This window comes from Coregonus lavaretus (assembly GCF_964263955.1).
Source record: "Coregonus lavaretus genome assembly, contig: HAP1_SCAFFOLD_145, whole genome shotgun sequence".
Taxonomy (NCBI): Eukaryota; Metazoa; Chordata; class Actinopteri; order Salmoniformes; family Salmonidae; genus Coregonus; species Coregonus lavaretus.
Genome location: NW_028165685.1, coordinates 255,168 through 399,346, shown reverse-complemented (window position 1 = coordinate 399,346; position 144,179 = coordinate 255,168). Strand labels below are relative to the sequence as shown.

The window sequence follows — 144,179 nt, the reverse complement described above, 5'->3', positions numbered from 1 at the left end:
AGTGCAGAGGCCTGATCCACTCTCCCCACTGAAACAGAAACCACACACAGACCCACACACTGAACTGAATGTCAATATAAACACTAGGTAACACTAACACACCAACACACTACAGAGGTCACTATTGGATCTAAAGTTAGTGCTAAATGCAAACAAAACAAAATGCATGCTTTTTACTAGGTCTCATAACCCAGATTTAAATGAATTTGTAATGATTAGTTTGAACGGTACACAAATTGAACGAGTTCCTTCCTACAAATATCTTGGTATCTGGCTTGATGACAAACTGTCAGCAAAAAACATGTCACTCTGTAGCTCAGCTGGTAGAGCACGGCGCTTGTAACGCCAAGGTAGTGGGTTCGATCCCCGGGACCACCCATACACAAAAAATGTATGCACGCGTGACTGTAAGTCGCTTTGGATAAAAGCGTCTGCTAAATGGCATATTATTATTATATTATAGGTGGTGAAGAAGTTGAAGTTCAAGGTTTTTTTCTTTACAGAAACAAAGCATGTCTGACTTTAGTTAACAGGAAGGAAATTGTCCAGGCCACTTTTATGTCTATTTCAGATTCTGGGGATATTAACTATATGCATGCAGCAGCATCTACACTTAAACCACTAGATGCTGTTTTCCACTGGGTTTATTACTGGTGATGGTTAAAGAACTCACCATTGGGCCCTATAGGTCTATTACTGGTGATGGTTAAAGAACTCACCATTGGGCCCTATAGGTTTATTACTGGTGATGGTTCTAGAACTCACCATTGGGCCCTATAGGTTTATTACTGGTGATGGTTAAAGAACTCACCATTGGGCCCTATAGGTCTATTACTGGTGATGGTTAAAGAACTCACCATTGGGCCCTATAGGTTTATTACTGGTGATGGTTAAAGAACTCACCATTGGGCCCTATAGGTTTATTACTGGTGATGGTTAAAGAACTCACCATTGGGCCCTATAGGTTTATTACTGGTGATGGTTAAAGAACTCACCATTGGGCCCTATAGGTCTATTACTGGTGATGGTTAAAGAACTCACCATTGGGCCATATAGGTCTATTACTGGTGATGGTTATAGAACTCACCATTGGGCCCTATAGGTTTATTACTGGTGATGGTTCTAGAACTCACCATTGGGCCCTATAGGTTTATTACTGGTGATGGTTCTAGAACTCACCATTGGGCCCTATAGGTTTATTACTGGTGATGGTTCTAGAACTCACCATTGGGCCCTATAGGTTTATTACTGGTGATGGTTCTAGAACTCACCATTGGGCCCTATAGGTTTATTACTGGTGATGGTTAAAGAACTCACCATTGGGCCCTATAGGTTTATTACTGGTGATGGTTAAAGAACTCACCATTGTGTTTTGTATCAAAAGGTGGGTTGGCCCTCTTTGTATGTAAGGAGAGAGCAGCATTCTCTTGTGTTTATTTAGAAGGCACTCATGCAGAAACTTCCTATGTATCGTCATTAATTCAATTTAGACTTCCAAAGGACCAAACCCGGTCTCAGGCTTTGGATAACACTGGAGGCCCCTTCGGTCCCCAAAGAGTTGGTTAAAGCTGCTTTTATGTGGATTAACTCACAGAGCTGTCTGAAATGAGACGTTCTGGTCCCCCCTGGGTCCGTTCAGCGTGATGATCAGAGACCTCTATGTTGATAAATGTGACTGTTTCATTGTGTACTGTATGAGTTGGATGTATTTATGCAGGGCTCATCTGGAAAACAGACCCTAGTCTCAGTATGACTTCCCTGTCAAAATGAAGGTTTAAAAAAGTCTTTCCAACCCTCCCCACTGCCAACAGCTTAACCCTGAACACCGTCATTATGACAGCTGGCCAGAGGGGACCTGTGGGTGCTCGGTGTAGGGTAACGGCAACGGGGAGGTTTTCAGTCAACCAGACGAAGAGGTGAAACTTAACGCTGGAATGTGCTCACTGTGCCAACTTCACACAGACACACACGCACACACACACACACACACACACACACACACACACACACACACACACACACACCCAGACACCCTGAGACATGATATGACGGCAGCCCAGACATGGCTGGTCTTTCCTTACAGGTGTCTAGAGTGTCGCAGACCGCGGGGGGGGGGGGGGGGGAGAGCAGCAGCATCAATAATAATATTCTAAGTGAATTCCATCTTTACCTCATCACATCCCTCCATCCTCCCTAACCCTAAACACCATCACTATGACAACTGGCCAGAGTGGACCTGTGGGTACCATCTCTCCATACTCCCTAACCACCATCATTATGCCAACTGGCCAGAGTGGACCTGTGGGTACCATCTCTCCATACTCCCTAACCCTAACCACCATCATTATGCCAACTGGCCAGAGGGGACCTGTGGGTACCATCTCTCCATCCTCCCTAACCCTAAACACCATCATTATGCCAACTGGCCAGAGGGGACCTGTGGGTACCATCTCTCCATACTCCCTAACCCTAAACACCATCATTATGCCAACTGGCCAGAGTGGACCTGTGGGTACCATCTCTCCATACTCCCTAACCCTAAACACCATCATTATGCCAACTGGCCAGAGGGGACCTGTGGGTACCATCTCTCCATACTCCCTAACCCTAAACAACATCATTATGCCAACTGGCCAGAGTGGACCTGTGGGTACCATCTCTCCATACTCCCTAAACACCATCATTATGCCAACTGGCCAGAGGGGACCTGTGGGTACCATCTCTCCATACTCCCTAACCCTAAACACCATCATTATGCCAACTGGCCAGAGGGGACCTGTGGGTACCATCTCTCCATACTCCCTAACCCTAAACACCATCATTATGCCAACTGGCCAGAGTGGACCTGTGGGTACCATCTCTCCATACTCCCTAACCACCATCATTATGCCAACTGGCCAGAGTGGACCTGTGGGTACCATCTCTCCATACTCCCTAACCCTAAACACCATCATTATGCCAACTGGCCAGAGGGGACCTGTGGGTACCATCTCTCCATACTCCCTAACCACCATCATTATGCCAACTGGCCAGAGGGGACCTGTGGGTACCATCTCTCCATACTCCCTAAACACCATCATTATGCCAACTGGCCAGAGTGGACCTGTGGGTACCATCTCTCCATACTCCCTAACCACCATCATTATGCCAACTGGCCAGAGTGGACCTGTGGGTACCATCTCTCCATACTCCCTAACCACCATCATTATGCCAACTGGCCAGAGTGGACCTGTGGGTACCATCTCTCCATACTCCCTAACCCTAAGCACCATCATTATGCCAACTGGCCAGAGTGGACCTGTGGGTACCATCTCTCCATACTCCCTAACCCTAAACACCATCATTATGCCAACTGGCCAGAGGGGACCTGTGGGTACCATCTCTCCATACTCCCTAACCACCATCATTATGCCAACTGGCCAGAGGGGACCTGTGGGTACCATCTCTCCATACTCCCTAACCACCATCATTATGCCAACTGGCCAGAGTGGACCTGTGGGTACCATCTCTCCATACTCCCTAAACACCATCATTATGCCAACTGGCCAGAGGGGACCTGTGGGTACCATCTCTCCATCCTCCCTAACCCTAAACACCATCACTATGACAACTGGCCAGAAGGGACCTGTGGGTACCATCTCTCCATAGTGTAGATATATGGTAGACACTCCATCTCTCCATAGTGTAGATATATGGTAGACACTCCATCTCTCCATAGTGTAGATATATGGCAGACACTCCATCTCTCCATAGTGTAGATATATGGTAGACACTCCATCTCTCCATAGTGTAGATATATGGTAGACACTCCATCTCTCCATAGTGTAGATATATGGTAGACACTCCATCTACACCAATCTAATGCTTTAACATCCTACTGATGACTGATGATAGACTGCTGCTTCCCCTTTCCCAACCTGAGAGCACCAATCAGCATCTTCTCTGTCTCTGATACTGCTCTCTGATTGGCTGAACTGAGACAGTGGTGTGTGATACTCCTCTCTGATTGGCTGAACTGAGACACAGACTGGGCTTGAACCCGGGTCATCTGTGCGCCACAGGACTGTGTTAGCATGTTACACTAAAGCCTAGACCTTAGAAACAGTCTTAATCCTGGAGGAACATAAGGCCTGTCCTAAAGAAACAGTCTTAATCCTGGAGGAACATAAGGCCTGTCCTATAGAAACAGTCTTAATCCTGAAGGAACATAAGGCCTGTCCTATAGAAACAGTCTTAATCCTGGAGGAACATAAGGCCAGTCCTATAGAAACAGTCTTAATCCTGGAGGAACATAAGGCCAGTCCTATAGAAACAGTCTTAATCCTGGAGGAACATAAGGCCTGTCCTATAGAAACAGTCTTAATCCTGGAGGAACATAAGGCCTGTCCTATAGAAACAGTCTTAATCCTGGAGGAACATAAGGCCTGTCCTATAGAAACAGTCTTAATCCTGGAGGAACATAAGGCCAGTCCTATAGAAACAGTCTTAATCCTGGAGGAACATAAGGCCTGTCCTATAGAAACAGGACTGTGTTAGTTCAGCTGATTCCACCTGAGGTTGATTATTGGAAGCAGCTGTGTAGCGCTAGGGGTAAAACCCAAACTGTGTTCCCCTCTGGCTGGGCTACAGGGTATCAGGAGGAAGCAGCTGTGTAGCGCTAGGGGTAAAACCCAAACTGTGTTCCCCTCTGGGTCCCCAGGACCAAGTTTAGGAAACGCTGGGCTACAGGGTATCAGGAGGAAGCAGCTGTGTAGCGCTAGGGGTAAAACCCAAACTGTGTTCCCCTCTGGGTCCCCAGGACCAAGTTTAGGAAACGCTGGGCTACAGGGTATCAGGAGGAAGCAGCTGTGTAGCGCTAGGGGTAAAACCCAAACTGTGTTCCCCTCTGGGTCCCCAGGACCAAGTTTAGGAAACGCTGGGCTACAGGGTATCAGGAGGAAGCAGCTGTGTAGCGCTAGGGGTAAAACCCAAACTGTGTTCCCCTCTGGGTCCCCAGGACCAAGTTTAGGAAACGCTGGGCTACAGGGTATCAGGAGGAAGCAGCTGTGTTGGGCACTGGTCTAAGGCGATGCAGTGGTCTAAGGCACTGCATCGCAGTGCTAACTGTGCCACTAGAGATCCTGGTTCGAATCCAGGCTCTGTCGCAGCCGGCCGCAACCGGGAGACTCATGGGCGGCGCACAATTGGCCCAGCGTCGTCCAAGGGTAGGGGAGGGAATGGCCGGCAGGGATGTAGCTCAGTTGATAGAGCATGGCGTTTGCAATGCCAGGGTTGTGGGTTCGATTCCCACGGGGGTCCAGTATAAAAAAATATGTATTCACTAACTGTAAGTCGCTCTGGATAAGAGCGTCTGCTAAATGACTAAAATGTCAATGTAAATGTTGTGTAGTCACCTGATTATAATAACCTGGTTCTGTTTGGCATCCATCATTTTGGTGTAGGAGACGTTTGCTACGGCAAACAGGTGGCTGGGGAGGACCACAAAATAAACACACAGATATTACATTAACAACAAGTCATTTAGCACACACAATACACTTCTAGCACACACACTACACTTCTAGCACACACAATACACTTCTAACTCACACAATACACCAATAACACACACAATACACTTCTAACACACACACTACACTTCTAGCACACACACTACACTTCTAACACACACACTACACTTCTAGCACACACAATACACCAATAACACACACACTACACTTCTAACACACACAATACACTTCTAACACACACAATACACCAATAACACACACAATATACCAATAACACACACAATACACTTCTAACAAACACACACAATACACCAATAACACACACAATACACTTCTAACAAACACACACAATACACCAATAACACACACAATACACCAATAACACACACAATCCACTTCTAACAAACACACACAATACACCAATAACACACACAATACACCAATAACACACACAATATACCAATAACACACACAATACACCAATAACACACACAATACACTTCTAACAAACACACACAATACACCAATAACACACACAATACACCAATAACACACACATGCCACATTGCATTAATACATGCACACACACACACAAATACACACAAAAAACACACACACACACACACTACACTTTAAAAAAAAAACACACACACACACACACACACTACACTTCTAAAAAACACACACATCACAATAACACAGTAACAGGAAGTGTTCTTACGGAGGGTTCTCTCCCAGAGCAGTTCCCTTGTGCTTCAGCACCATGTCAGTTCCATACATGTTGAACATCCTGTAGGGGTTCACGGAGACCAGGATACTACCTATATATGTCTGAGACAGAGAGACAGATGTTGAACATCTTGTAGGGGTTCACGGAGACCAGGATACTACCTATATATGTCTGAGACAGAGAGACAGATGTTGAACATCTTGTAGGGGTTCACGGAGACCAGGATACTACCTATATATGTCTGAGACAGAGAGACAGATGTTGAACATCTTGTAGGGGTTCACGGAGACCAGGATACTACCTATATATGTCTGAGACAGAGAGACAGATGTTGAACATCTTGTAGGGGTTCACGGAGACCAGGATACTACCTATATATGTCTGAGACAGAGAGACAGAGGTTGAACATCTTGTAGGGGTTCACGGAGACCAGGATACTACCTATATATGTCTGAGACAGAGAGACAGATGTTGAACATCTTGTAGGGGTTCACGGAGACCAGGATACTACCTATATATGTCTGAGACAGAGAGACAGATGTTGAACATCTTGTAGGGGTTCACGGAGACCAGGATACTACCTATATATGTCTGAGACAGAGAGACAGATGTTGAACATCTTGTAGGGGTTCACGGAGACCAGGATACTACCTATATATGTCTGAGACAGAGAGACAGATGTTGAACATCTTGTAGGGGTTCACGGAGACCAGGATACTACCTATATATGTCTGAGACAGAGAGACAGATGTTGAACATCTTGTAGGGGTTCACGGAGACCAGGATACTACCTATATATGTCTGAGACAGAGAGACAGATGTTGAACATCTTGTAGGGCTCCACGGAGACCAGGATACTACCTATATATGTCTGAGACAGAGAGACAGATGTTGAACATCTTGTAGGGGTTCACGGAGACCAGGATACTACCTATATATGTCTGAGACAGAGAGACAGATGTTGAACATCTTGTAGGGGTTCACGGAGACCAGGATACTACCTATATATGTCTGAGACAGAGAGACAGATGTTGAACATCTTGTAGGGGTTCACGGAGACCAGGATACTACCTATATATGTCTGAGACAGAGAGACAGATGTTGAACATCTTGTAGGGGTTCACGGAGACCAGGATACTACCTATATATGTCTGAGACAGAGAGACAGATGTTGAACATCTTGTAGGGGTTCACGGAGACCAGGATACTACCTATATATGTCTGAGACAGAGAGACAGATGTTGAACATCTTGTAGGGGTTCACGGAGACCAGGATACTACCTATATATGTCTGAGACAGAGAGACAGATGTTGAACATATTGTAGGGGTTCACGGAGACCAGGATACTACCTATATATGTCTGAGACAGAGAGACAGATGTTGAACATCTTGTAGGGGTTCACGGAGACCAGGATACTACCTATATATGTCTGAGACAGAGAGACAGATGTTGAACATCTTGTAGGGGTTCACGGAGACCAGGATACTACCTATATATGTCTGAGACAGAGAGACAGATGTTGAACATCTTGTAGGGGTTCACGGAGACCAGGATACTACCTATATATGTCTGAGACAGAGAGACAGATGTTGAACATCTTGTAGGGGTTCACGGAGACCAGGATACTACCTATATATGTCTGAGACAGAGAGACAGATGTTGAACATCTTGTAGGGGTTCACGGAGACCAGGATACTACCTATATATGTCTGAGACAGAGAGACAGATGTTGAACATCTTGTAGGGGTTCACGGAGACCAGGATACTACCTATATATGTCTGAGACAGAGAGACAGATGTTGAACATCTTGTAGGGGTTCACGGAGACCAGGATACTACCTATATATGTCTGAGACAGAGAGACAGAGGTTGAACATCTTGTAGGGGTTCACGGAGACCAGGATACTACCTATATATGTCTGAGACAGAGAGACAGATGTTGAACATCTTGTAGGGGTTCACGGAGACCAGGATACTACCTATATATGTCTGAGACAGAGAGACAGATGTTGAACATCTTGTAGGGGTTCACGGAGACCAGGATACTACCTATATATGTCTGAGACAGAGAGACAGATGTTGAACATCTTGTAGGGGTTCACGGAGACCAGGATACTACCTATATATGTCTGAGACAGAGAGACAGATGTTGAACATCTTGTAGGGGTTCACGGAGACCAGGATACTACCTATATATGTCTGAGACAGAGAGACAGATGTTGAACATCTTGTAGGGGTTCACGGAGACCAGGATACTACCTATATATGTCTGAGACAGAGAGACAGATGTTGAACATCTTGTAGGGGTTCACGGAGACCAGGATACTACCTATATATGTCTGAGACAGAGAGACAGATGTTGAACATCTTGTAGGGGTTCACGGAGACCAGGATACTACCTATATATGTCTGAGACAGAGAGACAGATGTTGAACATCTTGTAGGGCTCCACGGAGACCAGGATACTACCTATATATGTCTGAGACAGAGAGACAGATGTTGAACATCTTGTAGGGGTTCACGGAGACCAGGATACTACCTATATATGTCTGAGACAGAGAGACAGATGTTGAACATCTTGTAGGGGTTCACGGAGACCAGGATACTACCTATATATGTCTGAGACAGAGAGACAGATGTTGAACATCTTGTAGGGGTTCACGGAGACCAGGATACTACCTATATATGTCTGAGACAGAGAGACAGATGTTGAACATCTTGTAGGGGTTCACGGAGACCAGGATACTACCTATATATGTCTGAGACAGAGAGACAGATGTTGAACATCTTGTAGGGGTACACTGAGACCCGGATACTACCTATATACAGCACAAGTCAAAAGTTTAGACAAACCTACTCATTGAAGGATCTTTGTTTATTTGTACTATTTTTTACATTGTAGAATAATAGTGAAGACATCAAAATTATGAAATAACCCATATGGAATCATGTAGTAACCAAAAAAGTGTTAAACAAATCAAAATATATTTTATATTTGAGATTCTTCAAATAGCCACCCTTTGCCTTGATGACAGCTTTGCACACTCTTGGCATTCTCTCAACCAGCTTCACCTGGAATGCTTTTCCAACAGTCTTGAAGGAGTTACCACATATACTGAGCACTTGTTGGCTGCTTTTCCTTCACTCTGCGGTCCAACTCATCCCAAACCATCTCAATTGGGTTGAGGTCGGGTGATTGTCATTTCTCTTTGTTTATTTGAGCTGTTCTTGCCATAATATGGACTTGGTCTTTTACCAAATAGGGCTATCTTCTGTATACCCCCCCTATCTTGTCACAACACAACTGATTGGCTCAAATGCATTAAGAAGGAAATAAATTCCACAAATGAACTTTTAAGAAGGCACACCTGTTAATTGAAATGCATTCCAGGTGACTACCTCATGAAGTTGGTTGAGAGAATGCCAAGAGTGTGCAAAGCTGTCAACAAGGCAAAGGGTGGCTATTTGAAAAATCTCAAATTTCAAATATATTTAGACTTGTTTAACACTTTTTTGGTTACTACATGATTCCATATGTGTTATTTCATAGTTTTTATGTCTTCACTATTATTCTACAATGTAGAAAATAGTAAAAAATTAAGAAAAACCCTTGATAGTAGGTGTGTCCAAACTTTTGACTGGTAGTGTATGTCTGAGACAGGGGAGAGATGTTACCCACCCACCCACTCAGTGGTGTAAAGTACTTCAGTAAAAATACTTTAATGTACTACTTAAGTCGTTTTTAGGTCTATCTGTACTTTACTTTACTATTAATATTTTTGACAACTTTTACTTTTACTTCACTACATTCCTAAAGAAACTAATGTACTTCTTACTGCAGACATCTTCCCTGACACCCAAAAGTACTAGTTTACTTTTAGACTTTTACTCCAGTAGTATTTTTTACTTGGTGACTTTCGCTTTTTCTTGAGTCATTTTCTATTAAAAGGTATCTTTACTTTTACTCAAGTATGACAATTGGGGTACTTTTTCCACACACATAAACACAGGCACATTCCACTAATAACACACAGCATGATCCTACCTATACGTCTAGCAATAACTTGCTGTATAATGACAGACAGACCGTCTACCTACCCTCCCTCCCTCCCTCCCTCCATCCCCTCCCTCCATCCCCTCCCTCCATCCCTCCCTCCATCCCTCCCTCCCTCCCTCCATCCCCTCCCTCCCTCCCTCCCTCCCTTCCTCCCTCCATTCCCTCCATTCCCTCCCTCCCTCCCTCCATCCCTCCCTCCCTTCCTCCCTCCATTCCCTCCCTCCATGTCCAGGGGATAGAGGGATATGTGTGACTGTTATTAGTGGAATTGGTAACGGACGTCCAGTGTCAGTGTGTTGTTAGTAAACTCACATAGATGATCTCTCTCTCAAACCTCTTCTTCAGGTTGAGCAGCACAGCTCCCTCGTGTACCTCCCTGGAACAACACACACAGAACCACACAGACCAGCTAAAACAGCAGCATCCACATCTCTTCAATAAGGGTGTGTGTTGTGTTGTGTTGTGTTGTGTTGTGTTGTGTTGTGTTGTGTTGTGTTGTGTTGTGTTGTGTTGTGTTGTGTTGTGTTGTGTTGTGTTGTGTTGTGTTGTGTTGTGTTGTGTTGTGTTGTGTTGTGTTGTGTTGTGTTGTGTTGTGTTGTGTTGTGTTGTGTTGTGTTGTGTTGTGTTGTGTTGTGTTGTGTTGTGTGTGTTCTCACTCCAGCTGTGTCATGTCCTCTACTCCGTCTTCCTCTGGCTGCTCCCGGTACACCATGCTGGGCAGGCTGCGGATAGAGTACATCTACACACACACACACACACACACACACACACACACACACACACACACACACACACACACGGTTGAGTATATTTACATTTTTTTTTACATTTTAGTCATTTAGCAGACACTCTTATCCAGAGCGACTTACAGTTAGTGAGTGCATACATTTTTCATACTGGCCCCCCGTGGGAATCGAACCCACAACCCTGGCGTTGCGAGCGCCATGCTCTACCCACTGAGCTACAGGAGGGCCTAATCTACCAACACCCACAAGTCATCGCATCGAGAACCAGTTATCATACCAGTATTGCCTTATTGTACCAGTATTACCGGTATTACCTTATCGTACCAGTATTACTTTATCATAAAAGTATTACCAGTATTACCTTTTCGTGCCTTATCGTACCAGTAGTACCGGTGTTACCTTATCATACCAGTATTAACGGTATTACCTTTTCGTGCCTTATCGTACCAGTAGTAGCGGTGTTACCTTATCGTACCAGTGTTGCCAGTATTACCTTATCATACCAGTATTGACAGTATTGCCTTATCATACCAGTATTACCTTATCATACCAGTAATGCCAGTATTGCCAGTATTACATTACAGGCTCTGATCAGTCCCTACACCCAAACGAGGGCACTGCGTTCATCCACCTCTGGCCTGCTGGCTCCCCTACCTCTGCGGAAGCATAGTTCCCGCTCAGCCCAGTCAAAACTGTTCGCTGCTCTGGCACCCCAATGGTGGAACAAGCTCCCTCACGACGCCAGGACAGCGGAGTCACTCACCACCTTCCGGAGACATTTGAAACCCCACCTCTTTAAGGAATACCTGGGATAGGATAAAGTAATCCTTCTACCCCCCCTTACTCCAACCCCGCCCCCCCCCCCCCCCCCCCCACAAAAAAAAAAAAAACTTTGTAAAGTGGTTATCCCACTGGCTATAAGGTGAATGCACCTATTTGTAAGTCGCTCTGGATAAGAGCGTCTGCTAAATGACGTAAATGTAAATGTAAATACATTAACGTGCCAGTATTACCTGTAGTACCTTGATGTACCAGTAGTGCCAGTGGTACTTTATCATACCAGTAGTACCAGTATTATAGCTATTACCTTATCATGCCAGTAGTACCGGTAGTACCAGTATTACCTTATCATACCATTATGACCTTGTCGTGCCAGTAGTAACAGTATTGCCTTATCGTACCAGTAGTGGCCTACTGTATGACCTTATTGTACCAGTAGTACCAGTAGCGCGTAATCATACCAGTAGTGGCTTACTGTATTACCCTGTCATACCAGTAGTACCAGTATTAACAGTAGTAACAGTATTACCTTATCGTGCCAGTAGTGGCCTACTGTGTTACCTTATCGTACCAGTAGTACCAGTATTACCCATATTAACTTATCGTACCAGTAGTAGCCATACTATATCACCTTATTTTATCAGTAGTACCTTATCATACCAGTAGTAGCCTGCTGTATTACCTTATCGTACCAACGGTAACGGTGTTACCTTATCTCACCAGTAGTTGCTTACTGTGTTACCTTATCATACCAGTGGTGACAGTATTGCCTTATCATACCAGTTGTGGCTTACAGAATTACCTTATCATGCCAGTAGTACCAGTATTACCAGTATTATCTTATCGTACCAGTAGTGGCTTACTGTATTACCTTATCATGCCAGTAGTACCAGTATTATCTTATCGTACCAGTAGTGGCTTTCTGTATTACCTTATCATACCAGTAGTGGCTTTCTGTGTTACCTTATCATACCAGTAGTACTAGTATTACCGGTATTACCTTATCATGCCAGTAGTGCCGGTAGTACCAGTATTACCTTATCATGCCAGTAGTACCGGTACTACCAGTACTATCTTATCGTACCAGTAGTATCAGTATTACCTTATCATAACAGTAGTAGCCTACTGTATTACTTTATCGTACCAGTAGTACCAGTATTACCTTATCATACCATTATGGCCTTGTTGTACCAGTAGTACCAGTATTACCTTATCGTACCAGTAGTGGCCTATTGTATTACCTTATTGTGCCAGTAGTACCAGTATTACCTTATCGTACCAGTAGTAGCTTACCATATTACCATACCATACCAGTAATAGCTTACTGTATTACCATATCATACCGGTAATAGCTTACTGTATTACCATATCATACCGGTAATAGCTTACTGTATTATCATATCGTACCAGTAGAACCTGTACTACCAGTATTTTCACTATTACAGTAATACCTTATCATACCAGGGCCCAGTGGGTTCTATAGTTAAACCAGTATTACCTTATCACACCAGGGCCCAGTGGGTTCTATAGTTAAACCAGTATTACCTTATCATACCAGGGCCCAGTGGGTTCTATAGTTAAACCAGTATTACCTTATCATACCAGGGCCCAGTGGGTTCTATAGTGAAACCAGTATTACCTTATCATACCAGGGTCCAGTGGGTTCTATAGTGAAACCAGTATTAACTTGTCATACCAGGGCCCAGTGGGTTCTATAGTTAAACCAGTATTACCTTATCATACCAGGGCCCAGTGGGTTCTATAGTTAAACCAGTATTACCTTATCATACCAGGGCCCAGTGGGTTCTATAGTTAAACCAGTATTACCTTATCATACCAGGGTCCAGTGGGTTCTATAGTGAAACCAGTATTACCTTATCACACCAGGGCCCAGTGGGTTCTATAGTTAAACCAGTATTACCTTATCACACCAGGGCCCAGTGGGTTCTATAGTTAAACCAGTATTACCTTATCACACCAGGACCCAGTGGGTTCTATAGTGAAACCAGTATTACCTTATCACACCAGGGCCCAGTGGATTCTATAGTGAAACCAGTATTACCTTATCACACCAGGGCCCAGTGGGTTCTATAGTTAAACCAGTATTACCTTATCACACCAGGGCCCAGTGGGTTCTATAGTTAAACCAGTATTACCTTATCATACCAGGGCCCAGTGGGTTCTATAGTGAAACCAGTATTACCTTGTCATACCAGGGCCCAGTGGGTTCTATAGTGAAACCAGTATTACCTTATCATACCAGAGTCCAGTGGGTTCTATAGTGAAACCAGTATTACCTTGTCATACCAGGGCCCAGTGGGTTCCCCTTCCCTGTTAGGAGCCCAGTCTGGCTCAGGGTCTTCCATCTCTCTCTGTCCATGGTGGGGGGGCCCCGGGGGGTCCAGCAGCTCCTCATCCCGGTACATGGACCACTTGGTGAGGTTCTGGACGGTGGGGTGGGGCAGCACTGTCTCTGACCCCCACACATCCACCTGCTCCCCTGGACCCCCAGCCTGTGTCCTCATCCCAGCCCCAGCCCCAGGCCCCTGAGCCCAGTGATGCCCTGCCCCTTGCCCCGGCCCAGAGCCCTGCACCTGGGGCATGACCACGGCGTATCGCCCCCCTCCAGGCTCCTCCAGCGAGGAGGGCAGACGGTAGGAGGCCCCACGGAGGTTCTGGTTCTGCAGGGCATTGCCAAGCTGGGGGGTGGCGGGAACAGGTCTCGTCATCAGGCTCCCGTCAGGAAGTCTGTATGTAGCTGAACGCAGGTTCTGGTTCTGGAGAGCGTTGGAGAGCTGGGGTGTGCTAGGCTGGGTCCGGGTCACTAAGGTCCCATCAGGTAGTCTGTAAGTGGCTGAACTCATGTTAGGGTTCTGGAGAGCTTTGGACAGGTTGGGGGAGGGGCTAGGAGGGGCCAGAGACCCCCCCCTATAGGAGGCGCCACGGACATTAGGGTTGAGGAGAGCAGAGGAGAGGTTAGGAGAGGAGAGGGTCTGGGCCCGGGACAGCAGGGAGCCGTCCGGGAGGCGGTAGGAGGCGCAGCGCAGGTCAGAGTTCAGGAGAGCGCCCGACAGGTTGGGGGAGGAGGGAGCTGCACTGGGAGGGGCCAGAGAGCCGTCTGGGAGTCTGTAGGACACTGTCCGCATGCTGGAGTTGAGGAGAGCAGAGGAGAGCATCGGAGAAGAAGGTTGTTGAGGCTCGTTCCTGGTTACTAGAGTTCCGTCGGGTAAACGGTACGTAGCCTTGGTAAGATTTTGGTTGAGGAGAGCAGAGGAGAGCATCGGAGAAGAAGGTTGTTGAGGCTCGTTCCTGGTTACTAGAGTTCCGTCGGGTAAACGGTACGTAGCCTTGGTAAGATTTTGGTTGAGGAGGGCGGAGGATAGCATCGGAGAAGGTTGTTGAGGCTCGTTCCTGGTTACTAGAGTTCCGTCGGGTAAACGGTACGTAGCCTTGGTAAGATTTTGGTTAAGGAGGGCGGAGGATAGCATCGGAGAGGACGGCTGAGGAGTTTGTTCAGTCCTGGTTACTAGCGTTCCATCCGGTAATCTGTACGTAGCCTGACGGAGGTTTGGGTTGAGGAGAGCTGAGGAGAGATTCGGAGAGAAGGAGGGAGAGGGAACCGGTTGAGGCTCGTTCTGGGTTACTAGCGTTCCATCCGGTAATCTGTACGTAGCCTGGCGGAGGTTTGGGTTGAGGAGAGCTGAGGAGAGATTCGGAGAGAAGGAGGGAGAGGGAACCGGTTGAGGCTCGTTCTGGTTTACTAGCGTTCCATCCGGTAATCTGTACGTAGCCTGACGGAGGTTTGGGTTGAGAAGAGCTGAGGAGAGATTCGGAGAGAAGGAGGGAGAGGGAACCGGTTGAGGCTCGTTCTGGGTTACTAGCGTTCCATCCGGTAATCTGTACGTAGCCTGGCGGAGGTTTGGGTTGAGAAGAGCTGAGGAGAGATTCGGAGAGAAGGAGGGAGAGGGAACCGGTTGAGGCTCGTTCTGGGTTACTAGCGTTCCATCCGGTAATCTGTACGTAGCCTGACGGAGGTTTGGGTTGAGAAGAGCTGAGGAGAGGTTTGGAGAGGAGGAAGAGGAGGGTTGAGGAGTTGGTTCAGTCCTGGTGACCAGAGTACCGTCTGGTAGGCGGTAGGTAGCTTGTCTCATGCTGGTGTTCTGCAGAGCATTAGACATCAGAGAGACAGAACCAGTAGAACCACCACCTCCGCTGCTCTTGTTCCCCTCGGAACCCCCTGACATCGCCACGGAACCCTGTGACATCATCACGGAACCGTCGGGTAGGCGGAATGCTGACCCCTGCAGATGGTGGGAGGAGCTAAGAGTGGTGGACAGCGCGGGGGAGGAGGGATGAGGAGGTCTGTGAAGTGTGGGGGAGGCGTAGGAAGCGTTGCGGAGCTGAGGGCTGAGCATGGTGCTGGAGAGACGAGGTGAGGAGGACTGGGTCTGATAGGGGGAGAGGACGGGGGTGTAGAGGGAGGCATTCCTCTGGAGAGGAGAGGAGGCCAGTGGGGAGGAGTAGGAGGCGTTAGACAGCTGGGGGGAGGGATGTGGCTGACTGGGGGAGGGCTGGGGCAGGTTAGGGTCGTACTGAGACAGGGGAGAGGAGGAAGACGCGTTCCGCAGGAGAGGGTTCCGCTGTGGGGCGTTAGACAGCTGGTGGGAGGAACCCTGGCTAACCTGTCCATCATATGACATCATCAGCTGGCCGCCAGGCGAGGGGGAGGGGCCTCTCTGTACAGGTGAACTGTAGGACGCGTTACGCAGGTAAGGGTTCTGGATAGCACTGCCGAGGAGGGAGGAGGAACGAGGGTCGTAACGGAGGGGAGTATGGGGGGAGGCGGGCCGCTGCCAGTTTGCTCCTCTAAGGGGAGCGTTGGTCAGTAAGGCTCCGGGCTCCATAGTGTGGTTGTACTGGGTCACGACCTGGGAGTGACGGGGGGGTCTGGAGGAGGCTGGGGAGTAGGGATAGAAGGGAGGGGGGGAACGGGACGGCAGGGGGGAGGAGGGTTGCTTGTGTTGTGGGGAGGAGGAGGGGCGTCTAACAGAGTGCTGTGGAGAGAGAGGACCACCCTGCTGCTTCATGGAGGGCTGGGGGGAGTGAGGACGGCTAGGGCCGGGGGAAGGGGGAGGGCCTCTGAACGACTGCCTGCCAGGAGGAGGGTTCCTGGGCATGTGGACGAGAGGGTGGCCCCTCCCTACGGGGCGATGGAAGCCTCCCTGGGGGGTCCGCTGCGACTCCCTGACCCCAACCGGCCGGGACCCTGAGCGCGCCAACGTGGGTGGGCCGGGGCCATGCGTCTGTCCTGCTGGGGGGGGTTGGCCCCCTGGGACGCTGTGAACCGACGACCTGAAGGGAGCCACGTTCTGGGTGAGGGGGGTACCGTGCCGACTGCGTCTCTGCAGGTAAGGGTTAGCTGGCGAGGGCTTCACCGCCCCCATGGGCACCTGGCCACGACCCCCTCTGAGGTGCCGTGTGGAGGTGCGGGCAGGGAGGGGGCGGCTGGACATACGGGAGGGGGTGGGAGAAGAGGGGTGAGGAGAGGGGGAGGCAGGACGGAATGTTGGAGACAGGGGTCTGTATTCCCCAAGGGGTGGGTTCCTTCTGAGGGGGGAGGCGGAGGGGGAGGAGGCGCGAGACAGCGTGCTCTGTTGCTTCCTTCCTCCAATCAGACGAGCTCTGGAGAGAGGAGGGGAGGAGGGTCTGGGTGAGGGGGGAGGGCTCCTTTTCCTCAGGGATCCTCGGGGGGAGGAGGGGGGACTGGCCAGGGGGGAGCAGGGGGGAGGGGGGTGAGAGGGGAGTCTCCTCCTGGACAGCTGACTCTGAGCCCTGAGGGAGGGGCCTCGTCTGGAGGGGAGGGGCGAGGAAGGGGGGGAGGTGCGCCTCCTGGCTTGCGGAGATGGGGGAAGATGGGGGGGAGGAAACCCCCTCCTGGTGAGCTGAGGGGAGAGGTGGGGGTCCATGGGGTGAGGGGGATGAGGGACGTGCCCCATACCTGGAGAACCAGGGCTTAGAGAGAGCTGAGGGGACGGGTGGGGGCCGAGACGACGCACTGGCATTGGGGAAAACATGGGGGAATATGGGGAGGCCATCTGTGGAGCCATCGGTGGAAAAGGTGAAGCCATGGGTGGGTAGGGTCCCATCCCTGAGATCTGTCCCATCTGTGGAGCCATCGGTGGAAAAGGTGAAGCCATGGGTGGGTAGGGTCCCATCCCTGAGATCTGTCCCATCTGTGGAGCCATCGGTGGAAAAGGTGAAGCCATGGGTGGGTAGGGTCCCATCCCTGAGATCTGTCCCATCTGTGGAGTGAACTGCTGGAACACGGGCTCTAGAGGTAGGGGGGAGTGGTAATAGAGGGGGGAGGCGTGAGGGGGGAGCTGTGTCACCCCCACAGGGGTGAGGGAGATCCGGCTGGGGGAGGCAGAGAGAGGGGAGCGGCCGTGGGCCTGCTGGATGAGCTTGGCTGTGGGGGTGGGGGAGGGAGGCCGGGGGTGAGATGTGGGGGGGTACTGGGGGAGGGGGAGGGGCTCGTATTGGATCTCTGACATCATGTCCAGGTCATTCAGGGCCAGGTGAGGGGAGGAGGGGGCGTGGCCGACCTCTAATCTCTCCTTGCCAAACAGCCTGACCTGTGGCCGCGGCAGCCGGAACTGGTCTGATCCTGGGACAGCTGCTGGGTAGGACAGCTGGTCAGCCCCGTACACCACCCCCGGCTGCACTGACTCCAGAACAGCTTCCATGGGGAAAGGGTAGAACTGGTGGGGCGGGTAAGGCGGATAGGGGTTGAACTGATCAATAGCAGCATAGCCCATTATCCCAGCAGCAGGGTCTGTGTGGTCTGGCAGATAGAAACCATCGTAACCCGGCAACGTCCCATACCGCTCAGACATCCCATAATCCAGGTACTGCGGGCTGTGATACCCCAGCTGGTCGTCATAGCAATCCAACATCTCGTTAGGGTCGTGGTATTCGTTATCGTAGTAGTAACCGTACTCCGTCTCCATCGGATACAGCAGTCCGTCATCGCCATAGTAGTACTCCAGACTATCATCGCCGTAGTAACAATACTCTTCCAGCGTCAGCCCCTGCCTGTGGTCGAGGTAGTCAAACCCGTCATCGTAGTAACCGTACGGGTCGTAGTGTTCCACCTCGTCGTCAAGGTACTCATCGTAGTCGTCGTCACTGCAGTAGTCGTAGTAGTTGCCCTTGTCGTCATAGTAACCGTACTTGTCCTCGTAGTATTCCGTGAGCTCTCCGTAGGGGTCGTAGGAGGCGTAGGTTAAAGGTCGTCTGTAACGACCTCGGGGCCTCTGGTCGTACTCATCTTCATCATAGCTGAATTCCTCCTCTTCCTCATCATCCTCATAGTCCTGGTTGTAGTAGCCCCCCCTCAGCCTGGCCCGGGGGTCCCGCGTGGCGAACGACAGCTTCTTACCTGCCCCCAGCCGCCCCCGGCCCTTAGAGGACAGGAACCTCCCAGTCAGCCAGTTAGCAGCTCCTGCTATCCTCCCCAGCACCCAGCCTTTACTCTTAAACCCAGACTCAGAGCCCTCGTCCTTCTTCTTGCCAAACGTGCCTTTAAACTTCCCCCCCAGTCCTTTAGCCAGCTCTGAGGCAGCGGGGCCGCGGGCCCCCAGGTTAGACAGCAGCAGACCCTTCTTACCAGGAGGCTCCTTGGGCTTCTCCTCCTTCCTGGTGAACATGGAGAACTTGGAGGTGCTGGGCAGCGCTGGCTTGTCTTTCTCTGGAGGAGGAGATTTGGGTTTCCCGAAGCCAGCGAACAGCTTAGTGGTGCCTAGGATCTGCTTGGTTTTGGTGGGAGGCTTGGTCTTCTTAGATCCTGACAGCCTGAGAAACAGACGAGACGTGCTCTTCATGTTCCTCTTGGGCGGGGTCTTCGCCGGCGGCGGGGGCTTTTTAGGTGCGGAGGCGGAGAAGGGCGAGGCCTTACCTGTCAGACCGCTCAGAGCCTTCAAGTGAGACTTGGCTTCCTGTTTCTTCTGGACCTTCTGGGCGGCGACTGTCTTTTTCTGTCCATTGGCAGCGAACCCCATCATGGCCTTGGTTCCCTTGATGTTCCCCTGAGTCATCGTCTTTAGGTTCACCGCTCCCATCTTATTCATCTGTGGCTTCCTCACCTCTTCTTCCTCCTCTTCCTCCACCTTGTCCTCCTCGGGGGGCGGGGGCTGGCCTCGTTTGGGAGGCGGCTTGACCATAGCCTTCATGGCTACGGCTTTAGAGGCTCCCTTCAGAGCAACCTTCCCTTTCCCTTTCTGTGGCGGTGGAGCTTTCTGCTCTTCCTCACTCTGTTCATCCTCCTCTTCCTCCTCGCTCGGCACCTCCTCCTCCTCCTCCTCTGACTTCTTTCCTTTAACTTTAGCCGGCTCCTCTTTCTTCCCTCCTTTCTTGTCCTCCTTTCCTCCTCCTTTCTTGTCCTCCTTTCCTCCTCCTTTCTTGTCCTCCTTTCCTCCTCCTTTCTTGTCCTCCTTTCCTCCTCCTTTCTTGGCTGCTGCTCCTTTCTTAGGTGGCATGTTGTCTCAGGCCAGGGACCGTGCTAGAGGGAGATGAGGTGAAACCAGGCCGGAGCCGGTCAGAGGGTTGCTGTCGACCCGGCAGGGGAGGGAGAGTTCAGTCAAACGCAGCAGCATCTCCTCCCGTCCGTCTGTCTCTGTCTGAATGAGGCAACGCCTCAGACCCACTCTTCTCCTGTAACGTGAACTGAAACAGCCGAACCCAAACCAATGCCGTCCAAAACACGATCTAGTAACGGAGTCTGAATCACAGCGGTCCTGCGGTTGGTCACATTACTTCTCAGTCTGAAGGGATGAGTCAGAGTCGGACAGCTCTGTGGTCTAGCAGACTGATACAGACTGGGGTTCCTTACAGCATGCAGCAACAGCTCCCACTGTTCACTGCTGTACCCTACCAGGCTGCCAGAGGCTTGTTCACTTCTGACCTACCGCACACCAGGCTGATACCATCAGTCACACTTATCACACAGACTCAATAGTCAAGTCCTCTTTAAAAACCCGTGCAAAAAAAAAGGGTCCAGACAGTCTTAACGTAGCAGGAAAGATCATACAGGATATTTCGAAACCCAGGCAGGTAGAAAGACTTCCAAAGTTTTTCCTCTGTGGTTTTAAAAATGACGCAACAAGGAAAATCCTACAGATATGTCAGCTGTATCGTCCTCAGAATGCCTCCCATTGGCCGGTGTTCTGCCGGTGTTCTGCCGGTGTTCTGTCGGTGTTCTGTCGGTGTTCTGCCGGTGTCCTGCTGCTGTTCTGTCCGTTTTCTGTCGGTGCTCTCCAGCCGTTGGTTATCTTCTTGGCTGCAGCCTGAGTTTTGTCAGGAGTTTCCCCCCCACACGGAGCGACGTGTGTCTGAGAGACTCCCCGGGTTCAGGGGTGTCCTCTCCTACACGGTTCAGGGGTGTCCTCTCCTACACGGTGTGTGAGAAAGTTTATCCCACGTCAGCGTGCCTTTTGTGTCCCGCAGCAGTCCTTTGTGTCTCTCCCCACTGAGTCGAGACGACACTCTCTCTGGTTATGGAGCCTCCGTCCCCTGGTCACCTCAGCCCTGGCCACACAGCGTGTGTATGTCGGGTGTGTGTAGCGTATGTGTGTGTGTCAGGTGTGCGTATGTGTGTGTGTCCATGTGTGCGTGGCCCTTTATAGTTGCAAAGGGCACCTTAATGTATCAGCTGTGCTGCTTGGGGTAACCCTATCCTGGGGCTCAGTCCTGGCTGAATAATGCAGGCGGGCTGAGCTGTTGCTAAACTTTGTCTAAGAGCCCCGGCGTCATAGAGCCAAAACACACACACCTGACACACACACTGCTTTCACACACACACACACACACACACACACACACACACTGATTTCACACACACACACACACACCTGACACAAACACAGCTTTCACACACACACACCTGACACAAACACAGCTTTCACACACACACACACACACACACACACACACACACCTGATACACAGTCTGGTGAGTCACCGAACCATGATCCAGTAAATAGCACTAAACCAATATGCAGAGATGGAGTCAACTCAGGATTCTGAAAGATAAAAGGCAGAAAAAACGTGTTGTTGCTGTTGTGTTGGTCAGTGTGTTGTTGCTGTTGTGTTGGTGAGTGTGTTGTTGCTGTTGTGTTGGTGAGTGTGTTGTGTTGTTGCTGTTGTGTTGGTGAGTGTGTTGTTGCTGTTGTGTTGGTGAGTGTGTTGTGTTGTCAGAGAGCATTATGTAAATGAATCATGTTAATTCATTGATGACTGGTTGATATGCCAGGAGGTCATGACTGTGGCAGATATACATATTTAATAGCTGCCCTGCATTCAGCCCACGCTGCAGGATAAAACATTCATCACGACCAGCTAAATATACCACTGGGTTAACCTGATAAATATATAATAAATATACCACTGGCTTAACCTGCTAAATATATAATAAATATCCCACAGGGTTAACCTGCTAAATATATAATAAATATACCACAGGGTTAACCTGCTAAATATATAATAAATATACCACAGGGTTAACCTGTTAAATATATAATAAATATACCACTGGGTTAACCTGCTAAATATATAATAAATATACCACTGGCTTAACCTGATAAATATATAATAAATATACCACTGGCTTAACCTGCTAAATATATAATAAATATACCACTGGTTAACCTGCTAAATATATAATAAATATACCACAGGGTTAACCTGCTAAATATATAATAAATATACCACTGGGTTAACCTGCTAAATATATAATAAATATACCACAGGGTTAACCTGCTAAATATATAATAAATATACCACAGGGTTAACCTGCTAAATATATAATAAATATACCACAGGGTTAACCTGTTAAATATATAATAAATATACCACTGGCTTAACCTGCTAAATATATAATAAATATACCACTGGCTTAACCTGCTAAATATATAATAAATATACCACAGGGTTAACCTGCTAAATATATAATAAATATACCACAGGGTTAACCTGCTAAATATATAATAAATATACCACTGGCTTAACCTGCTAAATATATAATAAATATACCACTGGGTTAACCTGCTAAATATATAATAAATATACCACAGGTTTAACCTGCTAAATATATAATAAATATACCACTGGCTTAACCTGCTAAATATATAATAAATATACCACTGGGTTAACCTGCTAAATATATAATAAATATACCACAGGGTTAACCTGCTAAATATATAATAAATATACCACAGGGTTAACCTGCTAAATATATAATAAATATACCACAGGGTTAACCTGTTAAATATATAATAAATATACCACTGGCTTAACCTGCTAAATATATAATAAATATACCACTGGCTTAACCTGCTAAATATATAATAAATATACCACAGGGTTAACCTGCTAAATATATAATAAATATACCACAGGGTTAACCTGCTAAATATATAATAAATATACCACTGGCTTAACCTGCTAAATATATAATAAATATACCACTGGGTTAACCTGCTAAATATATAATAAATATACCACAGGTTTAACCTGCTAAATATATAATAAATATACCACTGGCTTAACCTGCTAAATATATAATAAATATACCACTGGGTTAACCTGCTAAATATATAATAAATATACCACTGGGTTAACCTGCTAAATATATAATAAATATACCACTGGGTTAACCTGCTAAATATATAATAAATATCCCACTGGCTTAACCTGCTAAATATACAGTGCCTTGTTATGTTACAGCCTTATTCTAAAATGGATTTAAATTAATATAAAATCCTCAGCAATCTACACACAATACCCCATAATGACAAAGCAAAAACAGGTTTTTAGACATTTTTGCAAATGTATTAAAAATGTAAAACAGAAATACCTTATAGACATAAATACTAAGACCCTTTTGCTATGAGACTCAAAATTGAGCAGAAGTGCATTGGTCATCCTTGAGAAGTTTCTACAACTTGATTGGAGTCCACCAGTGGTAAATTCAATTGATTGGACATGATTTGGAAAGGCCCACACCTGTCTGTATAAGGTCCCACCGTTGACAGTGCATGTCAGACAGAGGAATTATGATTATGACTAAAAATGTTAACCCCAATACTGATGATGACTGTGTGAACTGTGTTAGGGTTATCATTATGAACCCACTAACACAGGGGGGGGAGTTAGAAACTGCTGAGACAAACATTCCAGGATGAAGGGGACTGAGAAACTGTTTAAAGGCCTCCTAAAGGTGGGCGGAGCAAAGTGCCTTTGTGTGACGTATAAAAGCTGTATATGTGTTTTTTGGCGGCAGAGCTCTCCATGATTAAACATACAGATCATTCTTGCCGGTTGTGGACCTTCGTTTAATTCATGATTAAACCAGAGCCTTACACCCTCTGGGAATTATTCAGAGCATTAAGTTTGATTAATTAGAGATAGAAATTCTCGTGACAATGTCAGAGCAAAAACCAAGCCATGAGGTCGAAGGAATTGTCCGTAGAGCTCAGAGACAGGATTGTGTCAAAGCACAGATCTGGGGAAGGGTACCAAAACATTTCTGCAGCATTGAAGGTCCCCAAGAACACAGTGGCCTCCATCATTCTTAAATGGAAGAAGTTTAGAACCACCAAGACTCTTCCTAGAACTGGCCACCCGGCCAAACTGAGCAATCGCGGGAGAAGGGCCTTGGTCAGGAAGGTGACCAAGAACCCAATGGTCACTCTGAGAGAGCTCCAGAGTTCCTCTGTGGAGATGGGAGAACCTTCCAGAAGGACAACCATATCTGCAACACTCCACCAATCAGGCCTTTATGGTAGAGTGGCCAGACAGAAGCCACTCCTCAGTAAAAGGCATGACAGCCCGCTTGGAGTTTAACAAAAGGCACCTAAAGACTCTCAGACCATGAGAAACAAGATTCTCTGGTCTGATGAAACCAAGATTAAACTATTTGGCCTGAAAGCCAAGTGTCACATCTGGAGGAAACCTGGCACCATCCCTACGGTGAAGCATGATGGTGGTAGCATCATGCTGTGGGGATGTTTTTCAGCGGCAGGTACTGGGAAACTAGTCAGGATCGAGGCAAATATAAACAGAGCAAAGTACAGAGAGATCCTTGATGAAAACCTGCTCCAGAGCGCTCAGGACCTCAGACTGGGGTGAAGGTTCACCTTCCAACAGGACAACGACCCTAAGCACACAGCCAAGACAACGCAGGAGTGGCTTCGGGACAAGTCTCTGAATGTCCTTGAATGGCCCAGCCAGAGCCCAGACTTGAACCCGATCGAACATCTCAGGAGAGACCTGAAAATAGCTGTGCAATGACGCTCCCCATCCAACCTGACAGAGCTTGAAAGGATCTGCAGAGAAGAATGGGAGAAACTCCCCAAATACAGGTGTGCCAAGCTTGTAGCGTCATACCCAAGAAGACTCAAGGTTGTAATCGCTGCGAAAGGTGCTTCAACAAAGTACTGCGTGAAGGGTCTGAATACTTATGTAAATGTTATATTTGTTTTTTATTTGTAATACATTTGCAAAAAAAATTAAAATAAACTGTTTTTGCTTCGTCATTATGGGGTATTGTGTGTAGATTGGTGAGGGGAAAAAACAATTTAATCCATTTTAGAATAAGGCCGTAACGTAACAAAATGTGGAAAAAGTCAAGTGGTCTGAATACTTTCCAAATGCACTGTAGGCATTTTATCTAAGAAAATGTAGCCTATTTCATTAGGAGCCGGTATCTCTCTTTATATTTGGAGCTTCTGGTCAGTGGTGATCAATAACCTGAGTTACTGAGAGTCTCTTAGCTGGTGTGTTTCTGTTATAGAATGAAAGATATATTCTCTGCATAACATAGACAAACAGCACTCACTGCATAATGTTCCTATAACAGACAAACAGCACTCACTGCATAATGTTCCTATAACAGACAAACAGCACTCACTGCATAATGTTCCTATAACAGACAAACAGCACTCACTGCATAATGTTCCTATAACAGACAAACAGCACTCACTGCATAATGTTCCTATAACAGACAAACAGCACTCACTGCATAATGTTCCTATAACAGACAAACAGCACTCACTGCATAATGTTCCTATAACAGACAAACAGCACTCACTGCATAATGTTCCTATAACAGACAAACAGCACTCACTGCATAATGTTCCTATAACAGACAAACAGCACTCACTGCATAATGTTCCTATAACAGACAAACAGCACTCACTGCATAATGTTCCTATAACAGACAAACAGCACTCACTGCATAATGTTCCTATAACAGACAAACAGCACTCACTGCATAATGTTCCTATAACAGACAAACAGCACTCACTGCATAATGTTCCTATAACAGACAAACAGCACTCACTGCATAATGTTCCTATAACAGACAAACAACACTCTGACTCTGCATAATGTTCCTATAACAGACAAACAACACTCACTGCATAATGTTCCTATAACAGACAAACAACACTCACTGCATAATGTTCCTATAACAGACAAACAGCACTCACTGCATAATGTTCCTATAACAGACAAACAGCACTCACTGCATAATGTTCCTATAACAGACAAACAGCACTCACTGCATAATGTTCCTATAACAGACAAACAGCACTCACTGCATAATGTTCCTATAACAGACAAACAGCACTCACTGCATAATGTTCCTATAACAGACAAACAGCACTCACTGCATAATGTTCCTATAACAGACAAACAGCACTCACTGCATAATGTTCCTATAACAGACAAACAACACTCTGACTCTGCATAATGTTCCTATAACAGACAAACAACACTCACTGCATAATGTTCCTATAACAGACAAACAACACTCACTGCATAATGTTCCTATAACAGACAAACAGCACTCACTGCATAATGTTCCTATAACAGACAAACAGCACTCACTGCATAATGTTCCTATAACAGACAAACAGCACTCACTGCATAATGTTCCTATAACAGACAAACAGCACTCACTGCATAATGTTCCTATAACAGACAAACAGCACTCACTGCATAATGTTCCTATAACAGACAAACAGCACTCACTGCATAATGTTCCTATAACAGACAAACAGCACTCACTGCATAATGTTCCTATAACAGACAAACAGCACTCACTGCATAATGTTCCTATAACAGACAAACAGCACTCACTGCATAATGTTCCTATAACAAACAGCACTCACTGCATAATGTTCCTATAACAGACAAACAGCACTCACTGCATAATGTTCCTATAACAGACAAACAGCACTCACTGCATAATGTTCCTATAACAGACAAACAGCACTCACTGCATAATGTTCCTATAACAGACAAACAGCACTCACTGCATAATGTTCCTATAACAGACAAACAGCACTCACTGCATAATGTTCCTATAACAGACAAACAGCACTCACTGCATAATGTTCCTATAACAGACAAACAGCACTCACTGCATAATGTTCCTATAACAGACAAACAGCACTCACTGCATAATGTTCCTATAACAGACAAACAGCACTCACTGCATAATGTTCCTATAACAGACAAACAGCACTCACTGCATAATGTTCCTATAACAGACAAACAGCACTCACTGCATAATGTTCCTATAACAGACAAACAGCACTCACTGCATAATGTTCCTATAACAGACAAACAGCACTCACTGCATAATGTTCCTATAACAGACAAACAGCACTCACTGCATAATGTTCCTATAACAGACAAACAGCACTCACTGCATAATGTTCCTATAACAGACAAACAGCACTCACTGCATAATGTTCCTATAACAGACAAACAGCACTCACTGCATAATGTTCCTAACAGACAAACAGCACTCACTGCATAATGTTCCTATAACAGACAAACAGCACTCACTGCATAATGTTCCTAACAGACAAACAGGCACTCACTGCATAATGTTCCTATAACAGACAAACAGCACTCACTGCATAATGTTCCTATAACAGACAAACAGGCACTCACTGCATAATGTTCCTATAACAGACAAACAGCACTCACTGCATAATGTTCCTAACAGACAAACAGCACTCACTGCATAATGTTCCTATAACAGACAAACAGCACTCACTGCATAATGTTCCTATAACAGACAAACAGCACTCACTGCATAATGTTCCTAACAGACAAACAGCACTCACTGCATAATGTTCCTATAACAGACAAACAGCACTCACTGCATAATGTTCCTATAACAGACAAACAGCACTCACTGCATAATGTTCCTAACAGACAAACAGCACTCACTGCATAATGTTCCTATAACAGACAAACAGCACTCACTGCATAATGTTCCTATAACAGACAAACAGCACTCACTGCATAATGTTCCTATAACAGACAAACAGCACTCACTGCATAATGTTCCTATAACAGACAAACAGGCACTCACTGCATAATGTTCCTATAACAGACAAACAACACTCACTGCATAATGTTCCTATAACAGACAAACAGCACTCACTGCATAATGTTCCTATAACAGACAAACAGCACTCACTGCATAATGTTCCTATAACAGACAAACAGCACTCACTGCATAATGTTCCTATAACAGACAAACAGCACTCACTGCATAATGTTCCTATAACAGACAAACAGCACTCTGACTGCATAATGTTCCTATAACAGACAAACAGGCACTCACTGCATAATGTTCCTATAACAGACAAACAACACTCACTGCATAATGTTCCTATAACAGACAAACAGCACTCACTGCATAATGTTCCTATAACAGACAAACAGCACTCACTGCATAATGTTCCTATAACAGACAAACAGCACTCACTGCATAATGTTCCTATAACAGACAAACAGCACTCACTGCATAATGTTCCTATAACAGACAAACAGCACTCACTGCATAATGTTCCTATAACAGACAAACAGCACTCACTGCATAATGTTCCTATAACAGACAAACAGCACTCACTGCATAATGTTCCTATAATAGACAAACAGCACTCTCTGCATAATGTTCCTATAACAGACAAACAGCACTCACTGCATAATGTTCCTATAACAGACAAACAGCACTCACTGCATAATGTTCCTATAACAGACAAACAGCACTCTGACTCTGCATAATGTTCCTATAACAGACAAACAACACTCTGACTCTGCATAATGTTCCTATAACAGACAAACAGCACTCTCTGCATAATGTTCCTATAACAGACAAACAGCACTCACTGCATAATGTTCCTATAACAGACAAACAGCACTCTGACTGCATAATGTTCCTATAACAGACAAACAACACTCTGACTCTGCATAATGTTCCTATAACAGACAAACAGCACTCTCTGCATAATGTTCCTATAACAGACAAACAGCACTCACTGCATAATGTTCCTATAACAGACAAACAGCACTCACTGCATAATGTTCCTATAACAGACAAACAGCACTCTGACTCTGCATAATGTTCCTATAACAGACAAACAACACTCTGACTCTGCATAATGTTCCTATAACAGACAAACAGCACTCACTGCATAATGTTCCTATAACAGACAAACAGCACTCACTGCATAATGTTCCTATAACAGACAAACAGCACTCTGACTGCATAATGTTCCTATAACAGACAAACAGCACTCTCTGCATAATGTTCCTATAACAGACAAACAGCACTCTGACTGCATAATGTTCCTATAACAGACAAACAACACTCTGACTGCATAATGTTCCTATAACAGACAAACAGCACTCTCTGCATAATGTTCCTATAACAGACAAACAGCACTCACTGCATAATGTTCCTATAACAGACAAACAGCACTCACTGCATAATGTTCCTATAACAGACAAACAGCACTCTGACTCTGCATAATGTTCCTATAACAGACAAACAACACTCTGACTCTGCATAATGTTCCTATAACAGACAAACAGCACTCACTGCATAATGTTCCTATAACAGACAAACAGCACTCACTGCATAATGTTCCTATAACAGACAAACAGCACTCTGACTGCATAATGTTCCTATAACAGACAAACAGCACTCACTGCATAATGTTCCTATAACAGACAAACAGAACTCACTGCATAATGTTCCTATAACAAACAGCACTCACTGCATAATGTTCCTATAACAGACAAACAACACTCTGACTGCATAATGTTCCTATAACAGACAAACAACACTCTGACTCTGCATAATGTTCCTATAACAGACAAACAACACTCTGACTCTGCATAATGTTCCTATAACAGACAAACAACACTCTGACTGCATAATGTTCCTATAACAGACAAACAACACTCTGACTCTGCATAATGTTCCTATAACAGACAAACAACACTCTGACTCTGCATAATGTTCCTATAACAGACAAACAACACTCTGACTGCATAATGTTCCTATAACAGACAAACAACACTCTGACTCTGCATAATGTTCCTATAACAGACAAACAACACTCTGACTGCATAATGTTCCTATAACAGACAAACAACACTCTGACTCTGCATAATGTTCCTATAACAGACAAACAACACTCTGACTGCATAATGTTCCTATAACAGACAAACAGCACTCTGACTCTGCATAATGTTCCTATAACAGACAAACAACACTCTGACTGCATAATGTTCCTAAAACAGACAAACAACACTCTGACTGCATAATGTTCCTATAACAGACAAACAACACTCTGACTACATAATGTTCCTATAACAGACAAACAACACTCTGACTGCATAATGTTCCTATAACAGACAAACAACACTCTGACTACATAATGTTCCTATAACAGACAAACAACACTCTGACTCTGCATAATGTTCCTATAACAGACAAACAACACTCTGACTGCATAATGTTCCTAAAACAGACAAACAACACTCTGAATGCATAATGTTCCTATAACAGACAAACAACACTCTGACTACATAATGTTCCTATAACAGACAAACAACACTCTGACTGCATAATGTTCCTATAACAGACAAACAACACTCTGACTACATAATGTTCCTATAACAGACAAACAACACTCTGACTCTGCATAATGTTCCTATAACAGACAAACAACACTCTGACTGCATAATGTTCCTATAACAGACAAACAACACTCTGACTGCATAATGTTCCTATAACAGACAAACAACACTCTGACTCTGCATAATGTTCCTATAACAGACAAACAACACTCTGACTGCATAATGTTCCTATAACAGACAAACAACACTCTGACTGCATAATGTTCCTATAACAGACAAACAACACTCTAACTGCATAATGTTCCTATAACAGACAAACAACACTCTGACTGTGTGACAGGTTAAAGGACATATTCATAGCCTGTTATACACTAAAACGTATTAGTAAGTTCATGGTATGTAAGGATCTTAAAATATCTAAGGTTAAAAAGATCATGCATTCAGTACTAGTTCATAGAGATTGATAAAATTCATAATTGTGTTAAAATCCGTCAAGTGTAAAAGGGTAAATATTGTAAGAGGAATGTGTAAACGTTATATTGACTACTTTATTTTGTGGTGCCTAATTTAAGGGTAAAAGTGTTCATCTGTGATCTACTAAATGCTCTTAATCTATGAGCCTGAGATCGATTGCTCTGGTCTCCACCCAACTTCCTGGGGAAATCGCGGTCTTTTTTCCTCATTATACTAAAGTTTTCAGTGAGGAAACATAACTGCATCACTTTCGTGATTATTTCTCCCCTTTTTCAGGTACGTTATTGATATAAAACGAGTTAATTTGAATGTAATAACTTGCTAACATGTCAAGAGAGTTTAAGGTATGTGTTAGTAACATCTTGAGTAAGTTAGCGTTAAGTTGAAGAGAGTTATTAGGTGCGTGTGTGAGTGAAACCTGCTTGGTTGCAGCGAAGAATAGCTTCGTACTGAGAGTAGCTGCCATTTTATGCTAATTGTGAATGAACATGTGCGCTGTTAATAATATATTTGGGGTTATTTGTATAATGTGTTTCGAATACTTTGTTGACATGGTTGATAAATGTAGTTATGGGTTACTGAGCTAAAGCTACTTTGTGTTTGACAGTTATATTGAAACATTTGTATATGTTTTAGTGAATTACAGTTTATGCTGTTGTGACTTGAATAAGCTTTGAACCCTACAAAACTCTGGTTCCTGTAGATCTGTTGTTCTGTAAAATGTGGTATTTTTGTAAAAGCATTATACTAAAGTTTTCAGTGAGGAAACATAACTGCGTCACTCTCGTGATTATTTCTCCCCTTTTTCAGGGGCGTAACAACTGCATAATGTTCCTAACAGACAAACAACACTCTGACTGCATAATGTTCCTATAACAGACAAACAACACACTTTTTTTTTTTATACTGGCCCCCCGTGGGAATCGAACCCACAACCCTGGCGTTGCAAACGCCATGCTCTATCAACTGAGCTACATCCCTGCCGGCCATTCCCTCCCCTACCCTGGACGACGCTGGGCCAATTGTGCGCCGCCCATTAGTCTCCCGGTCGCGACAGAGCCTGGATTCGAACCAGGATCTCTAGTGGCACAGCTAGTACTGCGATGCAGTGCCTTAGACCACTGCGCCACTCAGGAGCTATAACAGACAAACAACACTCTGACTCTGCATAATGTTCCTATAACAGACAAACAACACTCTGACTAATAATAATAATAATAATATGCCATTTAGCAGACGCTTTTATCCAAAGCGACTTGAAGTCATGCATGCATACATTTTTGTGTATGGGTGGTCCCGGGGCTCGAACCCACTACCTTGGCGTTTCAAGCGCCGTGCTCTACCAGTTGAGCTACAGAGGACCACATAATATAGGACTACATAATGTTCCTATAACAGACAAACAACACTCTGACTGCATAATGTTCCTATAACAGACAAACAACACTCTGACTGCATAATGTTCCTATAACAGACAAACAACACTCTGACTCTGCATAATGTTCCTATAACAGACAAACAACACTCTGACTGCATAATGTTCCTAACAGACAAACAACACTCTGACTGCATAATGTTCCTATAACAGACAAACAACACTCTGACTGCATAATGTTCCTAACAGACAAACAACACTCTGACTGCATAATGTTCCTATAACAGACAAACAACACTCTGACTGCATAATGTTCCTATAACAGACAAACAACACTCTGACTACATAATGTTCCTATAACAGACAAACAACACTCTGACTACATAATGTTCCTATAACAGACAAACAACACTCTGACTGCATAATGTTCCTATAACAGACAAACAACACTCTGACTACATAATGTTCCTATAACAGACAAACAACACTCTGACTGCATAATGTTCCTAACAGACAAACAACAATCTGACTGCATAATGTTCCTATAACAGACAAACAACACTCTGACTCTGCATAATGTTCCTATAACAGACAAACAACACTCTGACTGCATAATGTTCCTAACAGACAAACAACACTCTGACTGCATAATGTTCCTATAACAGACAAACAACACTCTGACTGCATAATGTTCCTAACAGACAAACAACACTCTGACTGCATAATGTTCCTATAACAGACAAACAACACTCTGACTGCATAATGTTCCTATAACAGACAAACAACACTCTGACTCTGCATAATGTTCCTATAACAGACAAACAACACTCTGACTCTGCATAATGTTCCTATAACAGACAAACAACACTCTGACTGCATAATGTTCCTAACAGACAAACAACACTCTGACTGCATAATGTTCCTATAACAGACAAACAACACTCTGACTGCATAATGTTCCTAACAGACAAACAACACTCTGACTGCATAATGTTCCTAACAGACAAACAACACTCTGACTGCATAATGTTCATATAACAGACAAACAACACTCTGACTGCATAATGTTCCTATAACAGACAAACAACACTCTGACTGCATAATGTTCCTATAACAGACAAACAACACTCTGACTCTGCATGATGTTCCTATAACAGACAAACAACACTCTGACTGCATAATGTTCCTAACAGACAAACAACACTCTGACTGCATAATGTTCCTATAACAGACAAACAACACTCTGACTGCATAATGTTCCTAACAGACAAACAACACTCTGACTGCATAATGTTCCTATAACAGACAAACAACACTCTGACTCTGCATGATGTTCCTATAACAGACAAACAACAATCTGACTGCATAATGTTCCTAACAGACAAACAACACTCTGACTGCATAATGTTCCTATAACAGACAAACAACACTCTGACTGCATAATGTTCCTAACAGACAAACAACACTCTGACTGCATAATGTTCATATAACAGACAAACAACACTCTGACTGCATAATGTTCCTATAACAGACAAACAACACTCTGACTGCATAATGTTCCTATAACAGACAAACAACACTCTGACTCTGCATGATGTTCCTATAACAGACAAACAACACTCTGACTGCATAATGTTCCTAACAGACAAACAACACTCTGACTGCATAATGTTCCTATAACAGACAAACAACACTCTGACTGCATAATGTTCCTAACAGACAAACAACACTCTGACTGCATAATGTTCCTATAACAGACAAACAACACTCTGACTCTGCATGATGTTCCTATAACAGACAAACAACAATCTGACTGCATAATGTTCCTAACAGACAAACAACACTCTGACTGCATAATGTTCCTATAACAGACAAACAACACTCTGACTGCATAATGTTCCTAACAGACAAACAACACTCTGACTGCATAATGTTCCTAACAGACAAACAACACTCTGACTGCATAATGTTCCTATAACAGACAAACAACACTCTGACTGCATAATGTTCCTATAACAGACAAACAACACTCTGACTCTGCATGATGTTCCTATAACAGACAAACAACACTCTGACTGCATAATGTTCCTAACAGACAAACAACACTCTGACTGCATAATGTTCCTATAACAGACAAACAACACTCTGACTACATAATGTTCCTATAACAGACAAACAACACTCTGACTGCATAATGTTCCTATAACAGACAAACAACACTCTGACTCTGCATGATGTTCCTATAACAGACAAACAACAATCTGACTGCATAATGTTCCTAACAGACAAACAACACTCTGACTGCATAATGTTCCTATAACAGACAAACAACACTCTGACTGCATAATGTTCCTAACAGACAAACAACACTCTGACTGCATAATGTTCCTAACAGACAAACAACACTCTGACTGCATAATGTTCCTATAACAGACAAACAACACTCTGACTGCATAATGTTCCTATAACAGACAAACAACACTCTGACTCTGCATGATGTTCCTATAACAGACAAACAACACTCTGACTGCATAATGTTCCTAACATACAAACAACACTCTGACTGCATAATGTTCCTATAACAGACAAACAACACTCTGACTGCATAATGTTCCTAACAGACAAACAACACTCTGACTGCATAATGTTCCTATAACAGACAAACAACACTCTGACTGCATAATGTTCCTATAACAGACAAACAACACTCTGACTACATAATGTTCCTAACAGACAAACAACAATCTGACTGCATAATGTTCCTAACAGACAAACAACACTCTGACTCTGCATAATGTTCCTATAACAGACAAACAACACTCTGACTCTGCATAATGTTCCTATAACAGACAAACAACACTCTGACTGCATAATGTTCCTATAACAGACAAACAACACTCTGACTGCATAATGTTCCTATAACAGACAAACAACACTCTGACTCTGCATAATGTTCCTATAACAGACAAACAACACTCTGACTGCATAATGTTCCTAACAGACAAACAACACTCTGACTGCATAATGTTCCTATAACAGACAAACAACACTCTGACTGCATAATGTTCCTAACAGACAAACAACACTCTGACTGCATAATGTTCCTAACAGACAAACAACACTCTGACTGCATAATGTTCCTATAACAGACAAACAACACTCTGACTGCATAATGTTCCTATAACAGACAAACAACACTCTGACTCTGCATGATGTTCCTATAACAGACAAACAACACTCTGACTGCATAATGTTCCTAACAGACAAACAACACTCTGACTGCATAATGTTCCTATAACAGACAAACAACACTCTGACTGCATAATGTTCCTAACAGACAAACAACACTCTGACTGCATAATGTTCCTATAACAGACAAACAACACTCTGACTCTGCATGATGTTCCTATAACAGACAAACAACACTCTGACTGCATAATGTTCCTAACAGACAAACAACACTGACTGCATAATGTTCCTATAACAGACAAACAACACTCTGACTGCATAATGTTCCTATAACAGACAAACAACACTCTGACTACATAATGTTCCTATAACAGACAAACAACACTCTGACTGCATAATGTTCCTATAACAGACAAACAACACTCTGACTCTGCATAATGTTCCTATAACAGACAAACAACAATCTGACTGCATAATGTTCCTATAACAGACAAACAGCACTCTGACTGCATAATGTTCCTATAACAGACAAATAACACTGACTGCATAATGTTCCTATAACAGACAAATAACACTGACTACATAATGTTCCTATAACAGACAAACACTGACTGCATAATGTTCCTATAACAGACAGACAACACTCTGACTGCATAATGTTCCTAAAACAGACAAACACTCTATTTTTTACAATTTTAATTGAAAACGATCAGAATTAGGTACTTAATTGTTACCCAAAAATGATTTGATATTGAGACAAAACAGCTACATTGGACCTTTTAATCCCTGCTTCTGACATCTCACGCTCAACAACAGATAGGGGGTTGGGTTAGTGGTAAATGTCTCTAACCACTACATCACCATAGATAGAAGATAAATGTCTCTGTAATGATCAGGTTAGTCCAGAGGAGGCAGCAGAGTCAACACGAACTGACAGGAAATAAACTACATGAGGATGGACGCACAATCAGAGCACCACTGAGCTAAACGCAAGGCCTTTCAGGTCTCAGACAAGGTTGTTGATCAGGTGAATGCAGACCAGCTAGAGGTCTAATGTTTTCCTGCGTGGCGTTAAGGTGGGTTGCAGACAGGGTCTAAATAAGTAATCTGTCTGATAGCCTGCAGGCTGGAAAATATAGGATCTTCTCTTATTATCACACCAGCTGATGGCTGCCACTTGGAAACAGTACTGTAGGCAGGCTCTAAATAAACCATACACACGCTTCCATAGATTTAACAGTGGCTCAAACAGTATTTAGAAATACTGCAGTCTACTACTAACTTATACACAGGTAAAGTAAATCAAATATATGCTGATAAAATGGTGGTGTTGATACTTTATAAAATACAAGCGTAACAGTTACTAACAAACTGTAAACCTGGTTGAGCTAAAGCCTAGGCATTAGTTTTGGGGAGCTAACTCAAATCTTCAGGTCTCAGCCAAGGTTATTGATCGACATCTAATGAGGCGGCAGGTAGCTTAGTGGTTAAGAGCGTAGTGCCAGTAACCGAAAGGTCGCTGGTTCTAATCCCTGAGCTGACTAGTGGAAAAATCTGTCGATGTGCCCTTGAGCAAGGCACTTAACCTTAATTGCTCCTTCTAAGTTGCTCTGGATAAGAGCATCTGCTAAATGACTAAAATGTAATGTAAATGATGTTCCTGCTGTGAGACAGGCAGAGAGACAGACAGACAGACAGGCAGGCAGGCAGGCAGAGAGACAGACAGACAGACAGACAGGCAGACAGACAGGCAGACAGACAGGGCCTTCAGGAGTACACTACACTACAGCCTGGACAGATATAAAAGAGTGCCACTGCTCATATTAGCTGTTGGCTACCACTATAAAACAGTATTATAAGTAAACCCTTTTATAGGTCAACAACAAACTTATATTATACATAAGTGTTTGTTCTTGACCTACATATAAACATATACCAGCATTTCCCAAACTCAGTAGCACTACACAGTTTATTCAAATAATCAAAGCTTGACGATTAGTTGATTATTTAAATCAGTTGTGTAGTGTTGGGCAAAAACCAAAACGTGCACCCCCATTGGGGTCCCGAGGACCGAGTTTGGGAAACCCTGACCTATACTGTTAGACCAGTGTGTAGTAGGCCTATCTGCTTCCAAAACGTGCACCCATTGGGGTCCCGAGGACCGAGTTTGGGAAACCCTGACCTCTACTGTTAGACCAGTGTGTAGTAGGCCTTTGTGCTTCCAAATTCAACAGGTGCTGAAAGTAAACTGTTGTTTATAACACTGCAGTCAACTAAATGGCACATACACTAAAACATTATACTGATATAGTTGTGTGGAGTTTACTAAAACATTATACTGATATAGTAGTGTGGAGTTTACTAAAACATTATACTGATATAGTTGTGTGGAGTTTACTAAAACATTATACTGATATAGTTGTGTGGAGTTTACTAAAACATTCTACTGATATAGTTGTGTGGAGTTTACTAAAACATTATACTGATATAGTAGTGTGGAGTTTACTAAAACATTATACTGATATAGTTTTTGTGGAGTTTACTAAAACATTATACTGATCAAGTTGTGTGGAGTTTACTAAAACATTATACTGATATAGTTGTGTGGAGTTTACTAAAACATTATACTGATATAGTTGTGTGGAGTTTACTAAAACATACTGATCAAGTTGTGTGGAGTTTACTAAAACATTATACTGATCAAGTTGTGTGGAGTTTACTAAAACATTATACTGATATAGTAGTGTGGAGTTTACTAAAACATTATACTGATATAGTAGTGTGGAGTTTACTAAAACATTATACTGATATAGTAGTGTGGAGTTTACTAAAACATTATACTGATCAAGTTGTGTGGAGTTTACTAAAACATTATACTGATATAGTTGTGTGGAGTTTACTAAAACATTATACTGATATAGTTGTGTGGAGTTTACTAAAACATTATACTGATCAAGTTGTGTGGAGTTTACTAAAACATTATACTGATATAGTTGTGTGGAGTTTACTAAAAATTATACTGATATAGTTTTTGTGGAGTTTACTAAAACATTATACTGATATAGTTGTGTGGAGTTTACTAAAACATTATACTGATATAGTTGTGTGGAGTTTACTAAAACATTATACTGATCAAGTTGTGTGGAGTTTACTAAAACATTATACTGATATAGTAGTGTGGAGTTTACTAAAACATTATACTGATATAGTTGTGTGGAGTTTACTAAAACATTATACTGATATAGTTGTGTGGAGTTTACTGAAAATTATACTGATATAGTTTTTGTGGAGTTTACTAAAACATTATACTGATATAGTTGTGTGGAGTTTACTAAAACATTATACTGATCAAGTTGTGTGGAGTTTACTAAAACATTATACTGATATAGTTGTGTGGAGTTTACTAAAACATTATACTGATCAAGTTGTGTGGAGTTTACTAAAACATTATACTGATATAGTTGTGTGGAGTTTACTAAAACATTATACTGATATAGTAGTGTGGAGTTTACTAAAACATTATACTGATATAGTTGTGTGGAGTTTACTAAAACATTATACTGATATAGTAGTGTGGAGTTTACTAAAACATTATACTGATATAGTTGTGTGGAGTTTACTAAAACATTATACTGATCAAGTAGTGTGGAGTTTACTAAAACATTATACTGATATAGTTTTTGTGGAGTTTACTAAAACATTATACTGATATAGTTGTGTGGAGTTTACTAAAACATTATACTGATATAGTAGTGTGGAGTTTACTAAAACCTTATACTGATATAGTTGTGTGGAGTTTACTAAAACATTATACTGATATAGTTGTGTGGAGTTTACTAAAACATTATACTGATATAGTAGTGTGGAGTTTACTAAAACATTATACTGATATAGTTGTGTGGAGTTTACTAAAACATTATACTGATATAGTAGTGTGGAGTTTACTAAAACATTATACTGATATAGTAGTGTGGAGTTTACTAAAACATTATACTGATATAGTTGTGTGGAGTTTACTAAAACATTATACTGATATAGTAGTGTGGAGTTTACTAAAACATTATACTGATATAGTTGTGTGGAGTTTACTAAAACATTATACTGATATAGTAGTGTGGAGTTTACTAAAACATTATACTGATATAGTAGTGTGGAGTTTACTAAAACATTATACTGATATAGTTGTGTGGAGTTTACTAAAACATTATACTGATATAGTAGTGTGGAGTTTACTAAAACATTATACTGATATAGTTGTGTGGAGTTTACTAAAACATTATACTGATATAGTTGTGTGGAGTTTACTAAAACATTATACTGATATAGTTGTGTGGAGTTTACTAAAACATTATACTGATCAAGTTGTGTGGAGTTTACTAAAACATTATACTGATATAGTTGTGTGGAGTTTACTAAAACATTATACTGATATAGTAGTGTGGAGTTTACTAAAACATTATACTGATATAGTTGTGTGGAGTTTACTAAAACATTATACTGATATAGTAGTGTGGAGTTTACTAAAACATTATACTGATCAAGTAGTGTGGAGTTTACTAAAACATTATACTGATATAGTTTTTGTGGAGTTTACTAAAACATTATACTGATATAGTTGTGTGGAGTTTACTAAAACATTATACTGATATAGTTGTGTGGAGTTTACTAAAACATTATACTGATATAGTAGTGTGGAGTTTACTAAAACATTATACTGATATAGTTGTGTGGAGTTTACTAAAACATTATACTGATATAGTAGTGTGGAGTTTACTAAAACATTATACTGATATAGTAGTGTGGAGTTTACTAAAACATTATACTGATATAGTTGTGTGGAGTTTACTAAAACATTATACTGATATAGTAGTGTGGAGTTTACTAAAACATTATACTGATATAGTTGTGTGGAGTTTACTAAAACATTATACTGATATAGTAGTGTGGAGTTTACTAAAACATTATACTGATATAGTAGTGTGGAGTTTACTAAAACATTATACTGATATAGTTGTGTGGAGTTTACTAAAACATTATACTGATATAGTAGTGTGGAGTTTACTAAAACATTATACTGATATAGTTGTGTGGAGTTTACTAAAACATTATACTGATATAGTTGTGTGGAGTTTACTAAAACATTATACTGATATAGTTGTGTGGAGTTTACTAAAACATTATACTGATATAGTTGTGTGGAGTTTACTAAAACATTATACTGATATAGTAGTGTGGAGTTTACTAAAACATTATACTGATATAGTTGTGTGGAGTTTACTAAAACATTATACTGATATAGTTGTGTGGAGTTTACTAAAACATACTGATATAGTAGTGTGGAGTTTACTAAAACATTATACTGATCAAGTTGTGTGGAGTTTACTAAAACATTATACTGATCAAGTTGTGTGGAGTTTACTAAAACATTATACTGATATAGTTGTGTGGAGTTTACTAAAACATTATACTGATATAGTTGTGTGGAGTTTACTAAAACATTATACTGATATAGTTGTGTGGAGTTTACTAAAACATTATACTGATATAGTTGTGTGGAGTTTACTAAAACATTATACTGATATAGTTGTGTGGAGTTTACTAAAACATTATACTGATATAGTTGTGTGGAGTTTACTAAAACATTATACTGATATAGTAGTGTGGAGTTTACTAAAACATTATACTGATATAGTTGTGTGGAGTTTACTAAAACATTATACTGATATAGTAGTGTGGAGTTTACTAAAACATTATACTGATATAGTAGTGTGGAGTTTACTAAAACATTATACTGATATAGTTGTGTGGAGTTTACTAAAACATTATACTGATATAGTAGTGTGGAGTTTTAAAATACAACGTCCTAGCTAGCTGCTAGCTAGCTACTTCCAAACAATAACACACAGCCATATGATCCAGCATCAAGTGTAATGCCTACCCCATAACGTTACAACACAATGCGCCGCTCTCCCTCTGTATCTCCTGTCACAGTCCCTCCATCTTCTCTCCTCCTCAGCTCAGGTTATTCCAAAACAGAATCTCTCCATCCATTCCTCTCTCATCTTTAAAACTCCCGCTTACTAACTCTCACACCTGTTGATATAACCACTATCACTAGTAAACTCCCTCTCTCGCTTTCTTCCTAGTCTCTACCTCTTCGCCGTGTCGTACAGGCGGAATGGATGCGTTTGCATTTTTTATGTCGTTATTCTGCCGGTGTTGTGTTGGCTGGTGAATGGAGCAGCCGCTAACCGCTCTACTCGGGAGGCGGAATGGACGCGTTATTCTGCCGGGTGTTGTGTTGGCTGGTGAATGGAGCAGCCGCTAACCGCTCTACTCGGGAGGCGGAATGGATGCGTTATTCTGCCGGGTGTTGTGTTGGCTGGTGAATGGAGCAGCCGCTAACCGCTCTACTCGGGAGGCGGAATGGATGCGTTATTCTGCCGGTGTTGTGTTGGCTGGTGAATGGAGCAGCCGCTAACCGCTCTACTCGAGAGGCAGAGAGCTGGGCGACCGTTGGTGAAGGCGCCAACAGCAGGTCCGCGAGGAAGACAGGTGAGTCGCGTGGGCGAGGTCAAAGTTGAAGGGTTGGGGAGGGGGGGGGTCAAGGAGCGCGGGCGTTGCCGTGGCGACTCACAATTAATTCATTATTTTGATTATTTTATTCATTCATCCACTACTGGAGAGAAAAGAGGGAAGAGGATGTAGGTATTTCACTGAGTTTCATTCACAGGTGCAACCATATAATTATTCATTAGAATACTAGAATGGACATGAACCTTCTTATGATTATCCAAAGGTCAGCCAGTGCTGTGATAAGATATTGTGTAAAATTATGAATATATCTGCACTGTATGTGTGTTAGCTAGCTATCCAGACAGTTTTAGAGGAACGATTCCATACATTTTTCTAATTAACTGCCAATATGCCAAAAAATGTCATTCAAACAATGCCATCAGTCCACAGCCATACCCTGGCTAAAATCTGTTGATGATAGGATTTAGACAAGTTGTAAATGAAACACATACTGATATTGTATCATGAAATAGCACTCAGCTTTCCAAGAGAACCAAATCTGAGACATGTACGGCCTGTTTATATATATTCTAGAGGCTATTTATATAGAAAATGTGTATAAAACCCGTATAAACTGTATTTATAATTATATGACTATATTTTAGGTTGACTATAATTCCATTACACAATTTCTGATACATCACATGCCTCACATTTATTTTCCTGCATAAATAAAAGCACCTCTGCCTTTACTGCCATTCATTCCAATTAGACTGGTTTTGGGATTTCTCCCTGACCAAGATGGCTGCCATGTTCACCCCGATATGGAACTTTGAGGGTTTATGACATAGCCCCTCTAGTAATTTAATAGGATCTCTATGGGTGCAACGTTTAATCTTTATTTAAACAGGGAGTCCCATTGAGAAGAAAGTCTCTTTTGCAAGGGACCCCTCCAAACATCAGTCACATTCTGTGCTGTAGAGTTTATTCGAGGGGTATCATATTTCCAGGTCCCCTGCCAGATTATTAAACCCAGAGAGGAAAAGGTGAAGCAAGAGGTATAACTGGGCCCAAAATCAGTCTTATCCAGCATTTTTTTTATTTTTTTATTTCACCTTTATTTAACCAGGTAAGGCAGTTGAGAACAAGTTCTCATTTACAACTGCGACCTGGCCAAGATAAAGCAAAGCAGTTCAATAAAAACAACAACACAGAGTTACATGTGGCGTTTTTTCGCCTATTTCTAAAATGTTTCTTCTTAAAATGTGACTTTAAACCTAACCTAAACCATACTGCTAACCTTATGCCTAACCCTAAATTTAAAAAAAAGCAACGTTTTGTTTTCATGAATTTTTAACGATATTTTGACTTTGTGGCTGTGGTAACTATTGGAATAAAGGCATTTTTATTGTTAGAGCGGCACCTAGAGTTTCTGGTCAATATAATTAAGCAATAAGGCACGAGGGGGTGTGTTATATGGCTCAATATACCACGGCTAAAGGCTGTTCTTAAGCACGACGCAACGCGGAGTGCCTGGATACAGCCCTTAGCCGTGGTATATTGGCCATATAGGTGCCGTATTGCTATTATAAACTGTCTACCAACATAATTAGAACAGTAAAAAATAAAATGTGTCATACCTTTCAGCCAATCAGCATTCAGGGCTCGAACCACCCAGTTTATAATGGATAATATGCGTTAGAACCAATGATGTAAATTTAAATAAACCCTGGATTGCAGATGCTATGCATTGGCCATTGAGAGGCTTTGAAGCCACCGGTCCCATCAGTCATCTAGTGTATATATACACCATATTGAACCATATTGAAGGTCTGATACACTGAGCCATTTATGCGCTACAGTATTTAGACTAGAGTCTGAAGTCTGTTATAGCTCCTGAAACTGAGCCATATTGAACATAATGCTGAACATTACCAACTAGCTCAGAAAGTCTAGACATTTTTAAGGAAAGACCTTAAGACACCTTTATAGCTGTGTAATGCATTAGGCCTCTCAGGTTTTAACATTTTAACGTCTCATTTAAGAAAATGTAGTTTTTAGCTTTCTCACCTTACATTTGTTTAATCACTTTGAAACGCACGCCCAGTACGAAATATGCTCTAGAGAGTGTGATTTGACGCTCCAAATAGAGAAACGTGTTCCATGACTTACCTACGGGCTGGAAACGACCTCTTCAACCGTCTGAGCCAGCTCCTTCTGCTGCACTGTGAACCCTCCTCACTTCCGACAGTTTAACATTACATTTCCCTGACACACACACACACACTATAGGAGAGTTTAGCTGTTAATGTTTAACTAGTCCGAGGTGAAGATTACCAAAGATAATCAAATCTGTCCCTGACAAGCGTGTTAAATGTGATGGACCACACACCCAGAGCTTTCTATCACAAAAAAGGGGCTCCTCGTACCTTCCAGTAGCCCAATCTAGCCCTCCCTCATTTACATTTTAGTCAGTTAGCAGACGCTCTTATCCAGAGCCACTTACAGTTGTGAGTGCATACATTATTTTATTTTTTCATACTGGCCCCCCCGTGGGAATTGAACCCACAACCCTGGCGTTGCAAACGCCATGCTCTACCAACTGAGCTACATCCCCTGCCGGCCATTCCCTCCCCTACCCTGGGCCAATTGTGCGCCGGCCCATGGGGTCTCCAGGTCGCCGGCCGGCCTACGACAGAGCCTGGATTCGAACCAGGATCTCTAGTGGCACAGCTAGCACTGCGATGCAGTGCCTTAGACCACTGTCCACCACCCAAAGGACATCCAGCCAAGGAGGGAGAGGGAAAAAGGGGCTCCTCGTAACCTTTCAGTAGCCCACTCTAGCCCTCTCTCCTCTGCCACTGGTTTGAATAGGAGTAGGGTGAAGTTGGGGCTCATCGTTCCTTTCAGTAGCCCACTCTAGCCCTCTCTCCTCTGCCACTGGTTTGAATAGGAGTAGGGTGAAGTTGGGGCTCATCGTTCCTTTCAGTAGCCCACTCTAGCCCTCTCTCCTCTGCCACTGGTTTGAATAGGAGTAGGGTGAAGTTGGGGCCCCTCGTACCTTTCAGTAGCCCACTCTAGCCCTCTCTCCTCTGCCACTGGTTTGAATAGGAGTAGGGTGAAGTTGGGGCTCATCGTACCTTTCAGTAGCCCATTCTAGCCCTCTCTCCTCTGCCACTGGTTTGAATAGGAGTAGGGTGAAGTTGGGGCTCATCGTAACCTTTCAGTAGCCCATTCTAGCCCTCTCTCCTCTGCCACTGGTTTGAATAGGAGTAGGGTGAAGTTGGGGCTCATCGTTCCTTTCAGTAGCCCACTCTAGCCCTCTCTCCTCTGCCACTGGTTTGAATAGGAGTAGGGTGAAGTTGGGGCTCATCGTTCCTTTCAGTAGCCCATTCTAGCCCTCTCTCCTCTGCCACTGGTTTGAATAGGAGTAGGGTGAAGTTGGGGCTCATCGTTCCTTTCAGTAGCCCATTCTAGCCCTCTCTCCTCTGCCACTGGTTTGAATAGGAGTAGGGTGAAGTTGGGGCTCCTCGTAACCTTTCAGTAGCCCATTCTAGCCCTCTCTCCTCTGCCACTGGTTTGAATAGGAGTAGGGTGAAGTTGGGGCTCATCGTTCCTTTCAGTAGCCCACTCTAGCCCTCTCTCCTCTGCCACTGGTTTGAATAGGAGTAGGGTGAAGTTGGGGTTCATCGTACCTTTCAGTAGCCCATTCTAGCCCTCTCTCCTCTGCCACTGGTTTGAATAGGAGTAGGGTGAAGTTGGGGCTCATCGTTCCTTTCAGTAGCCCACTCTAGCCCTCTCTCCTCTGCCACTGGTTTGAATAGGAGTAGGGTGAAGTTGGGGCTCATCGTTCCTTTCAGTAGCCCATTCTAGCCCTCTCTCCTCTGCCACTGGTTTGAATAGGAGTAGGGTGAAGTTGGGGCTCATCGTTCCTTTCAGTAGCCCACTCTAGCCCTCTCTCCTCTGCCACTGGTTTGAATAGGAGTAAGGTGAAGTTGCCCTGAGATGCTGATCTTGGCCAGTTTGGCATGTTCAGGATATGGGGCGAGGGGAAGCTGATCCTAGACATGTACCTAACAGGGCTGGGGTCAATTCCAATTGAAAGGCAGTCAATTCAGGAAGTGATTTTAATTAAACATTTCAAAAATGAAAAAACTTGAAATGAAATCGTTTCTACTGCTCAGTTTGAGGTCATTGAAAATATATAGTTATTTCAAATTGTAATTTAAGTTTACTTCCTGAATTGTCTGCCTTCAATTTGAATTGACCCCAGCCCTTGTACCTTGGGGGGGGAAACTGTCATTTCAATTCAACACCTCGCTCTCTGCTGTCAGTCGCCTTACTTCTGCAGACTACAGAACCTGCTGGATTGGAATTCAAAAAACAAGACAAATTGCAACCAATGGAAAAACAAAACCAAAGAAGCAAGCCGTGTCCATTTCAAGTTCTTAGAATTTATTTAGTTTCCCTGTTCATTCTGGATGCGTTTCCATGTCAACAAAGATCAAATATGCTGATCCTGTCCTCTTGTAACTCAGATCACATCTGGTTCTTGATTGGTTATTTTTAGTTTCATACACAAAATAAGAATCAGGACTTTAGAATCTACTGTACACTGGTTCTGCATAAATCAACTTCCTGTTTTGTTTTTAACTCCTCCCACCCAGCCCGTCATCTGTCTAATCAGAAGCCCTGTTTTACTAACTCTTCCCACCCAGCCAATCATCTGTCCAATCAGAAGCCCTGTTTTACTAACTCTTCCCACCCAGCCCATCATCTGTCCAATCAGAAGCCCTGTTTTACTAACTTTCCCACCCAGCCCGTCATCTGTCCTATCAGAAGGGCTGTTTCACTTCTTAACAATCTGGATGACGTCCTCGTGCTCCATGATGTGTGTTAGCCCCACCCGCTGGGGGTCGAACTTGGTGCTGGTGCCCTGGAACACAACAGGAAGACAGTCACAAAATGGAGTCATGAAAGAAAGATCCAGTGTTTTTTAACGCAGAGAGCCAACCCAACGTTGCTAGCATGGAGTGCTGCTAACTTACCCAGACTAGGGCGTACTTGAACTGGCTGGCTAACGTTCTGTGGATCCGATGGCACTGCAGGGAGAGAGGGAGACCGTCTTTAAGGCTTTAGCTCAGCGGGTTAACAGTCTGGTGCCGAGCACCTGGGTTCAAAGCCAGGATGTAAGTGTGTGTGTTCAGCTCACCACATGTTCTACAGACGCTCCTCTCCTCATGATGATGGCGTCACTGAAGTCAGGCCTCTCTGAAACAACAAGACCACAATTCAACAGGAGACACCAGGGTTCTAAACACAGTGTGGGAGACACCAGGGGTTCTAAACACAGTGTGGGAGACACCAGGGCTTCTAAACACAGTGTGGGAGACACCAGGGGTTCTAAACACAGTGTGGGAGACACCAGGGCTTCTAAACACAGTGTGGGAGACACCAGGGGTTCTAAACACAGTGTGGGAGACACCAGGGCTTCTAAACACAGTGTGGGAGACACCAGGGGTTCTAAACACAGTGTGGGAGACACCAGGGCTTCTAAACACAGTGTGGGAGACACCAGGGGTTCTAAACACAGTGTGGGAGACAACAGGGCTTCTAAACACAGTGTGGGAGACACCAGGGCTTCTAAACACAGTGTGGGAGACACCAGGGGTTCCAAACACAGTGTGGGAGACACCAGGGGGTTCTAAACACAGTGTGGGAGACACCAGGGGTTCTAAACACAGTGTGGGAGACACCAGGGGGTTCTAAACACAGTGTGGGAGACACCAGGGGGTTCTAAACACAGTGTGGGAGACACCAGGGGCTTCTAAACACAGTGTGGGAGACACCAGGGGCTTCTAAACACAGTGTGGGAGACACCAGGGGTTCTAAACACAGTGTGGGAGACACCAGGGGTTCTAAACACAGTGTGGGAGACACCAGGGGGTTCTAAACACAGTGTGGGAGACACCAGGGGGTTCTAAACACAGTGTGGGAGACACCAGGGGGTTCTAAACACAGTGTGGGAGACACCAGGGGGTTCTAAACACAGTGTGGGAGACACCAGGGGGTTCTAAACACAGTGTGGGAGACACCAGGGGGTTCTAAACACAGTGTGGGAGACACCAGGGGGTTCTAAACACAGTGTGGGAGACACCAGGGGGTTCTAAACACAGTGTGGGAGACACCAGGGGGTTCTAAACACAGTGTGGGAGACACCAGGGGGTTCTAAACACAGTGTGGGAGACACCAGGGGGTTCTAAACACAGTGTGGGAGAGACCAGGGGGTTCTAAACACAGTGTGGGAGACACCAGGGGGTTCTAAACACAGTGTGGGAGACACCAGGGGGTTCTAAACACAGTGTGGGAGACACCAGGGGGTTCTAAACACAGTGTGGGAGACAACAGGGGGTTCTAAACACAGTGTGGGAGAGACCAGGGGGTTCTAAACACAGTGTGGGAGACACCAGGGGGTTCTAAACACAGTGTGGGATTCACCAGGGGTTCTAAACACAGTGTGGGAGACACCAGGGGTTCTAAACACAGTGTGGGAGACACCAGGGGTTCTAAACACAGTGTGGGAGACAACAGGGGGATCTAAACACAGTGTGGGAGAGACCAGGGGGTTCTAAACACAGTGTGGGAGACACCAGGGCTTCTAAACACAGTGTGGGAGACACCAGGGCTTCTAAACACAGTGTGGGATTGTTGTGTTTGAGTGTGTGTGCCTGTGTGTGTGTGTGTGGCCGTGTCTGAATACCCTTGCATCCTAAATAGTAGGCCGTTTGAGTATGAGAAAAAATAAAGTAAAATAGTATGCGACCATTTGAAAATCTAGTGTACTTTAAATGGCTGATGTCATACTCATTTAGGCTTTGACAACAGCTGATCAGTTAGATATGGGGAGGAGCTCCCGAGATCCACCAATAAGCAGGAAACAACATGACGCATTCTCAGTATGAGGTGGGGGGGGGGGGGGGGGGGGGAGTGTACCTCCTCTCTTCTTAGTGTAAAGACAGATGAGGGCCAGGTATTCCCACAGCCTCTCCAACAGGTAATCCAGGTTCAGCTTCATCCCACAGCTAAACACACACCGTAACACAGAGGAGACACGGGCAGTGAGATCTCTGCTTACCATTAACACATGATCAACAGTGTTGACAGACACACAGAGGAGACACGGGTAGTGAGATCTCTGCTTACCATTAACACATGATCAACAGTGCTGACAGACACACAGAGGAGACACGGGTAGTGAGATCTCTGCTTACCATTAACACATGATCAACAGTGTTGACAGACACACAGAGGAGACACGGGTAGTGAGATCTCTGCTTACCATTAACACATGATCAACAGTGTTGACAGACACACCGTAACACAGAGGAGACACGGGCAGTGAGATCTCTGCTTACCATTAACACATGATCAACAGTGTTGACAGACACACCGTAACACAGAGGAGACACGGGCAGTGAGATCTCTGCTTACCATTAACACATGATCAACAGTGTTGACAGACACACAGGAACACAGAGGAGACACGGGCAGTGAGATCTCTGCTTACCATTAACACATGATCAACAGTGTTGACAGACACACCGTAACACAGAGGAGACACGGGCAGTGAGATCTCTGCTTACCATTAACACATGATCAACAGTGTTGACAGACACACCGTAACACAGAGGAGACACGGGCAGTGAGATCTCTGCTTACCATTAACACATGATCAACAGTGTTGACAGACACACAGGGTGGTTTCTGACCTGATGACGACACTGTGGGGTTCGTGAGCCAGTCTGTCCACCTCCTCTATAGAGATCTGATCCACCTTGTTGTACACCTACACACACACACACACACACACACACACACACACACACACACACACACACACACACACACACACATACACACACATACACACACACACACACACACACACACACACAGGACTGCATATTCATTGTGGACTGGTACAGATATAGATCAGGTACGTACATATAAACATGGAGCTAGATCATAGATCAGGTACGTACATATAAACATAGAGCTAGATCATAGATCAGGTACGTATAAACATAGAGCTAGATCATAGATCAGGTACGTACGTATAAACATAGAGCTAGATCATAGATCAGGTACGTACGTATAAACATAGAGCTAGATCATAGATCAGGTACGTATAAACATAGAGCTAGATCATAGATCAGGTACGTATAAACATAGAGCTAGATCATAGATCAGGTACGTACGTATAAACAGGGCATGTAAACTCTGTTCCCAACAATGACGTCGATGAAGTCATCAGGAGTGCTGTCTTCTCGGAACAGAACCTCAGCGTTGAAGATTTCTGAGGTGGATCGTTAAGGTTCTACCTACTGTTCTGAGGTGGATCGTCAAGGTTCTACCTACTGTTCTGAGGTGGAACGTTAAGGTTCTAACTACTGTTCTGAGGTGGAACGTAAAGGTTCTACCTACTGTTCTGAGGTGGATCGTTAAGGTTCTACCTACTGTTCTGAGGTGGAACGTTAAGGTTCTACCTACTGTTCTGAGGTGGATCGTTAAGGTTCTACCTACTGTTCTGAGGTGGAACGTTAAGGTTCTACCTACTGTTCTGAGGTGGATCGTTAAGGTTCTACCTACTGTTCTGAGGTGGATCGTTAAGGTTCTACCTACTGTTCTGAGGTGGAACGTTAAGGTTCTACCTACTGTTCTGAGGTGGAACGTTAAGGTTCTACCTACTGTTCTGAGGTGGATCGTTAAGGTTCTACCTACTGTTATGAGGTGGAACGTTAAGGTTCTACCTACTGTTCTGAGGTGGAACGTTAAGGTTCTACCTACTGTTCCGAGGTGGAACGTTAAGGTTCTACCTACTCTTCTGAGGTGGAACGTTAAGGTTCTACCTACTGTTCTGAGGTGGAACGTTAAGGTTCTACCTACTGTTCTGAGGTGGAACGTTAAGGTTCTACCTACTGTTCTGAGGTGGATCGTTAAGGTTCTACCTACTGTTCTGAGGTGGATCGTTAAGGTTGTACCTACTGTTCTGAGGTGGAACGTTAAGGTTCTACCTACTGTTCTGAGGTGGATCGTTAAGGTTGTACCTACTGTTCTGAGGTGGAACGTTAGGTTTGAATGTCAGTAGTAACCCTAACCTGTATCACTTTGCTGTCTGGTTCATGTCTACTGAGAGAGAGATCCTGTTGTGTCTGTCAGCTAACATGCTCAGTCTGGAGGTTATCAACTGTGGGGTGTCAGTACTGATCTGGAGTAGGCCGTGTGCTGTGTCAGTACTGATCTGGAGTAGGCCGTGTGCTGTGTCAGTACTGATCTGGAGTAGGCCGTTTGCTGTGTCAGTACTGATCTGGAGTAGGCCGTTTGCTGTGTCAGTACTGATCTGGAGTAGGCCGTGTGCTGTGTCAGTACTGATCTGGAGTAGGCCGTGTGCTGTGTCAGTACTGATCTGGAGTAGGCCGTGTGCTGTGTCAGTACTGATCTGGAGTAGGCCGTCTGCTGTGTCAGTACTGATCTGGAGTAGGCCGTTTGCTGTGTCAGTACTGATCTGGAGTAGGCCGTGTGCTGTGTCAGTACTGATCTGGAGTAGGCCGTGTGCTGTGTCAGTACTGATCTGAAGTAGGCCGTGTGCTGTGTCAGTACTGATCTGAAGTAGGCCGTGTGCTGTGTCAGTACTGATCTGAAGTAGGCCGTCTGCTGTGTCAGTACTGATCTGCTGTCTGCTGTGTCAGTACTGATCTGCCGTCTGCTGTGTCAGTGCTGGTCTGGTGTCTGTAGTGTCAGTGCTGGTCTGGTGTCTGTAGTGTCAGTGCTGGTCTGGTGTCTGTAGTGTCAGTGCTGGTCTGGTGTCTGTAGTGTCAGTAGTGGTCTGGTGTCTGTAGTGTCAGTGCTGGTCTGGTGTCTGTAGTGTCAGTAGTGGTCTGGTGTCTGTAGTGTCAGTAGTGGTCTGATGTCTGTAGTGTCAGTGCTGGTCTGGTGTCTGTAGTGTCAGTAGTGATAGTGTGTTAGTATGTCAGAAGGATACTGTATTCGTGGAGGATGAGCTGGACCAGTTTCTCAGAACACATAGTCAGAGGCACCATGGAGTTATAGGACAAACCCCCTCCCTTCTTGGGCTGAACACAAACACAGAGTTGGAGTTATAGGACAAACCCCCTCCCTTCTTGGGCTGAACACAAACACAGAGTTGGAGTTATAGGACAAACCCCCTCCCTTCTTGGGCTGAACACAAACACAGAGTTGGAGTTATAGGACAAACCCCCTCCCTTCTTGGGCTGAACACAAACACAGAGTTGGAGTTATAGGACAAACCCCCTCCCTTCTTGGGCTGAACACAAACACAGAGTTGGAGTTATAGGACAAACCCCCTCCCTTCTTGGGCTGAACACAAACACAGAGTTGGCACAACATTATATACTAGCATCATACACGTTGTTTGAATACTACCGTCATACATACACTACATGACCAAAAGTATGTGGACACCTGCTGGTCCAACATCTCATTCCTAAATCATGGGCATTAATATGGAGTTGGTCCCCCCCTTTGCTGCTATAACAGCCTCCTCTCTTCTGGGAAGGCTTTCCACTAGATGTTGGAACATTGCTGCGGGGACTTGCTTCCATTCAGCCACAAGAGCATTAGTGAGGTCGGGCACTGATGTTGGCCGATTAGGCCTGGCTCGCAGTCTGCGTTCCAATTCATCCCAAAGGTGTTCGATAGGGTTGAAGGTCAGGGCTCTGTAAAGGCCGGTCAAGTTCTTCAACACCGATCTCGACAAACCATTTCTGAATGGACCTCGCTTTGGGGTTGAAGAAACGGTTTATGCTCCAAGGTTTGCCTAAATCCCGGCCCACTCTGGGTACAAGGGCTCCTGTGATCAATGACGTACCCCGATTGGCAATGCCACCTGGGGGTGGTACTGTTGTCACAACGAGCCTCGCTGGTTTTAGGCGTTAAGATGCATTCCGGTAACCGGCTGGCACCCAGCGCTTGACCGCACGCATTAAAAATAGACCCAGGGAAAAACACGTTATCATGGAGGTTACCATACCGACCAGTCACAGGTACTGGAGACGAAGCGCCTTGTAACCTAGCCGGGAATGGTACAGACCATAATCTGTGGTAACAGACAGGGGCGATTCGTAACGGAATCCAATTCCCAGGAATGAAAAGCGCTGAGCTGGAGAAAGACTGCTCATTTGGGGGGGGGGGGGTCATATGAACCAGAGACTGTGTGTGGGATAATGGCATGGTCCAACCCTGCTTGTTCCCTGGACTCCGCTACCAACCACCAATCACCTACAGGCCCCATAACCTGTATCACTAGACCCCTCATAGGAAGGAACCAGCAATCAATTCCAGTAATGAGCCACCTACGGAGGAGGGGTGCCCCCTTGTGGACAGAGGACATTACTCCCACCCTGGGGGAGATTGATATACCCCTTGAACACCATGGAACGTGGGGTACCACAGGGGCATTAAACATGGACAAGCTTTCAATACAATGTTGTGCTTCTGTGAGACTGTGTAGCCTGCATGAAGCCCGGCCACCGTTATGGGCACAGAGGGCTCTGGCAATGGCTGACGTAGTCCACCGTTTGGCTGACGTAGTCCACCGTTTGGCTGACGTAGTCCACCGTTTGGCTGACGTAGTCCACCGTTTGGCTGACGTAGTCCACCGTTTGGCTGACGTAGTCCACCGTTTGGCTGACGTAGTACACCGTTTGGCTGACGTAGTACACCGTTTGGCTGACGTAGTACACCGTTTGGCTGACGTAGTACACCGTTTGGCTGACGTAGTACACCGTTTGGCTGACGTAGTACACCGTTTGGTTGACGTAGTACACCGTTTGGCTGACGTAGTCCACCGTTTGGCTGACGTAGTCCACCGTTTGGCTGACGTAGTCCACCGTTTGGCTGACGTAGTCCACCGTTTGGCTGACGTAGTCCACCGTTTGGCTGGCGTAGTCCACCGTTTGGCTGACGTAGTACACCGTTTGGCTGACGTAGTCCACCGTTTGGCTGACGTAGTCCACCGTTTGGCTGACGTAGTCCACCGTTTGGCTGGCGTAGTCCACCGTTTGGCTGACGTAGTCCACCGTTTGGCTGACGTAGTCCACCGTTTGGCTGACGTAGTCCACCGTTTGGCTGACGTAGTCCACCGTTTGGCTGACGTAGTCCACCGTTTGGCTGACGTAGTCCACCGTTTGGCTGACGTAGTCCACCGTTTGGCTGACGTAGTCCACCGTTTGGCTGACGTAGTCCACCGTTTGCCGTAACAAAACATGGGGCACTGGCGTCACAGTAATGTTTTTGTGGAGTGGCGCAGCCGCTCGGAGGCTACTTCCTCATCGGAGGAGCACACATGCCTCGCTCTCTCTACTCCCTCCAACTCCAGAAATTGAAAATAGGAATGGTTGCCATAGCGCCGGGGGAATGCTAGTAAGCTTAATTCACTGGAAGTTACTGTACGTATGCTAGCCAAGAGGCTGTTTAGTTTAAGCTAAGCTAGCGAGCCTCTTTGACCACAGCACGGTCCGTTTAGAATAATCAAGCGACTTAACGCTACAATACTAAACAAGAGAGCTACCCAAGCAACTCCCCCCGTGGGGAGGCAGGAGTAGCTAGCTCGCCTCGATGAGTTAGCTAACCTGGCTAGCACGCTATGCAGGGCTTGTTAGCTAGTCTGGTCTCAGAAGTCTACGCAGGACCGGATCACCCAGGTGGAACGAGAGGTAGGCGGGGCTTCACCAAGGCAGACCCAGGCAGCGGGGGACCCCAGGTGGAACGAGAGGTAGGCGGGGCTTCACCAAGGCAGACCCAGGCAGCGGGGGACCCCAGGTGGAACGAGAGGTAGGCGGGGCTTCACCAAGGCAGACCCAGGCAGCGGGGGGACACCCACAGAACCTGGCCCCCCTTTCTCTTCCAGCAGCCTCCCGGAACCGGAACCGGGAAACATTCCATCCAGACCATGACCCAAACCATCTCTGGGTCCCAGCAACTCAGAGTCAGCCGAGGTACGGGCAGCCGGGAGAGGAAGTCACTACGGGAAACGTCAACCCCCCTAAAGAATGCTACATGATTGTCAAGAGAACCTGTGGGTGGACTAGTATGGGGAACGGTGCCAGCCGTCCCCTGGTCTCACACACAAACCGATTGGAGCGAGGGCAGCCTGAGCACGCAGCGAGCCGAGACATGCAAGACAACAAACTTATATTTTAATTAAATTGGTGCAAGGTCGCGAACCCGAAACCGGCCTATTAGCCGTAGTCGTTTCGGTCGCGTCAGCCATCTTACTTATTTGCTATAGCCAGGTCAGGCAATTTGAAGAATAACTCATTGTTCGTGATTAGGAAACTCCAGCACACAACGTCCAGGGGTTGAGCACGCTCTACCGCTCAGGGACAGTTTAGTTAGCGCAACGCAAGACAGTCTCGTGTTCCAAATATTTGTTTTAGTAGCGTGAATCGTTCCTGTTCCCGCCAAGGTGAACAGCGTAATAATCGAAGGAATGAATTCCGAGCCGCACGCTTATCACCTGTGGAAGGCGGGACTTCCAGCGAGGCGCAGATTTCATTGGCCTCGTCAGGCGTGATTGTAGATCCTTCAACCAAAGTGGCGAGAGTGCGACTCCCTATAGTATGTTGTACCGAAGTTCACTGACTGATGGAGAAATTGACCTTGAAGTAGATGTTAGTTCATTAATGTGATGGAGAAACTGACCTTGAAGTAGATGTTAGTTCATTAATGTGATGGAGAAACTGACCTTGAAGTAGATGTTAGTTCATTAATGTGATGGAGAAACTGACCTTGAAGTAGATGTTAGTTCATTAATGTGATGGAGAAACTGACCTTGAAGTAGATGTTAGTTCATTAATGTGATGGAGAAACTGACCTTGAAGTAGATGTTAGTTCATTAATGTGATGGAGAAACTGACCTTGAAGTAGATGTTAGTTCATTAATGTGATGGAGAAACTGACCTTGAAGTAGATGTTAGTTCATTAATGTGATGGAGAAACTGACCTTGAAGTAGATGTTAGTTCATTAATGTGATGGAGAAACTGACCTTGAAGTAGATGTTAGTTCATTAATGTGATGGAGAAACTGACCTTGGAGTAGATGTTAGTTCATTAATGTGATGGAGAAACTGACCTTGAAGTAGATGTTAGTTCATTAATGTGATGGAGAAACTGACCTTGAAGTAGATGTTAGTTCATTAATGTGATGGAGAAACTGACCTTGAAGTAGATGTTAGTTCATTAATGTGATGGAGAAACTGACCTTGAAGTAGATGTTGGGTTTAGAGCGGTTGAGTCTGATGCCGACTGACTCCAACTCCTTCTCCAGTAGTTTCCTGAGGAGACAGACAGAACACACTAACTAACTAACTAACTAACTAACTAACTAACTAACTAACCTGAGGAGACAGACAGAACACACTAACTAACTAACCTGAGGAGACAGACAGAACACACTAACTAACTAACCTGAGGAGACAGACAGAACACACTAACTAACCTGAGGAGACAGACAGAACACACTAACTAACTAACCTGAGGAGACAGACAGAACACACTAACTAACTAACCTGAGGAGACAGACAGAACACACTAACTAACTAACCTGAGGAGACAGACAGAACACACTAACTAACTAACCTGAGGAGACAGACAGAACACACTAACTAACTAACCTGAGGAGACAGACAGAACACACTAACTAACTAACCTGAGGAGACAGACAGAACACACTAACTAACTAACCTGAGGAGACAGACAGAACACACTAACTAACTAACCTGGGGAAACAGACAGAACACACTAACTAACTAACCTGAGGAGACAGACAGAACACACTAACTAACTAACCTGAGGAGACAGACAGAACACACTAACTAACTAACCTGAGGAGACAGACAGAACACACTAACTAACTAACCTGAGGAGACAGACAGAACACACTAACTAACTAACCTGAGGAGACAGACAGAACACACTAACTAACTAACCTGGGGAAACAGACAGAACACACTAACTAACTAACCTGGGGAAACAGACAGAACACACTAACTAACTAACCTGAGGAGACAGACAGAACACACTAACTAACTAACCTGGGGAAACAGACAGAACACACTAACTAACTAACCTGAGGAGACAGACAGAACACACTAACTAACTAACCTGAGGAGACAGACAGAACACACTAACTAACCTGAGGAGACAGACAGAACACACTAACTAACTAACCTGAGGAGACAGACAGAACACACTAACTAACTAACCTGAGGAGACAGACAGAACACACTAACTAACTAACCTGAGGAGACAGACAGAACACACTAACTAACTAACCTGAGGAGACAGACAGAACACACTAACTAACCTGGGGAGACAGACAGAACACACTAACTAACTAACCTGAGGAGACAGACAGAACACACTAACTAACTAACCTGGGGAGACAGACAGAACACACTAACTAACTAACCCGAGGAGACAGACAGAACACACTAACTAACTAACCTGAGGAGACAGACAGAACACACTAACTAACTAACCTGGGGAAACAGACAGAACACACTAACTAACTAACCTGGGGAAACAGACAGAACACACTAACTAACTAACCTGAGGAGACAGACAGAACACACTAACTAACTAACCTGGGGAAACAGACAGAACACACTAACTAACTAACCTGAGGAGACAGACAGAACACACTAACTAACTAACCTGAGGAGACAGACAGAACACACTAACTAACCTGAGGAGACAGACAGAACACACTAACTAACTAACCTGAGGAGACAGACAGAACACACTAACTAACTAACCTGAGGAGACAGACAGAACACACTAACTAACTAACCTGGGGAAACAGACAGAACACACTAACTAACTAACCTGAGGAGACAGACAGAACACACTAACTAACCTGAGGAGACAGACAGAACACACTAACTAACTAACCTGAGGAGACAGACAGAACACACTAACTAACTAACCTGAGGAGACAGACAGAACACACTAACTAACTAACCTGAGGAGACAGACAGAACACACTAACTAACTAACCTGAGGAGACAGACAGAACACACTAACTAACTAACCTGAGGAGACAGACAGAACACACTAACTAACTAACCTGGGGAAACAGACAGAACACACTAACTAACTAACCTGGGGAAACAGACAGAACACACTAACTAACTAACCTGAGGAGACAGACAGAACACACTAACTAACTAACCTGGGGAAACAGACAGAACACACTAACTAACTAACCTGAGGAGACAGACAGAACACACTAACTAACTAACCTGAGGAGACAGACAGAACACACTAACTAACCTGAGGAGACAGACAGAACACACTAACTAACTAACCTGAGGAGACAGACAGAACACACTAACTAACTAACCTGAGGAGACAGACAGAACACACTAACTAACTAACCTGAGGAGACAGACAGAACACACTAACTAACTAACCTGAGGAGACAGACAGAACACACTAACTAACCTGGGGAGACAGACAGAACACACTAACTAACTAACCTGAGGAGACAGACAGAACACACTAACTAACTAACCTGGGGAGACAGACAGAACACACTAACTAACTAACCCGAGGAGACAGACAGAACACACTAACTAACTAACCTGAGGAGACAGACAGAACACACTAACTAACTAACCTGGGGAAACAGACAGAACACACTAACTAACTAACCTGGGGAAACAGACAGAACACACTAACTAACTAACCTGAGGAGACAGACAGAACACACTAACTAACTAACCTGGGGAAACAGACAGAACACACTAACTAACTAACCTGAGGAGACAGACAGAACACACTAACTAACTAACCTGAGGAGACAGACAGAACACACTAACTAACCTGAGGAGACAGACAGAACACACTAACTAACTAACCTGAGGAGACAGACAGAACACACTAACTAACTAACCTGAGGAGACAGACAGAACACACTAACTAACTAACCTGGGGAAACAGACAGAACACACTAACTAACTAACCTGAGGAGACAGACAGAACACACTAACTAACCTGAGGAGACAGACAGAACACACTAACTAACTAACCTGAGGAGACAGACAGAACACACTAACTAACTAACCTGAGGAGACAGACAGAACACACTAACTAACTAACCTGAGGAGACAGACAGAACACACTAACTAACTAACCTGAGGAGACAGACAGAACACACTAACTAACTAACCTGAGGAGACAGACAGAACACACTAACTAACTAACCTGAGGAGACAGACAGAACACACTAACTAACTAACCTGAGGAGACAGACAGAACACACTAACTAACTAACCTGGGGAGACAGACAGAACACACTAACTAACTAACCTGGGGAGACAGACAGAACACACTAACTAACTAACCTGAGGAGACAGACAGAACACACTAACTAACTAACCTGAGGAGACAGACAGAACACACTAACTAACTAACCTGAGGAGACAGACAGAACACACTAACTAACTAACCTGAGGAAACAGACAGAACACACTAACTAACTAACCTGAGGAGACAGACAGAACACACTAACTAACTAACCTGAGGAGACAGACAGAACACACTAACTAACTAACCTGAGGAAACAGACAGAACACACTAACTAACTAACCTGAGGAGACAGACAGAACACACTAACTAACTAACCTGAGGAGACAGACAGAACACACTAACTAACTAACCTGAGGAGACAGACAGAACACACTAACTAACTAACTAACCTGAGGAGACAGACAGAACACACTAACTAACTAACCTGAGGAGACAGACAGAACACACTAACTAACTAACCTGGGGAGACAGACAGAACACACTAACTAACTAACCTGAGGAGACAGACAGAACACACTAACTAACTAACCTGAGGAGACAGACAGAACACACTAACTAACCTGAGGAGACAGACAGAACACACTAACTAACTAACCTGGGGAGACAGACAGAACACACTAACTAACTAACCTGAGGAGACAGACAGAACACACTAACTAACTAACCTGAGGAGACAGACAGAACACACTAACTAACTAACTAACTAACCCGAGGAGACAGACAGAACACACTAACTAACTAACCTGAGGAGACAGACAGAACACACTAACTAACTAACCTGAGGAGACAGACAGAACACACTAACTAAGTAACCTGAGGAGACAGACAGAACACACTAACTAACTAACCTGAGGAGACAGACAGAACACACTAACTAACTAACCTGAGGAGACAGACAGAACACACTAACTAACTAACCTGAGGAGACAGACAGAACACACTAACTAACTAACCTGAGGAGACAGACAGAACACACTAACTAACTAACCTGAGGAGACAGACAGAACACACTAACTAACTAACCTGGGGAGACAGACAGAACACACTAACTAACTAACCTGAGGAGACAGACATAACACACTAACTAACTAACCTGAGGAGACAGACAGAACACACTAACTAACTAACCTGAGGAGACAGACAGAACACACTAACTAACTAACCTGAGGAGACAGACAGAACACACTAACTAACTAACCTGAGGAGACAGACAGAACACACTAACTAACCTGAGGAGACAGACAGAACACACTAACTAACTAACCTGAGGAGACAGACAGAACACACTAACTAACTAACCTGGGGAGACAGACAGAACACACTAACTAACTAACCTGAGGAAACAGACAGAACACACTAACTAACTAACCTGAGGAGACAGACAGAACACACTAACTAACTAACCCGAGGAGACAGACAGAACACACTAACTAACTAACCTGAGGAAACAGACAGAACACACTAACTAACTAACCTGAGGAGACAGACAGAACACACTAACTAACTAACCCGAGGAGACAGACAGAACACACTAACTAACTAACCTGAGGAGACAGACAGAACACACTAACTAACTAACCTGAGGAGACAGACAGAACACACTAACTAACTAACCTGGGAAGACAGACAGAACACACTAACTAACTAACCCGAGGAGACAGACAGAACACACTAACTAACTAACCTGAGGAGACAGACAGAACACACTAACTAACTAACCTGAGGAGACAGACAGAACACACTAACTAACTAACCTGAGGAGACAGACAGAACACACTAACTAACTAACCTGGGGAAACAGACAGAACACACTAACTAACTAACCTGGGGAAACAGACAGAACACACTAACTAACTAACCTGAGGAGACAGAACACACTAACTAACTAACCTGAGGAGACAGACAGAACACACTAACTAACTAACCTGAGGAGACAGACAGAACACACTAACTAACTAACTAACCTGAGGAGACAGACAGAACACACTAACTAACTAACCTGAGGAGACAGACAGAACACACTAACTAACTAACCTGAGGAGACAGACAGAACACACTAACTAACTAACTAACCTGGGGAGACAGACAGAACACACTAACTAACTAACCTGAGGAGACAGACAGAACACACTAACTAACTAACCTGAGGAGACAGACAGAACACACTAACTAACTAACCTGAGGAGACAGACAGAACACACTAACTAACTAACTAACCTGGGGAGACAGACAGAACACACTAACTAACTAACCTGAGGAGACAGACAGAACACACTAACTAACTAACTAACCTGAGGAGACAGACAGAACACACTAACTAACTAACCTGAGGAGACAGACAGAACACACTAACTAACTAACCTGAGGAGACAGACAGAACACACTAACTAACTAACTAACCTGGGGAGACAGACAGAACACACTAACTAACTAACCTGAGGAGACAGACAGAACACACTAACTAACTAACCTGAGGAGACAGACAGAACACACTAACTAACTAACCTGAGGAAACTGGCTGTCCAGATGTGTAAGGAGGAGACTCAGCATAGGAGGAAGTTATAACTACATTATATGTGCTTGTGTAAACAGGTTTTTGTCTTTGCAGCTGTTTGACCCAGTGGGTGAATAAACTTGGTTTGAGCGTTTCCTAGTCGTCCGTTAGGATTCTAAATAAACAGAGTAAAAACTAACAATATTGATAATGATCATTTGTCATACAATTGCTACATTTATTATCAATAAAGCATTAAGACCTGCACATTTTGGTCATCTTTTCCTTCTGCAATGAGAATATCAGGTCGCGACTGAGGCAACCAGGCTAACTGTGTGTCCAGAGGTAAAACCAGTTGGGAAACCACTGGTCTAACTAACCAGATGGGACAACCAGTTGAGAACCACTGGTCTAACTAACCAGATGGGACAACCAGTTGAGAACCACTGGTCTAACTAACCAGATGGGACAACCAGTTGACAACCACTGGTCTAACTAACCAGATGGGACAACCAGTTGAGAACCACTGGTCTAACTAACCAGATGGGACAACCAGTTGAGAACCACTGGTCTAACTAACCAGATGGGACAACCAGTTGAGAACCACTGGTCTAACTAACCAGATGGGACAGACGGAACAATACACAGAACACACGCTAGACGCTTTAGCAGTCAGTCAGTAACTAGCTGCCAGTACTAAGAACACATGCTAGACGGTTTAGCAGTCAGTCAGTAACTAGCTGCCAGTACTAAGAACACATGCTAGACGGTTAGCAGTCAGTCAGTAACTAGCTGCCAGTACTAAGAACACATGCTAGACGGTTAGCAGTCAGTCAGTAACTAGCTGCCAGTACTAAGAACACATGCTAGACAGTTAGCAGTCAGTCAGTAACTAGCTGCCAGTACTAAGAACAGCACAGAAACACACGCTAGACGGTTAGCAGTCAGTCAGTAACTAGCTGCCAGTACTAAGAACACATGCTAGACGGTTAGCAGTCAGTCAGTAACTAGCTGCCAGTACTAAGAACAGCACAGAAACACACGCTAGACGGTTAGCAGTCAGTCAGTAACTAGCTGCCAGTACTAAGAACACATGCTAGACGGTTTAGCAGTCAGTCAGTAACTAGCTGCCAGTACTAAGAACAGCACAGAAACACACGCTAGACGGTTAGCAGTCAGTCAGTAACTAGCTGCCAGTACTAAGAACACATGCTAGACGGTTAGCAGTCAGTCAGTAACTAGCTGCCAGTACTAAGAACACATGCTAGACGGTTAGCAGTCAGTCAGTAACTAGCTGCCAGTACTAAGAACAGCACAGAAACACACGCTAGACGGTTAGCAGTCAGTCAGTAACTAGCTGCCAGTACTAAGAACACATGCTAGACGGTTAGCAGTCAGTCAGTAACTAGCTGCCAGTACTAAGAACACACGCTAGACGGTTAGCAGTCAGTCAGTAACTAGCTGCCAGTACTAAGAACAGCACAGAAACACATGCTAGACGGTTAGCAGTCAGTCAGTAACTAGCTGCCAGTACTAAGAACACACGCTAGACGGTTAGCAGTCAGTCAGTAACTAGCTGCCAGTACTAAGAACAGCACAGAAACACATGCTAGACGGTTAGCAGTCAGTCAGTAACTAGCTGCCAGTACTAAGAACCGCACAGAAACACACGCTAGACGGTTAGCAGTCAGTCAGTAACTAGCTGCCAGTACTAAGAACCGCACAGAAACACACGCTAGACGGTTAGCAGTCAGTCAGTAACTAGCTGCCAGTACTAAGAACACATGCTAGACGGTTAGCAGTCAGTCAGTAACTAGCTGCCAGTACTAAGAACACATGCTAGACGGTTAGCAGTCAGTCAGTAACTAGCTGCCAGTACTAAGAACAGCACAGAAACACATGCTAGACGGTTAGCAGTCAGTCAGTAACTAGCTGCCAGTACTAAGAACAGTACAGAAACACACACTAGACGGTTAGCAGTCAGTCAGTAACTAGCTGCCAGTACTAAGAACAGCACAGAAACACACGCTAGACGGTTAGTAACTAGCTGCCAGTACTAAGAACACATGCTAGACGGTTAGCAGTCAGTCAGTAACTAGCTGCCAGTACTAAGAACACATGCTAGACGGTTAGCAGTCAGTCAGTAACTAGCTGCCAGTACTAAGAACAGCACAGAAACACACGCTAGACGGTTAGCAGTCAGTCAGTAACTAGCTGCCAGTACTAAGAACACATGCTAGACGGTTAGCAGTCAGTCAGTAACTAGCTGCCAGTACTAAGAACACACGCTAGACGGTTAGCAGTCAGTCAGTAGCTAGCTGCCAGTACTAAGAACAGCACAGAAACACATGCTAGACGGTTAGCAGTCAGTCAGTAACTAGCTGCCAGTACTAAGAACCGCACAGAAACACACGCTAGACGGTTAGCAGTCAGTCAGTAACTAGCTGCCAGTACTAAGAACAGCACAGAAACACACGCTAGACGGTTAGCAGTCAGTCAGTAACTAGCTGCCAGTACTAAGAACACATGCTAGACGGTTAGCAGTCAGTCAGTAACTAGCTGCCAGTACTAAGAACAGCACAGAAACACATGCTAGACGGTTAGCAGTCAGTCAGTAACTAGCTGCCAGTACTAAGAACACATGCTAGACGGTTAGCAGTCAGTCAGTAACTAGCTGCCAGTACTAAGAACAGCACAGAAACACACGCTAGACGGTTAGCAGTCAGTCAGTAACTAGCTGCCAGTACTAAGAACAGCACAGAAACACATGCTAGACGGTTAGCAGTCAGTCAGTAACTAGCTGCCAGTACTAAGAACAGCACAGAAACACACGCTAGACGGTTAGCAGTCAGTCAGTAACTAGCTGCCAGTACTAAGAACAGCACAGAAACACATGCTAGACGGTTAGCAGTCAGTCAGTAACTAGCTGCCAGTACTAAGAACAGCACAGAAACACACGCTAGACGGTTAGCAGTCAGTCAGTAACTAGCTGCCAGTACTAAGAACACATGCTAGACGGTTAGCAGTCAGTCAGTAACTAGCTGCCAGTACTAAGAACACACGCTAGACGGTTAGCAGTCAGTCAGTAACTAGCTGCCAGTACTAAGAACAGCACAGAAACACATGCTAGACGGTTAGCAGTCAGTCAGTAACTAGCTGCCAGTACTAAGAACCGCACAGAAACACACGCTAGACGGTTAGCAGTCAGTCAGTAACTAGCTGCCAGTACTAAGAACCGCACAGAAACACACGCTAGACGGTTAGCAGTCAGTCAGTAACTAGCTGCCAGTACTAAGAACACATGCTAGACGGTTAGCAGTCAGTCAGTAACTAGCTGCCAGTACTAAGAACACATGCTAGACGGTTAGCAGTCAGTCAGTAACTAGCTGCCAGTACTAAGAACCGCACAGAAACACACGCTAGACGGTTAGCAGTCAGTCAGTAACTAGCTGCCAGTACTAAGAACAGCACAGAAACACACGCTAGACGGTTAGCAGTCAGTCAGTAACTAGCTGCCAGTACTAAGAACACATGCTAGACGGTTAGCAGTCAGTCAGTAACTAGCTGCCAGTACTAAGAACAGCACAGAAACACATGCTAGACGGTTAGCAGTCAGTCAGTAACTAGCTGCCAGTACTAAGAACACATGCTAGACGGTTAGCAGTCAGTCAGTAACTAGCTGCCAGTACTAAGAACAGCACAGAAACACACGCTAGACGGTTAGCAGTCAGTCAGTAACTAGCTGCCAGTACTAAGAACAGCACAGAAACACATGCTAGACGGTTAGCAGTCAGTCAGTAACTAGCTGCCAGTACTAAGAACAGCACAGAAACACACGCTAGACGGTTAGCAGTCAGTCAGTAACTAGCTGCCAGTACTAAGAACACATGCTAGACAGGTTAGCAGTCAGTCAGTAACTAGCTGCCAGTACTAAGAACACATGCTAGACGGTTAGCAGTCAGTCAGTAACTAGCTGCCAGTACTAAGAACACATGCTAGACAGGTTAGCAGTCAGTCAGTAACTAGCTGCCAGTACTAAGAACACATGCTAGACGGTTAGCAGTCAGTCAGTAACTAGCTGCCAGTACTAAGAACAGCACAGAAACACATGCTAGACGGTTAGCAGTCAGTCAGTAACTAGCTGCCAGTACTAAGAACACATGCTAGACAGGTTAGCAGTCAGTCAGTAACTAGCTGCCAGTACTAAGAACACATGCTAGACAGGTTAGCAGTCAGTCAGTAACTAGCTGCCAGTACTAAGAACACATGCTAGACGGTTAGCAGTCAGTCAGTAACTAGCTGCCAGTACTAAGAACACATGCTAGACGGTTAGCAGTCAGTCAGTAACTAGCTGCCAGTACTAAGAACACACGCTAGACGGTTAGCAGTCAGTCAGTAACTAGCTGCCAGTACTAAGAACAGCACAGAAACACATGCTAGACGGTTAGCAGTCAGTCAGTAACTAGCTGCCAGTACTAAGAACCGCACAGAAACACACGCTAGACGGTTAGCAGTCAGTCAGTAACTAGCTGCCAGTACTAAGAACCGCACAGAAACACACGCTAGACGGTTAGCAGTCAGTCAGTAACTAGCTGCCAGTACTAAGAACACATGCTAGACGGTTAGCAGTCAGTCAGTAACTAGCTGCCAGTACTAAGAACACATGCTAGACGGTTAGCAGTCAGTCAGTAACTAGCTGCCAGTACTAAGAACACACGCTAGACGGTTAGCAGTCAGTCAGTAACTAGCTGCCAGTACTAAGAACACATGCTAGACGGTTAGCAGTCAGTCAGTAACTAGCTGCCAGTACTAAGAACACATGCTAGACGGTTAGCAGTCAGTCAGTAACTAGCTGCCAGTACTAAGAACAGCACAGAAACACACGCTAGACGGTTAGCAGTCAGTCAGTAACTAGCTGCCAGTACTAAGAACACATGCTAGACGGTTAGCAGTCAGTCAGTAACTAGCTGCCAGTACTAAGAACACACGCTAGACGGTTAGCAGTCAGTCAGTAACTAGCTGCCAGTACTAAGAACAGCACAGAAACACATGCTAGACGGTTAGCAGTCAGTCAGTAATTAGCTGCCAGTACTAAGAACCGCACAGAAACACACGCTAGACGGTTAGCAGTCAGTCAGTAACTAGCTGCCAGTACTAAGAACAGCACAGAAACACACGCTAGACGGTTAGCAGTCAGTCAGTAACTAGCTGCCAGTACTAAGAACACACGCTAGACGGTTAGCAGTCAGTCAGTAACTAGCTGCCAGTACTAAGAACCGCACAGAAACACACGCTAGACGGTTAGCAGTCAGTCAGTAACTAGCTGCCAGTACTAAGAACCGCACAGAAACACACGCTAGACGGTTAGCAGTCAGTCAGTAACTAGCTGCCAGTACTAAGAACACATGCTAGACGGTTAGCAGTCAGTCAGTAACTAGCTGCCAGTACTAAGAACACATGCTAGACGGTTAGCAGTCAGTCAGTAACTAGCTGCCAGTACTAAGAACAGCACAGAAACACACGCTAGACGGTTAGCAGTCAGTCAGTAACTAGCTGCCAGTACTAAGAACACATGCTAGACGGTTAGCAGTCAGTCAGTAACTAGCTGCCAGTACTAAGAACAGCACAGAAACACACGCTAGACGGTTAGCAGTCAGTCAGTAACTAGCTGCCAGTACTAAGAACACATGCTAGACGGTTAGCAGTCAGTCAGTAACTAGCTGCCAGTACTAAGAACACATGCTAGACGGTTAGCAGTCAGTCAGTAACTAGCTGCCAGTACTAAGAACACATGCTAGACGGTTAGCAGTCAGTCAGTAACTAGCTGCCAGTACTAAGAACACATGCTAGACGGTTAGCAGTCAGTCAGTAACTAGCTGCCAGTACTAAGAACACATGCTAGACGGTTAGCAGTCAGTCAGTAACTAGCTGCCAGTACTAAGAACACACGCTAGACGGTTAGCAGTCAGTCAGTAACTAGCTGCCTGTACTAAGAACCGCACACACAGACCTCTGTACGTCTCCCTTGGTGGCGTCCAGCATCATGATGACCACGTCTGCTGTCCTGGCAACAGCGATGACCTGCCGACCTCGACCCTTACCTACGGAACACACACACACACAGGTCAGAGGTCACCCAATCACAACAAAGAGTTCAAATCATCATCCAATCACAAAAGGCATCTTATTGGTGGTGGAAGAGGTGAGTTCCACAGTGGTCTATATTAATACCACCAACATTATTCAGAGATAACAACAGTTTTCTAAATTAATAATTAACCCACATTACTCAGAGATAACAACAGTTTTCTAAATTAATAATTAACCCACATTACTCAGAGATAACTAGTGTCCTCTGCAGCTCAATTGGTAGAGCATGGCGCTTGTAACGCCAGGGTAGTGGGTTCGATCGCCGGGACCACCCATACGTAAAAATGTATGCACACATGACTGTAAGTCGCTTTGGATAAAAGTGTCTGCTAAATGGCATATTATTATATTAATAATTAACCCACATTCCTCAGAGATAACCACAGTGTTCTATATGAATAATTAACCCACATTCCTCAGCGATAACAACCGTGCTCTATGTTAATAATTAACCTACATTACTCAGAGATAAGTGTTCTATATTAATAATTAACCCACATTCCTCAGAGATAACAACACAGTGACGGGGCTGTAGTGGAGCCGGTCGAGAGCTTCAGGTTCCTCTGTGTCCACATCACTAAGGACCTATCATGGTCCAAACACACCAACACAGTGATGAAGAGGACACGACAACGCCTCTTCCCCCTCAGGAGGCTGAAAAGGTTTGGCATGGGCCCTCAGATCCTCAAAACCTTCTACAGCTGCACCATTGAGAGCATCTTGACTGGCTGCATCACCGCCTGGTATGGCAACTGCTTGGCATTCGACCGCAAGGCACTACAGAGGGTAGTGCATACAGCCCAGTACATCACTGGGGCCAAGCTTCCTGCCATCCAGGACCTCTATACCAGGCGGTGTCAGAGAAAGGTCCTAAAAATTGTCAAATTGGGCTCCCGAGTGGCGCAGCGGTCTAAGGCACTGCATCTCAGTGCTTGAGGCGTCACTACAGACCCCCTGGTTCGATTCCAGGCTGTATCACAACCGGCCGTGATTGGGAGTCCCATAGGGCGGTGCACAATTGGCCCAGCGTCGTCCCGGTTTGGCCGGTGTAGGCCGTCATTGTAAATAATAATTTGTTCTTAACTGACTTGCCTAGTTAAATAAAGGTAAAAAATAAAAATAAAACACTCCAGCCACCCAAGTCATTGACTGTTCTCTCAGCTACCGGACGGCAAGCGGTACCGGAGCGCCAAGTCTAGGTCCAAAAGGCTTCTGAACAGCTTCTACCCCCAAGCCATAAGACTGCTGAACAAATAATAAAATGGCTACCCGGACTATTTGCATTGACACCCGTTTTTATTTGCACCCTCTCTTGCACTGACTCTATACACACACTCACACATACTACACTGACACTCCAACACGCAAATACTACATACACTCACACGCACACACACACACACACACACTGACGCCACACACACACACACACACATATACACACACACGCTCACGCACACACATATACACACACACGCTCACGCACACACACATTCACACATAGACACACATTCACACTTTCACCCTCTTCACATGCACTGCTGCTACTCTGTTTAATATCTATCCTGATTGACTAGTCACTTTTACCCCTACCTACATGTACATATTACCTCAACTACCAACACTGCTGCTACTCTGTTTATTATCTATCCTGATTGACTAGTCACTTTTACCCCTACCTACATGTACATATTACCTCAACTACCAACACTGCTGCTACTCTGTTTATTATCTATCCTGATTGACTAGTCACTTTTACCCCTACCTACATGTACATATTACCTCAACTACCAACACTGCTGCTACTCTGTTTATTATCTATCCTGATTGACTAGTCACTTTTACCCCTACCTACATGTACATATTACCTCAACTACCGACACTGCTGCTACTCTGTTTATTATCTATCCTGATTGACTAGTCACTTTTACCCCTACCTACATGTACATATTACCTCAACTACCGACACTGCTGCTACTCTGTTTATTATCTATCCTGATTGACTAGTCACTTTTACCCCTACCTACATGTACATATTACCTCAACTACCGACACTGCTGCTACTCTGTTTAATATCTATCCTGATTGACTAGTCACTTTTACCCCTACCTACATGTACATATTACCTCAACTACCAACACTGCTGCTACTCTGTTTATTATCTATCCTGATTGGCTAGTCACTTTTACCCCTACCTATATTAATAGCTCAGAGATAACACAATGCTCTATATTAATAGCACAGAGATAACACAATGCTCTATATTAATAGCTCAGAGATAACACAGTGCTCTATATTAATAGCTCAGAGATAACACAATGCTCTATATTAATAGCACAGAGATAACACAGTGCTCTATATTAATAGCACAGAGATAACACAGTGCTCTATATTAATAGCACAGAGATAACACAGTGCTCTATATTAATAGCTCAGAGATAACACAGTGCTCTATTTTAATAGCTCAGAGATAACACAGTGCTCTATATTAATAGCACAGTGATAACACAGTGCTCTATATTAATAGCACAGAGATAACACAGTGCTCTATATTAATAGCTCAGAGATAACACAATGCTCTATATTAATAGCACAGAGATAACACAGTGCTCTATATTAATAGCTCAGAGATAACACAGTGCTCTATTTTAATAGCTCAGAGATAACACAGTGCTCTATATTAATAGCACAGTGATAACACAGTGCTCTATATTAATAGCACAGAGATAACACAGTGCTCTATATTAATAGCTCAGAGATAACACAGTGCTCTATATTAATAGCACAGAGATAACAGTGCTCCATTTTAATAGCTCAGAGATAACACAGTGCTCTATATTAATAGCTCAGAGATAACACAGTGCTCTATATTAATAGCTCAGAGATAACACAGTGCTCTATATTAATAGCTCAGAGATAACACAGTGCTCTATATTAATAGCACAGAGATAACACAGTGCTCTATATTAATAGCTCAGAGATAACACAGTGCTCCATTTTAATAGCTCAGAGATAACAGTGCTCCATTTTAATAGCTCAGAGATAACACCGTGCTCTATATTAATAGCTCAGAGATAACACAGTGCACTATATTAATAGCTCAGAGATAACACAGTGCTCTATTTTAATAGCTCAGAGATAACACAGTGCTCTATATTAATAGCACAGTGATAACACAGTGCTCTATATTAATAGCACAGAGATAACACAGTGCTCTATATTAATAGCTCAGAGATAACACAGTGCTCTATATTAATAGCTCAGAGATAACAGTGCTCCATTTTAATAGCTCAGAGATAACACAGTGCTCTATATTAATAGCTCAGAGATAACACAGTGCTCTATATTAATAGCTCAGAGATAACACAGTGCTCTATTTTAATAGCTCAGAGATAACACAGTGCTCTATATTAATAGCTCAGAGATAACACAGTGCTCTATATTAATAGCTGAGATAACACAGTGCTCTATATTAATAGCTCAGAGATAACACAGTGCTCTATATTAATAGCTCAGAGATAACACGGTGCTCTATATTAATAGCACAGAGATAACACAGTGCACTATATTAATAGCTCAGAGATAACACAGTGCTCTATTTTAATAGCTCAGAGATAACACAGTGCTCTATATTAATAGCACAGAGATAACACAGTGCTCTATATTAATAGCACAGAGATAACACAGTGCTCTATATTAATAGCTCAGAGATAACACAGTGCTCTATATTAATAGCTCAGAGATAACACAGTGCTCTATATTAATAGCTCAGAGATAACAGTGCTCCATTTTAATAGCTCAGAGATAACACAGTGCTCTATATTAATAGCTCAGAGATAACACAGTGCTCTATATTAATAGCTCAGAGATAACACAGTGCTCTATATTAATAGCTCAGAGATAACACAGTGCTCTATATTAATAGCTCAGAGATAACACAGTGCTCTATATTAATAGCACAGAGATAACACAGTGCACTATATTAATAGCTCAGAGATAACACCGTGCTCTATATTAATAGCTCAGAGATAACACAGTGCACTATATTAATAGCTCAGAGATAACACAACTCTATATTAATAGCTCAGAGATAACACAATGCTCTATATTAATAGCTCAGAGATAACACAATGCTCTATATTAATAGCTCAGAGATAACACAGTGCTCTATTTTAATAGCTCAGAGATAACACAGTGCTCTATATTAATAGCTCAGAGATAACACAGTGCTCTATATTAATAGCACAGAGATAACACAGTGCTCTATATTAATAGCTCAGAGATAACACAGTGCTCTATATTAATAGCACAGAGATAACACAGTGCTCTATATTAATAGCTCAGAGATAACACAGTGCTCTATATTAATAGCACAGTGATAACACAATGCTCTATATTAATAGCACAGAGCTCTATATTAATAGCACAGTGATAACACAGTGCTCTATATTAATAGCTCAGAGATAACACAGTGCTCTATATTAATAGCACAGTGATAACACAATGCTCTATATTAATAGCACAGAGATAACACAGTGCTCTATATTAATAGCACAGTGATAACACAGTGCTCTATATTAATAGCACAGAGATAACACAGTGCTCTATATTAATAGCTCAGAGATAACACAGTGCTCTATATTAATAGCACAGAGATAACAGTGCTCCATTTTAATAGCTCAGAGATAACACAGTGCTCTATATTAATAGCTCAGAGATAACACAGTGCTCTATATTAATAGCTCAGAGATAACACAGTGCTCTATATTAATAGCTCAGAGATAACACAGTGCTCTATATTAATAGCACAGAGATAACACAGTGCTCTATATTAATAGCTCAGAGATAACACAGTGCTCCATTTTAATAGCTCAGAGATAACAGTGCTCCATTTTAATAGCTCAGAGATAACACCGTGCTCTATATTAATAGCTCAGAGATAACACAGTGCACTATATTAATAGCTCAGAGATAACACAGTGCTCTATTTTAATAGCTCAGAGATAACACAGTGCTCTATATTAATAGCACAGTGATAACACAGTGCTCTATATTAATAGCACAGAGATAACACAGTGCTCTATATTAATAGCTCAGAGATAACACAGTGCTCTATATTAATAGCTCAGAGATAACAGTGCTCCATTTTAATAGCTCAGAGATAACACAGTGCTCTATATTAATAGCTCAGAGATAACACAGTGCTCTATATTAATAGCTCAGAGATAACACAGTGCTCTATTTTAATAGCTCAGAGATAACACAGTGCTCTATATTAATAGCTCAGAGATAACACAGTGCTCTATATTAATAGCTGAGATAACACAGTGCTCTATATTAATAGCTCAGAGATAACACAGTGCTCTATATTAATAGCTCAGAGATAACACGGTGCTCTATATTAATAGCACAGAGATAACACAGTGCACTATATTAATAGCTCAGAGATAACACAGTGCTCTATTTTAATAGCTCAGAGATAACACAGTGCTCTATATTAATAGCACAGTGATAACACAGTGCTCTATATTAATAGCACAGAGATAACACAGTGCTCTATATTAATAGCTCAGAGATAACACAGTGCTCTATATTAATAGCTCAGAGATAACACAGTGCTCTATATTAATAGCTCAGAGATAACAGTGCTCCATTTTAATAGCTCAGAGATAACACAGTGCTCTATATTAATAGCTCAGAGATAACACAGTGCTCTATATTAATAGCTCAGAGATAACACAGTGCTCTATATTAATAGCTCAGAGATAACACAGTGCTCTATATTAATAGCTCAGAGATAACACAGTGCTCTATATTAATAGCACAGAGATAACACAGTGCACTATATTAATAGCTCAGAGATAACACCGTGCTCTATATTAATAGCTCAGAGATAACACAGTGCACTATATTAATAGCTCAGAGATAACACAACTCTATATTAATAGCTCAGAGATAACACAATGCTCTATATTAATAGCTCAGAGATAACACAATGCTCTATATTAATAGCTCAGAGATAACACAGTGCTCTATTTTAATAGCTCAGAGATAACACAGTGCTCTATATTAATAGCTCAGAGATAACACAGTGCTCTATATTAATAGCACAGAGATAACACAGTGCTCTATATTAATAGCTCAGAGATAACACAGTGCTCTATATTAATAGCACAGAGATAACACAGTGCTCTATATTAATAGCTCAGAGATAACACAGTGCTCTATATTAATAGCACAGTGATAACACAATGCTCTATATTAATAGCACAGAGCTCTATATTAATAGCACAGTGATAACACAGTGCTCTATATTAATAGCTCAGAGATAACACAGTGCTCTATATTAATAGCACAGTGATAACACAATGCTCTATATTAATAGCACAGAGATAACACAGTGCTCTATATTAATAGCACAGTGATAACACAGTGCTCTATATTAATAGCACAGAGATAACACAGTGCTCTATATTAATAGCTCAGAGATAACACAGTGCTCTATATTAATAGCACAGAGATAACACAGTGCTCTATATTAATAGCTCAGAGATAACACAGTGCTCTATATTAATAGCTCAGAGATAACACAGTGCTCTATATTAATAGCTCAGAGATAACACAGTGCTCTATATTAATAGCTCAGAGATAACACAGTGCTCTATATTAATAGCTCAGAGATAACACAGTGCTCTATATTAATAGCTCAGAGATAACACAGTGCTCTATATTAATAGCTCAGAGATAACACAGTGCTCTATATTAATAGCTCAGAGATAACACAGTGCTCTATATTAATAGCTCAGAGATAACACAGTGCTCTATATTAATAGCTCAGAGATAACACCGTGCTCTATATTAATAGCTCAGAGATAACACAGTGCACTATATTAATAGCTCAGAGATAACACAACTCTATATTAATAGCTCAGAGATAACACAATGCTCTATATTAATAGCTCAGAGATAACACAATGCTCTATATTAATAGCTCAGAGATAACACAGTGCTCTATTTTAATAGCTCAGAGATAACACAGTGCTCTATATTAATAGCTCAGAGATAACACAGTGCTCTATATTAATAGCACAGAGATAACACAGTGCTCTATATTAATAGCTCAGAGATAACACAGTGCTCTATATTAATAGCACAGAGATAACACAGTGCTCTATATTAATAGCTCAGAGATAACACAGTGCTCTATATTAATAGCACAGTGATAACACAATGCTCTATATTAATAGCACAGAGCTCTATATTAATAGCACAGTGATAACACAGTGCTCTATATTAATAGCTCAGAGATAACACAGTGCTCTATATTAATAGCACAGTGATAACACAATGCTCTATATTAATAGCACAGAGATAACACAGTGCTCTATATTAATAGCACAGTGATAACACAGTGCTCTATATTAATAGCACAGAGATAACACAGTGCTCTATATTAATAGCTCAGAGATAACACAGTGCTCTATATTAATAGCACAGAGATAACAGTGCTCCATTTTAATAGCTCAGAGATAACACAGTGCTCTATATTAATAGCTCAGAGATAACACAGTGCTCTATATTAATAGCTCAGAGATAACACAGTGCTCTATATTAATAGCTCAGAGATAACACAGTGCTCTATATTAATAGCTCAGAGATAACACAGTGCTCTATATTAATCCCACCCACATTATTGAGAGATAACAAAAGTCTCTCAGGAGTTCCACCAGGGGCGCGTTCAGCAGGACGCAATGTTTGGGAACGTTCAAGATAGACAGAAATCCGTTATGTAGGACACACAAGCCTCTCCGACATGTATAATAAGGCTCTACTCGTGGCATTTGTATCTGTAATGTTTCAACACCGTTTTGGCTACTAAACACGGCAGCAACCCCCTCTACAGTAGATAACCATTGTGGTAACCAGTTACTGTACCTTGGGAAGCCCCTTCTATGATTCCAACCCCCTCTACAGTAGATAGCCATCGTGGTAACCAGTTACTGTACCTTGGGAAGCCCCTTCTATGATTCCAACCCCCTCTACAGTAGATATCCATCGTGGTAACCAGTTACTGTACCTTGGGAAGCCCCTTCTATGATTCCAACCCCCTCTACAGTAGATAGCCATCGTGGTAACCAGTTACTGTACCTTGGGAAGCCCCTTCTATGATTCCAACCCCCTCTACAGTAGATATCCATCGTGGTAACCAGTTACTGTACCTTGGGAAGCCCCTTCTATGATTCCAACCCCCTCTACAGTAGATATCCATCGTGGTAACCAGTTACTGTACCTTGGGAAGCCCCTTCTATGATTCCAACCCCCTCTACAGTAGATAGCCATCGTGGTAACCAGTTACTGTACCTTGGGAAGCCCCTTCTATGATTCCAACCCCCTCTACAGTAGATAACCATCGTGGTAACCAGTTACTGTCCCTTGGGAAGCCCCTTCTATGATTCCAACCCCCTCTACAGTAGATAGCCATCGTGGTAACCAGTTACTGTACCTTGGGAAGCCCCTTCTATGATTCCAACCCCCTCTACAGTAGATAGCCATCGCGGTAACCAGTTACTGTACCTTGGGAAGCCCCTTCTATGATTCCAACCCCCTCTACAGTAGATAGCCATCGTGGTAACCAGTTACTGTACCTTGGGAAGCCCCTTCTATGATTCCAACCCCCTCTACAGTAGATAGCCATCGTGGTAACCAGTTACTGTACCTTGGGAAGCCCCTTCTATGATTCCAACCCCCTCTACAGTAGATAGCCATCGTGGTAACCAGTTACTGTACCTTGGGAAGCCCCTTCTATGATTCCCGGCAGATCCAGCAGCTGGATGTTGGCTCCATTATACTGGAGAGGACAACAGGATGGATTATTATACACTACTCATAGCACTGGCTGGCTGTGTGTGTGTGTGTGTGTGTGTGTGTGTGTAAAAATGTGTGGTACGGTGTGTGTGTGTGTATAGGTGCGTGTATATGTGTGGTACGGTGTGTGTGTGTTTGTGTATGTGTATAGGTGCGTGTATATGTGTGGTACGGTGTGTGTGTGGGTGCGTGTATGTGTGTGGTACGGTGTGTGTGTGTATAGGTGCGTGTATATGTGTGGTACGGTGTGTGTGTGTGTGTGGGTGCGTGTATGTGTGTGGTACGGTGTGTGTGTGTGTATAGGTGCGTGTATATGTGTGGTACGGTGTGTGTGTGTGTGTGTATAGGTGCGTGTATATGTGTGGTACGGTGTGTGTGTGTGTGTGTGTGTATATGTGTGGTACGGTGTGTGTGTGTGTGTAGGACAGTTAATTAAGAGCATTGAGCCAGTAACCAAAAGGTGTGGTATGGTGTGTGGGGGGTGTGGTACAGTGTGAGGATGTGTGGGTGGTGTGGTATGGTGTGTGGGGGTGTGGTATGGTGTGTGGGGGGTGTGGTACAGTGTGAGGGTGTGTGGGTGGTGTGGTATGGTGTGTGGGGGTGTGGTACGGTGTGGTACTGTGTGAGGGGGTGTGGTATGGTGTGTGGGGGTGTGGTATGTGTGGTACGGTGTGTGGTATGGTGTGTGTGGGGGTATGGTGTGGTACGGTGTGAGAGGGTGAGGGGGTGTGGTATGGTGTGGTATGGTGTGAGGGTGTGGTATGGTGTGTGGTATGGTGTGTGGGGGTGTGGTATGGTGTGTGGTATGGTGTGGTGTGTGGTACGGTGTGTGGTATGGTGTGTGGGGGTGTGGTATGGTGTGTGGGTGTGTGGTACGGTGTGAGGGGGTGTGGTACAGTGTGAGGGGGTGTGGTATGGTGTGGTACGGTGTGTGGGGGTGTGGTACGGTGTGAGGGGGTGTTGTATGGTGTGTGGGGGTGTGGTATGGTGTGGTACGGTGTGAGGGCGTATGGTATGGTGTGGTACGGTGTGTGGGGGTGTGGTATGTTGTGTGGGGGTGTGGTATGGTGTGTGGGGTGTAGTACGGTGTGGGTGGTGTAGTATGGTGTGTGGTATGGTGTGTGGGGGTGTGGTATGGTGTGGTATGGTGTGTGAGGGTGTGGTATGGTGTGGTATGGTACGGTGTGTGGGGGTGTGGTATGGTGTGGTATGGTGTGTGGGGTGTAGTACGGTGTGGGTGGTGTAGTATGGTGTGTGGTATGGTGTGTGGGGGTGTGGTATGGTGTGTGAGGGTGTGGTATGGTGTGGTATGGTACGGTGTGTGGGGGTGTGGTACGGTGTGAGGGGGTGTGGTACGGTGTGTGGGGGTGTGGTATGGTACGGTGTGAGGGGTGTGGTATGGTGTGGTACGGTGTGTGGGGGTGTGGTATGGTGTGTGGTATGGTGTGGGGGTGTGGTATGGTGTGGTACGGTGTGTGGGGGTGTGGTATGGTGTGGTATGTTGTGGTTCGGAGTGGTGTGGTATGGTGTGTGGGGGGTGTGGTATGGTGTGTGGTGTGGGGGTGTGGTATGGTGTGTGAGGGTGTGGTATGGTGTGTGGGGGTGTGGTATGGTGTGTGGGGGTGTGGTATGGTGTGTGGGGGGGTGGTACAGTGTGAGGGTGATTGGGTGGTGTGGTATGGTGTGTGGGGGTGTGGTACGGTGTGGGGGGGGTGGTATGGTGTGGTAAGGTGTGAGGGGGTGTGGTATGGTGTGTGGGGGTGTGGTATGGTGTGGTACAGTGTGAGGGGGTGTGGTATATGGTGTGGTACGGTGTGTGGGGGTGGGGTACGGTGTGAGGGGGTGTGGTATGGTGTGTGGGGGTGTGGTACGATGTAGGGGGTGTGGTATGGTGTGGTACGGTGTGGGGGTGTGGGTGGTGTGGTATGGTGTGTGGTGGTGTGGTATGGTGTGTGGGGGTGTGGTATGGTGCGTGAGGGTGTGGTATGGTGTGTGGGGGTGTGGTATGGTGTGTGGGGGTGTGGTATGGTGTGTGGGGGGGTGGTACAGTGTGAGGGTGTGTGGGTGGTGTGGTATGGTGGGGGGTGTGGTACGGTGTGGGGGGTGTGGTATGGTGTGTTAAGGTGTGAGGGGGTGTGGTATGGTGTGTGGGTACGGTGTGAGGGGGTGTGGTATATGGTATATAACTCCAGGGATACAGGTGAGGGTGGGGGGGGATGTACCTCTATAACTCCAGGGGATACAGGTGAGGATGGGGGGGGGGGGGGGGGGGGGGGGTGTACCTCTATAACTCCAGGGATACAGGTGAGGGTGGGGGGGGGGATGTACCTCTATAACTCCAGGGATACAGGTGAGGGTGGGGGGGGATGTACCTCTATAACTCCAGGGGATACAGGTGAGGATGGGGGGGATGTACCTCTATAACTCCAGGGATACAGGTGAGGGTGGGGGGGGGTGTACCTCTATAACTCCAGGGATACAGGTGAGGGTGGGGGGGGGGGGGGTGTACCTCTATAACTCCAGGGATACAGGTGAGGGTGGGGGGGGGTGTACCTCTATAACTCCAGGGGATACAGGTGAGGATGGGGGGGGGGGGGGGGGGGGGGGGGGTGTACCTCTATAACTCCAGGGATACAGGTGAGGGTGGGGGGGGGGGGGGGGGGGGGTGTACCTCTATAACTCCAGGGATACAGGTGAGGGTGGGGGGGGGTGTACCTCTATAACTCCAGGGATACAGGTGAGGGTGGGGGGGGGTGTACCTCTATAACTCCAGGGATACAGGTGAGGGTGGGGGGGGGATGTACCTCTATAACTCCAGGGATACAGGTGAGGGTGGGGGGGGGTGTACCTCTATAACTCCAGGGGATACAGGTGAGGGTGGGGGGGGGGGGGATGTACCTCTATAACTCCAGGGATACAGGTGAGGGTGGGGGGGGGTGTACCTCTATAACTCCAGGGATACAGGTGAGGGTGGGGGGGGGGGGGGTGTACCTCTATAACTCCAGGGATACAGGTGAGGGTGGGGGGGGGTGTACCTCTATAACTCCAGGGGATACAGGTGAGGATGGGGGGGGGGGGGGGGGGGGGTGTACCTCTATAACTCCAGGGATACAGGTGAGGGTGGGGGGGGGGGGGGTGTACCTCTATAACTCCAGGGATACAGGTGAGGGTGGGGGGGGGTGTACCTCTATAACTCCAGGGATACAGGTGAGGGTGGGGGGGGGTGTACCTCTATAACTCCAGGGATACAGGTGAGGGTGGGGGGGGGATGTACCTCTATAACTCCAGGGATACAGGTGAGGGTGGGGGGGGGGGGGGGTGTACCTCTATAACTCCAGGGATACAGGTGAGGGTGGGGGGGGGTGTACCTCTATAACTCCAGGGATACAGGTGAGGGTGGGGGGGGGGGGGGGGGTGTACCTCTATAACTCCAGGGATACAGGTGAGGGTGGGGGGGGATGTACCTCTATAACTCCAGGGATACAGGTGAGGGTGGGGGGGGGATGTACCTCTATAACTCCAGGGATACAGGTGAGGGTGGGGGGGGGGGGGGGGGTGTACCTCTATAACTCCAGGGATACAGGTGAGGGTGGGGGGGGATGTACCTCTATAACTCCAGGGGATACAGGTGAGGGTGGGGGGGGGGTGTACCTCTATAACTCCAGGGGATACAGGTGAGGGTGGGGGGGGGGGGGGGTGTACCTCTATAACTCCAGGGATACAGGTGAGGGTGGGGGGGGGGTGTACCTCTATAACTCCAGGGGATACAGGTGAGGGTGGGGGGGGGGGGGGGGGTGTACCTCTATAACTCCAGGGATACAGGTGAGGGTGGGGGAGGGGGGATGTACAGTGAGGGAAAAAAGTATTTGATCCCCTGCTGATTTTGTATATTTGCCCACTGACAAAGACATGATCAGTCTATAATTTTAATTGTAGGTTTATTTGAACAGTGAGAGACAGAATAACAACAACAAAATCCAGAAAAATGCATGTCAAAAATGTTATAAATTGATTTGCATTTTAATGAGGGAAATAAGTATTTGACCCCTCTGCAAAACATTACTTAGTACTTGGTGGCAAAACCCTTGTTGGCAATCACAGAGGTCAGACGTTTCTTGTAGTTGGCCACCAGGTTTGCACACATCTCAGGAGGGATTTTGTCCCACTCCTCTTTGCAGATCTTCTCCAAGTCATTAAGGTTTCGAGGCTGACGTTTGGCAACTCGAACCTTCAGCTCCCTCCACAGATTTTCTATGGGATTAAGGTCTGGAGACTGGCTAGGCCATTCCAGGACCTTAATGTGCATCTTCTTGAGCCACTCCTTTGTTGCCTTGGCCGTGTGTTTTGGGTCATTGTCATGCTGGAATACCCATCCACGACCCATTTTCAATGCCCTGGCTGAGGGAAGGAGGTTCTCACCCAAGATTTGACGGTACATGGCCCCCGTCCATCGTCCCTTTGATGCAGTGAAGTTGTCCTGTCCCCTTAGCAGAAAAACACTTCCTTAGCATAATGTTTCCACCTCCATGCTTGACAGTGGGGATGGTGTTCTTGGGGTCATAGGCAGCATTCCTCCTCCTCCAAACACGGCGAGTTGAGTTGATGCCAAAGAGCTCGATTTTGGTCTCATCTGACCACAACAATTTCACCCAGTTCTCCTCTGAATCATTCAGATGTTCATTGGCAAACTTCAGACGGGCCTGTATATGTGCTTTCTTGAGCAGGGGGACCTTGCGGGTGCTGCAGGATTTCAGTCCTTCACGGCTTTGTGTGTTACCAATTGTTTTCTTGGTGATTATGATCCCAGCTGCCTTGAGATCATTGACAAGATCCTCCCGTGTAGTTCTGGGCTGATTCCTCACCGCTCTCATGATCATTGCAACTCCACGAGGTGAGATCTTGCATGGAGCCCCAGGCCGAGGGAGATTGACAGTTCTTTTGTGTTTCTTCCATTTGCGAATAATCGCACCAACTGTTGTCACCTTCTCACCAAGCTGCTTGGCGATGGTCTTGTAGCCCATTCCAGCCTTGTGTAGGTCTACAATCTTGTTCCTGACATCTTTGGAGAGCTCTTTGGTTTTGGCCATGGTGGAGAGTTTGGAATCTGATTGATTGATTACTTCTGTGGACAGGTGTATTTTATACAGGTAACACGCTGAGATTAGGAGCACTCCCTTTAAGAGTGTGCTCCTAATCTCAGCTCGTTACCTGTATAAAAGACACCTGGGAGCCAGAAATCTTTCTGATTGAGAGGGGGTCAAATACTTACTTCCCTCATTAAAATGCAATTCAATTTATATCATTTTTGACATGCGTTTTTCTGGATTTTTTTGTTGTTATTCTGTCTCTCACTGTTCAAATAAACCTACCATTAAAATTATAGACTGATCATGTCTTTGTCAGTGGGCAAACGTACAAAATCAGCAGGGGATCAAATACTTTTTTCCCTCACTGTACCTCTATAACTCCAGGGATACAGGTGAGGGTGGGGGGGGGTGTACCTCTATAACTCCAGGGATACAGGTGAGGGTGGGGGGGGGTGTACCTCTATAACTCCAGGGATACAGGTGAGGGTGGGGGGGGTGTACCTCTATAACTCCAGGGATACAGGTGAGGGTGGGGGGGGTGTACCTCTATAACTCCAGGGATACAGGTGAGGGTGGGGGGGGGGGGGGGGGTGTACCTCTATAACTCCAGGGATACAGGTGAGGGTGGGGGGGGGGGGGGGTGTACCTCTATAACTCCAGGGATACAGGTGAGGGTGGTGGGGGGGGGGGTGTATCTCTATAACTCCAGGATACAGGTGAGGGTGGGGGGGGTGTACTCTATAACTCCAGGGGATACAGGTGAGGGTGGGGGGGTGTACCTCTATAACTCCAGGGGATACAGGTGAGGGTGGGGGGGGGTGTACCTCTATAACTCCAGGGGATACAGGTGAGGGGTGGGGGGGGTGTATCTCTATAACTCCAGGGATACAGGTGAGGGTGGTGGGGGGGGGGGGGTGTATCTCTATAACTCCAGGGATACAGGTGAGGGTGGGGGGGGATGTACCTCTATAACTCCAGGGGATACAGGTGAGGGTGGGGGGGGTGTACCTCTATAACTCCAGGGGATACAGGTGAGGGTGGGGGGGGTGTACCTCTATAACTCCAGGGGATACAGGTGAGGGTGGGGGGGGGGGATGTACCTCTATAACTCCAGGGGATACAGGTGAGGGTGGGGGGGGATGTACCTCTATAACTCCAGGGGATACAGGTGAGGGTGGGGGGGGGGATGTACCTCTATAACTCCAGGGGATACAGGTGAGGGTGGGGGGGGGGATGTACCTCTATAACTCCAGGGGATACAGGTGAGGGTGGGGGTTGGGGATGTACCTCTATAACTCCAGAGGATACAGGTGAGGGTGGGGGGGGTGTACCTCTATAACTCCAGGGATACAGGTGAGGGTGGGTGGGGGGGGTGTACCTCTATAACTCCAGGATACAGGTGAGGGTGGTGGGGGGGGGTGTACCTCTATAACTCCAGAGGATACAGGTGAGGGTGGGGGGGTGTACCTCTATAACTCCAGGGATACAGGTGAGGGTGGGGGGGGGGGGGGATGTACCTCTATAACTCCAGGGATACAGGTGAGGGTGGGGGGGGTGTACCTCTATAACTCCAGGGGATACAGGTGAGGGTGGGGGGGGGGATGTACCTCTATAACTCCAGGGATACAGGTGAGGGTGGGGGGGGGGGATGTACCTCTATAACTCCAGAGGATACAGGTGAGGGTGGGGGGGGTGTACCTCTATAACTCCAGGGATACAGGTGAGGGTGGGGGGGATGTACCTCTATAACTCCAGGGGATACAGGTGAGGGTGGGGGGGGGATGTACCTCTATAACTCCAGGGGATACAGGTGAGGGTGGGGGGGGGGATGTACCTCTATAACTCCAGGGATACAGGTGAGGGTGGGGGGGGGGGGATGTACCTCTATAACTCCAGGGGATACAGGTGAGGGTGGGGGGGGGGGGGGGGGGGGTGTACCTCTATAACTCCAGGGGATACAGGTGGGGTGGGGGGGGGGGGGGGGTGTACCTCTATAACTCCAGGGATACAGGTGAGGGTGGGGGGGGGTGTACCTATATAACTCCAGAGGATACAGGTGAGGGTGGGGGGGGGGGTGGGATGTACCTCTATAACTCCAGGGATACAGGTGAGGGTGGGGGGGGGGGGGGGTGGGGGGGGGTGTACCTCTATAACTCCAGGGATACAGGTGAGGGTGGGGGGGATGTACCTCTATAACTCCAGGGGATACAGGTGAGGGTGGGGGGGGGGGGGGTGGTGTACCTCTATAACTCCAGGGGATACAGGTGAGGGTGGGGGGGGGGATGTACCTCTATAACTCCAGGGGATACAGGTGAGGGGTGGGGATGTACCTCTATAACTCCAGGGGATACAGGTGAGGGTGGGGGGGGGGGGGGGGATGTACCTCTATAACTTCAGGGATACAGGTGAGGGTGGGGGGGAGGTGTACCTCTATAACTCCAGGGGGATACAGGTGAGGGTGGGGGGGATGTACCTCTATAACTCCAGGGATACAGGTGAGGGTGGGGGGGGTGTACCTCTATAACTCCAGGGGATACAGGTGAGGGTGGGGGGGGGGGTGTACCTCTATAACTCCAGGGATACAGGTGAGGGTGGGGGGGGGGGGGTGTACCTCTATAACTCCAGGGGATACAGGTGAGGGTGGGGGGGGGGGGGTGTACCTCTATAACTCCAGGGGATACAGGTGAGGGTGGGGGGGGGGGGGTGTACCTCTATAACTCCAGGGATACAGGTGAGGGTGGTGAACTCATAGGAAGCTGCTTCACTGGCTGTTGCTGTCATCAGACTGAGGAAGGTGGACTAGAGGAGACAGAGACATGAGTTAACACAGAGGACTAGAGGAGACAGAGACATGAGTTAACACAGAGGACTAGAGGAGAGAGAGACATGAGTTAACACACAGGACTAGAGGACAGAGACATGAGTTAACACAGAGGACTAGAGGAGAGGAGAGAGACATGAGTTAACACAGAGGACTAGAGGACAGAGACATGAGTTAACATACAGGACTAGAGGACAGAGACATGAGTTAACACAGAGGACAGAGACATGAGTTAACACAGAGGACTAGAGGAGACAGAGACATGAGTTAACACAGAGGACTAGAGAGAGACATGAGTTAACACAGAGGACTAGAGGAGAGAGACATGAGTTAACACAGAGGACTAGAGGAGAGAGACATGAGTTAACACACAGGACTAGAGGACAGAGACATGAGTTAACACAGAGGACTAGAGAGAGACATGAGTTAACACAGAGGACTAGAGAGAGACATGAGTTAACACACAGGACTAGAGGAGAGAGACATGAGTTAACACACAGGACTAGAGGACAGAGACATGAGTTAACACACAGGACTAGAGGACAGAGACATGAGTTAACACAGAGGACTAGAGGACAGAGACATGAGTTAACACACAGGACTAGAGGACAGAGACATGAGTTAACACACAGGACTAGAGGACAGAGACATGAGTTAACACACAGGACTAGAGAGAGACATGAGTTAACACAGAGGACTAGAGGACAGAGATGAGTTAACACACAGGACTAGAGGACAGAGACATGAGTTAACACACAGGACTAGAGGACAGAGACATGAGTTAACACACAGGACTAGAGGACAGGACAGAGACATGAGTTAACACACAGGACTAAAGGACAGAGACATGAGTTAACACACAGGACTAGAGGACAGAGACATGAGTTAACACACAGGACTAGAAGACAGAGACATGAGTTAACACAGAGGACTAGAGGACAGAGACATGAGTTAACACACAGGACTAGAGGACAGAGACATGAGTTAACACACAGGACTAGAGGACAGAGACATGAGTTAACACACAGGACTAGAGGACAGAGACATGAGTTAACACACAGGACTAGAGGACAGAGACATGAGTTAACACAGAGGACTAGAGGAGGGGACAGAGACATGAGTTAACACAGAGGACTAGAGGAGACAGAGACATGAGTTAACACACAGGACTAGAGGACAGAGACATGAGTTAACACACAGGACTAGAGGAGAGAGACATGAGTTAACACACAGGACTAGAGGACAGAGACATGAGTTAACACACAGGACTAGAGGACAGAGACATGAGTTAACACACAGGACTAGAGGACAGAGACATGAGTTAACACACAGGACTAGAGGAGAGAGACATGAGTTAACACACAGGACTAGAGGACAGAGACATGAGTTAACACACAGGACTAGAGGACAGAGACATGAGTTAACACAGAGGACTAGAGGACAGAGACATGAGTTAACACACAGGACTAGAGGACAGAGACATGAGTTAACACACAGGACTAGAGGACAGGACAGAGACATGAGTTAACACACAGGACTAGAGGACAGAGACATGAGTTAACACACAGGACTAGAGGACAGAGACATGAGTTAACACAGAGGACTAGAGGACAGAGACATGAGTTAACACAGAGGACTAGAGGACAGAGACATGAGTTAACACACAGGACTAGAGGACAGAGACATGAGTTAACATACAGGACTAGAGGACAGAGACATGAGTTAACACAGAGGACTAGAGGAGAGAGACATGAGTTAACACACAGGACTAGAGGACAGAGACATGAGTTAACACAGAGGACTAGAGGAGAGAGACATGAGTTAACACACAGGACTAGAGGACAGAGACATGAGTTAACACACAGGACTAGAGGACAGGACAGAGACATGAGTTAACACACAGGACTAGAGGACAGAGACATGAGTTAACACAGAGGACTAGAGGAGAGAGACATGAGTTAACACACAGGACTAGAGGACAGAGACATGAGTTAACACAGAGGACTAGAGGACAGAGACATGAGTTAACACACAGGACTAGAGGACAGAGACATGAGTTAACACACAGGACTAGAGGACAGGACAGAGACATGAGTTAACACACAGGACTAGAGGACAGAGACATGAGTTAACACACAGGACTAGAGGACAGAGACATGAGTTAACACAGAGGACTAGAGGACAGAGACATGAGTTAACACAGAGGACTAGAGGACAGAGACATGAGTTAACACACAGGACTAGAGGACAGAGACATGAGTTAACATACAGGACTAGAGGACAGAGACATGAGTTAACACAGAGGACTAGAGGAGAGAGACATGAGTTAACACACAGGACTAGAGGACAGAGACATGAGTTAACACACAGGACTAGAGGAGACAGAGACATGAGTTAACACACAGGACTAGAGGACAGAGACATGAGTTAACACAGAGGACTAGAGGAGAGAGACATGAGTTAACACAGAGGACTAGAGGAGAGAGACATGAGTTAACACAGAGGACTAGAGGAGAGAGACATGAGTTAACACAGAGGACAGAGACATGAGTTAACACAGAGGACTAGAGGAGAGAGACATGAGTTAACACACAGGACTAGAGGACAGAGACATGAGTTAACACACAGGACTAGAGGAGAGAGACATGAGTTAACACACAGGACAAGAGGACAGAGACATGAGTTAACACAGAGGACAGAGACATGAGTTAACACACAGGACTAGAGGACAGGACAGAGACATGAGTTAACACACAGGACTAGAGGACAGAGACATGAGTTAACACAGAGGACTAAAGGACAGAGACATGAGTTAACACACAGGACTAGAGGACAGAGACATGAGTTAACACACAGGACTAGAGGACAGAGACATGAGTTAACACACAGGACTAGAGTACAGAGACATGAGTTAACACACAGGACTAGAGGAGAGAGACATGAGTTAACACACAGGACTAAAGGACAGAGACATGAGTTAACACACAGGACTAGAGGAGAGAGACATGAGTTAACACACAGGACTAGAGGAGAGAGACATGAGTTAACACAGAGGACAGGACAGAGACATGAGTTAACACAGAGGACTAGAGGACAGAGACATGAGTTAACACAGAGGACTAGAGGAGAGAGACATGAGTTAACACACAGGACTAGAGGACAGAGACATGAGTTAACACAGAGGACTAGAGGACAGAGACATGAGTTAACACACAGGACTAGAGGACAGAGACATGAGTTAACACACAGGACTAGAGGACAGAGACATGAGTTAACACAGAGGACTAGAGGACAGAGACATGAGTTAACACACAGGACTAGAGGAGGGGACACGTTGTGAGCGTGCTCAGTCTGTTTCCTGTCTGACCCACCTTTCCAACGGAGGGGAAGCCTATCAGTGCGACACGTGCGTCTCCAGACTTCATGACATCGAAGCCCTCTCCTTTGGCTCCTGCTGACTTCGAGGGCTCCAGCAGCTGGGCGCGGTACTTAGCTAGCTTAGCCTTCAGCAGACCCAGATGGTACTCGGTGGCTACACACACACACACACACACACACACACGCGGGAAAATAGTGTGAAGATTAGTTTGGTTCAACAACTTATAGTTTCTCAGGTACTGAGGTACCAGGCAGTCAGCCCACTTATTAGGGTTCAGAGCCCAGGCAGTCAGCCCAATAATTAGTGTTCAGAGCCCAGGCAGTCAGCCCACTAATTAGTGTTCAGAGCCCAGGCAGTCAGCCCACTAATTAGTGTTCAGAGCCCAGGCAGTCAGCCCACTAATTAGTGTTCAGAGACCAGGCAGTCAGCCCACTAATTAGTGTTCAGAGCCCAGGCAGTCAGCCCACTAATTAGTGTTCAGAGCCCAGGCAGTCAGCCCACTAATTAGTGTTCAGAGACCAGGCAAGTGTTCAGAGCCCAGGCAGTCAGCCCTCTAATTAGTGTTCAGAGCCCAGGCAGTCAGCCCACTAATTAGTGTTCAGAGCCCAGGCAGTCAGCCCACTAATTAGTGTTCAGAGCCCAGGCAGTCAGCCCACTAATTAGTGTTCAGAGCCCAGGCAGTCAGCCCACTAATTAGTGTTCAGAGCCCAGGCAGTCAGCCCACTAATTAGTGTTCAGAGCCCAGGCAGTCAGCCCACTAATTAGTGTTCAGAGCCCAGGCAGTCAGCCCACTAATTAGTGTTCAGAGCCCAGGCAGTCAGCACACTAATTAGTGTTCAGAGACCAGGCAGTGCTCCCACTCTCATTGTGACATGGGTTGATTGAAATGTCCTGGGTAGACAGACCCCACTAGCGAGGCGTGACTGACATCAGAGTAACTGGCTAGCTAATCAGCCGGCCACTCTCGGCAGACCTCTCCGTCTTACCTTTGTTTTTCTGTGTTCGAGAGATCTCTCTCTCTATCTCTCCTATCTTCTCCAGGATACCCATGTTGATGGCAATGGGCAGGTTACACTTCTAGACTGATTACTGCCTGGAGAGAGACAGACACAGACTGGTTACTGCCTGGAGAGAGACAGACACATCAGACTGGTTACTGCCAGGAGAGAGACAGACACATCAGACTGCTTACTGCCTGGAGAGAGACAGACACATCAGACTGGTTACTGCCTGGAGAGAGACAGACACATCAGACTGGTTACTGCCTGGAGAGAGACAGACACATCAGACTGGTTACTGCCAGGAGAGAGACAGACACATCAGACTGGTTACTGCCTGGAGAGAGACAGACACATCAGACTGGTTACTGCCTGGAGAGAGACAGACACACAACATCAGACTGGTTACTGCCAGGAGAGAGACAGACACATCAGACTGGTTACTGCCTGGAGAGAGACACATCAGACTGGTTACTGCCTGGAGAGAGACAGACACATCAGACTGGTTACTGCCAGGAGAGAGACAGACACATCAGACTGGTTACTGCCTGGAGAGAGACAGACACATCAGACTGGTTACTGCCTGGAGAGAGACAGACACATCAGACTGGTTACTGCCTGGAGAGAGACAGACACATCAGACTGGTTACTGCCTGGAGAGAGACAGACACATCAGACTGGTTACTGCCTGGAGAGAGACAGACACATCAGACTGGTTACTGCCTGGAGAGAGACAGACACATCAGACTGGTTACTGCCTGGAGAGAGACAGACACATCAGACTGGTTACTGCCTGGAGAGAGACAGACACATCAGACTGGTTACTGCCTGGAGAGAGACAGACACATCAGACTGGTTACTGCCTGGAGAGAGACAGACACATCAGACTGGTTACTGCCTGGAGAGAGACAGACACATCAGACTGGTTACTGCCTGGAGAGAGACAGACACATCAGACTGGTTACTGCCTGGAGAGAGACAAGACACATCAGACTGGTTACTGCCTGGAGAGAGACAGACACATCAGACTGGTTACTGCCTGGAGAGAGACAGACACATCAGACTGGTTACTGCCTGGAGAGAGACAGACACATCAGACTGGTTACTGCCTGGAGAGAGACAGACACATCAGACTGGTTACTGCCTGGAGAGAGACAGACACATCAGACTGGTTACTGCCTGGAGAGAGACAAGACACATCAGACTGGTTACTGCCTGGAGAGAGACAGACACATCAGACTGGTTACTGCCTGGAGAGAGACACATCAGACTGGTTACTGCCTGGAGAGAGACAGACACATCAGACTGGTTACTGCCAGGAGAGAGACAGACACATCAGACTGGTTACTGCCTGGAGAGAGACAGACACATCAGACTGGTTACTGCCTGGAGAGAGACAGACACATCAGACTGGTTACTGCCTGGAGAGAGACACATCAGACTGGTTACTGCCTGGAGAGAGACAGACACATCAGACTGGTTACTGCCTGGAGAGAGACAGACACATCAGACTGGTTACTGCCTGGAGAGAGACAGACACATCAGACTGGTTACTGCCTGGAGAGAGACAGACACATCAGACTGGTTACTGCCTGGAGAGAGACAGACACATCAGACTGGTTACTGCCTGGAGAGAGACAGACACATCAGACTGGTTACTGCCTGGAGAGAGACAGACACATCAGACTGGTTACTGCCTGGAGAGAGACAAGACACATCAGACTGGTTACTGCCTGGAGAGAGACAGACACATCAGACTGGTTACTGCCTGGAGAGAGACAAGACACATCAGACTGGTTACTGCCTGGAGAGAGACAGACACATCAGACTGGTTACTGCCTGGAGAGAGACAGACACATCAGACTGGTTACTGCCTGGAGAGAGACAGACACATCAGACTGGTTACTGCCTGGAGAGAGACAGACACATCAGACTGGTTACTGCCAGGAGAGAGACAGACACATCAGACTGGTTACTGCCTGGAGAGAGACAGACACATCAGACTGGTTACTGCCAGGAGAGAGACAGACACATCAGACTGGTTACTGCCTGGAGAGAGACAGACACATCAGACTGGTTACTGCCTGGAGACAGACAGACACATCAGACTGGTTACTGCCTGGAGAGAGACAGACACATCAGACTGGTTACTGCCTGGAGACAGACAGACACATCAGACTGGTTACTGCCTGGAGAGAGACAGACACATCAGACTGGTTACTGCCAGGAGAGAGACAGACACATCAGACTGGTTACTGCCTGGAGAGAGACAGACACATCAGACTGGTTACTGCCAGGAGAGAGACAGACATCAGACTGGTTACTGCCTGGAGAGAGACAGACACATCAGACTGGTTACTGCCTGGAGAGAGACAGACACATCAGACTGGTTACTGCCAGGAGAGAGACAGACACATCAGACTGGTTACTGCCTGGAGAGAGACAGACACATCAGACTGGTTACTGCCTGGAGAGAGACAGACACATCAGACTGGTTACTGCCTGGAGAGAGACAGACACATCAGACTGGTTACTGCCAGGAGAGAGACAGACACATCAGACTGGTTACTGCCTGGAGAGAGACAGACACACAACATCAGACTGGTTACTGCCTGGAGAGAGACAGACACATCAGACTGGTTACTGCCTGGAGAGAGACAGACACATCAGACTGGTTACTGCCTGGAGAGAGACAGACACATCATACTGGTTACTGCCTGGAGAGAGACAGACACATCAGACTGGTTACTGCCTGGAGAGAGACAGACACATCAGACTGGTTACTGCCTGGAGAGAGACAGACACATCAGACTGGTTACTGCCTGGAGAGAGACAGACACATCAGACAAACAGGTGGAGGCTGCTGGGGGGGAGGACGGCTCATAATAATGGCTGGAACAGAGCGAACGGACTAGCAAACCCATAGAAACCATGTGTTTGACACCATTCCGCTCCAGCCATTACCACGAGCCCCCGTCCTCCCGAATTAAGGTGCCACCAACCTCCTGAGACTGAAACGTGTTAGCACTGATCCTCCACAATAGCCTGGCTAACTAGCGTTAGCTTTCTGTGTTAGCCAAGTAGTGAAAAGGATAACCACGATAATTGGTCAATCAAATGAAAACTACAGATTTTAACTATAAAACAAAGAAGTTAACAAACAAACACAAAAACTGATTAGCATGTAGTAATATCTATGAAATATACACTTTAAATGTGTTCGGCTCAGCTGCATGCATAGAAAAATGACATCACAAACCGGAACTGGAGGGTTCCGTTCTCTTTTCAATCCGGTGGGGAACAAAACATCTAACTACCTGGAAATATATTTCCTAGTCAATTCTCTAATAGTTTACAGAACACTGTTCGAGTGGACTTACTGTCCTACAAGTTTAGAATTAATTCAGACATAGTTGGTGAAAATAGAGGCCGGGTGTCATGTACATGGAGGAGGAGTTATAAAGCGTTATAACGGAAGCGTCCTTCAGTTCTGTTCCGATGACAGATCCATCCCACAGTTACACAGCGGACATGGCCGCGTCCACCGGAGGATCATCCACCGAGAGCCTGCCCGCGGTCCAGAGGTTCCCCATCATAACCGGCAGGCCCCCGGAGGCCAGCCCCGGTAAGGACCCCGAGCAGACCGGAGAACCGAAGAAGAAGCCGTGCAGGGCTTGTACCGACTTCAAGTCGTGGATGAAGGTCCAGAAAACGCCGCAGAGCCCAGCAGCAGCGTCACAGGTGAGCTGGGTTCACCACGGGGAGCAGCCAGGCAGACTGTGAGAAACATCAACTACAGTTAAGCCCAAATCACACAGAAAAGAAGCCGTCAATTACGTCAGATTTTGCGAACGAGAGTCACATTCACATACACTGCGTAGCGTATGCCAACGTAATTATCAGGAGAATCCATAATAAACCGTTGTATTTGTTATGTTCGCTATGTAGCCCTTGTGAATGATTGTTGTGTGTTCCTTTTCACTCGTACGGAAACGGGAGCCACCGGGAGCCACCGTACCTGCCTCCTGTTACATTAGGTCATGAAAGTGAGGATGTTCTAGCTAAAACGGCCTAGCGGTTTATAAAGAATTTAGCTGGTCTCCTTCTTTCTAGATAACAGTATTCTCTCTTGAATGGAGTTCCTCGACTTTCCCAGCCTCCTGCCAAGGGTAAATGCCTGTACTCGAAATCAATAAAGGAAGGCATAAAGTTAATTGTTTTCAGATATGTATTATTGGCACTGGCAGCTAAACGTATCAACACTAAATAGACCCATGTTTAACTATACGTGTCACAATTCCAGACGTAACAATGCACAAAGAGTCTATTTTCAGACAATTTATCTGCTCACTTGACCAGCATTGCTTCGCGGAGACATGAGGAAAATAGACTTGTTTTGTCATTTGAAGCGCAGGACGGCCCGTGAACACTAGTGGGCGGCACCGCGCGGTGAAACACAGCTTCCCATTCATTTCACATTTACATTTTAGTCATTTAGCAGACGCGACTTACAGTTAAGTGAGTGCATACATTTTCATACTGGCCCCCCGTGGGAATCGAACCCACAACCCTGGCGTTGCAAACGCCATGCTCTACCAACAGAGCTACATCCCTGCCGGCCATTCCCTCCCCTACCCTGGATGACTTGTGCGCCGCCCCATGTGTCTCCCGGTCGCAGCCGGCTACAACAGAGCCTGGATTCAAACCAGGATCTCTAGTGGCACAGCTAGCACTGCAGTGCCTTAGACCACTGCGCCACTCGGGAGATGAGAACCTCCTTTCCTCAGCCAGGGCATTGAAAATGGGTTGTGGATGGGTATTCCAGCATGACAATGACCCAAAACACACGGCCAAGGCAACAAAGGAGTGGCTCAAGAAGAAGCACATTAAGGTCCTGGAGTGGCCTAGCCAGTCTCCAGACCTTAATCCCATAGAAAATCTGTGGAGGGAGCTGAAGGTTCGAGTTGCCAAACGTCAGCCTCGAAACCTTAATGACTTGGAGAAGATCTGCAAAGAGGAGTGGGACAAAATCCCTCCTGAGATGTGTGCAAACCTGGTGGCCAACTACCAGAAACGTCTGACCTCTGTGATTGCCAACAAAGGTTTTGCCACCAAGTACTAAGTCATGTTTTGCAGAGAGGTCAAATACTTATTTCCCTCATTAAAATGCAAATCAATTTATAACATTTTTGACATGCGTTTTCCTGGATTTTTTTGTTGTTATTCTGTCTCTCACTGTTCAAATAAACCTACCATTAAAATTATAGACTGATCATTTCTTTGTCAGTGGGCAAACGTACAAAATCAGCAGGGGATCAAATACTTTTTCCCCCTCACTGTAGCTGTATGCCTGTGGATGTGTAGCAGATGTGTGTATGGACCCTAAAACGTTTGGTGTAAATATTAGTTCAGAACAGGAGTTTTAATTGCTTCCACCAGGCAGAAAATGACTGTTACATGTCAATATTATAATGTCAATATTAGCTAGTTAGCTATGAACCTAGCTATGAACATAAGCCAAGTTAACAAACAGATCACCGACCATTTCGAATCCCACCGTACCTTCTCCGCTATGCAATCCGGTTTCCGAGCTGGTCATGGGTGCACCTAAACGATATTATAACCGCGATCGATAATAGACAGTACTGCGCAGCCGTCTTCATCGACCTGGCCAAGGCTTTCGACTCTGTCAATCACCGCATTCTTATTGGCAGACTAAATAGCCTTGGTTTCTCTAATGACTGCCTCGCCTGGTTCACCAACTACTTCTCAGATAGAGTTCAATGTGTCAAATCAGAGGGCCTGTTGTCTGGACCTATGGCAGTCTCTATGGGGGTTCAATTATTGGGCCGACTCTTTTCTCTGTGTATATCAATGATGTCGCTCTTGCTGCTGGTGACTCACAGATCCACCTCTACGCAGACGACACCATTTTGTATACATCTGGCCCTTCATTGGACACTGTGTTAACAAACCTCCAAACGAGCTTCAATGCCATACAACACTCCTTCAGTAGCCTCCAACTGCTCTTAAACACTAGTAAAACTAAATGCATGCTCTTCAACCGAACGCTGCTTGCACCCGCCCACCCGACTAGAATCACTACTCTCGGCGGGTCTGACCTAGAGTATGTGGACAACTACAAATACCTAGGTGTCTGGTTAGACTGTAAACTCTCCTTCCAGACTCACATAAAGAATCTCCAATCCAAAGTTAAATCTAGAATCGGCTTCCTATTTCGCAACAAAGCCTCCTTCACTCATGCTGCCAAACATGCCCTCGTAAAACTGACTATCCTACCGATCCTTGACTTCGGCGATGTCATTTACAAAATAGCCTCCAACACTCTACTCAGCAAATTGGATGTAGTCTATCACAGTGCCATCCGTTTTGTCTCCAAAGCCCCATATACTACCCACCACTGTGACCTGTACGCTCTCGTTGGCTGGCCCTCACTACATATTCGTCGTCAAACCCACTGGCTCCAGGCCATCTATAAATCACTGCTAGGCAAATCCCCGCCTTATCTTAGCTCATTGGTCACCATAGCAACACCCACCCGTAGTCTGCGCTCCAGCAGGTATATCTCACTGGTCATCCCCAAAGCCAACACCTCCTTTGGCCGCAATTCCTTCCAGTTCTCTGCTGCCAATGACTGGAACAAATTGCAAAAATCTCTGAAGCTGGAGACACTTATCTCCCTCAATAACTTTAAGCATCAGTTGTCAGAGCAGCTTACCGATCACTGCACCTGTACACAGCCCATTCTGAAATTAGCCCGCCCAACTACCTCATCCCCATATTGTTATTTATTTTGCTCTTTTGCACCCCAGTATCTCTATTTGCACATCATCTCTTGCACATCTATCATTCCAGTGTTAATACTATTGTAATTATTCTGCACTATAGCCTATTTATTGCCTTACCTCCATAACTTACTACATTTGCACACACTGTATATATATTTTCTGTTGTATTTTTGACTTTATGTTTAGTTTTACCCCATATGTAACTCTGTTGTTGTTTTTATCGCACTGCTTTGCTTTATCTTGGCCAGGTCGCAGTTGTAAATGAGAACTTGTTCTCAACTGGCTTACCTGGTTAAATAAAGGTTAAATTAAAACAATTTAAAAAAAAAAAAGCTATGAACCTCCGCTATCATAGCCAGTTGTAGTGACTTCAAAACACTTTGAATGGCATCAATGAAGCCTATGGATTGAGTAGAATATTGTGCCAAGGATGCACGTGGTAAATACATGTAGTTATTACCAAGCATGAGTTTCCCCACATTGTAGCTTTTACATTGAATATATTCACTGATCATGGACTCTACCTTGGCAAATAAAGGTGCGGTTCAGGCATCTCCTGAGTGGCGCAGTGGTCTAAGGCACTGCATCGCAGTGCTAACTGTGCCACTAGAGATCCTGGTTCGAATCCAGGCTCTGTCGCAGCCGGCCGCGACCGGGAGACCCATGGGGCGGCGTGCAATTGGCCCAGCGTCGTCCAGGGTAGGGGAGGGAATGGCCGGCAGGGATGTAGCTCAGTTGATAGAGCATGGCGTTTGCAACGCCAGGGTTGTGGGTTTGATTCCCACGGGGGGCCAGTATAAAAAATAAAATAAAAAAAAAGATGTATTCACTAACTGTATGTCGCTCTGGATAAGAGCGTCTGTTAAATGACTAAAATGTAAATGTAAATGTAATGTCTGTGAGACATTATTTTTCAGTCATATCCAATACCAGGAGTATCAAACTCCAGTCTCTGAATGATTCTGTATGTATTACAATTACAGTGGGGGAAAAAAGTATTTAGTCAGCCACCAATTGTGCAAGTTCTCCCACTTAAAAAGATGAGAGAGGCCTGTAATTTTCATCATAGGTACACGTCAACTATGACAGACAAATTGAGAGAAAAAAATCCAGAAAATCACATTGTAGGATTTTTAATGAATTTATTTGCAAATTATGGTGGAAAATAAGTATTTGGTCAATAACAAAAGTTTCTCAATACTTTGTTATATACCCTTTGTTGGCAATGACACAGGTCAAACGTTTTCTGTAAGTCTTCACAAGGTTTTCACACACTGTTGCTGGTATTTTGGCCCATTCCTCCATGCAGATCTCCTATAGAGCAGTGATGTTTTGGGGCTGTCGCTGGGCAACACGGACTTTCAACTCCCTCCAAAGATTTTCTATGGGGTTGAGATCTGGAGACTGGCTAGGCCACTCCAGGACCTTGAAATGCTTCTTACGAAGCCACTCCTTCGTTGCCTGGGCGGTGTGTTTGGGATCATTGTCATGCTGAAAGACCCAGCCACGTTTCATCTTCAATGCCCTTGCTGATGGAAGGAGGTTTTCACTCAAAATCTCACGATACATGGCCCCATTCATTCTTTCCTTTACACGGATCAGTCGTCCTGGTCCCTTTGCAGAAAAACAGCCCCAAAGCATGATGTTTCCACCCCCATGCTTCACAGTAGGTATGGTGTTCTTTGGATGCAACTCAGCATTCTTTGTCCTCCAAACACGACGAGTTGAGTTTTTACCAAAAAGTTATATTTTGGTTTCATCTGACCATATGACATTCTCCCAATCCTCTTCTGGATCATCCAAATGCACTCTAGCAAACTTCAGACGGGCCTGGACATGTACTGGCTTAAGCAGGGGGACACGTCTGGCACTGCAGGATTTGAGTCCCTGGCGGCGTAGTGTGTTACTGATGGTAGGCTTTGTTACTTTGGTCCCAGCTCTCTGCAGGTCATTCACTAGGTCCCCCCGTGTGGTTCTGGGATTTTTGCTCACCGTTCTTGTGATCATTTTGACCCCACGGGGTGAGATCTTGCGTGGAGCCCCAGATCGAAGGAGATTATCAGTGGTCTTGTATGTCTTCCATTTCCTAATAATTGCTCCCACAGTTGATTTCTTCAAACCAAGCTGTTTACCTATTGCAGATTCAGTCTTCCCAGCCTGGTGCAGGTCTACAATTTTGTTTCTGGTGTCCTTTGACAGCTCTTTGGTCTTGGCCATAGTGGAGTTTGGAGTGTGACTGTTTGAGGTTGTGGACAGGTGTCTTTTATACTGATAACAAGTTCAAACAGGTGCCATTAATACAGGTAATGAGTGGAGGACAGAGGAGCCTCTTAAAGAAGAAGTTACAGGTCTGTGAGAGCCAGAAATCTTGCTTGTTTGTAGGTGACCAAATACTTATTTTCCACCATAATTTGCAAATAAATTCATTAAAAATCCTACAATGTGATTTTCTGGATTTTTTTTCCTCAATTTGGGTATTGGGTCATTATGGGGTATTGGGTCATTATGGGGTATTGGGTCGTTATGGGGTATTGGGTCGTTATGGGGTATTGGGTCGTTATGGGGTATTGGGTCGTTATGGGGTATTGGGTCGTTATGGGGTATTGGGTCGTTATGGGGTATTGGGTCGTTATGGGGTATTGGGTCGTTATGGGGTGTTGGGCCGTTATGGGATGTTGGGTCGTTATGGGATGTTGGGTCGTTATGGGATGTTGGGTCGTTATGGGATGTTGGGTCGTTATGGGATGTTGGGTCGTTATGGGATGTTGGGTCGTTATGGGGTATTGGGTCGTTATGGGGTATTGGGACGTTATGGGGTATTGGGTCATTATGGGGTGTTGGGTCATTATGGGGTGTTGTGTGTAGATTGATGAGGGGGAAAATAATTAAATCCATTTTAGAATAAGGCTGTAACATAACAACATGTGGAAAAAAGGGAAGGGGTCTGAATACTTTCCCAATGCTCATTATCTGTAGGAATATGGAAGATAATGTCATGATTCGACTTTTACATTACCAGGTCATTGGGGATTACTAAAGTATAATATCTCTTATAATAAATCATGTGCATGTGACAACAGCAGGATCATATCAAGGATAGCATCATAAATTAATACATAAATACCACTTGAAGCTTGATGATGAGTTGATCCTTTGAATCAGCTGTGTAGTGCTAAGGCAAAAACTAAAACGTGCACCCCTTTGAGTCCCCGGGACCAGGACTGAGAACCACCGCTCTTCACTGGGACCTCTTCATCTGTGGACAGGCTTTCACAGCTCTCTGTATCCGAGGACAGAAAACATCACAAAGAAACAGGCTTCATTATACTCATATTAGACAGCACTGAATATGATGTTGCTGTTATCTCCGTCCTCACTTCTAGGGAAGTACACAACAGAACCTGTCACTCTGGGCGGCCGGGGCGTTACGTGGCTTTACCGCGTACTGACGCTCGCGGCCCGTTTCAACTAACGTGCATTCTTAATTCCAGCGTGTACACGCTCGTTCACTCGAGTAAAAAACACGCGTTTCTTTCGATTTGGCCTTTAGAAACTGACGGACTGTCCTCTTGACTGAAGTTTATTAGCGCCAAACCTACCGTTAAGCTACTTGTTTGAGACAAACGTCACTGTTTATGGAGCTGATAAACTGTTTATGGAGCTGATAAACTGTTTATGGAGCTGATAAACTGTTGCCTCGTGGACTCCTCTGGAAACGGTCACGTTGTTATGACTCAGCCAGGGCTCTACTGTTCACGAAAATGTTGATGAAACTATGTTATTATCTAGTCCTAGAGGACCTATTTAGATTAGAAACAAGGTTATTATCTAGTCCTAGAGGACCTATTTAGATTAGAAACAAGGTTATTATCTAGTCCCAGAAGACCTATTTAGATCAGTAAACCTGAACAATGTCAGTGTGGATAGCCCCACTAACTCTGCCTGCGTTTCATCATGTTGTGTAATGATGACTTGGTAATGCCCATCAGACCAGTCAGTAAAGCAGAATGTGTCTGTCTGTCTGTCTCCCTGTGTGTGTGTGTGTGTGTGTGTGTGTGTGTGTGTGTGTGTGTCTGTCTCCCTGTGTGTGTGTGTCTGTCTCCCTGTGTGTGTGTGTGTGTGTGTGTGTGTGTGTGTGTGTGTGTGTGTGTGTGTGTGTGTGTGTGTGTGTGTGTGTGTGTGTGTGTGTGTGTGTGTGTGTGTGTGTGTGTGTGTGTGTGTGTGTGTGTGTGTGTGTGTGTGTGTGTGTGTGTGTGTGTGTGTGTGTGTGTGTGTGTGTGTGTGTGTGTGTGTGTGTGTGTGTGTGTGTGTGTGTGTGTGTGTGTGTGTGTGTGTGTGTGTGTGTGTGTGTGTGTGTGTGTGTGTGTGTGTGTGTGTGTGTGTGTGTGTAGGCGGCCCAGGCTGAGCGTGTGGAGCCCCAGCGGCAGCCGGAGTGTCCGCTGGACAGGGAAGAGTTAGGGCGTAACACCTGGTCCTTCCTGCACACCATGGCAGCCTACTACCCAGACCGGCCCTCCCCCAGACAGCAGACAGACATGGGACAGTTCATCAACCTCTTCTCTAAGGTCTTCCCCTGCGAAGAGTGTGCTGAGGACCTGCGGACAAGGTCAGGGGTCAGGTGTTTTTGGTCGTGGGTTAGAGGTCAGAGGTCAGGGGTCAGGTGTTTTTGGTCGTGGGTTAGAGGTTAGAGGTTAGAGGTTAGAGGTCAGGTGTTATGTTAACGTGTGTTACGTTAGCTGCTTTTGTGGCTGGTGTTGAGCGTTTGTATTATTTGGTTCTAGTGGGTTAAAGGTCACAGATGGCTGGGTGACTGGCAGCAGACACAGGTCCACTTCCTGTCCAACTAGATACCCAGGAGTTGCATTGCATGTCACGTAATCCACTATGCAGTCGGGCGTCAGATTGCTATATCATATGTGGTTAGCTGATGTGTTAAATACCTATACAGGCATTGTCAGATCCAGGCAGGAACCCCGACCGCAGTGTTTACTAATGACATCACTTCCTGTTTCCTCAAGGTTGAAGACCAATCAGCCAGACGCCAGTAGTCGTCATGCCCTCTCCCAGTGGCTGTGTGGTATCCATAACGACGTTAACGCTCGGCTGGGGAAGCAGCGGTTTGACTGTTCCCGCGTGGATGAGCGGTGGAGGGACGGATGGAAGGATGGGAGCTGTGACTGATCAATCCATTGATTGATTGATTTAATTGATTTGTTCGTTACTATAGCCGGGAACTAAGAGATACAGAAGACGTCTATTTGACACCCTGTCCCCATATATAGTACTGTTTAGGGAACTATATGGCATTCTGAGACAGAGAAAAATGTTATATTTTCTGATTGGCTACGGATCTCTCTGCTCTGTCCATATCAAAATGATGCACACTATCAATCTGTTGTGCAGTGCATTCAGGAAGTATTCATACCCCCCTGGACTCATTCCACATGTTGTTGTGTTTCAGCCTCAGTTCAAAATGGATTACATTGGTTTTTTTCCCCTTCACCCATCTACACACAAGACCCCATAATGACAAAAGTGAAAATGTGTTTTTAGATATTTTAGCAAATGTATTGAAAAGGAAATACAGAAATATCTCATTTTACATAAGTATTCACACCCCTGAGTCAATGTTAAAATCACATTTGGCAGATTACAGCTGTGAATCTTTCTGGTAAATCTCTAAGAACTTTGCACACCTGGATTGTAAAATATTTTCATATTATTATTTTTATAATTCTTCAAGCTCTGTCAAGTTGGTTGTTGATCATTGCTAGACAACCATTTTCAAGTCTGCCATAGATTTTCAAGCCGATTTAAGTCAAAACTGTAACTAGGCCACTCAGGAACATTCAATGTCTTCTTGGTAAGAAACTCCAGTGTATATTTGGCCTTGTGTTTTAGGTTATTGTCCTGCTGAAAGGTGAATTTGGCTCCCAGCGTCTGTTGGGAAGCAGACTGAACCAGGTTTTCCTCTAGGATTTTGTCTGTGCTTAGCTCCATTCCGTTTCTTTTTTTATCCTGAAAAACTCCCTAGTCCTTGCCGTTGACAAGCATACCCATAACATGATGCAGCCACCACCATGCTTGAAAATATGAAGAGTGGTACTCAGTGTTGTGTTTGCCTGAAACATAACGCTTTGCAGTTTTACTTTCGTACCTTGTTGCAAACAGGATGCATGTTTTGGAATATTTTCACTCTGTCATTTAGCTTAGTATTGTGGAGTAACTACAATGTTGTTGATCCATCCTCAGTTTTCTCCTAATCACAGCCATTAAACTCTAACTGTTTTAAATTCACCATTGGCCTCATGGTGAAATCCCTGAGCGGTTTCCTTCCTCTCCGGCAACTGAGTTAGGAAGGACACCTGTATCTTTGTAGTGACTGGGTGTATTGATACACCATCCAAAATGTAATTAATAACTTCACCATGCTCAAGGGTTTGATTCTGTGTTTGAAATTCACTGCTCGACTGAGGGACCTTACAGATAATTGTATGTGTTGGGGTACAGAGATGAGGTAGTAATACAAAAATCATGTTAAATGCTATTATTGCACACAGTGATTCCATGCAACTTATTACAGTGCCTTGCAAAAGTATTCATCCCCCTTGGCTTTTTCCAATTTTCTTGCATTACAACCTGTAATTTAAATTGATTTTTATTTGGATTTCATGTAATGGACATACACAAAATAGTCCAAATTGGTGAAGTGAAATGAAAAATTATAAGAAATAAATAACGGAAAAGTGGTGCGTGGATATGTATTCACCCCCTTTGCTATGAAGCCCCTAAATAAGAAGTCATATAATTAGTTAGATTGCACACAGGTGGACTTTATTTAAGTGTCACATGATCTTAGTATATATACACACCAGTTCTGAAAGGCCCCAGAGTCTACAACACCACTAAGCAAGGGGCACCACCAAGCAAGCGGAACCATGAAGACCAAGGAGCTCTCCAAACAGGTCAGGGACAAAGTTGTGGAGAAGTACAGATCAGGGTTGGGTTATAAAAAAATGTCCGAAACTTTGAACATCCCACGGAGCACCATTAAATCCATTATTTAAAAAATTGAAAGAATATGGCACCACAACAAACCTGCCAAGAGAGGGCCGCCCATCAAAACTCACGGACCAGGCAAGGAGGGCATTAATCAGAGGCAACAAAGAGACCAAAGATAACCCTGAAGGAGCTGCAAAGCTCCACAGCGGAGATTGGAGTATCTGTCCATAGGACCACTTTAAGCCGTACACTCCACAGATCTGGGCTACCTTCTTCGTACCTTCTTCCATATGTTTGGGGAGTGGATGATCTATATAGTGGATGATCTATATAGTGGATGTTAGTGGATGATCTATATAGTGGATGATCTATATAGTGGATGATCTATATAGTGGATGTTAGTGGATGATCTATATAGTGGATGTTAGTGGATGATCTATATAGTGGATGATCTATATAGTGGATGATCTATATAGTGGATGTTAGTGTATAATCTATATAGTGGATGATATATATAGTGGATGTTAGTGGATGATCTATATAGTGGAAGATCTATATAGTGGATGATCTATATAGTGGATGTTAGTGGATGATATATATAGTGGATGATCTATATAGTGGATGTTAGTGTATAATCTATATAGTGGATGATATATATAGTGGATGTTAGTGGATGATCTATATAGTGGATGATCTATATAGTGGATGTTAGTGGATGATCTATATAGTGGATGTTAGTGGATGATCTATATAGTGGATGATCTATATAGTGGATGATCTATATAGTGGATGTTAGTGTATAATCCATATAGTGGATGATCTATATAGTGGATGTTAGTGGATGATCTATATAGTGGATGATCTATATAGTGGATGTTAGTGGATGATCTATATAGTGGATGATCTATATAGTGGATGTTAGTGGATGATCTATATAGTGGATGATCTATATAGTGGATGATCTATATAGTGGATGTTAGTGTATAATCTATATAGTGGATGATCTATATAGTGGATGTTAGTGGATGATCTATATAGTGGATGATCTATATAGTGGATGTTAGTGGATGATCTATATAGTGGATGTTAGTGGATGTTAGTGGATGATCTATATAGTGGATGATCTATATAGTGGATGTTAGTGGATGATCTATATAGTGGATGATCTATATAGTGGATGTTAGTGGATTATCTATATAGTGGATGATCTATATAGTGGATGATCTATATAGTGGATGTTAGTGGATGATCTATATAGTGGATGTTAGTGGATTATCTATATAGTGGATGATCTATATAGTGGATGATCTATATAGTGGATGTTAGTGGATGATCTATATAGTGGATGTTAGTGGATGATCCATATAGTGGATGTTAGTGGATGATCTATATAGTGGATGATCTATATAGTGGATGATCTATATAGTGGATGTTAGTGGATGATCTATATAGTGGATGTTAGTGGATTATCTATATAGTGGATGATCTATATAGTGGATGATCTATATAGTGGATGTTAGTGGATGATCTATATAGTGGATGTTAGTGGATTATCTATATAGTGGATGATCTATATAGTGGATGATCTATATAGTGGATGTTAGTGGATGATCTATATAGTGGATGTTAGTGGATTATCTATATAGTGGATGTTAGTGGATGATCTATATAGTGGATGTTAGTGGATTATCTATATAGTGGATGATCTATATAGTGGATGATCTATATAGTGGATGTTAGTGGATGATCTATATAGTGGATGTTAGTGGATGATCTATATAGTGGATGTTAGTGGATGATCTATATAGTGGATGTTAGTGGATGATCTATATAGTGGATGATCTATATAGTGGATGATCTATATAGTGGATGTTAGTGGATGATCTATATAGTGGATGTTAGTGGATGATCTATATAGTGGATGATCTATATAGTGGATGATCTATATAGTGGATGATCTATATAGTGGATGTTAGTGTATAATCTATATAGTGGATGATATATATAGTGGATGTTAGTGGATGATCTATATAGTGGATGATCTATATAGTGGATGTTAGTGGATTATCTATATAGTGGATGTTAGTGGATGATCTATATAGTGGATGATCTATATAGTGGATGATCTATATAGTGGATGTTAGTGTATAATCCATATAGTGGATGATCTATATAGTGGATGTTAGTGGATGATCTATATAGTGGATGTTAGTGGATGATCTATATAGTGGATGATCTATATAGTGGATGTTAGTGGATGATCTATATAGTGGATGATCTATATAGTGGATGATCTATATAGTGGATGTTAGTGTATAATCTATATAGTGGATGATCTATATAGTGGATGTTAGTGGATGATCTATATAGTGGATGATCTATATAGTGGATGTTAGTGGATGATCTATATAGTGGATGTTAGTGGATGTTAGTGGATGATCTATATAGTGGATGATCTATATAGTGGATGTTAGTGGATGATCTATATAGTGGATGATCTATATAGTGGATGTTAGTGGATTATCTATATAGTGGATGATCTATATAGTGGATGATCTATATAGTGGATGTTAGTGGATGATCTATATAGTGGATGTTAGTGGATTATCTATATAGTGGATGATCTATATAGTGGATGATCTATATAGTGGATGTTAGTGGATGATCTATATAGTGGATGTTAGTGGATGATCCATATAGTGGATGTTAGTGGATGATCTATATAGTGGATGATCTATATAGTGGATGATCTATATAGTGGATGTTAGTGGATGATCTATATAGTGGATGTTAGTGGATTATCTATATAGTGGATGATCTATATAGTGGATGTTAGTGTATAATCTATATAGTGGATGATATATATAGTGGATGTTAGTGGATGATCTATATAGTGGAAGATCTATATAGTGGATGTTAGTGGATGATCTATATAGTGGATGTTAGTGGATGATATATATAGTGGATGATATATATAGTGGATGTTAGTGTATAATCTATATAGTGGATGATATATATAGTGGATGTTAGTGGATGATCTATATAGTGGATGATCTATATAGTGGATGTTAGTGGATGATCTATATAGTGGATGTTAGTGGATGATCTATATAGTGGATGATCTATATAGTGGATGATCTATATAGTGGATGTTAGTGTATAATCCATATAGTGGATGATCTATATAGTGGATGTTAGTGGATGATCTATATAGTGGATGATCTATATAGTGGATGTTAGTGGATGATCTATATAGTGGATGATCTATATAGTGGATGTTAGTGGATGATCTATATAGTGGATGATCTATATAGTGGATGATCTATATAGTGGATGTTAGTGTATAATCTATATAGTGGATGATCTATATAGTGGATGTTAGTGGATGATCTATATAGTGGATGATCTATATAGTGGATGTTAGTGGATTATCTATATAGTGGATGTTAGTGGATGTTAGTGGATGATCTATATAGTGGATGATCTATATAGTGGATGTTAGTGGATGATCTATATAGTGGATGATCTATATAGTGGATGTTAGTGGATTATCTATATAGTGGATGATCTATATAGTGGATGTTAGTGGATGATCTATATAGTGGATGATCTATATAGTGGATGATCTATATAGTGGATGTTAGTGGATGATCTATATAGTGGATGTTAGTGGATGATCTATATAGTGGATGATCTATATAGTGGATGATCTATATAGTGGATGATCTATATAGTGGATGTTAGTGTATAATCTATATAGTGGATGATATATATAGTGGATGTTAGTGGATGATCTATATAGTGGATGATCTATATAGTGGATGTTAGTGGATGATCTATATAGTGGATGTTAGTGGATGATCTATATAGTGGATGATCTATATAGTGGATGATCTATATAGTGGATGTTAGTGTATAATCCATATAGTGGATGATCTATATAGTGGATGTTAGTGGATGATCTATATAGTGGATGATCTATATAGTGGATGTTAGTGGATGATCTATATAGTGGATGATCTATATAGTGGATGTTAGTGGATGATCTATATAGTGGATGATCTATATAGTGGATGATCTATATAGTGGATGTTAGTGTATAATCTATATAGTGGATGATCTATATAGTGGATGTTAGTGGATGATCTATATAGTGGATGATCTATATAGTGGATGTTAGTGGATGTTAGTGGATGATCTATATAGTGGATGATCTATATAGTGGATGTTAGTGGATGATCTATATAGTGGATGATCTATATAGTGGATGTTAGTGGATTATCTATATAGTGGATGATCTATATAGTGGATGATCTATATAGTGGATGTTAGTGGATGATCTATATAGTGGATGTTAGTGGATTATCTATATAGTGGATGATCTATATAGTGGATGAACTATATAGTGGATGTTAGTGGATGATCTATATAGTGGATGTTAGTGGATGATCCATATAGTGGATGTTAGTGGATGATCTATATAGTGGATGATCTATATAGTGGATGATCTATATAGTGGATGTTAGTGGATGATCTATATAGTGGATGTTAGTGGATTATCTATATAGTGGATGATCTATATAGTGGATGTTAGTGTATAATCTATATAGTGGATGATATATATAGTGGATGTTAGTGGATGATCTATATAGTGGAAGATCTATATAGTGGATGTTAGTGGATGATCTATATAGTGGATGTTAGTGGATGATATATATAGTGGATGATATATATAGTGGATGTTAGTGTATAATCTATATAGTGGATGATATATATAGTGGATGTTAGTGGATGATCTATATAGTGGATGATCTATATAGTGGATGTTAGTGGATGATCTATATAGTGGATGTTAGTGGATGATCTATATAGTGGATGATCTATATAGTGGATGATCTATATAGTGGATGTTAGTGTATAATCCATATAGTGGATGATCTATATAGTGGATGTTAGTGGATGATCTATATAGTGGATGATCTATATAGTGGATGTTAGTGGATGATCTATATAGTGGATGATCTATATAGTGGATGTTAGTGGATGATCTATATAGTGGATGATCTATATAGTGGATGATCTATATAGTGGATGTTAGTGTATAATCTATATAGTGGATGATCTATATAGTGGATGTTAGTGGATGATCTATATAGTGGATGATCTATATAGTGGATGTTAGTGGATTATCTATATAGTGGATGTTAGTGGATGTTAGTGGATGATCTATATAGTGGATGATCTATATAGTGGATGTTAGTGGATGATCTATATAGTGGATGATCTATATAGTGGATGTTAGTGGATTATCTATATAGTGGATGATCTATATAGTGGATGATCTATATAGTGGATGTTAGTGGATGATCTATATAGTGGATGTTAGTGGATTATCTATATAGTGGATGATCTATATAGTGGATGATCTATATAGTGGATGTTAGTGGATGATCTATATAGTGGATGTTAGTGGATGATCCATATAGTGGATGTTAGTGGATGATCTATATAGTGGATGATCTATATAGTGGATGTTAGTGGATGATCTATATAGTGGATGTTAGTGGATGATCTATATAGTGGATGATCTATATAGTGGATGATCTATATAGTGGATGTTAGTGGATGATCTATATAGTGGATGTTAGTGGATTATCTATATAGTGGATGATCTATATAGTGGATGATCTATATAGTGGATGTTAGTGGATGATCTATATAGTGGATGTTAGTGGATGATCTATATAGTGGATGTTAGTGGATGATCTATATAGTGGATGTTAGTGGATGATCTATATAGTGGATGTTAGTGGATTATCTATATAGTGGATGATCTATATAGTGGATGATCTATATAGTGGATGTTAGTGGATGATCTATATAGTGGATGTTAGTGGATGATCTATTTAGTGGATGATCTATATAGTGGATGTTAGTGGATGATCTATATAGTGGATGATCTATATAGTGGATGTTAGTGGATGATCTATATAGTGGATGATCTATATAGTGGATGATCTATATAGTGGATGTTAGTGTATAATCTATATAGTGGATGATCTATATAGTGGATGTTAGTGGATGATCTATATAGTGGATGATCTATATAGTGGATGTTAGTGGATTATCTATATAGTGGATGTTAGTGGATGATCTATATAGTGGATGATCTATATAGTGGATGTTAGTGGATGATCTATATAGTGGATGATCTATATAGTGGATGTTAGTGGATTATCTATATAGTGGATGATCTATATAGTGGATGATCTATATAGTGGATGTTAGTGGATGATCTATATAGTGGATATTAGTGGATTATCTATATAGTGGATGATCTATATAGTGGATGATCTATATAGTGGATGTTAGTGGATGATCTATATAGTGGATGTTAGTGGATGATCCATATAGTGGATGTTAGTGGATGATCTATATAGTGGATGATCTATATAGTGGATGTTAGTGGATGATCTATATAGTGGATGTTAGTGGATTATCTATATAGTGGATGATCTATATAGTGGATGATCTATATAGTGGATGTTAGTGGATGATCTATATAGTGGATGTTAGTGGATTATCTATATAGTGGATGATCTATATAGTGGATGATCTATATAGTGGATGTTAGTGGATGATCTATATAGTGGATGTTAGTGGATGATCTATATAGTGGATGTTAGTGGATGATCTATATAGTGGATGTTAGTGGATGATCTATATAGTGGATGTTAGTGGATTATCTATATAGTGGATGATCTATATAGTGGATGATCTATATAGTGGATGTTAGTGGATGATCTATATAGTGGATGTTAGTGGATGATCTATATAGTGGATGTTAGTGGATGATCTATATAGTGGATGTTAGTGGATGATCTATATAGTGGATGTTAGTGTATGATCTATATAGTGGATGATCTATATAGTGGATGTTAGTGGATGATCTATATAGTGGATGATCTATATAGTGGATGTTAGTGGATGATCTATATAGTGGATGTTAGTGTATGATCTATATAGTGGATGATATATATAGTGGATGTTAGTGGATGATCTATATAGTGGATGTTAGTGTATGATCTATATAGTGGATGTTAGTGGATGATCTATATAGTGTTTCTAAAGAAGAGGTGATGTGGTTCATGTTGACAGCAGAGTTCTGCTTCCCCCTGGTGGCCAGAGCTGAGAACCGCAACCAGAGTACCGTGACTCTGACAGGATAGCCTACTGGACCACAGAGTGGAGAGGAGTGATGCCCAATAATACATGTGACTGTTGGAATGCTTGACCCTGCCCTATACACGTTGCTGTCTGACCACTAGGCTATTATACCTGCCAGTCTGAGTCTCCCATCCACTGTGCCTCAGATGTAGAGTCCAGACCTCCTTCCTCCTATAGCTCCTCAACAGATGTATAGTCCAGACCTCCTTCCTCCTATAGCTCCTCAACAGATGTATAGTCCAGACCTCCTTCCTCCTATAGCTCCTCAACAGAGTCCAGACCTCCTTCCTCCTATAGCTCCTCAACAGATGTATAGTCCAGACCTCCTTCCTCCTATAGCTCCTCAACAGATGTATAGTCCAGACCTCCTTCCTCCTATAGCTCCTCAACAGAGTCCAGACCTCCTTCCTCCTATAGCTCCTCAACAGAGTCCAGACCTCCTTCCTCCTATAGCTCCTCAACAGATGTATAGTCCAGACCTCCTTCCTCCTATAGCTCCTCAACAGATGTATAGTCCAGACCTCCTTCCTCCTATAGCTCCTCAACAGAGTCCAGACCTCCTTCCTCCTATAGCTCCTCAACAGATGTATAGTCCAGACCTCCTTCCTCCTATAGCTCCTCAACAGAGTCCAGACCTCCTTCCTCCTATAGCTCCTCAACAGATGTATAGTCCAGACCTCCTTCCTCCTATAGCTCCTCAACAGATGTATAGTCCAGACCTCCTTCCTCCTATAGCTCCTCAACAGATGTATAGTCCAGACCTCCTTCCTCCTATAGCTCCTCAACAGAGTCCAGACCTCCTTCCTCCTATAGCTCCTCAACAGATGTATAGTCCAGACCTCCTTCCTCCTATAGCTCCTCAACAGATGTATAGTCCAGACCTCCTTCCTCCTATAGCTCCTCAACAGATGTATAGTCCAGACCTCCTTCCTCCTATAGCTCCTCAACAGATGTATAGTCCAGACCTCCTTCCTCCTATAGCTCCTCAACAGATGTATAGTCCAGACCTCCTTCCTCCTATAGCTCCTCAACAGATGTATAGTCCAGACCTCCTTCCTCCTATAGCTCCTCAACAGATGTATAGTCCAGACCTCCTTCCTCCTATAGCTCCTCAACAGATGTATAGTCCAGACCTCCTTCCTCCTGTAGCTCCTCAACAGAGTCCAGACCTCCTTCCTCCTATAGCTCCTCAACAGATGTATAGTCCAGACCTCCTTCCTCCTATAGCTCCTCAACAGATGTATAGTCCAGACCTCCTTCCTCCTATAGCTCCTCAACAGATGTATAGTCCAGACCTCCTTCCTCCTATAGCTCCTCAACAGATGTATAGTCCAGACCTCCTTCCTCCTATAGCTCCTCAACAGATGTATAGTCCAGACCTCCTTCCTCCTATAGCTCCTCAACAGATGTATAGTCCAGACCTCCTTCCTCCTATAGCTCCTCAACAGATGTATAGTCCAGACCTCCTTCCTCCTATAGCTCCTCAACAGATGTATAGTCCAGACCTCCTTCCTCCTATAGCTCCTCAACAGATGTATAGTCCAGACCTCCTTCCTCCTATAGCTCCTCAACAGATGTATAGTCCAGACCTCCTTCCTCCTATAGCTCCTCAACAGATGTATAGTCCAGACCTCCTTCCTCCTATAGCTCCTCAACAGATGTATAGTCCAGACCTCCTTCCTCCTATAGCTCCTCAACAGATGTATAGTCCAGACCTCCTTCCTCCTATAGCTCCTCAACAGATGTATAGTCCAGACCTCCTTCCTCCTATAGCTCCTCAACAGATGTATAGTCCAGACCTCCTTCCTCCTATAGCTCCTCAACAGATGTATAGTCCAGACCTCCTTCCTCCTATAGCTCCTCAACAGATGTATAGTCCAGACCTCCTTCCTCCTATAGCTCCTCAACAGATGTATAGTCCAGACCTCCTTCCTCCTATAGCTCCTCAACAGAGTCCAGACCTCCTTCCTCCTATAGCTCCTCAACAGATGTATAGTCCAGACCTCCTTCCTCCTATAGCTCCTCAACAGATGTATAGTCCAGACCTCCTTCCTCCTATAGCTCCTCAACAGATGTATAGTCCAGACCTCCTTCCTCCTATAGCTCCTCAACAGATGTATAGTCCAGACCTCCTTCCTCCTATAGCTCCTCAACAGATGTATAGTCCAGACCTCCTTCCTCCTATAGCTCCTCAACAGATGTATAGTCCAGACCTCCTTCCTCCTATAGCTCCTCAACAGATGTATAGTCCAGACCTCCTTCCTCCTATAGCTCCTCAACAGAGTCCAGACCTCCTTCCTCCTATAGCTCCTCAACAGAGTCCAGACCTCCTTCCTCCTATAGCTCCTCAACAGATGTATAGTCCAGACCTCCTTCCTCCTATAGCTCCTCAACAGATGTATAGTCCAGACCTCCTTCCTCCTATAGCTCCTCAACAGATGTATAGTCCAGACCTCCTTCCTCCTATAGCTCCTCAACAGATGTATAGTCCAGACCTCCTTCCTCCTATAGCTCCTCAACAGAGTCCAGACCTCCTTCCTCCTATAGCTCCTCAACAGAGTCCAGACCTCCTTCCTCCTATAGTTCCTCAACAGATGTATAGTCCAGACCTCCTTCCTCCTATAGCTCCTCAACAGAGTCCAGACCTCCTTCCTCCTATAGCTCCTCAACAGAGTCCAGACCTCCTTCCTCCTATAGCTCCTCAACAGATGTATAGTCCAGACCTCCTTCCTCCTATAGCTCCTCAACAGATGTATAGTCCAGACCTCCTTCCTCCTATAGCTCCTCAACAGATGTATAGTCCAGACCTCCTTCCTCCTATAGCTCCTCAACAGATGTATAGTCCAGACCTCCTTCCTCCTATAGCTCCTCAACAGAGTCCAGACCTCCTTCCTCCTATAGCTCCTCAACAGAGTCCAGACCTCCTTCCTCCTATAGCTCCTCAACAGATGTATAGTCCAGACCTCCTTCCTCCTATAGCTCCTCAACAGATGTATAGTCCAGACCTCCTTCCTCCTATAGCTCCTCAACAGAGTCCAGACCTCCTTCCTCCTATAGCTCCTCAACAGATGTATAGTCCAGACCTCCTTCCTCCTATAGCTCCTCAACAGATGTATAGTCCAGACCTCCTTCCTCCTATAGCTCCTCAACAGATGTATAGTCCAGACCTCCTTCCTCCTATAGCTCCTCAACAGATGTATAGTCCAGACCTCCTTCCTCCTATAGCTCCTCAACAGAGTCCAGACCTCCTTCCTCCTATAGCTCCTCAACAGATGTATAGTCCAGACCTCCTTCCTCCTATAGCTCCTCAACAGATGTATAGTCCAGACCTCCTTCCTCCTATAGCTCCTCAACAGAGTCCAGACCTCCTTCCTCCTATAGCTCCTCAACAGATGTATAGTCCAGACCTCCTTCCTCCTATAGCTCCTCAACAGATGTATAGTCCAGACCTCCTTCCTCCTATAGCTCCTCAACAGATGTATAGTCCAGACCTCCTTCCTCCTATAGCTCCTCAACAGATGTATAGTCCAGACCTCCTTCCTCCTATAGCTCCTCAACAGATGTATAGTCCAGACCTCCTTCCTCCTGTAGCTCCTCAACAGTAGATGCTACCGCTGTGTTGACGTCACAGCAGCCCTGTGCGTATTCCCGCTAGGTCTAGCACGCCCCCGCACAGTAGCAGCGTGCACGTCGTGTGCGCGCAGGACCCTTCGCTACACCACAAGACAGTACCAAACCGAGCCTGGAGCCTGACGCAAGGTAGCGCACCCAGAGAACAGAGAGAGAGAGAGAAGATGGACGGAGTGGGATCGTTCGGAGCGGGCCTTGCGGGTGCTGTCTTCGACCCGGTTTCCTTCATCAAGCAGCCGACCACCATCCTCAGGGTCCTGTCCTGGGTAAGAGACCGACAGAGCACGGGAGTCTGTCGGGGCGTCCTCCGTGGCGGGGGCGGGGGGGGGGATCGCTCCGTGGAGCACCACAGATAGAGGCTGGAAACGGCAGTAAGCTAATAGATGGGCGGGGTCCGATGGGAGACGGAGGCTGTCGAATAACGGTCCACCCTGTTCAGATTAGATCCATGATTTAGACCTCATGTCGTTTTCTAAAACAGATCTGAAATAATGTCAAAATGGATGTGGCGGTAAAATGTATTGAATTAGGTAGCTAGGATGATAACGGGCTGGTTAGACTGTTGCGTTTAGATACATGTATCTTTATCATGTCTATCTCTAGGCCTAAAGCGTTATCTAGATCACATTATTATTATTATTATTATAGTCTGTGTGTCGCCATGTGTTTGAGATATGGAACATTCCACCGCCCCTATCGTGGCGTCTCATCCCCTCTCTCTATTCGCCAGGCCGATCATTCCCCCGGTGGTTGTCGTTATAGTGACGCGGTAGTTTTACTACAGAGGGAAGAGTGTGTGATCTACAGGGCAGTGAAAAGGGGATTTGCCCCCTTTCTGATTTTCTCTATTTGCGCATATTATTTTTTTTTTAACTGAATGTTATCAGATCTTACATTGGTCCTCCGTAGCTCAGCTGGTAGAGCGCGGCGCTTGTAATGCCAGGGTAGTGGGTTCGATCCCCGGGACCACCCATACGTAAAAATGAATGCGCCCATGACTGTAAGTCGCTTTGGATAAAAGCGTCTGCTAAATGGCATATTATCTTCAATCAAAACCTATTAGATTAAAGGGAACCTGAGTTTACAAATAACAAATAAATGTTATACCTCTCTTATGTAATTAATAAAATGAAATAAGTATGTAATTGTTGTTATTGGTTGGCTCAGGTGCATCTCCTCTCCTCTCCTCAGGTTTTCTCCCTGGTGGTGTTTGCCTCGATAGTGAATGAAGGCTACGTGAACCTGGGTAGTGAACGTCTCCACTGCGTGTTCAATAAGAACGGGGATGCGTGTAACTACGGAGTGTTCTGTGGTGTAGGGGGCTTGTTGCTGTGCTCCTTCTTCTTCCTGGTGGATGTCAAGTTTCAGCAGATCAGCTCTATTAAAGACAGGAAGAAGGTTGTGATGCTGGAGGTCGGTGTTTCAGGTAGGCTACAACACTCATACAAAACTGACATTTACTTTTTATTTCAATGAAAGTTGGAGGAAAATGTCAACCTTGTGTGTGTGCTGTGATTGGTTGGCTGTCTGACTGCGTTCTGTGATTGGTTGGCTGTCCTCTGACTGCGTTCTGTGATTGGTTGTTTTCAGGTTTCTGGACGTTCCTGTGGTTTGTGAGTTTCTGTTTCCTGACCAATCAGTGGTCTAGGACCGCCCCCGAGGACCTGCCACTCAACCAGGGGGCGGACGCAGCCAGGGCCTCTATAACCTTCTCATTCTTCTCCGTCCTCACCTGGGTACGAACACACACACACACACACACACACACACACACACACACACACACACACACACACACTTCTCCGTCCTCACCTGGGTACGAACACACACACACAGTCTTCTCCATCCTCACCTGGGTATGAACACACACACACACACACACACACACACACACACACACACACACACTTCTCCGTCCTCACCTGGGTACGAACACACACACACAGTCTTCTCCATCCTCACCTGGGTATGAACACACACACACAGTCTTCTCCATCCTCAGTCATCTCCATCCTCACCTGGGTATTCACACTCACACACAGTCTTCTCCATCCTCAGTCATCTCCGTCCTCACCTGGGTCCATACAGACCCCCTATAGCAGCTCCAGGGCCACTGCACTGTGGCATTCTACAACTACAAATACCTAGGTGTCTGGTTAGACTGTAAACTCTCCTTCCAGACTCACATAAAGAATCTCCAATCCAAAGTTAAATCTAGAATCGGCTTCCTATTTCGCAACAAAGCCTCCTTCACTCATGCTGCCAAACATGCCCTCGTAAAACTGACTATCCTACCGATCCTTGACTTCGGCGATGTCATTTACAAAATAGCCTCCAACACTCTACTCAGCAAATTGGATGTAGTCTATCACAGTGCCATCCGTTTTGTCTCCAAAGCCCCATACACTACCCACCACTGTGACCTGTACGCTCTTGTTGGCTGGTCCTCACTACATATTCGTCGCCCAACCCACTGGCTCCAGGCCATCTATAAATCACTGCTAGGCAAATCCCCGCCTTATCTTAGCTCATTGGTCACCATAGCAGCACCCACCCGTAGTCTGCGCTCCAGCAGGTATATCTCACTGGTCATCCCCAAAGCCAACACCTCCTTTGGCCGCCATTCCTTCCAGTTCTCTGCTGCCAATGACTGGAACGAACTGCAAAAATCTCTGAAGCTGGAGACTCTTATCTCCCTCAATAACTTTAAGCATCAGTTGTCGGAGCAGCTTACCGATCACTGCACCTGTACACAGCCCATCTGAAATTAGCCCACCCAACTACCTCATCCCCATATTGTTATTTATTTTGCTCTTTTGCAACCCAGTATCTCTATTTGCACATAATCTCTTGCACATCTAGCATTCCAGTGTTAATACTAAATTGTAATTATTCTGCACTATAGCCTATTTATTGCCTTACCTCCATAACTTGCTACATTTGCACACACTGTATATATATTTCCTGTTGTATTTCTGACTTTATGTTTTGTTTTACCCCATATGTAACTCTGTTGTTTTTATCGCACTGCTTTGCTTTATCTTGGCCAGGTCGCAGTTGTAAATGAGAACCTGTTCTCAACTGGCTTACCTGGTTAAATAAAGGTGAAATAAAAAAATAAATAAAAAAATTCTCCTTCTTCCTCTTCTTCCAGGCTGGTCTGACGGTTCGTGCAGTCCAGAAGTATCTCCTGGGAACAGACATGACCCTCTTCACCACGGACCATCTGGACGGAGTCGCCCCGGTAACGCCATACCTCCCCCCCACCACCACCACCGGGGGCGCCATCGAGCCCAGCGACAACTACCAGAGCCCCCCGTTCACTGAGGGGCTAGATGACCCTGCACCCACATACCAGGTCCCCATATATTAGTGTCACCTCCCTCTCCTACTAGTCCCTCCCTCTCCTACTAGACCCTCCCTCTCCTACTAGTCCCTCCCTCTCCTACTAGTCCCTCCCTGTCCCCACCTCTCTGTCCCCACATACCAGGTCCCCATATATTAGTGTCACCTCCCTCTCCTACTAGTCCCTCCCTGTCCTACTAGTCCCTCCCTCTCCTACTAGTCCCTCCCTGTCCTACTAGTCCCTCCCTCTCCTACTAGTCCCTCCCTGTCCTACTAGTCCCTCCCTCTCCTACTAGTCCCTCCCTGTCCTACTAGTCCCTCCCTCTCCCACTAGTCCCTCCCTCTCCTACTAGTCCCTCCCTGTCCTACTAGTCCCTCCCTCTCCTACTAGTCCCTCCCTGTCCTACTAGTCCCTCCCTCTCCTACTAGTCCCTCCCTGTCCTACTAGTCCCTCCCTCTCCTACTAGTCCCTCCCTGTCCTACTAGTCCCTCCCTCTCCTACTAGTCCCTCCCTCTCCTACTAGTCCCTCCCTGTCCCCACCTCTCTGTCCCCACATACCAGGTCCCCATATATTAGTGTCACCTCCCTCTCCTACTAGTCCCTCCCTGTCCTACTAGTCCCTCCCTCTCCTACTAGTCCCTCCCTCTCCTACTAGTCCCTCCCTCTCCTACTAGTCCCTCCCTCTCCTACTAGTCCCTCCCTCTCCTACTAGTCCCTCCCTGTCCTACTAGTCCCTCCCTCTCCCACTAGTCCCTCCCTCTCCTACTAGTCCCTCCCTCTCCTACTAGTCCCTCCCTCTCCTACTAGTCCCTCCCTCTCCTACTAGTCCCTCCCTCTCCTACTAGTCCCTCCCTCTCCTACTAGTCCCTCCCTGTCCTACTAGTCCCTCCCTGTCCCACTAGTCCCTCCCTCTCCTACTAGTCCCTCCCTGTCCTACTAGTCCCTCCCTGTCCTACTAGTCCCTCCCTGTCCTACTAGTCCCTCCCTCTCCTACTAGTCCCTCCCTGTCCCACTAGTCCCTCCCTGTCCTACTAGTCCCTCCCTCTCCTACTAGTCCCTCCCTCTCCTACTAGTCCCTCCCTCTCCTACTAGTCCCTCCCTGTCCTACTAGTCCCTCCCTCTCCTACTAGTCCCTCCCTGTCCTACTAGTCCCTCCCTCTCCTACTAGTCCCTCCCTGTCCTACTAGTCCCTCCCTGTCCTACTAGTCCCTCCCTCTCCTACTAGTCCCTCCCTCTCCTACTAGTCCCTCCCTCTCCTACTAGTCCCTCCCTCTCCTACTAGTCCCTCCCTGTCCTACTAGTCCCTCCCTCTCCTACTAGTCCCTCCCTCTCCTACTAGTCCCTCCCTCTCCTACTAGTCCCTCCCTCTCCTACTAGTCCCTCCCTGTCCTACTAGTCCCTCCCTCTCCTACTAGTCCCTCCCTCTCCTACTAGTCCCTCCCTCTCCTACTAGTTCCTCCCTCTCCTACTAGTCCCTCCCTCTCCTACTAGTCCCTCCCTCTCCTACTAGTCCCTCCCTGTCCTACTAGTCCCTCCCTCTCCTACTAGTCCCTCCCTCTCCTACTAGTCCCTCCCTCTCCTACTAGTCCCTCCCTGTCCTACTAGTCCCTCCCTCTCCTACTAGTCCCTCCCTCTCCTACTAGTCCCTCCCTCTCCCACTAGTCCCTCTCTGTCCTACTAGTCCCTCCCTCTCCTACTAGTCCCTCCCTGTCCTACTAGTCCCTCCCTCTCCTACTAGTCCCTCCCTGTCCTACTAGTCCCTCTCTGTCCCTCCCTGTCCCCACCTCTCTGTCCCCACATACCAGGTCCTATCCACTAGAGAACATAGTGCTGGAAGTGCCGGAGGGGACCTAGTTCCATGGACAGTACCTCCATGGTGATGTTTTGAAGGGGATGTCCTGTTCTTGGGTCAGGTGTGCTATCTGCATGTTCTGTGAGACTGACTAAGTGCCAAACTGTCCTGTGTGTCTTGACAGTGACCTGGAGATAGTAGCTTTCACCACTATGATGTTAACGTGACCAAGTGCAATATCTCCCTCCGTCCAGTAGCTAGTCTGCAGACCAGTCATCCACTATTCCCTATGTAGTGGATTACTGATGGCCAGCTGAGCCTTACCACCAGTGTACTATGGAAGGTAATAGTGGTTTCAGATGTTCCCATAACTAGTGTGCGCAAACATCACAGAAGATTTTGAATGAATCTGGCTTGTTTATGTTTACGTTCTAGAAGCTGTTTGTTTACATTCTAGAAGCTGTTTGTTTACATTCTAGAAGCTGTATGTTTACATTCTAGAAGCTGTTTGTTTACATTCTAGAAGCTGTTTGTTTACATTCTAGAATCTTTTCCCTGTTTATTTTCTAGAAGCTGTTTATTTACATTCTATAAGCTGTTTGTTTACATTTAGAAGCAGTTTGTTTACATTCTAGAATCTTTTCATGTTTATTTTCTAGAAGCTGTTTGTTTATGTTCTAGAAGCTGTTTGTTTACATTTAGAAGCTGTTTGTTTACATTCTAGAAGCTGTTTGTTCCCATTCTGGAAGCTGCCAAACTGCCCTGCTAGTTGCCTTCCTTCGTAGAGTATGAGTCAATCAGCTACCCAGAGATAAACTAGAAATACCATGATGACTCTCTATTACTGCATATACCCTGGGTCTGGGTCTCTCTAGATCTGATTATCTGCTCTGTGGAATACAACCCTGACCATTGTTACCATGGTGACAACTCACTCACACACACTCACTAGCAACCCTCACTGCCCAGTGTGTGTGTGTGTGTGTGCGTTGGTATTTGTTGTTTCAGGTCTGAAGAAAAAGAAAGACAAGTAAAGCGTTCTTCTGTTGGTGGTGTTTGAGTAGAGGTGTTCTACAGAGACAGTCTGAACCAGTCTGAACCAGCCTGTCTCACCATCTTGTACAGTGTCTCTAGGTGAAGGCCGGACATTATTTAACTGTCTGTATTGACAGTCATATTGTATATTATATTAGAATCTAAGAGGTCTTGTGTTTGTTGAATATAATGCTGAATATAACTGACCTCCAGAAAGCCTGGTCTGTCGTGCACTCTGCTCCCTGTAACACTAGCGGTGTAACAGCGCCCCCTAGGGACTCTGCTCCCTGTAACACCAGCGGTGTAACAGCGCCCCCTAGGGACCGTGCACTCTGCTCCCTGTACCACTAGCGGTGTAACAGCGCCCCCTAGGGACCGTGCACTCTGCTCCCTGTACCACTAGCGGTGTAACAGCGCCCCCTAGGGACCGTGCACTCTGCTCCCTGTACCACTAGCGGTGTAACAGCGCCCCCTAGGGACTCTGCACTCTGCTCCCTGTACCACTAGCGGTGTAACAGCGCCCCCTAGGGACTCTGCACTCTGCTCCCTGTACCACTAGCGGTGTAACAGCGCCCCCTAGGGACTCTGCACTCTGCTCCCTGTACCACTAGCGGTGTAACAGCGCCCCCTAGGGACCGTGCACTCTGCTCCCTGTACCACCAGCGGTGTAACAGCGCCCCCTAGGGACTGTGCACTCTGCTCCCTGTAACACCAGCGGTGTAACAGCGCCCCCTAGGGACCGTGCACTCTGCTCCCTGTAACACTAGCGGTGTAACAGCGCCCCCTAGGGACTCTGCACTCTGCTCCCTATACCACCAGCGGTGTAACAGCGCCCCCTAGGGACTCTGCACTCTGCTCCCTGTACCACTAGCGGTGTAACAGCGCCCCCTAGGGACTGTGCACTCTGCTCCCTGTACCACTAGCGGTGTAACAGCGCCCCCTAGGGACCGTGCACTCTGCTCCCTGTAACACTAGCGGTGTAACAGCGCCCCCTAGGGACCGTGCACTCTGCTCCCTGTACCACCAGCGGTGTAACAGCGCCCCCTAGGGACTCTGCTCCCTGTACCACCAGCGGTGTAACAGCGCCCCCTAGGGACTCTGCTCCCTGTACCACTAGCGGTGTAACAGCGCCCCCTAGGGACTCTGCTCCCTGTACCACTAGCGGTGTAACAGCGCCCCCTAGGGACCGTGCACTCTGCTCCCTGTACCACTAGCGGTGTAACAGCGCCCCCTAGGGACTCTGCACTCTGCTCCCTGTAACACCAGCTGTGTAACAGCGCCCCCTAGGGACTCTGCACTCTGCTCCCTGTACCACTAGCGGTGTAACAGCGCCCCCTAGGGACTCTGCTCCCTGTACCACTAGCGGTGTAACAGCGCCCCCTAGGGACTCTGCTCCCTGTACCACTAGCGGTGTAACAGCGCCCCCTAGGGACTCTGCTCCCTGTACCACTAGCGGTGTAACAGCGCCCCCTAGGGTCTCTGCTCCCTGTACCACTAGCGGTGTAACAGCGCCCCCTAGGGACTCTGCTCCCTGTACCACTAGCGGTGTAACAGCGCCCCCTAGGGACCGTGCACTCTGCTCCCTGTAACACTAGCGGTGTAACAGCGCCCCCTAGGGACTCTGCACTCTGCTCCCTATACCACCAGCGGTGTAACAGCGCCCCCTAGGGACTCTGCTCCCTGTACCACCAGCGGTGTAACAGCGCCCCCTAGGGACTCTGCTCCCTGTACCACCAGCGGTGTAACAGCGCCCCCTAGGGACTCTGCTCCCTGTACCACTAGCGGTGTAACAGCGCCCCCTAGGGACTCTGCTCCCTGTACCACTAGCGGTGTAACAGCGCCCCCTAGGGACCGTGCACTCTGCTCCCTGTACCACTAGCGGTGTAACAGCGCCCCCTAGGGACTCTGCACTCTGCTCCCTGTAACACCAGCTGTGTAACAGCGCCCCCTAGGGACTCTGCACTCTGCTCCCTGTACCACTAGCGGTGTAACAGCGCCCCCTGGGGACTCTGCTCCCTGTACCACTAGCGGTGTAACAGCGCCCCCTAGGGACTCTGCTCCCTGTACCACTAGCGGTGTAACAGCGCCCCCTAGGGACTCTGCTCCCTGTACCACTAGCGGTGTAACAGCGCCCCCTAGGGACTCTGCTCCCTGTACCACTAGCGGTGTAACAGCGCCCCCTAGGGTCTCTGCTCCCTGTACCACTAGCGGTGTAACAGCGCCCCCTAGGGACTCTGCTCCCTGTACCACTAGCGGTGTAACAGCGCCCCCTAGGGACCGTGCACTCTGCTCCCTGTACCACTAGCGGTGTAACAGCGCCCCCTAGGGACTCTGCACTCTGCTCCCTGTACCACCAGCGGTGTAACAGCGCCCCCTAGGGACTCTGCTCCCTGTACCACTAGCGGTGTAACAGCGCCCCCTAGGGACTGGAGGTTTTAAAGGTCCAATGCAGCCGTTACATTTTTTAAATTTAAATATCAAATCATTTCTGTAACAACTCAGTACATTTCTGTGATTCTTTTTTTACCATTTTAATTGAAAACAAACAAAAATAGCTTCTTAGCCAAGAGTAATTTCTCAAGCTTTCTGTCTGGGAGTGGTCTGAGTGGTGAGGAGAAAACTAGCTGTTATTGGCAGAGAGGTTTCGAACTCTCTTATTGGTCTATTAACTAATTTACCGCCTGCTGATGTCACCAGGAAGGCCAAAACTCCATCCCACCAAAACAGGCTGAAATTTCAGGCGGTCTTTTCAAATAGCGCTTACACTAAAATGGCATTATCAACATCACAGTATTATTCCAACCTCATAGCGTGGAATTATACAGAACCAGTCAAATCTTTGGACACACCTACTCATTCAATGGTTTTTCTTTATTTTTTACATTGTAGAATAATAGTGAAGACATCAAAACTATGAAATAACACATATGGAATCGTGTAGTAACCAAAAAAGTTTTAAACAAATCAAAATATATTTTATATTTGAGATTCTTCAAATAGCCACCCTTTGCCTTGATGACAGCTTTGCACACTCTTGGCATTCTCTCAACCAGCTTCACCTGGAATGCTTTTCCAACAGTCTTGAAGGAGTTCCCACATATGCTGAGCACTTGTTGGCTGCTTTTCCTTCACTCTGTGGTCCAACTCATCCCAAACCATCTCAATTGGGTTGAGGTTTGGTGATTGTGGAGGCCAGGTCATCTGATGCAGCACTCCATCAATCTCCTTCTTGGTCAAATAGCCCTTACACAGCCTGGAGGTGTGTTGCGTCATTGTCCTGTTGAAAAACAAATGATAGTCCCACTAAGCCCAAACCAGATGGGATGGCGTATCGCTGCAGAATGCTGTGGTAGCCATGCTGGTCAAGTGTGCCTTGAATTCTAAAGAAATCACTGACAGTGTCACCAGCAAAGCACCCCGACACCTCCTCCTCCATGCTTCACGGTGGGAACCACACATGCAGAGATCATCCGTTCACCTACTCTGCGTCTCACAAAGACACGGCGGTTGGAACCAAAAATCTCAAATTTGGACTCATCAGACCAAAGGACAGATTTTCGCCGGTCTAATGTCCATTGCTCGTGTTTCTTGGCCCAAGCAGGTCTCTTCTTCTTATTGGTGTCCTTTAGTAGTGGTTTCTTTGCAGCAATTCGACCATGAAGGCCTGATTCACCCAGTCTCCTCTGAACAGTTGATGTTGAGATGTGTCTGTTACTTGAACTCTGTGAAGCATTTATTTGGGCTGCAATTTCTGAGGCTGGTAACTCTAATGTAACTTATCCTCTGCAGCAGAGGTAACTCTGGGTCTTCCATTCCTGTGGCGGTCCTCATGAGAGCCAGTTTCATCATAGCGCTTGATGGTTTTTGTGACTGCACTTGAAGAAATGTTCAAAGTTCTTGACATTTTCTGTATTGACTGACCTTCATGTCTTAAAGTAATGATGGACTGTCGTTTCTCTTTGCTTATTTGAGCTGTTCTTGCCATAATATGGACTTGGTCTTTTACCAAATAGGACTATCTTCTGTATACCCCCCCAACCTTGTCACAACACAACTGATTGGCTCAAACGCATTAAGAAGGAAAGAAATTCCACACATTAACTTTTAACAAGGCACACCTGTTAATTGAAATGCATTCCAGGTGACTACCTCATGAAGCTGGTTGAGAGAATGCCAAGAGTGTGCAAAGCTGTCATCAAGGAAAAGGGTGGCTACTTTGAAGAATCTCAAATATAAATATGAATTGTTTAACACTTTTTTGGTTACTACATAATTCCATATGTGTTATTTCATAGTTTTGATGTCTTCACTATTATTCTACAATGTAGAAAATCGTAAAAAATTAAGAAAACCCCCGGAATGAGTAGGTGTGTCCAAATCTTTTGACTGGTACTGTATATCAAACAAAGGAAAATCACATTTTTGACTGCCCTGAGCCTTTAAAATAAGTTTAAAAGTGATGCATGTAATATGGTGTGACAAAATGTTCTGTTGAATTCTGTGTCATTCTTCATTTGATTTAAAGAGGCGTTTTGATTTGAGAATTCATTTGATCTGAATTGAGATGGAAAAAAAGTTGATTACCGCTAAAATATACTGAAAGGGTGAATAAAATGACTTACACATCAGACCTACAATATAACGGATGGAGTTCTATTTTCAGATAAAGATTATGTTTTAGTATGTAGATCAGGGATGGGTAACTCAGATGGGCAATATTCAGGAAAGTATTCGGAAAGTATTCAGACCCCTTGACTTTTTCCCCATTTTGTTACGTTAAAGCCTTATTCTAAAATGGATTAAACTAAAACTAAAAAATCTAATCTACACACAATACCCCATAATGACAAAGCAAAAACAGGTTTTTAGAAATTGTTGCTAATTTATTACAAATAAAAAACTATCACATTTACATAAGGGGTCTGCAGTCTGTGTGTGATAGAGGAGGTTGTGTAGAACAGGCAGGATTGTCTGTCCTGTAGAATAAGGAATAATTTCAGATCAACTCATTTCTGTTCGGTTATGTCCTGAACTGTTCATCCTCCTAAACACACTCTGTGTGTGTGTGTGTGTGTGTGTGTGTGTGTGTGTGTGTGTGTGTGTGTGTGTGTGTGTGTGTGTGTGTGTGTGTGTGTGTGTGTGTGTGTGTGTGTGTGTGTGTGTGTGTGTGTGTGTGTGTGTGTGTGTGTGTGTGTGTGTGTGTGTGTGTGTGTGTGTGTGTGTCCACTCCAGTGCTGTTGGTTGTAAAGTATCTCAGTGTGTATTATAGAAGTGCTTCTAAAGCCGTCCAGTTGTGCTTCTGTATTATAAATAACTCTGTTGGAAATGAACCAATCCCATCTGATCTGCCCCTGGTTGTTGTTTTAACAGTGTTCCTCCTCAACGTACCCATTATGTACAGAGGTCTGTCCTTCTAGCTGTCTGAATGTCTGACTGCTGTCAGAGCAACTCACTGAAATAAAGCAGAACATTTTTGATGACTGGTCTCTGTTGTGTTACGTCTATAAAGGTCCCCCCTCTGTTGTGTTACGTTTATAAAGGTCCCCCCTCTTGTGTTACGTTTATAAAGGTCCCCCCTCTGTTGTTACGTCTATAAAGGTCCCCCCTCTGTTGTGTTACGTCTATAAAAGGTCCCCCCTATTCCATGCGAGAAATTGCCAAGAAACTGAAGATCTCGTACAACACTGTGTACTACTCCCTTCACAGAACAGCGCAAACTGGCTCTAACCAGAATAGAAAGAGGAGTGGGAGGCCCCGGTGCACAACTGAGCAAGAGGACAAATACATTAGAATGTCTACTTTGAGAAACAGGCGCCTCACAGGTCTTCAACTGGCAGCTTCATTAAATAGTACCCGCAAAACACCGGTCTCAACGTCAACAGTGAAGAGGCGACTCCGGGATGCTGACCTTCTAGGCAGAGTTGCAAAGAAAAATATCTCAGACTGGCCAATAAAAAGAAAAGATTAAGATGGGCAGTCTGAGATATGGCTTTTTCTTTGCAACTCTGCCTAGAAGGTCAGCATCCCGGAATCGCTTCTGGTTAGAGCCAGTTTGCGCTGTTCTGTGAAGGGAGTAGTACACAGCATTGTACGAGATCTTCAGTTTCTTGGCAATTTCTCGCATGGAATAGCCTTCATTTCTCAGAACAAGAATAGACTGACGAGTTTCAGAATAAAGTTATTTGTTTCTGGCCATTTTGAGCCTGTAATCGAACCCACAATTGCTGATGCTCCAGATACTCAACTAGTCTCAAGAAGGCCAGTTTTATTGCTTCTTTAATCAGCACAACAGTTTTCAGCTGTGCTAACATAATTGCAAAAGGGTTTTTGAATGATCAATTAGCCTTTTAAAATTATAAACTTGGATTAGGAAACACAACGTGCCATTGGAACACAGGACTGATGGTTGCTGATAATGGGCCTCTGTACGCCTATGTAGATATTCCATTAAAAATCAGCCGTTTCCAGCTACAATAGCCATTTACAACATTAACAATGTCTACACTGTATTTCTGATAAATTTAATGTTCTTTTAAATGGACAAAAAAATAGCTTTTCTTTCAAAAACAAGGACATTTCTAAGTGACCCTAAACTTTTGAATGGTAGTGTATATATATATATATATATATACAGTGGGGAGAAGAAGTATTCGATACACTGCCGATTTTGCAGGTTTTCCTACTTACAAAGCATGTAGAGGTCTGTAATTTTTATCATATGTACACTTCAACTGTGAGAGACGGAATCTAAAACAAATATCCAGAAAATCACATTGTATGATTTTTAAGTAATTCATTTGCATTTTATTGCATGACATAAGTATTTGATCACCTACCAACCAGTAAGAATTCCGGCTCTCACAGACCTGTTAGTTTTTCTTTAAGAAGTCCTCCTGTTCTCCACTCATTACCTGTATTAACTGCACCTGTTTGAACTCGTTACCTGTATAAAAGACACCTGTCCACACACTCAATCAAACAGACTCCAACCTCTCCACAATGGCCAAGACCAGAGAGCTGTGTAAGGACATCAGGGATAAAATTGTAGACCTGCACAAGGCTGGGATGGGCTACAGGACTATAGGCAAGCAGCTTGGTGAGAAGGCAACAACTGTTGGCGCAATTATTAGAAAACGGAAGAAGTTCAAGATGATGGTCAATCACCCTCGGTCTGGGGCTCCAGTTGAAGTGTACCTATGATACAAATTACAGACCTCTACATGCTTTGTAAGTAGGAAAACCTGCAAAATCGGCAGTGTATCAAATACTTGTTCTCCCCACTGTATATATATATAGATATATATACAGTACCAGTCAAAAGTTGACACACCTATTCATTCAAGGGTTTTTCTTTATTTGTACTATTTTCTACATTGTAGAATAATAGTGAAGACATCAAAACTATGAAATAACACATATGGAATCATGTAGTAACCAAAAAAGTTTTAAACAAATCAAAACATATTTTATATTTGAGATTCTTCAAATAGCCAACCTTTGCCTTGATGACAGCTTTGCACACTCTTGGCATTCTCTCAACCAGCTTCACCTGGAATGCTTTTCCAACAGTCTTGAAGGAGTTGCCACATATGCTGAGCACTTGTTGGCTGCTTTTCCTTCACTCTGCGGTCCAACTCATCCCAAACCATCTCAATTGGGTTGAGGTCGGGTGATTTGTGGAGGCCAGGTCACCTGATGCAGCACTCCATCACTCTCCTTCTTGGTCAAATAGCCCTTACACAGCCTGGAGGTGTGTTTGGTCATTATCCTGTTGAAAAACAAATGATAGTCCCACTAAGTCCAAACCAGATGGGATGGCAGAATGCTGTGGTAGCCATGCTGGTTAAGTGTGCCTTGAATTCTAATTAAATCACTGACAGTGTCACCAGCAAAGCACCCCCACACCTCCTCCTCCATGCTTCACGGTGGGAACCACACATGCGGAGAACATCCGTTCACCTACTCTGCGTCTCACAAAGACACAGCGTTAGGAAGCCAAAATCTCACATTTGGACTCATCAGACCAAAGGACAGATTTTCACCGGTCTAATGTCCATTGCTCGTGTTTCTTGGCCCAAGCAAATCTCTTCTTCTTATTGGTGTCCTTTAGTAGTGGTTTCTTTGCAGCAATTCGACCATGAAGGCCTGATTCACGCAGTCTCCTCTGAATAGTTGATGTTGAGATGTGTCTGTTACTTGAACTCTGTGAACCATTTATTTGGGCTGCAATTTCTGAGGCTGGAAACTTTAATTAACTTATCCTCTGCAGCAGACGTAACTCTGGGTCTTCCTTTCCTGTGGCGGTCCTCATGAGAGCCAGTTTCATCATAGCGCTTGATAGTTTTTGCGACTGCACTTGAAGAAACGTTCAAAGTTCTTGAAATGTTCTGTATTGACTGACCTTCATGTCTTAAAGTAATGATGGACTGTCGTTTCTCTTTGCTTATTTGATCTGTTCTTGCCATAATATGGACTTGGTCTTTTACCAAATAGGGCTATCTTCTGTATACCACCCCTACCTTGTCACAACACAACTGATTGGCTCAAATGCATTAAGAAGGAAAGAAATTCCACAAATTAACAAGGCACACCTGTTAATTGAAATGCATTCCAGGTGACTACCTCATGAAGCTGGTTGAGAGAATGCCAAGAGTGTGCAAAGCTGTCATCAAGGCAAAGGGTGGCTATTTGAAGAAACTCAAATATAAAATATATTTTGAATTGTTTAACACTTTTTTTTGGTTACTACATGATTCCATATGTAATATTTCATAGTTTTGATGTCTTCACTATTATTCTACAACGTAGAAAATAGTAAAAAATTAAGAAAAACCCTGGAATGAGTAGGTGTGTCCAAACCTTTCACTAGTAGTTGATGAAACCAAGATTGAAGTCTTCGGCGTGAATGCCAAGCGTCACGTCTGGAGGAAACCTGGCACCATCCCTACGGTGAAGCATGGTGGTGGCAGCATCATGCTGTGGGGATGTTTTTCAGCGGCAGGGACTGGGAGACTAGTCAGGATCGAGGGAAAGATGAACGGAGCAAAGTACAGAGAGATCCTTGATGAAAACCTTCTCCAGAGCGCTCAGGACCTCAGACTGGGGCCAAGGTTCACCTTCCGACAGGACAACAACCCTAAGCACACAGCCAAGACAACGCAGGAGTGGCTTCGGGACAAACCTCAATGACCTTGAGTGGCCCAGTCAGAGCCCGGACTTGAACCCGATCAAACATCTCTGGAGAGACCTGAAAATAGCTGTGCAGCGACGCTCCTCATCCAACCTGACAGAGCTTGAGAGGATGTCCCAGCCTTTATACCCCTGTTCCCTTATCCTTACCCCCATGTCCCTTATCCTTTCCCCCCATGTCCCAGCCTTTATACCCCTGTTCCCTTATCCTTTCCCCCATGTCCCAGCCTTTATACCCCTGTTCCCTTATCCTTTCCCCCCCATGTCCCAGCCTTTATACCCCTGTTCCCTTATCCTTTCCCCCATGTCCCAGCCTTTATACCCCTGTTCCCTTATCCTTTCCCCCATGTCCCAGCCTTTATACCCATGTTCCCTTATCCTTACCCCCCATGTCCCAGCCTTTATACCCCTGTTCCCTTATCCTTACCCCCCCATGTCCCAGCCTTTATACCCCCTGTTCCCTTATCCTTTCCCCCCCATGTCCCAGGCTTTATACCCCTGTTCCCTTATCCTTTCCCCCCCATGTCCCAGCCTTTATACCCCTGTTCCCTTATCCTTTCCCCCCATGTCCCAGCCTTTATACCCCTGTTCCCTTATCCTTTCCCCCCCATGTCCCAGCCTTTATACCCCTGTTCCCTTATCCTTTCCCCCCCATGTCCCAGCCTTTATACCCCTGTTCCCTTATCCTTTCCCCCATGTCCCAGCCTTTATACCCCTGTTCCCTTATCCTTACCCCCATGTCCCTTATCCTTTCCCCCATGTCCCAGCCTTTATACCCCTGTTCCCTTATCCTTCCCCCCATGTCCCATCCTTTATACCCCTGTTCCCTTATCCTTTCCCCCCATGTCCCAGCCTTCATACCCCTGTTCCCTTATCCTTTTCCCCCATGTCCCAGCCTTTATACCCCTGTTCCCTTATCCTTTCCCCCATGTCCCAGCCTTTATACCCCCTGTTCCCTTATCCTTCCCCCCCGTGTCCCAGCCTTTATACCCCTGTTCCCTTATCCTTTCCCCCCCATGTCCCAGCCTTTATACCCCTGTTCCCTTATCCTTTCCCCCCATGTCCCAGCCTTTATACCCCTGTTCCCTTATCCTTCCCCCCCATGTCCCAGCCTTTATACCCCTGTTCCCTTATCCTTTCCCCCCATGTCCCAGCCTTTATACCCCTGTTCCCTTATCCTTTCCCCCATGTCCCAGCCTTTATACCCCTGTTCCCTTATCCTTTCCCCCATGTCCCAGCCTTTATACCCAATCCCTTATCCTTTCCCCCCCATGTCCCAGCCTTTATACCCCTGTTCCCTTATCCTTTCCCCCATGTCCCAGCCTTTATACCCCCGTTCCCTTATCCTTTCCCCCACATGTCCCAGCCTTTATACCCCTGTTCCCTTATCCTTTCCCCCATGTCCCTTATCCTTTCCCCCCATGTCCCAGCCTTTATACCCCTGTTCCCTTATCCTTTCCCCCATGTCCCAGCCTTTATACCACTGTTCCCTTATCCTTACCCCCCCATGTCCCAGCCTTTATACCCCTGTTCCCTTATCCTTTCCCCCCATGTCCCATCCTTTATACCCCTGTTCCCTTATCCTTTCCCCTCCATGTCCCAGCCTTTATACCCCTGTTCCCTTATCCTTACCCCCATGTCCGAGCCTTTATACCCCTGTTCCCTTATCCTTTCCCCCCCATGTCCCATCCTTTATACCCCTGTTCCCTTATCCTTACTCCCATGTCCCTTATCCTTTCCCCCATGTCCCAGCCTTTATACCCCTGTTCCCTTATCCTTTCCCCCATGTCCCAGCCTTTATACCCCTGTTCCCTTATCCTTTCCCCCCATGTCCCAGCCTTTATACCCCTGTTCCCTTGACCTTTCCCCCATGTCCCAGCCTTTATACCCCTGTTCCCTTATCCTTTCCCCCATGTCCCAGCCTTTATACCCCTGTTCCCTTATCCTTTCCCAGCCTTTATACCCCTGTTCCCTTATCCTTTCCCCCCATGTCCCAGCCTTTATACCCCTGTTCCCTTATCCTTTCCCCCCCGTGTCCCAGCCTTTATACCCCTGTTCCCTTATCCTTTCCCCCCTGTGTCCCAGCCTTTATACCCCTGTTCCCTTATCCTTCCCCCCCGTGTCCCAGCCTTTATACCCCTGTTCCCTTATCCTTTCCCCCCCGTGTCCCAGCCTTTATACCCCTGTTCCCTTATCCTTTCCCCCCCGTGTCCCAGCCTTTATACCCCTGTTCCCTTATCCTTTCCCCCCCGTGTCCCAGCCTTTATACCCCTGTTCCCTTATCCTTTCCCCCCCGTGTCCCAGCCTTTATACCCCTGTTCCCTTATCCTTTCCCCCCATGTCCCAGCCTTTATACCCCTGTTCCCTTATCCTTCCCCCCCCGTGTCCCAGCCTTTATACCCCTGTTCCCTTATCCTTTTCCCCCCCGTGTCCCAGCCATTATACCCCTGTTCCCTTATCCTTTTCCCCCATGTCCCAGCCTTTATACCCCTGTTCCCTTATCCTTTCCCCCATGTCCTAGCCTTTATACCCCTGTTCCCTTATCCTTTCCCCCATGTCCCAGCCTTTATACCCCTGTTCCCTTATCCTTTCCCCCCATGTCCCATCCTTTATACCCCTGTTCCCTTATCCTTTCCCCCCCATGTCCCAGCCTTTATACCCCTGTTCCCTTATCCTTTCCCCCCCATGTCCCAGCCTTTATACCCCTGTTCCCTTATCCTTTCCCCCATGTCCCAGCCTTTATACCCCCTGTTCCCTTATCCTTTCCCCCCCGTCCCAGCCTTTATACCCCTGTTCCCTTATCCTTACCCCCATGTCCCAGCCTTTATACCCCTGTTCCCTTATCCTTTCCCCCATGTCCCAGCCTTTATACCCCTGTTCCCTTGTCCTTTCCCCATGTCCCAGCCTTTATACCCGTTCCCTTATACTTCCCCCCATGTCCCAGCCTTTATACCCCTGTTCCCTTATCCTTTCCCCCATGTCCCAGCCTTTATACCCCTGTTCCCTTATCCTTTCCCCCATGTCCCAGCCTTTATACCCCTGTTCCCTTATCCTTTCCCCCCATGTCCCAGCCTTTATACCCCTGTTCCCTTATCCTTTCCCCCCATGTCCCAGCCTTTATACCTCTGTTCCCTTATCCTTTCCCCCATGTCCCAGCCTTTATACCCCCCGTTCCCTTATCCTTTCCCCCATGTCCCAGCCTTTATACCCCTGTTCCCTTATCCTTTCCCCCCATGTCCCAGCCTTTATACCCCTGTTCCCTTATCCTTTCCCCCCATGTCCCAGCCTTTATACCCCTGTTCCCTTATCCTTTCCCCCCCATGTCCCAGCCTTTATACCCCCCGTTCCCTTATCCTTTCCCCCATGTCCCAGCCTTTATACCCCTGTTCCCTTATCCTTTCCCCCATGTCCCATCCTTTATACCCCTGTTCCCTTATCCTTTCCCCCCCATGTCCCAGCCTTTATACCCCCGTTCCCTTATCCTTTCCCCCATGTCCCAGCCTTTATACCCCCGTTCCCTTATCCTTTCCCCCACATGTCCCAGCCTTTATACCCCTGTTCCCTTATCCTTTCCCCCATGTCCCTTATCCTTTCCCCCCATGTCCCAGCCTTTATACCCCTGTTCCCTTATCCTTTCCCCCATGTCCCAGCCTTTATACCACTGTTCCCTTATCCTTACCCCCCCATGTCCCAGCCTTTATACCCCTGTTCCCTTATCCTTTCCCCCCATGTCCCATCCTTTATACCCCTGTTCCCTTATCCTTTCCCCTCCATGTCCCAGCCTTTATACCCCTGTTCCCTTATCCTTACCCCCATGTCCGAGCCTTTATACCCCTGTTCCCTTATCCTTTCCCCCCCATGTCCCATCCTTTATACCCCTGTTCCCTTATCCTTACTCCCATGTCCCTTATCCTTTCCCCCATGTCCCAGCCTTTATACCCCTGTTCCCTTATCCTTTCCCCCATGTCCCAGCCTTTATACCCCTGTTCCCTTATCCTTTCCCCCCCGTGTCCCAGCCTTTATACCCCTGTTCCCTTATCCTTTCCCCCCCGTGTCCCAGCCTTTATACCCCTGTTCCCTTATCCTTTCCCCCCCGTGTCCCAGCCTTTATACCCCTGTTCCCTTATCCTTTCCCCCCCGTGTCCCAGCCTTTATACCCCTGTTCCCTTATCCTTTCCCCCCATGTCCCAGCCTTTATACCCCTGTTCCCTTATCCTTCCCCCCCCGTGTCCCAGCCTTTATACCCCTGTTCCCTTATCCTTTTCCCCCCCGTGTCCCAGCCATTATACCCCTGTTCCCTTATCCTTTTCCCCCATGTCCCAGCCTTTATACCCCTGTTCCCTTATCCTTTCCCCCATGTCCCAGCCTTTATACCCCTGTTCCCTTATCCTTTCCCCCATGTCCCAGCCTTTATACCCCTGTTCCCTTATCCTTTCCCCCCATGTCCCATCCTTTATACCCCTGTTCCCTTATCCTTTCCCCCCCCCATGTCCCAGCCTTTATACCCCTGTTCCCTTATCCTTTCCCCCCCATGTCCCAGCCTTTATACCCCTGTTCCCTTATCCTTTCCCCCATGACCCAGCCTTTATACCCCCTGTTCCCTTATCCTTTCCCCCCCGTGTCCCAGCCTTTATACCCCTGTTCCCTTATCCTTTTCCCCCCCATGTCCCAGCCTTTATACCCCTGTTCCCTTATCCTTTTCCCCCATGTCCCAGCCTTTATACCCCTGTTCCCTTATCCTTTCCCCCCATGTCCCATCCTTTATACCCCTGTTCCCTTATCCTTTCCCCCCCATGTCCCAGCCTTTATACCCCTGTTCCCTTATCACTTAGAGTACTACAGTAGGAGACAGACTAGGACCTCCTGCAACACTACTTGGACAAATAGAAGGGACCAAAGCAAGAAAGCTGTTTAATCAAAATGGGGCAAACAGAAATGTTCTGATTTTACAGACTGGTTGTGGGGGTTACAGACTGGTTGTGGGGGTTACAGACTGGTTGTGGGGGTTACAGACTGGTTGTCAGGGTTACAGACTGGTTGTGGGGGTTACAGACTGGTTGTGGGGGTTACAGACTGGTTGTGGGGGTTACAGACTGGTTGTCAGGGTTACAGACTGCTTGTGGGGGTTACAGACTGGTTGTCAGGGTTACAGACTGGTTGTGGGGGTTACAGACTGGTTGTGGGGGTTACAGACTGGTTGTGGGGGTTACAGACTGGTTGTCAGGGTTACAGACTGGTTGTGGGGGTTACAGACTGGTTTTCGGGGTTACAGACTGGTTGTGGGGGTTACAGACTGGTTGTGGGGGTTACAGACTGGTTGTGGGGGTTACAGACTGGTTGTGGGGGTTACAGACTGGTTGTGGGGGTTACAGACTGGTTGTGGGGGTTACATACTGGTTGTCAGGGTTACAGACTGGTTGTCAGGGTTACAGACTGGTTGTCAGGGTTACAGACTGGTTGTGGGGGTTACAGACTGGTTGTGGGGGTTACAGACTGGTTGTCGGGGTTACAGACTGGTTGTGGTGGTTACAGACTGGTTGTGGGGGTTACAGACTGGTTGTCGGGGTTACAGACTGGTTGTGGGGGTTACAGACTGGTTGTGGGGGTTACAGACTGGTTGTGGGGGTTACAGACTGGTTGTGGGGGTTACAGACTGGTTGTGGGGGTTACAGACTGGTTGTGGGGGTTACAGACTGGTTGTGGGGGTTACATACTGGTTGTCAGGGTTACAGACTGGTTGTCAGGGTTACAGACTGGTTGTCAGGGTTACAGACTGGTTGTGGGGGTTACAGACTGGTTGTGGGGGTTACAGACTGGTTGTCGGGGTTACAGACTGGTTGTGGGGGTTACAGACTGGTTGTGGGGGTTACAGACTGGTTGTCGGGGTTACAGACTGGTTGTGGGGGTTACAGACTGGTTGTGGGGGTTACAGACTGGTTGTGGGGGTTACAGACTGGTTGTCAGGGTTACAGACTGGTTGTGGGGGTTACAGACTGGTTGTGGGGGTTACAGACTGGTTGTGGGGGTTACAGACTGGTTGTGGGTTAGAAGAGAGAGACAGAAGAGAAACAGGAGAACCAGCAGTGTCCCTCCCCACAGCTACATATCGTCCCAAATAGTCTGACTCCCTCCAGACTTCTCCCATCTGATGACCCTCCACAGCCCTGACAGTAGACCTCTACCTTTTAACCAGGTTCCTCCGGACAGTCAGTCTCTATGGGGTTTAACTTAATAAACACTCATCAACCCTGATAAATGAACCACTCCTTCAACACTTTATCAACCTCATGGACATTTGATGGAGATCAGAAGAGAGAGAAAAATAAAGAAAATTATATAGAATCATTCTTCTTATTAATTCACCAACATGTGGTACTTGTAGGGTCCTCCAGGGTCGGGTTGCCAGGCTGGTGCCAGGTCCAGCCGGAGTCACACCGGGAGTCAGCTCAATATCTGGCAACCTTTAGCTCAGAATTCAGTTCATCCTCCTGCTGATCCCAGCCTCGCCATCAAATACACTACTACCCCAGCATCCTCTGTGGCCATGGTCACCATGGAAACAGGCTCCCCCCCCCCCCCCCGAATGGCAACAGGCAGGGCTGTGATTGGGCAGTGCGCGTGTCCGTCCTCGGGGCCAGGGCTAGCTGATGATGCGGCTGATGGCCTGCAGGGAGGGGAAGTCCTCGTTGTCCCCCAGGTGCAAGGTCTTATGGGAGTTGAAGTCTTTGGGGGCCAGCACCTGGCAGCAGGTGGGGCACACCTGGCAGTCCAGTGCGGCTGCGTTAGCGTTAGCGCTGGAGGGGGTCTGCCAGGCGCTCTTCTTGTTCTTCCTGGCCCCGCCGCCTCCTGGTCTCTCCATGGCCCGGTCGTCTGCGTGGGCCTTCAGCAGCTCCCGCTGTTTCCCCGTGTCTGGAAGTAACACCAGCAGCTCATTGAAGACGCCGCCAAAGTTCTCCCCTAACAGAGTCTTACAGTTCCGATGATACAGCACCGCTGACATCAGACCCTTTTAGAGATGGAGATATATAGATATGGGTTAGAGATATATAGATATGGGTTAGAGATATATAGATATGGGTTAGAGATATATAGATATGGGTTAGAGATATATAGATATGGGTTAGAGATCTATAGATATGGGTTAGAGATCTATAGATATGGGTTAGAGATATATAGATATGGGTTAGAGATAGAGATAGATATATAGATATAGATATGGGTTAGAGATCTATAGATATGGGTTAGAGATCTATAGATATGGGTTAGAGATCTATAGATATGGGTTAGAGATCTATAGATATGGGTTAGAGATATATAGATATGGGTTAGAGATAGAGATATATAGATATGGGTTAGAGATATATAGATATGGGTTAGAGATATAGAGATATGGGTTAGAGATAGAGATAGATATGGGTTAGAGATAGATATATAGATATGGGTTGGAGATAGAGATCTATAGATATGGGTTAGAGATATATAGATATGGGTTAGAGATATATAGATATGGGTTAGAGATATAGAGATATGGGTTAGAGATAGAGATAGATATATAGATATGGGTTAGAGATATGGGTTAGAGATATATAGATATGGGTTAGAGATAGAGATAGATATCTAGATATGGGTTAGAGATAGATATATAGATATGGGTTAGAGATCTATAGATATGGGTTAGAGATCTATAGATATGGGGGTTAGAGATCTATAGATATGGGGGTTAGAGATCTATAGATATGGGGTTAGAGATCTATAGATATGGGTTAGAGATATATAGATATATAGATATGGGTTAGAGATATATAGATATGGGTTAGAGATAGAGATATATAGACATGGGTTAGAGATAGAGATCTATAGATATGGGTTAGAGATATATAGATATGGGTTAGAGATATATAGATATGGGTTAGAGATATATAGATATGGGTTAGAGATATATAGATATGGGTTAGAGATATATAGATATGGGTTAGAGATATATAGATATGGGTTAGAGATATATAGATATGGGTTAGAGATATATAGATATGGGTTAGAGATATAGAGATATGGGTTAGAGATAGAGATAGATATGGGTTAGAGATAGATATATAGATATGGGTTAGAGATAGAGATCTATAGATATGGGTTAGAGATATATAGATATGGGTTAGAGATATATAGATATGGGTTAGAGATATAGAGATATGGGTTAGAGATAGAGATAGATATATAGATATGGGTTAGAGATATGGGTTAGAGATATATAGATATGGGTTAGAGATATATAGATATGGGTTAGAGATAGAGATAGATATATAGATATGGGTTAGAGATATGGGTTAGAGATATATAGATATGGGTTAGAGATATATAGATATGGGTTAGAGATAGAGATAGATATATAGATATGGGTTAGAGATAGATATATAGATATGGGTTAGAGATAGATATATAGATATGGGTTAGAGATCTATAGATATGGGTTAGAGATCTATAGATATGGGGGTTAGAGATCTATAGATATGGGTTAGAGATCTATAGATATGGGTTAGAGATATATAGATGTATAGATATGGGTTAGAGATATATAGATATGGGTTAGAGATATATAGACATGGGTTAGAGATAGAGATCTATAGATATGGGTTAGAGATATATAGATATGGGTTAGAGATATATAGATATGGGTTAGAGATAGATATATAGATATGGGTTAGAGATATATAGATATGGGTTAGAGATATATAGATATGGGTTAGAGATATATAGATATGGGTTAGAGATATATAGATATGGGTTAGAGATATATAGATATGGGTTAGAGATATATAGATATGGGTTAGAGATATATAGATATGGGTTAGAGATATATAGATATGGGTTAGAGATCTATAGATATGGGTTAGAGATATATAGATATGGGTTAGAGATCTATAGATATGGGTTAGAGATATATAGATATGGGTTAGAGATAGAGATAGATATATAGATATGGGTTAGAGATCTATAGATATGGGTTAGAGATATATAGATATGGGTTAGAGATATATAGATATGGGTTAGAGATAGAGATATATAGATATGGGTTAGAGATATATAGATATGGGTTAGAGATATAGAGATATGGGTTAGAGATAGAGATAGATATGGGTTAGAGATAGATATATAGATATGGGTTAGAGATAGAGATCTATAGATATGGGTTAGAGATATATAGATATGGGTTAGAGATATATAGATATGGGTTAGAGATATAGAGATATGGGTTAGAGATAGAGATAGATATATAGATATGGGTTAGAGATATGGGTTAGAGATATATAGATATGGGTTAGAGATATATAGATATGGGTTAGAGATAGAGATAGATATATAGATATGGGTTAGAGATAGATATATAGATATGGGTTAGAGATAGATATATAGATATGGGTTAGAGATCTATAGATATGGGTTAGAGATCTATAGATATGGGGGTTAGAGATCTATAGATATGGGTTAGAGATCTATAGATATGGGTTAGAGATCTATAGATATGGGTTAGAGATATATAGATATATAGATATGGGTTAGAGATATATAGATATGGGTTAGAGATATATAGACATGGGTTAGAGATAGAGATCTATAGATATGGGTTAGAGATATATAGATATGGGTTAGAGATATATAGATATGGGTTAGAGATAGATATATAGATATGGGTTAGAGATATATAGATATGGGTTAGAGATATATAGATATGGGTTAGAGATATATAGATATGGGTTAGAGATATATAGATATGGGTTAGAGATATATAGATATGGGTTAGAGAGAGATATATATATAGATATATAGATATGGGTTAGAGATCTATATATATGGGTTAGAGATATATAGATATATAGATATGGGTTAGAGATATATATATATATGGGTTAGAGATAGAGATATATAGATATGGGTTAGAGATATATAGATATGGGTTAGAGATATATAGATATGGGTTAGAGATAGAGATATAGATATGGGTTAGAGATATATAGATATGGGTTAGAGATCTATAGATATGGGTTAGAGATATATAGATATGGGTTAGAGATATATAGATATGGGTTAGAGATAGAGATATATAGATATGGGTTAGAGATATATAGATATGGGTTAGAGATATAGAGATATGGGTTAGAGATAGAGATAGATATGGGTTAGAGATAGATATATAGATATGGGTTAGAGATAGAGATCTATAGATATGGGTTAGATATATATAGATATGGGTTAGAGATATATAGATATGGGTTAGAGATATAGAGATATGGGTTAGAGATAGAGATAGATATATAGATATGGGTTAGAGATATGGGTTAAAGATATATAGATATGGGTTAGAGATATATAGATATGGGTTAGAGATAGAGATAGATATATAGATATGGGTTAGAGATAGATATATAGATATGGGTTAGAGATCTATAGATATGGGTTAGAGATCTATAGATATGGGTTAGAGATATATAGATATATAGATATGGGTTAGAGATATATAGATATGGGTTAGAGATAGAGATATATAGACATGGGTTAGAGATAGAGATATATAGATATGGGTTAGAGATATATAGATATGGGTTAGAGATATATAGATATGGGTTAGAGATATATAGATATGGGTTAGAGATATATAGATATGGGTTAGAGATATATAGATATGGGTTAGAGATATATAGATATGGGTTAGAGATATATAGATATGGGTTAGAGATATATAGATATGGGTTAGAGATATATAGATATGGGTTAGAGATCTATAGATATGGGTTAGAGATATATAGATATGGGTTAGAGATCTATAGATATGGGTTAGAGATATATAGATATGGGTTAGAGATAGAGATAGATATATAGATATGGGTTAGAGATCTATAGATATGGGTTAGAGATATATAGATATGGGTTAGAGATATATAGATATGGGTTAGAGATAGAGATATATAGATATGGGTTAGAGATATATAGATATGGGTTAGAGATAGAGATAGATATGGGTTAGAGATAGATATATAGATATGGGTTAGAGATAGAGATCTATAGATATGGGTTAGAGATATATAGATATGGGTTAGAGATATATAGATATGGGTTAGAGATATAGAGATATGGGTTAGAGATAGAGATAGATATATAGATATGGGTTAGAGATATGGGTTAGAGATATATAGATATGGGTTAGAGATATATAGATATGGGTTAGAGATAGAGATAGATATATAGATATGGGTTAGAGATAGATATATAGATATGGGTTAGAGATAGATATATAGATATGGGTTAGAGATCTATAGATATGGGTTAGAGATCTATAGATATGGGGGTTAGAGATCTATAGATATGGGTTAGAGATATATAGATATGGGTTAGAGATCTATAGATATGGGTTAGAGATCTATAGATATGGGTTAGAGATATATAGATATATAGATATGGGTTAGAGATATATAGATATGGGTTAGAGATATATAGACATGGGTTAGAGATAGAGATCTATAGATATGGGTTAGAGATATATAGATATGGGTTAGAGATATATAGATATGGGTTAGAGATAGATATATAGATATGGGTTAGAGATATATAGATATGGGTTAGAGATATATAGATATGGGTTAGAGATATATAGATATGGGTTAGAGATATATAGATATGGGTTAGAGATATATAGATATGGGTTAGAGAGATATATATATATAGATATATAGATATGGGTTAGAGATCTATATATATGGGTTAGAGATATATAGATATATAGATATGGGTTAGAGATATATATATATATGGGTTAGAGATAGAGATATATAGATATGGGTTAGAGATATATAGATATGGGTTAGAGATATATAGATATGGGTTAGAGATGGAGATATAGATATGGGTTAGAGATATATAGATATGGGTTAGAGATATATAGATATGGGTTAGAGATCTATAGATATGGGTCAGAGATAGAGATATATAGATATGGGTTAGAGATATATAGATATGGGTTAGATATATATAGATATGGGTTAGAGATATATAGATATGGGTTAGAGATATATAGATATGGGTTAGAGATATATAGATATGGGTTAGAGATATATAGATATGGGTTAGAGATATATAGATATGGGTTAGAGATATATACATATGGGTTAGAGATATATAGATATGGGTTAGAGATATATAGATATGGTTAGAGATAGAGATATAGATATATAGATATGGGTTAGAGATATATAGATATGGGTTAGAGATATATAGATATGGGTTAGAGAGCTATAGATATGGGTTAGAGATATATAGATATGGGTTAGAGATATATAGATATGGGTTAGAGATATATAGATATGGGTTAGAGATTTATAGATATGGGTTAGAGATATATAGATATGGGTCAGAGATATATAGATATGGGTTAGAGATTTATAGATATGGGTTAGAGATATATAGATATGGGTCAGAGATATCTAGATATGGGTCAGAGATAGAGATATATAGATATGGGTTAGAGATATATAGATATGGGTTAGAGATATATAGATATATAGATATGGGTTAGAGATATATAGATATGGGTTAGAGATATATAGATATGGGTTAGAGATATAGATATATAGATATGGGTTAGAGATCTATAGATATGGGTTAGAGATCTATAGATATGGGTTAGAGATCTATAGATATGGGTTAGAGATATATAGATATGGGTCAGAGATAGAGATATATAGATATGGGTTAGAGATATATAGATATGGGTTAGAGATCTATAGATATGGGTTAGAGATCTATAGATATGGGTTAGAGATCTATAGATATGGGTTAGAGATCTATAGATATGGGTTAGAGATATGTAGTGGAGTGGGAGTTAGCTCGGGAGAGGACGTGTTTTTCTCTGGCTGGAGGTAAGTAGGAGGTAAGCTACATGTAGTGTTGAGTAAAGCTTAACCATGTATTAGATCGTAGGTAGGTAGTTAGCTGTAGTTAGGTATTGTATTTATTGTAGGTTAGTATTGTTGTTATTGTAGCTTTCCGTGGGTAATTGTGGGTTAGTATCGAGGCACGAGGCTAGCTAGCTAGCGGGTAGCTATTGGTAACGTTTAGCAACTCCAACGGTAATGTAGTCCTACCCAACGTTTAACTTTTGCTTAACCATGTATTAGATCGTAGGTAGGTAGTTAGCTGTAGTTAGGTATTGAATTTATTGTAGGTTAGTATTGTGGTTGCTGTAGCTTTCCGTGGGTAATTGTGGATTAGTATCGAGGCACGAGGCTAGCTAGCTAGCGGGTAGCTATTGGTAACGATTAGCAACGCTGGAGAGCTGGTTCCAACGGTAATGTAGTCCTACCCAACGTTTAACTTTTGCTTAACCATGTATTAGATCGTAGGTAGGTAGTTAGCTGTAGTTAGGTATTGAATTTATTGTAGGTTAGTATTGTTGTTATTGTAGCTTTCCGTGGGTAATTGTGGGTTAGTATCGAGGCACGAAGCTGCCTGCCACAATTTACTTGTCCTAGCTAGCCAACGTCTAATCATTGCTGCGTCATGTAAGGAACTTGACACAGACACGAATGATCTGTTTAGTGTGTTATCACAATATTGGTGGTTTGTTGTGACCAAGTGTTGGCGCTAAACGGTGTGTTATTGTTATTGGATGCTAGTCTGCTAGTTGGCTATGGAGTCATAGTTGGCTAGCTGAACAAAGTGGGTTGAGTCTATTCCTTTAAACATTGAACCGCTGTGGTTCACAACAATTCTGATTTCCAAAGGCGGAAGTTGGGAGAGTTTTTTCTTCGGGTGGTTCAGTGAAACAATTTTAGTTTCCGAGGTAGAAGTTTTGGTGAGGGAGGCCCTGCTCTCTCCGCTCCCAGATGCTTAGCCCATTTCATTCCGATCTCCTCTGCATTTTTGTAGCCATTTGCTACAGCCTGTCAACTATGCCTCTGCCTATCCCTGTTCTCTCCTCTCTGCACAGGCTACACAAACGCACCACACCGCGTGGCTGCTGCCTCTCTAACCTGGTGGTCCCTGCACGCAGCCCACACCTGGAGTTCCAGGTTTCAGGCAGCCTCTGGAACTGCCGTTCTGCTGCCAACAAAGCTGACTTCATCCCAGCCTATGCCAACCTCCAGTCCCTCGACTTCCTGGCGCTGACGGAAACATGGATCACCACTGAAAACACCGCTACTCCTACTGCTCTCTCCTCGTCTGACCATGTGTTCTCGCATACCCCGAGAGCATCTGGTCAGAGGGGTGGTGGTACAGGAATCCTCATCTCTCCCAAGTGGACATTCTCAATTTTTCCCCTAACCCATCTGTCTATCTCCTCATTTGAATTCCATGCTGTCACAGTCACTAGCCCATTTAAGCTTAATATCCTTGTCATCTATCGCCCTCCAGGTTCCCTTGGAGAGTTCATCAATGAGCTTGACGCCTTGATAAGTTCCTTCCCTGAGGATGGCTCACCCCTCACAGTTTTGGGGGATTTCAACCTCCCTATGTCCACATTTGACTCATTTCTCTCTGCCTCCTTCTTTCCACTCCTCTCCTCTTTTG

The 144,179-nt window shown here is 44.8% G+C and overlaps 5 protein-coding genes and 1 long non-coding RNA gene across 6 annotated transcripts in view; 2 read left to right on the top strand and 4 right to left on the bottom strand.

Annotated features, from left to right (window-relative positions):
- Positions 1-20,359, bottom strand: part of LOC311115594 (uncharacterized protein) — a gene marked incomplete at both ends in the record, with an annotated part of 60,486 nt that extends 40,127 nt beyond the window's left edge. The window contains 7 exons of the mRNA XM_084190755.1: positions 5,394-5,468; positions 6,232-6,341; positions 10,612-10,675; positions 10,956-11,038; positions 14,123-17,507; positions 17,650-17,767; positions 17,824-20,359. Coding sequence (XP_084046881.1) covers positions 5,394-5,468; positions 6,232-6,341; positions 10,612-10,675; positions 10,956-11,038; positions 14,123-17,507; positions 17,650-17,767; positions 17,824-20,359 — 6,371 coding nt within the window. The remainder of the gene's footprint in view (positions 1-5,393; positions 5,469-6,231; positions 6,342-10,611; positions 10,676-10,955; positions 11,039-14,122; positions 17,508-17,649; positions 17,768-17,823) is intronic.
- A 26,459-nt stretch (positions 20,360-46,818) lies between these two features.
- Positions 46,819-93,591, bottom strand: LOC311115608 (developmentally-regulated GTP-binding protein 2). Its single transcript, XM_084190768.1, has 14 exons — positions 92,850-93,591; positions 89,579-89,685; positions 88,585-88,745; positions 85,102-85,191; positions 77,228-77,288; positions 68,301-68,391; positions 56,687-56,759; positions 52,427-52,517; positions 50,643-50,740; positions 50,154-50,230; positions 49,378-49,466; positions 47,597-47,655; positions 47,433-47,486; positions 46,819-47,320 (listed from the first exon to the last, which is right to left on the bottom strand). Exons 2-14 carry the CDS (start codon positions 89,640-89,642, stop codon positions 47,234-47,236), a joined length of 1,095 nt encoding a protein of 364 aa, XP_084046894.1. The 5' UTR covers positions 89,643-89,685; positions 92,850-93,591; the 3' UTR covers positions 46,819-47,233.
- Positions 58,464-60,564, bottom strand: LOC311115600. The gene is made up of 3 exons (XR_014611297.1): positions 59,762-60,564; positions 58,899-59,450; positions 58,464-58,692 (listed from the first exon to the last, which is right to left on the bottom strand). It is a non-coding gene; the product is annotated as an uncharacterized lncRNA (long non-coding RNA).
- LOC311115609 (FAD-linked sulfhydryl oxidase ALR-like) lies at positions 93,089-102,696 on the top strand (the record flags this gene model as incomplete). The annotated part of the gene is made up of 3 exons (XM_084190769.1): positions 93,089-93,331; positions 100,791-101,005; positions 101,418-102,696. 3 exons carry the CDS (start codon positions 93,089-93,091, stop codon positions 101,578-101,580), a joined length of 621 nt encoding a protein of 206 aa, XP_084046895.1. The 3' UTR covers positions 101,581-102,696.
- Positions 102,697-114,422: 11,726 nt separating this feature from the next.
- On the top strand, positions 114,423-117,631 carry LOC311115603 (synaptogyrin-3-like; the record flags this gene model as incomplete). Its single annotated transcript, XM_084190763.1, has 4 exons — positions 114,423-114,524; positions 115,450-115,684; positions 115,849-115,994; positions 117,413-117,631. The coding sequence occupies 4 exons, from the start codon at positions 114,423-114,425 to the stop codon at positions 117,629-117,631; spliced, it is 702 nt and encodes a 233-aa protein (XP_084046889.1).
- Positions 117,632-134,513: 16,882 nt separating this feature from the next.
- LOC311115601 (E3 ubiquitin-protein ligase ZNF598-like) overlaps positions 134,514-144,179 on the bottom strand; it is a 74,725-nt gene continuing 65,059 nt past the window's right edge. Inside the window, exon 11 of the mRNA XM_084190762.1 lies at positions 134,514-136,626. Coding sequence (XP_084046888.1) covers positions 136,261-136,626 — 366 coding nt within the window. The 3' untranslated portion in view covers positions 134,514-136,260. The remainder of the gene's footprint in view (positions 136,627-144,179) is intronic.

Excerpts from the sequence above, each read along its gene's own strand:
- LOC311115608 (XM_084190768.1), bottom strand. The coding sequence starts at position 89,642 with ATGGGTATCCTGGAGAAGATAGGAGAGATAGAGAGAGAGATCTCTCGA. Across the intron at positions 50,231-50,642 it reads TTTACATGCCCTGTTTATAC|GTGTACAACAAGGTGGATCA; the intron begins GTACGTACCTGA and ends GTGTGTGTGTAG. Across the intron at positions 47,321-47,432 it reads TCAAGTACGCCCTAGTCTGG|GGCACCAGCACCAAGTTCGA; the intron begins GTAAGTTAGCAG and ends GTTGTGTTCCAG.